Source organism: Pimephales promelas, chromosome 10 (assembly GCF_988280905.1).
Source record: "Pimephales promelas chromosome 10, fPimPro1.hap1.1, whole genome shotgun sequence".
Classification (NCBI taxonomy): domain Eukaryota; kingdom Metazoa; phylum Chordata; class Actinopteri; order Cypriniformes; family Leuciscidae; genus Pimephales; species Pimephales promelas.
This window is the reverse complement of record NC_142778.1, coordinates 14,183,527-14,327,705: the sequence shown is the minus strand read 5'-3', so window position 1 is coordinate 14,327,705 and position 144,179 is coordinate 14,183,527. Positions and strand designations below refer to the sequence as shown.

Genomic DNA, 144,179 nt, shown 5'->3' with positions numbered 1-144,179 from the left:
ATTTTGATGCTAGCTACATGCTAATCATGCTAGCATGATGCTAGCTACATGCTAATCATGCTAGCTTCTTGCTAAAAACATGCTAGCATGATGCTAGCAACATGCTAATCATGCTAGCATGATGCTAGCTACATGCTAATCATGCTAGCTTCTTGCTAAAAACATGCTAGCATGATGCTAGCTACATGCTAATCATGCTAGCATGATGCTAGCTACATGCTAATCATGCTAGCGTCTTGCTAAAAACATGCTAGCATGATGCTAGCAACATGCTAATCATGCTAACATGATGATAGCTACATGCTAATCATGTAAGCTTCTTGCTAACAACATGCTAATCATGCTAGCATGATGCTAGCTACATGTTAATCATGTTAGCTTCTTGCTAAAAACATGCTAGCATGATGCTAGCAACATGCTAATCATGCTAGCTTCTTGCTAAAAACATGCTAGCATGATGCTAGCAACATGCTAATCATGCTAGCATGATGTTAGCTACATGCTAATCATGTTAGCTTCTTGCTAAAAACATGCTAGCATGATGCTAGCAACATGCTAATCATGCTAGCATGATGTTAGCTACATGTTAGTCATGCTAGCTTCTTGCTAAAAACATGCTAGCATGATGCTAGCAACATGCTAATCATGCTAGCATGATGTTAGCTACATGCTAGTCATGCTAGCTTCTTGCTAAAAACATGTTAGCATGATGCTAGCAACATGCTAATCATGCTATTATGATGCTAGCTACATGCTAATCATGCTAGCTTCTTGCTAAAACATGCTAGCATGATGCTAGCAACATGTTAATCATGCTAGCATGATGCTAGCTACATGCTAGTCATGCTAGCTTCTTGCTAAAAACATGTTAGCATGATGCTAGCAACATGCTAATCATGCTATTATGATGCTAGCTACATGCTAGTCATGCTAGCTTCTTGCTAAAACATGCTAGCATGATGCTAGCAACATGCTAATCATGCTAGTATGATGCTAGCTACATGCTAGTCATGCTAGCTTCTTGTTAAAAACATGTTAGCATGATGCTAGCAACATGCTAATCATGCTATTATGATGTTAGCTACATGCTAATCATGTTAGCTTCTTGCTAAAACATTTTAGCATGATGCTAGTAACATGCTAATCATGCTAGCATTAAGCTAGCTACATGCTAGTCATGATAGCTTCTTGTTAAAAACATGCTAGCAACGTGCTAATCATGCTATTATGATTCTAACAACATGCTAATCACGCTAACAACATGTTAATCATCTTAACTACATGCTAATCATATTAGCATCAAGCTAGCTACATGCTAATCATGTTAGCTTCTTGCCAAAAACATCTATCTATCTATCTATCTTTCTTTCTTACTAATCTATCTTTCTAACTAATCTATCCATCTTTCTTTCTTTCTTTCTTTCTAATTCCATCTTTAAAACTTCATTCAAACTTCAAGATTATTCAAACGCTCTGGTCTGGCTTTCTCAAGCCAACTTAAAGTTTGTGTCATCAAACTTTTTTTTCTAGTTAGTGGTGCTTGCTGAAAGCAAGGCAACACTATTACTATTGTGTTTTTTGAGTCGGCCCAAAAGTTTGGCACGCTACTCCTCCCGCAGTTTTTGTCACACACCCATGAATGAGGTCTCAAATCGTGCGGAATATTCGGGAATGGTGTGCTATGACTTTTCTAAGCGATCGGGGGTACGATGTTCGCCCGAAGGGCGAACAAATTTCCCAAAAATCCCATAGACTTAACATTGCGACAAACTTTGACGACTCATAGCTCCGAGCGAGGATTTCACAGAAGCCTGTGATTTACCACATTTGAAGAGGCTGACAGGCTCTGTAAGAACATACCTCACAATGGGGTAAAAGTTGCACCCCTGGGGGGCAGGAGCTACCCAAATTTTCCCCCATTGACCCCAATGTTATTTAAAATTTCTAGTATAGCATTATACTATTCCAGGAAAAAGTTTGGCGCACTCCTACGTCCACAGTTTTTGTCACAGACCCATGAATGAGGCATCAAATCGTGCGGCCTATTGAAGAGAAGTGTCCTATCACTTTTATCAGAGATCGGGGGTACGGTGTTCGACCCAGGGGTGAACAAATTTCCAAAAAATCCCATAGACTTAACATTGAGACAAACTTTGACGACTCATAGCTCCGAACAACGATTTCGGAAAAACGTGTGATTTGCCACATTTGAAGAGGCTGGCAGGCTCTGTAAGAACATACCTCACAATGGGGTAAAAGTTGCACCCCTGGGGGGCAGGAGCTACCCAAAATTTTCCCCATTGACTTACTATGGTGAAGGATGTCCCATCAAATGCATGTGTTTTTCCTACTATGGTAAATTGCATAGGGATTTTGCATTGAACATAGCTCTGGATCATAGTGTCATAGAGACAAGGGGGCGGGCTCATTTTACTCAGACGACCAATCAGTCTCTCAGGATCATTGTGAAGCTATCAAGCCACGCCCTAGCAACCATATAGAGCACCTTAGCAACAACTCCCATAGACTTCCATTGAAAGAGATCAAAGGGATATCTCCGGATATAAGTGTCATAGAAACACAAGGGTGGTCTCGTTTGACTCGGGGTAGCAAACAGCCAATCATGAATCACCTCAACAATTTCTGGCCACACCCTAGCAACCATTATCGAGCACCTTAGCAACCAAATTTTAAAGAGGGATATCTTCCATTCTGAATGTCATACAGGCTTGGGAGTTGTATTATATCAATTATACTGACAAGCAGCCTTTGGAGATTCATGATTGGCAGCTGCCAAGCCACTCCCTAGCAACCAAAAAGAGTACCCTAGCAACCATTTTGCAAGGCCTACATCTCTGCATCAGAACATCGTATAGAGATGGGGGTTGGTTTATACATTCACATTGACTTTGGAGCTTCATGATTGGAAGCTGCCAAGCCACTCCCTAGCAACCAAACAGAGTACCCTAGCAACCATTTTGTAACAGCTATATCTCAGCATCAGAACATTGTATCACGATGGGGGTTGGGTCTTTTGACTCATGCTAGCACATAGAACTTTCAAAATGCTAAACATGCTAGCTGTGAATAGCTACATGCTAATATTGATTAGCTAAGTGCTAAATCATGCCATGAACAATATAAAAACTCTATAATAACCATATGTGAACACTACCAACCACCTAGTAATACCATAGCAACTACCCAGAATACCCTAGCAACAACCTAACAACACCATAGCAACCACCCAGAACACCCTAGCAACCGCATAGCAACACCCTAGCAACCACCTAGAAACTATCCAGAACACCTTAGCAACACCCTAGCAACCACCTAGCAACACCCTAGCAACCACCCCAAACACCATAGCAACCACCTAGCAACACCTTAGCAACCACCCAGAACACCCTAGCAACCACCTAGCAACACCATAGCAACCACCGAGCAACACCCTAGCAACCGCCTAGCAACCATCCAGAACACCTTAGCAACACCCTAGCAACCACCTAGCAACACCCTAGCAACCACCCAGAACACCCTAGCAACCACCTTGCAATACCCTAGCAACCACCTAGCAACACCCTAGCAACCACCCAGAACACCCTAGCAACCGCCTAGCAACCACCTAGCAACACCTTAGCAACCACCGAGCAACACCCTAGCAACTTCCTAGCAACCTTCCAGAACACCTTAGAAACACCCTAGCAACCACCTAGCAACCATCCAGAACACCCTAACAACCGCCTACTAACAACCTAGCAACACCCTAGCAACCACCCAGAACACCCTAGCAACCACCTAGCAACACCTTAGCAACTACCCAGAACACATTGGCAACCACCCATAATACCCTAGCAACTGCATAGCAACCACCCAGAATACCCTGACAACCAACTAGCAACCACCCAGAACACCCTAGCAACTGGGTGGTGAGTTTTGCCACTGCAAGCACCACTTCACATTTTCGTCTGGAAATGTACGTTCTAGTGTTGTGAATACTATTCTCCAAGACAAAACTTTGGCACGCTACTCCTCCCGCATTTTTTGTCACAGACACATTAATGAGGTGTCAAATCGACCAGCTCGTTAAGGAGAGGTGTGCTATGACTTTTCTAAAAGATCGGGTGTATGATGCTTGTCTAGCGGGCGATAAATCGGCCGAAAAATCTCCCATAGACTTAACATTGGCACCAAATTTGTTAGATCATATCTTTTGAATAGAAGGTCATAGAGACTTGGGGTTGGGCTCATTTGACTCGGCCTATCATACAGCCAACAAGTAGTGACATAGTAACTTAATATTCACGCCCTAGCAACCACTTAGGGCAGCCTAGCAACCATAAAACAACATATACAAGCCATATCTCAGCTCCAGAAAATAGAAGAAACATGGATTTTGCCTTTTTTTGACTCAGACTGTCAACTAGTCTTTAAATATCATCTTATAAACTGTATAAGCACACCATAGCAACCATGTAGGGTACCCTAGTAACCACACAAACACACGAATAAGCCATATCTCAGCCCCAGAACATCGTACACACATGATTGTTGGCTCGTATGCAATCCTGTACCACACCCTAGCAACCGGGTGGTGAGTTTTGCCACTGCAAGCACCACTTCACATTTTCCTCTGGAAATGTACATTCTAGTTAGTGGTGCTTGCTGAAAGCAAGGCAACACTATTACTATTGTGTTTTTTGAGTCGGCCCAAAAGTTTGGCACGCTACTCCTCCCGCAGTTTTTGTCACACACCCATGAATGAGGTCTCAAAACGTGCGGAATATCCGGGAATGGTGTGCTATGACTTTTCTAAGCGATCGGGGGTACGATGTTCGCCCGAAGGGCGAACAAATTTCCCAAAAATCCCATAGACTTAACATTGCGACAAACTTTGACGACTCATAGCTCCGAGCGAGGATTTCACAGAAGCCTGCGATTTACCACATTTGAAGAGGCTGACAGGCTCTGTAAGAACATACCTCACAATGGGGTAAAAGTTGCACCCCTGGGGGGCAGGAGCTGCCCAAATTTTCCCCCATTGACCCCCATGTTATTTATTATTCTTCTTCTTATTATTCTGGCCACTTTTTGGTTCGCTACTCCTCCCGCAGATTTTGTCACAGACCCATGGGTGAGGTGTCAAATCGACCGGCTCATTTAGGAGAGGTGTGCTATGACTTTTCTAAGAGATCGGGGGTACGATGTTCGCCCCAGGGGCGAAAAACGGCCAAAAAAAATCCCATAGACTTAACATGGCGAAAAAATTTGACGAGTCATAGCTCTGAGCGAGGATTTCGCAGAAACTTGCAATTTACCACATTTGAAGAGGCTGACAGGCTCTTTAAGAAAATACCTCACAATGGGGTAAAGGTTGCACCCCTGGGGGGCAGGAGCTCCCCGAATATTTTTCCCATTGAAATTTTCTAGTATAGCATTTTACTATTCCAGGAAAAAGTTTGGAGCACTCCTACGTCCACAGTTTTTGTCACAGACCCATGAATGAGGCATCAAATCGTGCGGCCTATTGAGGAGAAGTGTCAAATGAATTTTATAAGAGATCAGGGGTACGGTGCTCGCCCCAGGGGCGAACAAATTTCCAAAAAATCCCATAGACTTAACATTGAGACAAACTTTGACGACTCATAGCTCCGAACAACGATTTCGGAAAAATGTGTGACTTTCCACATTTGAAGAGGCTTGCAGGCTCTGTAAGAATATACCTCACAATGGGGTAAAAGTTGCACCCCTGGGGGGCAGGAGCTGCCCAAAGTTTTCCCCATTGACTTACTATGGTGAAGGACGTCCCATCAAATGCATGTGTTTTTCCTACTATGGTAAATTGCATAGGGATTTTGTATTGAACATAGCTCTGGATCACAGTGTCATAGAGACGAGGGGGCGGGCTCATTTTACTCAAACGACCAATCATTCTCTCAAGATCATTGTGAAGCTATTAAGCCACGCCCTAGCAACCATTTAGCACACCTTAGCAACAACTCCCATAGACTTCCATTAAAAAAGATCAAAGGGATATCTCAGGATATAAGTGTCATAGAAACATAAGGGTGGGCTCGTTTGATTTGGGCTGGCAAACAGCCAATCCTGAATCACCTCAACACTTACTGGCCACGCCCTAGCAACCATTATCGAGGACCTTAGCAACCAAATTTTAAAGAGGGATATCTTCCATTCTGAATGTCACAGAGGCATGGGAGTTGTATTATATCAATCAAACTGACAAGCAGCCTTTGGAGATTCATGATTGGCAGCTGCCAAGCCACTCCCTAGCAACCAAACAGAGTACCCTAGCAACCATTTTGCAAGGCCTACATCTCTGCATCAGAACATCGTATAGAGATGGGGGTTGGTTTATACATTCACTTTGACTTTGGAGCTTCATGATTGGCAGCTGCCAAGCCACTCCCTAGCAACCAAGCAGAGTACCCTAGCAACCATTTTGTAAGACCTATTTCTCTGCATTAAAACATTCTATAGAAATGGGGGTTGGTTTATACATTCACTTTGACTTTGGAGCTTCATGTTTGGCAGCTGCCAAGCCACTCCTTAGCAACCAAACACAGTACCCTAGCAACCGTTTTGCAAGACCTATATCTCTGCATCAAAACATCATATAGAGATGGGGTTTGGCTCTTTTTACTCATGCTAGCAAACAGGACTTGCTACATGCTACACATGCTAGCAGTGAATAGCTACATGCTAATATTGATTAGCTAAGTGTTAAATCATGCCATGAACATTATAAAAACTCTATAGTAACCATATATGAACACTACCAAACACTTAGTAACACCATAGCAACCACCCAAAATACCATAGCAACCACCTAAAACACCCTAGCAACCACCTAGCAACACCATAGCAACCACCCAGAACACCCTAGCAACCGCCTAGAAACACCCTAGCAACCGCCTAGCAACCATCCAGAACACCTTAGCAACACCCTAGCAACCACCTAGCAACACCCTAGCAACCACCCAGAATACCCTAGCAACCACCTAGCAACACCCTAGCAACCACCCAGAACACCCTAGAAACCACCTAGAACACCCTAGCAACCACCTAGAACACCCTAGCAACCACCCATAATACCCTATCAACCACCTATCAACACCCTAGCAACCGCCGAGCAACACCCTAGCAACCACCCATAACACCCTAGCAAACACCTAGCAACACCCTAGCAACCACCCAGAACACCCTAGCAACCACCTAGCAACACCCTAGCAACCACTCAGAACACCATAGAAACCACCCAGAACACCCTAGCAACCGGGTGGTGAGTTTTGCCACTGCAAGCACCACTTCACATTTTCCTCTGGAAATGTACATTCTAGTGTTGTGAATACTATTCTCCAAGACAAAACTTTGGCACGCTACTCCTCCCGCATTTTTTGTCACAGACACATGAATGAGGTGTCAAATCGACCAGCTCGTTAAGGAGAGGTGTGCTATGACTTTTCTAAGCAATCGGTTGTACGATGTTCGTCTGGCGGGCGATAAATCGGCCGAAAAAAGTCCCATAGACTTAACATTGGCACCAAATTTGTGAGATCATATCTTTTGAATAGAAGGTCATAGAGACTTGGGGTTGGGCTCTATTGACTCGGCCTATCATGCAGCTAACAATTAGTGACATAATAACTTCATATTCATGCCCTAGCAACCACTTAGGGCAGCCTAGCAACCATAAAACAACATATAAAAGACATATCTCAGCTCCAGAAAATAGAAGAAACATGGATTTTGCCTTTTTTGACTCAGACTGTCAACTAGTCTTTAAATATCATCTTATAAACTGTATAATCACACCATAGCAACCATGTAGGGTACCCTAGTAACCACACAAACACACGAATAAGCCATATCTCAGCCCCAGAACATCGTACACACATGATTGTTGGCTCGTATGCAATTCTGTAACACACCCTAGCAACCGGGTGGTGAGTTTTGCCACTGCAAGCACCACTTCACATTTTCCTCTGGAAATGTACATTCTAGTTAGTGGTGCTTGCAAAGCAACACTATTGTTATCCTCCATACTTATTATTTTTCCTCTACTTCTTCTTATTCCGTACGAATTTCGGCACGCTACTCCTCCCACAGTTTTTGTCACAGACCCATGAAAGAGGTGTCAAAACGTGCGGCTTGTTCGGGAATGGTGTGCTATGACTTTTCTAAGAGATCGGGTGTACGATGTTCGCACAGCGGACGAAAAAGCGGCCAAAAAAGTCCCAAGTCATTTCCTATGGGGAATTTTCAAAAATTCTAATCCCAACTGTCACTTTCTCACAGACACAAAAAGGGGCCTGACAGCCCTATTTTGACAGCTATTTCAGCCATTAAAACTTTAAAATGTTGAGAAATTTGTAAGCTATTAAAGTTGTATTCAACTTTTTGATATCTATTATACTTTTTTCACAATCTCTACTTTAGTCTCATGATGTTTTTCAAGCCGTTTCTGAAATTATAATGGGAGTGAATGAGAGAGACTGTTCAGAGCTAGAGCACGTGATGTCATAAGCTAGAGTGAGCCAGCTTGAAAACTAATGCTAAAAAATAATTTTTAAATCGCTGGCCTGGCCACAATCTTCACTCTTTGGCCATGAAATTATACTTAAAATGTAGGTATTTTTGTTGTGGTTCCTCTCGTGTGTTTAGTAAATCCCTCGGACTTATAGTTTTTTCTCTGTGTCCTTCCAAACGACAGGAGTAACCGACGATCCTCCATTGGCAGCAATTATAAATTCAGGTCAAACTTTAGTAATCAGAGCATTACGGACCAGTTTTTTAACTTGCCAAAGTGGTCCCTTTTTTCAACTCTATCCACACAAAAAATACATCACAGCGATCACAAAGGCCTTGTCTCGCTAACGGTCAGGTCATTTCGCTGATACAACCTATAGTTTTGTCTCTAGGGAGGTTTGTTCGAGGCCAAGTATCAGCGATTTTGACTAAACATTGGGGGATTTTCAAAAATTCAAATCCCAACTGTCACTTTCTCACAGACACAAAAGGGCCTGACAGCCCTGCTGTCAGGCAGACGTCTCTCTCTCCCTAGGAGGATTTATTTTATCAGGCAACCAATAAATAATGGCCTAAAATCTTCATGGTCACACCATAGCAACCAGTTACAGCACCCTAGCAACCGTGGGCGATAGGCACGAGGCCGCAGGCCTCGTGCCATACTAAATAACTCTATAAAAACTCTATAAAAACTAATTTTAGAGACTAAATAGTAATCATCTGTTAAAAAATACACGCCGACATCACAGACTCCTGATTGAGGCGTCAAATTTTGCGGATTATTGAGGAGAGGTGTGCTGTGACTTTTCGTAGCGATCGGGGGTACGGTGTTCGCCCCAGGGGCAAATCATTGGGTAAAAAAGTCCCATAGACTTTTAGTGTTTTTCCTACTATGGTAAATTGCATAGGGATTTTGTATTGAACATAGCTCTGGATCACAGTGTCATAGAGACAAGGGGGCGGGCTCATTTTACTCAGACGACCAATCAGTCTCTCAGCATCATTGTGAAGCTATTAAGCCACGCCCTAGCAACCATTTAGAGCACCTTAGCAACAACTCCCATAGACTTCCATTAAAAGAGATCAAAGGGATATCTCAGGATATAAGTGTCATAGAAACATGAGGGTGGGCTCGTTTGACTTGGGCCAGCAAACAGCCAATCATGAATCACCTCAACAATTTCTGGCCATGCCCTAGCAACCATTTTCGAGCACCTTAGCAACCAAAATCCAAAGAGGGATATCTTCCATTCTGAATGTCATAGAGGCATGGGAGTTGGTTTATATCATTCATACTGACAAGCAGCCTTTTGAGTTTCATGATTGGCAGCTACCAAGCCACTCCCTAGCAACCAAACAGAGTACCCTAGCAACCATTTTGCAAGACTTTATCTCTGCATTAAAACATCGTATAGAGATGGGGGTTGGTTTATACATTCACATTGACTTTGGAGTTTCATGATTGGCAGCTGCCAAGCCAGTCCCTAGCAACCAGAGTACCCTAGCAACCATTTTGTAAGACCTACATCTCTGCATCATAACATCGTATAGAGATGGGGTTTGGCTCTTTTTACTCATGTTAGCAAACATGACTTGTTACATGCTACACATGCTAGCAGTGAATAGCTACATGCTAATATTGATTAGCTAAGTGCTAAATCATGCCAAGAAAATGCTACAAATTTCATAGTAACCATCTGTGACAACTACCAACCACCTATACCAGAACATCCAAGCAACCTCCTAGCAACACCCTAGCAACCACCTAGCAACCACCCAGAACACGTTAGCAACACCCTAGCAACCACCCAGAATACCCTAGCAACCACCTAACAACACCATAGCAACCACCCAGAACACCCTAGCAACCACCAAGAACACCATAGCAACCACCCAGAATACCCTAGCAACTGCCTAACAACACCATAGCAACCACCCATAACACCCTAGCAACCACCCAGAATACCCTAGCAACCACCTAGCAACACCCTAGCAACCACTCAGAACACCCTAGCAACCGCTTAGCAACACCATAGCAACCACCCAGAACACCCTAGCAACCACCTAGCAACACCGTAGCAACCACACAGAACACCCTAGCAACCACCTAGCAACCACCCTAGCAACCACCTAGAACACCCTAGCAACCGGGTGGTGAGTTTTGCCACTGCAAGCACCACTTCACATTTTCCTCTGGAAATGTACATTCTAGTTAGTGGTGCTTGCTGAAAGCAAGGCAACACTATTACTATTGTGTTTTTTGAGTCGGCCCAAAAGTTTGGCACGCTACTCCTCCCGCAGTTTTTGTCACACACCCATGAATGAGGTCTCAAAACGTGCGGAATATTCGGGAATGGTGTGCTATGACTTTTCTAAGCGATCGGGGGTACGATGTTCGCCCGAAGGGCGAACAAATTTCCCAAAAATCCCATAGACTTAACATTGCGACAAACTTTGACGACTCGTAGCTCCGAGCGAGGATTTCGGAAAACCGTGTGATTTGCCACATTTGAAGAGGCTGACAGGCTCTGTAAGAACATACCTCACAATGGGGTAAAAGTTGCACCCCTGGGGAGCAGGAGCTGCCCAAATTTTCCCCATTGACCCCCATGTTATTTATTATTAGTGTGAATGCTTCAAGCATTCACACTCTTGAAATCCAAATCTTTCTTATTATTATTCCGTATTCTTCCGTACGTTTTTCGGTCGCTTTCTTCTCCTCTCTACTTTGTGCTACAAAAACCATTCAAGTATCAAAATGTGCAGCTTTTCAAGGACATGTGTGCTATTACTTTTCTTTTTTATAACCTTTATAATTTTTAAATTATTAAACTTTTTGTGCATATTTTTTAACATGGAAGTCAATGGAGAATTCTTCAAATTCTGTTTTATGCTCCTTCTGCTTTCAAAGCCTACAACTTCTGCATACTTTCAGCTATTTCTGTCATTTAAACTTTAAAATGTTGAGAAATTTGTAAGCTATTAAAGTTGTAGTCAACTTTTTGATATCTATTATACTTTTTTCACAATCTTTACTTTAGTCTCATGATGTTTTTCAACCCGTTTCTGAAATTATAATGGGAGTGAATGAGAGAGACTGTTCAGAGCTAGAGCACGTGCTAGAGTGAGCCAGCTTGAAACCTAATGCTAAAAAATAATTTTTAAATCGCTGGCCTGGCCACAATTTTCACTCTTTGGGCATAAAATTATACTTGAAACGTAGGTATTTTTGTTGTGGTTCCTCTCATGTGTTTAGTAAATCCCTGGGACTTATAGTTTTTTCACTGTGTCCTTCCAAAGGACAAGAGTGACAGACATTCCTCCATTGACAGCAATTATAAATTCAGGTCAAACTTTTGTGATCAGAGCAATACAAACCAGTTTTTTAACTTGCCAAAGTGGTCCCTTTTTTTAACTCTATCTACAAAAAAAATACATCACATCGTTCACAAAGGCCTTGTCTCGCTCACGGTCAGGTCATTTCGCCAATACAACCTATAGTTTTGTCTCTATTGAGGTTTGTTCGAGGCCAAGTATCAGCAATTTTGGCCTCTGTCTAAATAGGAAAGCTGATTGCACAGGTGATGCTGATTAGCAAAGATCAAAGGGAGACACACATAACTGGTCCTGTGTTCTGATTGGTGGACAGTCACTCAGCTCTTTTCTGAAGGATACTACAAGTTTTTGTTGCATTTATGCCTCTACTTCTCCTGTTCTCCCTCTCTCTTCCCTCCTCTTCTCCTCCTCCAATCCTCTACTCCTCCTGTCCTCCTATTCTACCCTCCTTTCATAATCTCTTCTCCTTTCTACTCTTCCTTTTATCCTCTTCTATCCATCTGCCTGTCTTAACTATTTGACTTTCTGTGTCCAAATAATCTATCTATCTATGTATAGACTATGTATGCATCTATCTATCTATCTATCTATCTATCTATCTATCTATCTATCTATCTATCTATCTATCTATCTATCTATCTATCTATCTATCTATCTATCTATCTAATCCATCTATATTTCTAACTAATCTATCTTTCTTTCATTCTAGATAATCTATCTTTCTTTCTAACTATACTATCTTTCTTTCTAAATAATCTTTTTTTTCTAGCTATACTATCTATCTTTCTAACTGATCTATCTTTCTTTCTTTCTAAATAATCTTTCTTTCTTTCTAACTATACTATCTGTCTTTCTTTCTATATCTTTCATTCTTTCTTTCTAACTAATCCTTTCTTTATTTCTAACTAATCATTTCTTTCTTTTTTCATCCTTTCAAATCCATCTTTCTTTCTAACTAATTCTTTCTTTCTTTCAAATTCATATTTCTTTCTTACTAATCATTGCTTTCTTTCTTTCATCTATCTATCATCTATTTTTCTTTCTTTCTTTCTTTTTTCTTTATTTCTAATAATCTATCTATCTATCTATCTATCTATCTATCTATCTATCTATCTATCTATCTATCTATCTGTCTATCTATCTATCTTTCTTTCTTTCTTTCTTTCTTTCTTTCTTTCTACCTAATCTTTCTTTCTTTCTTTCTTTCTTTCTTTCTTTCTTTCTTTCTTTCAAATTCATATTTCTTTCTTACTAATCCTTTCTTTCTTTCTTTCAAATCCATATTTCTTTCTAACTAATCTTTCTTTCTTTTTATCTTTCTTTCTTTCTTTCTTTCTTTCTTTTTCTTTATTTTGAATAATCTATCTATCTATCGTTCTTTCTACCTGATCCATCTTTCTTTCTACCTTTCTACCTAATCCTTCTTTCTTTCTTTCTTTCTTTCTTTCTTTCTTTCTTTCTTTCTTTCTTTCTACCTAATTCTTCTTTCTTTCTTTCTTTCTTTCTTTCTTTCTTTCTTTCTTTCTTTCTTTCTTTCTTTCTAATTATCTATCTATCTATCTATCTATCTATCTATCTATCTATCTATCTATCTATCTATCAAATCCATCTTTCTTTCTAACTAACTAATCCTTTCTTTCTCACTAATTCTTTCTTTCTTTCTTTCAAATCCATCTTTTTTTCTAATTAATTCTTTCTTTCTTTCTAATCCATATTTCTTTCTTTCTTTCTAACTAACTAATCCTTTCTTTCTTTCTCTCTCACTAATCCTTTCTTTCTTTCTCACTAATCCTTTCTTTCTTTCTTTTAAATCCATCTTTCTTTCTAACTAATTCTTTTCTTTCTTTCTTTCTTTCTTTCTTCCTTTCTTTCTTTCTTTCTTTCTTTCTTTCTTTCTTTCTAATAATCTATCTATCTATCTATCTATCTATCTATCTATCTATCTATCTATCTATCTATCTATCTATCTATCTATCTATCTATCTATCTATCTATCTATCTATCTATCTATCTATCTATCTACAGTCTGTCTATCTATCTATCTATCTATCTATCTATCTATCTATCTATCTATCTATCTATCTATCTATCTATCTATCTATCTATCTATCTATCTATCCCCTGTCTTTCTCTACCTTTCTTTTTTGTACTCCTTTACTTCTCTACCTCTGTCTCTTTCTCTACCCCTATATTTCTTTACCTCTGTGTCTACATCTCTACCTCTCTTTACCTCTCTAAGTAAACTTGTAGTTTTCTACAATTTTTTGGATCTTGTTTTGCATTTCAGCTTATTAAATGCATTTGAATTAAGCTTTTTTTTCTTTTTTGCTCTGTTTTGCTGTTGTTTGAACTGCAATATTTTTTTTTAAGCATTTAAGTTAAGCTTTTGAAGCATTCACACGCATATTCCGCAGGAAATGCAATTTTTCTAGTTCTTCTTCTTCTTCTTCTTCTTCTTCTTCTTATTATTCTGGCCACTTTTTGGTTCGCTACTCCTCCCGCAGATTTTGTCACAGACCCATGGGTGAGGTGTCAAATCGACCGGCTCATTTAGGAGAGGTGTGCTATGACTTTTCTAAGCGATCGGGGGTACGATGGTCGCCCCAGGGGCGAAAAACGGCCAAAAAAAATCCCATAGACTTAACATGGCGAAAAACTTTGACGAGTCATAGCTCTGAGATCGAATTTCGCAGAAACCTGTGATTTACCACATTTGAAGAGGCTGACAGGCTCTTTAAGAAAATACCTCACAATGGGGTAAAGGTTGCACCCCTGGGGGGCAGGAGCTCCCCAAATATTTTTCCCATTGAAAATTTCTAGTATAGCATTTTACTATTCCAGGAAAAAGTTTGGAGCACTCCTACGTCCACATTTTTTGTCACAGACCCATGAATGAGGCATCAAATCGTGCGGCCTATTGAGGAGAAGTGTCAAATGAATTTTATAAGAGATCAGGGGTACGGTGCTCGCCCCAGGGGCGACCAAATTTCCAAAAAATCCCATAGACTTAACATTGAGACAAACTTTGACGACTCATAGCTCCGAACAACGATTTCGGAAAAATGTGTGATTTTCCACATTTGAAGAGGCTTGCAGGCTCTGTAAGAATATACCTCACAATGGGGTAAAAGTTGCACCCCTGGGGGGCAGGAGCTGCCCAAAGTTTTCCCCATTGACTTACTATGGTGAAGGACGTCCCATCAAATGCATGTGTTTTCCTACTATGGTAAATTGCATAGGGATTTTGTATTGAACATAGCTCTGGATCACAGTGTCATAGAGACAAGGGGGCGGGCTCATTTTACTCAGACGACCAATCAGTCTCTCAGGATCATTGTGATGCTATCAAGCCACGCCCTAGCAACCATATAGAGCACCTTAGCAACAACTCCCATAGACTTCCATTGAAAGAGATCAAAGGGATATCTCCGGATAGAAGTGTCATAGAAACACAAGGGTGGTCTCGTTTGACTCGGGGTAGCAAACAGCCAATCATGAATCACCTCAACAATTTCTGGCCACACCCTAGCAACCATTATCGAGCACCTTAGCAACCAAATTTTAAAGAGGGATATCTTCCATTCTGAATGTCATACAGGCTTGGGAGTTGTATTATATCAATTATACTGACAAGCAGCCTTTGCAGATTCATGATTGGCAGCTGCCAAGCCACTCCCTAGCAACCAAAAAGAGTACCCTAGCAACCATTTTGCAAGGCCTACATCTCTGCATCAGAACATCGTATAGAGATGGGGGTTGGTTTATACATTCACATTGACTTTGGAGCTTCATGATTGGAAGCTGCCAAGCCACTCCCTAGCAACCAAACAGAGTACCCTAGCAACCGTTTTGCAAGACCTATATCTCTGCATCAAAACATCGTATAGAGATGGGGGTTGGTTTAAACATTCACATTGACTTTGGAGCTTCATGATTGGCAGCTGCCAAGCCACTCCCTGGCAACCAAACAGAGTACCCTAGCAACCGTTTTTCAAGACCTATATCTCTGCATCAAAACATCGTATAGAGATGGGGTTTGGCTCTTTTTACTCATGTTAGCAAACATGACTTGCTACATGCTACACATGCTAGCAGTGAATAGCTACATGCTAATATTGATTAGCTAAGTGCTAAATCATGCCATGAATGTTATAAAAACTCTATAGTAACCATATGTGAACACTACCAACCACCTAGTAACACCATAGCAACCACCCAGAATACCATAGCAACCACCTAGCAACACCCTAGCAACCACCAAGAATACCCTAGCAACCACCTAGCAACACCCTAGCAACCACACAGAACACCCTAGCAACCGCCTAGCAACACCCTAGCAACCAACCAGAACACCTAGCAACACCCTAGCAACCACCCAGAACACCCTAGCAACCACCTACCAATACCCTAGCAACCATCTATAACACCCTAGCAACCACCCAGAACACCCTAGCAACCGCCTAGCAACACCCTGGCAACCATATAGAACACCCTAGCAACCACATAGCAACACCCTAGCAACCACCCAGAACACCCTAGCAACCACCTAGCAACACCCTGGCAACCATCTATAACACCCTAGAAACCACCTAGAACACCTTAGCAACCACTCAGAACACCCTAGCAACCACCTAGCAACACCATAGCAACCACCCAGAACACCCTAGCAACCGCCTAGCAACACCCTAGCAACCACAAAGAACACCCTAGCAACCACCTAGCAACACCCTAGCAACCACCCAGAACAACCTAGCAACCACCCAGAACACCCTAGCAACCGAGCGAGCTTTTTGCCACTGCAAGCACCACTTCACATTTTCCTCTGGAAATGTACATTCTAGTGTTGTGAATACTATTCTCCAAGACAAAACTTTGGCACGCTACTCCTCCCGCATTTTTTGTCACAGACACATGAATGAGGTGTCAAATCGACCAGCTCGTTAAGGAGAGGTGTGCTATGACTTTTCTAAGAGATCGGGCGTACGATGCTTGTCTAGCGGGCGATAAATCGGCCGAAAAATCTCCCATAGACTTAACATTGGAACCAAATTTGTGAGATCATATCTTTTGAATAGAAGGTCATAGAGACTTGGGGTTGGGCTCATTTGACTCGGCCTATCATACAGCCAACAAGTAGTGACATAGTAACTTAATATTCACGCCCTAGCAACCACTTAGGGCAGCCTAGCAACCATAAAACAACATATACAAGCCACATCTCAGCTCCAGAAAATAGAAGAAACATGGATTTTGCCTTTTTTTGACTCAGACTGTCAACTAGTCTTTAAATATTAACTCATAAACTGTATAATCACACCATAGCAACCATATAGGGTACCCCAGTAACCCTACAAACACATGAATAAGACATGTCTCAGCTGAATAAACAATTTATCATCACAAAAACATCGTACAGACGTGTTTGGTGTCTCGTATGCAAAAATGTGCCACACTCTAGCAACCGAGCAAGCTTTTTGCCACTGCAAGCACCACTTCACATTTTCCTCTGGAAATGTACATTCTAGTTAGTGGTGCTTGCTGAAAGCAAGGCAACACTATTACTATTGTGTTTTTTGAGCCGGCCCAAAAGTTTGGCACGCTACTCCTCCCGCAGTTTTTGTCACACACCCATGAATGAGGTCTCAAAACGTGCGGAATATTCGGGAATGGTGTGCTATGACTTTTCTAAGCGATCGGGGGTACGATGTTCGCCCGAAGGGCGAACAAATTTTCCAAAAATCCCATAGACTTAACATTGCGACAAACTTTGACGACTCATAGCTCCGAGCGAGAATTTCACAGAAGCCTGCGATTTACCACATTTGAAGAGGCTGATAGGCTCTGTAAGAACATACCTCACAATGGGGTAAAAGTTGCACCCCTGGGGGGCAGGAGCTGCCCAAATTTTCCCCCATTGACTCCCATGTTATTTATTATTCTTCTTCTTATTATTCTGGCCACTTTTTGGTTCGCTACTCCTCCCGCAGATTTTGTCACAGACCCATGGGTGAGGTGTCAAATCGACCGGCTTATTTAGGAGAGGTGTGCTATGACTTTTCTAAGAGATCGGGGGTACGATGGTCGCCCCAGGGGCGAAAAACGGCCAAAAAAAATCCCATAGACTTAACATGGCGAAAAAATTTGACGAGTCATAGCTCTGAGCGAGGATTTCGCAGAAACTTGCAATTTACTACATTTGAAGAGGCTGACAGGCTCTTTAAGAAAATACCTCACAATGGGGTAAAAGTTGCACCCCTGGGGGGCAGGAGCTCCCCAAATATTTTTCCCATTGAAATTTTCTAGTATAGCATTTTACTATTCCAGGAAAAAGTTTGGAGCACTCCTACGTCCACATTTTTTGTCACAGACCCATGAATGAGGCATCAAATCGTGCGGCCTATTGAGGAGAAGTGTTAAATGAATTTTATAAGAGATTAGGGGTACGGTGCTCGCCCCAGGGGCGAACAAATTTCCAAAAAATCCCATAGACTTAACATTGAGACAAACTTTGACGACTCATAGCTCCGAACAACGATTTCGGAAAAACGTGTGATTTGCCACATTTGAAGAGGCTGGCAGGCTCTGTAAGAATATACCTCACAATGGGGTAAAAGTTGCACCCCTGGGGGGCAGGAGCTGCCCAAAATTTTTCCCCATTGACTTACTGTGGTGAAGGACGTCCCATCAAATGCATGTGTTTTTCCTACTATGGTAAATTGCATAGGGATTTTGTATTGAACATAGCTCTGGATCACAGTGTCATAGAGACAAGGGGGCGGGCTCATTTTACTCAGACGACCAATCAGTCTCTCAGGATCATTGTGATGCTATCAAGCCACGCCCTAGCAACCATATAGAGCATCTTAGTAACAACTCCCATAGACTTCCATTGAAAGAGATCAAAGGGATATCTCCGGATAGAAGTGTCATAGAAACACAAGGGTGGTCTCGTTTGACTCGGGGTAGCAAACAGCCAATCATGAATCACCTCAACAATTTCTGGCCACACCCTAGCAACCATTATCGAGCACCTTAGCAACCAAATTTTAAAGAGGGATATCTTCCATTCTGAATGTCATAGAGGCTTGGGAGTTGTATTATATCAATTATACTGACGAGCAGCCTTTGGAGATTCATGATTGGCAGCTGCCAAGCCACTCCCTAGCAACCAAAAAGAGTACCCTAGCAACCATTTTGCAAGGCCTACATCTCTGCATCAGAACATTGTATAGAGATGGGGGTTGGTTTATACATTCACATTGACTTTGGAGCTTCATGATTGGAAGCTGCCAAGCCACTCCCTAGCAACCAAACAGAGTACCCTAGCAACCGTTTTGCAAGACCTATATCTCTGCATCAAAACATCGTATAGAGATGGGGGTTGGTTTATCCATTCACATTGACTTTGGAGCTTCATGATTGGCAGCTGCCAAGCCACTCCCTAGCAACCAAACAGAGTACCCTAGCAACCATTTTGTAACAGCTATATCTCAGCATCAGAACATTGTATCGCGATGGGGGTTGGGTCTTTTGACTCATGCTAGCACATAGAGCTTTCAAAATGTTAAACATGCTAGCTGTGAATACCTACATGCTAATATTGATTAGCTAAGTGCTAAATAATGCCATGAACATTATAAAAACTCTATAGTAACCATATGTGAACAATACCAACCACCTAGTAACACCATAGCAACCACCCAGAACACCCTAGCAACCACCTAGCAACACCATAGCAACCAACCAGAACACCCTAGCAACCGCCTAGCAACACCCTAGCAACCGCCTAGCAACCATCCAGAACACCTTAGCAACACCCTAGCAACCACCTAGCAACACCTTAGCAACCACCTAGCAACACCATAGCAACCAACCAGAACACCCTAGCAACCGCCTAGCAACACCCTAGCAACCGCCTAGCAACCACCTAGCAACACCCTAGCAACAACCCAGGACACCCTAGCAACCACCCAGAACACCCTAGCAACCACCTAGAAACACCCTAGCAACCATCCAGAACACCTTAGCAACACCCTAGCAACCACCTAGCAACACCTTAGCAACCACCCAGAACACCCTAACAACCACCTAGCAACACCCTAGCAACCACCCAGAACACCCTAGCAACCGGGTGGTGAGTTTTGCCACTGCAAGCACCACTTCACATTTTCCTCTGGAAATGTACATTCTAGTTAGTGGTGCTTGCTGAAAGCAAGGCAACACTATTACTATTGTGTTTTTTGAGTCGGCCCAAAAGTTTGGCACGCTACTCCTCCCGCAGTTTTTGTCACACACCCATGAATGAGGTCTCAAAACGTGCGGAATATTCGGGAATGGTGTGCTATGACTTTTCTAAGCGATCGGGGGTACGATGTTCGCCCGAAGGGCGAACAAATTTCCCAAAAATCCCATAGACTTAACATTGCGACAAACTTTGACGACTCATAGCTCCGAGCGAGAATTTCACAGAAGCCTGCGATTTACCACATTTGAAGAGGCTGACAGGCTCTGTAAGAACATACCTCACAATGGGGTAAAAGTTGCACCCCTGGGGGGCAGGAGCTGCCCAAATTTTCCCCATAGACCCCAATGTTATTTATTATTCTTATTCTTATTGTTCTGGTCACTTTTTGACGCGCTACTCCTCCCGCAGCTTTTGTCACAGACCCATGGGTGAGGTGTCAAAACGTGCGGATTATTCGGGAATGGTGTGCTATGACTTTTCTAAGAGATCGGGGGTACGATGTTCGCCCCAGGGGCGAAAAACGGCCAAAAAAAATCCCATAGACTTAACATGGTGAAAAAATTTGACGAGTCATAGCTCTGAGCGAGGATTTCGCAGAAACTTGCAATTTACCACATTTGAAGAGGCTGACAGGCTCTTTAAGAAAATACCTCACAATGGGGTAAAAGTTGCACCCCTGGGGGGCAGGAGCTCCCCAAAAATTTTTCCCATTGAAATTTTCTAGTATAGCATTTTACTATTCCAGGAAAAAGTTTGGAGCGCTCCTACGTCCACATTTTTTGTCACAGACCCATGAATGAGGCATCAAATCGTGCGGCCTATTGAGGAGAAGTGTCATATTAATTTTATAAGAGATCAGGGGTACGGTGTTCGCCCCAGGGGCGAACAAATTTCCAAAAAATCCCATAGACTTAACATTGAGACAAACTTTGACGACTCGTAGCTCCGAACGAGGATTTCGGACAAATGTGTGATTTGCCACATTTGAAGAGGCTGGCAGGCTCTTTAAGAACATACCACACAATGGGGTAAAAGTTGCACCCCTGGGGGGCAGGAGCTGCCCAAAGTTTTCCCCATTGACTTACTATGGTGAAGGACGTCCCATCAAATGCATGTGTTTTTCCTACTATGGTAAATTGCATAGGGATTTTGTATTGAACATAGCTCTGGATCACAGTGTCATAGAGACAAGGGGGCGGGCTCATTTTACTCAGATGACCAATCAGTCTCTCAGGATCATTGTGAAGCTATTAAGCCACGCCCTAGCAACCATTTAGAGCACCTTAGCAACAACTCCCATAGACTTCCATTGAAAGAGATCAAATGGATATCTCAGGATATAAGTGTCATAGAAACATGAGGGTGGGCTCGTTTGACTTGGGCCAGCAAACAGCCAATCATGAATCACCTCAACAATTTCTGGCCATGCCCTAGCAACCATTGTAGAGCACCTTAGCAACCAAAATCCAAAGAGGGATATCTTCCATTCTGAATGTCATAGAGGCATGGGAGTTGGTTTATATCATTCATACTGACAAGCAGCCTTTGGAGTTTCATGATTGACAGCTACCAAGCCACTCCCTAGCAACCAAACAGAGTACCCTAGCAACCATTTTGCAAGACTTTATCTCTGCATCAAAACATCGTATAGAGATGGGGGTTGGTTCATACATTCACGTTGACTTTGGAGCTTCATGATTGGCAGCTGCCAAGCCACCCCCTAGCAACCAAACAGAGTACCCTAGCAACCGTTTTTCAAGACCTATATCTCTGCATCAAAACATCGTATAGAGATGGGGTTTGGCTCTTTTTACTCATGTTAGCAAACATGACTTGCTACATGCTACACATGCTAGCAGTGAATAGCTACATGCTAATATTGATTAGCTAAGTGCTAAATCATGCCATGAATGTTATAAAAACTCTATAGTAACCATATGTGAACACTACCAACCACCTAGTAACACCATAGCAACCACCCAGAATACCATAGCAACCACCTAGCAACACCCTAGCAACCACCAAGAATACCCTAGCAACCACCTAGCAACACCCTAGCAACCACACAGAACACCCTAGCAACCGCCTAGCAACACCCTAGCAACCAACCAGAACACCTAGCAACACCCTAGCAACCACCCAGAACACCCTAGCAACCACCTACCAATACCCTAGCAACCATCTATAACACCCTAGCAACCACCCAGAACACCCTAGCAACCGCCTAGCAACACCCTGGCAACCATATAGAACACCCTAGCAACCACATAGCAACACCCTAGCAACCACCCAGAACACCCTAGCAACCACATAGCAACACCCTGGCAACCATCTATAACACCCTAGCAACCACCTAGAACACCTTAGCAACCACCTAGCAACACCCTAGCAACCACTCAGAACACCCTAGCAACCACCTAGCAACACCATAGCAACCACCCAGAACACCCTAGCAACCGCCTAGCAACACCCTAGCAACCACACAGAACACCCTAGCAACCACCTAGCAACACCCTAGCAACCACCCAGAACACCCTAGCAACCACCCATAACACCCTAGCAACCGAGCGAGCTTTTTGCCACTGCAAGCACCACTTCACATTTTCCTCTGGAAATGTACATTCTAGTGTTGTGAATACTATTCTCCAAGACAAAACTTTGGCACGCTACTCCTCCCGCATTTATTGTCGTAGATCCATGAATGTGGTGTCAAATCGACCCGGTCATTGAGGAGAGGTGTGCTATGACTTTTCTAAGCGATCGGTTGTATGACATTCGTCTGGCGGGCGATAAATCGGCCGAAAAAAGTCCCATAGACTTAACATTGGCACCAAATTTGTGAGATCATATCTTTTGACCAGAAGGTCATAGAGACTTGGGGTTGGGCTCTTTTCACTCGGCCTATCATGCAACCAACAAGTAGTGACATACTAACTTCATATTCACGCCCTAGTCACCACTTAGGGCAGCCTAGCAACCATAAAACAACATATTCAAGACATATCTCAGCTCCAGAAAATAGAAGAAACATGGATTTTGCCTTTTTTTGACTCAGACTGTCAACTAGTCTTTAAATATCATCTTATAAACTGTATAAGCACACCATAGCAACCATGTAGGGTACCCTAGTAACCACACAAACACACGAATAAGCCATATCTCAGCCCCAGAACATCGTACACACATGATTGTTGGCTCGTATGCAATCCTGTACCACACCCTAGCAACCGGGTGGTGAGTTTTGCCACTGCAAGCACCACTTCACATTTTCCTCTGGAAATGTACATTCTAGTGTTGTGAATACTATTCTCCAAGACAAAACTTTGGCACGCTACTCCTCCCGCATTTATTGTCGTAGATCCATGAATGTGGTGTCAAATCGACCCGGTCATTGAGGAGAGGTGTGCTATGACTTTTCTAAGCGATCGGTTGTACGATGTTCGTCTGGCGGGCGATAAATCGGACAGAAAAAGTCCCATAGACTTAACATTGGCACAAAATTGGTGAGATCATATCTTTTGAACAGAAGGTCATAGAGACATGGGGTTGGGCTCTTTTGACTCGGCCTATCATGCAGCTAACAAGTAGTGACACAATAACTTCATATTTATGCCCTAGCAACCACTTAGGGCAGCCTAGCAACCGTAAAACAACATATTCAAGTCATTTCTCAGCTTCAGAAAATAGAAGAAACATGGATTTTGCCTTTTTTGACTTAGCCTGTCAACTAGTCTTTAAATATTATCTCATACACTGTATAATCACACCATAGCAACCATATAGGGTACCCTAGTAACCCTACAAACACATGAATAAGCCACATCTCAGCACCAGAACATCGTACAGAGATGGTTGTTGTCTCATATGCAATTCTGTACCACACTCTAGCAACCGAGCGAGCTTTTTGCCACTGCAAGCACCACTTCACATTTTCCTCTGGAAATGTACATTCTAGTGTTGTGAATACTATTCTCCAAGACAAAACTTTGGCACGCTACTCCTCCCGTAATTTTTGTCGTAGACCCATGAATGAGGTGTCAAATCGACCGGCTCATTTAGGAGAGGTGTGCTATGACTTTTCTAAGCGATCGGTTGTACGATGTTCGTCTGGCGGGCGATAAATCGGCCGAAAAAAGTCCCATAGACTTAACATTGGCACCAAATTTGTGAGATCATATCTTTTGACCAGAAGGTCGTAGAAACTTGGGGTTGGGCTCTTTTGACTCGGCCTATCATGCAGCTAACAATTAGTGACATAATAACTTCATATTCATGCCCTAGCAACCACTTAGGGCAGCCTAGCAACCATAAAACAACATATTCAAGACATATCTCAGCTCCAGAAAATAGAAGAAACATGGATTTTGCCTTTTTTTGACTCAGACTGTCAACTAGTCTTTAAATATCATCTTATAAACTGTATAAGCACACCATAGCAACCATGTAGGGTACCCTAGTAACCACACAAACACACGAATAAGCCATATCTCAGCCCCAGAACATCGTACACACATGATTGTTGGCTCGTATGCAATCCTGTACCACACCCTAGCAACCGGGTGGTGAGTTTTGCCACTGCAAGCACCACTTCACATTTTCCTCTGGAAATGTACATTCTAGTGTTGTGAATACTATTCTCCAAGACAAAACTTTGGCACGCTACTCCTCCCGCATTTTTTGTCGTAGACCCATGAATGAGGTGTCAAATCGACCGGCTCATTTAGGAGAGGTGTGCTATGACTTTTCTAAGCGATCGGTTGTACGATGTTGGTCTGGCGGGCGATAAATCGGCCGAAAAAAGTCCCATAGACTTAACATTGGCACCAAATTTGTGAGATCATATCTTTTGACCAGAAGGTCGTAGAAACTTGGGGTTGGGCTCTTTTGACTCGGCCTATCATGCAGCTAACAATTAGTGACATAATAACTTCATATTCATGCCCTAGCAACCACTTAGGGCAGCCTAGCAACCATAAAACAACATATTCAAGACATATCTCAGCTCCAGAAAATAGAAGAAATATGGATTTTGCCTTTTTTTGACTCAGACTGTCAACTAGTCTTTAAATATCATCTTATAAACTGTATAAGCACACCATAGCAACCATGTAGGGTACCCTAGTAACCACACAAACACACGAATAAGCCATATCTCAGCCCCAGAACATCATACACACATGATTGTTGGCTCGTATGCAATCCTGTACCACACCCTAGCAACCGGGTGGTGAGTTTTGCCACTGCAAGCACCACTTCACATTTTCCTCTGGAAATGTACATTCTAGTGTTGTGAATACTATTCTCCAAGACAAAACTTTGGCACGCTACTCCTCCCGCATTTTTTGTCGTAGACCCATGAATGAGGTGTCAAATCGACCGGCTCATTTAGGAGAGGTGTGCTATGACTTTTCTAAGCGATCGGTTGTACGATGTTGGTCTGGCGGGCGATAAATCGGCCGAAAAAAGTCCCATAGACTTAACATTGGCACCAAATTTGTGAGATCATATCTTTTGACCAGAAGGTCGTAGAAACTTGGGGTTGGGCTCTTTTGACTCGGCCTATCATGCAGCTAACAATTAGTGACATAATAACTTCATATTCATGCCCTAGCAACCACTTAGGGCAGCCTAGCAACCATAAAACAACATATTCAAGACATATCTCAGCTCCAGAAAATAGAAGAAATATGGATTTTGCCTTTTTTTGACTCAGACTGTCAACTAGTCTTTAAATATCATCTTATAAACTGTATAAGCACACCATAGCAACCATGTAGGGTACCCTAGTAACCACACAAACACACGAATAAGCCATATCTCAGCCCCAGAACATCATACACACATGATTGTTGGCTCGTATGCAATCCTGTACCACACCCTAGCAACCGGGTGGTGAGTTTTGCCACTGCAAGCACCACTTCACATTTTCCTCTGGAAATGTACATTCTAGTTATTATTATTCTTCTTACTCAAAATTTTCTGACTGCTACTCCTCCTAGAGCTTTAACTCTACAAACTCCAAACTCGGGTCAGACCTTCAGACTGTTCTGACTCGAGTTGCTATATCTTTTTAGACTGATTCGACTTTCAGATTTCTTAAAAATTAATATTAAAAATCATAAAAATCCCATTGACTTTCATTGCAGCATGGTCAAATTGAGCCAAGACTACGGTGGCCCAATAGCGTACAACAAAAACTCAAATCTAAATTCCCTGAAGCCCTAGACTCAATTAAACTACCATTCTATATGAACTAATGAACTATCTATCTATCTATCTATCTATCTATCTATCTATCTATCTATCTATCTATCTATCTATCTATCTATCTATCTATCTATCTATCTATAAATCTATCTATCTATCTATCTATCTATCTATCTATCTATCTATCTATCTATCTATCTTTCTTTCTAACTAATCTATCCATCTTTCTTTCTACCTAACTAATCTATCCATCTTTCTTTCTAACAAATCTATCCATCTTTCTTTCTAACTAATCTATCCATCTTTCTTTCTAACAAATCTATCCATCTTTCTTTCTAACAAATCTATCCATCTTTCTTTCTAACAAATCTATCCATCTTTCTTTCTAACAAATCTATCCATCTTTCTTTCTAACAAATCTATCCATCTTTCTTTCTAACAAATCTATCCATCTTTCTTTCTACCTAATCTATCCATCTTTCTTTCTAACAAATCTATCCATCTTTCTTTCTACCTAATCTATCCATCTTTCTTTCTACCTAACTAATCTATCCATCTTTCTTTCTAACAAATCTATCCATCTTTCTTTCTAACTAATCTATCCATCTTTCTTTCTAACAAATCTATCCATCTTTCTTTCTAACAAATCTATCCATCTTTCTTTCTACCTAATCTATCCATCTTTCTTTCTAACAAATCTATCCATCTTTCTTTCTACCTAATCTATCCATCTTTCTTTCTAACAAATCTATCCATCTTTCTTTCTAACAAATCTATCCATCTTTCTTTCTAACAAATCTATCCATCTTTCTTTCTAACAAATCTATCCATCTTTCTTTCTACCTAATCTATCCATCTTTCTTTCTACCTAACTAATCTATCCATCTTTCTTTCTAACAAATCTATCCATCTTTCTTTCTAACTAATCTATCCATCTTTCTTTCTAACAAATCTATCCATCTTTCTTTCTAACAAATCTATCCATCTTTCTTTCTACCTAATCTATCCATCTTTCTTTCTAACAAATCTATCCATCTTTCTTTCTAACAAATCTATCCATCTTTCTTTCTAACAAATCTATCCATCTTTCTTTCTAACAAATCTATCCATCTTTCTTTCTACCTAATCTATCCATCTTTCTTTCTAACAAATCTATCCATCTTTCTTTCTAACAAATCTATCCATCTTTCTTTCTAACAAATCTATCCATCTTTCTTTCTAACAAATCTATCCATCTTTCTTTCTACCTAATCTATCCATCTTTCTTTCTACCTAATCTATCCATCTTTCTTTCTACCTAACTAATCTATCCATCTTTCTTTCTACCTAATCTATCCATCTTTCTTTCTACCTAATCTATCCATCTTTCTTTCTACCTAACTAATCTATCCATCTTTCTTTCTACCTAACTAATCTATCCATCTTTCTTTCTACCTAACTAATCTATCCATCTTTCTTTCTAACAAATCTATCCATCTTTCTTTCTAACAAATCTATCCATCTTTTTTTCTAACTAATCTATCCATCTTTCTTTCTAACAAATCTATCCATCTTTCTTTCTACCTAATCTATCCATCTTTCTTTCTAACAAATCTATCCATCTTTCTTTCTATCAAATCTATCCATCTTTTTTTCTAACTAATCTATCCATCTTTCTTTCTAACAAATCTATCCATCTTTCTTTCTATCAAATCTATCCATCTTTTTTTCTAACTAATCTATCCATCTTTCTTTCTAACTAATCTATCCATCTTTCTTTCTAACTAATCTATCCATCTTTCTTTCTAACAAATCTATCCATCTTTCTTTCTAACTAATCTATCCATCTTTCTTTCTTACTAATCTATCCATCTTTCTTTCTAACTAATCTATACATCTTTCTTTCTAAATAATCTATCGTTCTTTCTTTCTAACAAATCTATCGTTCTTTCTTTCTACCTAACTAATCTATCCATCTTTCTTTCTAACAATTCTATCCATCTTTCTTTCTAACAAATCTATCCATCTTTCTTTCTAACTAATCTATCCATCTTTCTTTCTAACAAATCTATCGTTCTTTATTTCTACCCAAGTAATCTATCCATCTTTCTTTCTAACAATACTTTCTTTCTTTCTTTCTTTCTTTCTTTCTTTCTTTCTTTCTTTCTTTCTTTCTTTCTAACAAATCTATCCATCTTTCTTTCTAACTAATCTATCCAGCTTTCTTTCTAACAAATCTATCCATCTTTCTTTCTAAAAATTCTTTCTTTCTCTTTCGTTCTTTCTTTCTTTCTTGATGCTAATAACATGCTAATCATGCTAGCTTTCTGCTAATCATGTTAGCTTCTTGTTAAAAACATGCTAGCATGATGCTAGCTACATGCTAATCATGCTAGCATGATGCTAGCTACATGCTAATCATGCTAGCTTCTTGCTAAAAACATGCTAGCATGATGCTAGCTACATGCTAATCATGCTAGCATGATGCTAGCTACATGCTAATCATGCTAGCTTCTTGCTAAAAACATGCTAGCATGATGCTAGCAACATGCTAATCATGTTATTATGATGCTAGCTACATGCTAATCATGCTAGCATGATGCTAGCTACATGCTAATCCTGCTAGCTTCTTGCTAAAAACATGCTAGCATGATGCTAGCAACATGCTAATCATGTTATTATGATGCTAGCTACATGCTAATCATGCTAGCTTCTTCCTAAAAACATGTTAGCATGATGCTAGCAACATGCTAATTATGCTATTATGATGTTAGCTACATGCTAGTCATGCTAGCTTCTTGCTAAAAACATGCTAATCATGCTAGCTTGATGCTAGCTACATGCTAATCATGTTAGCTTCTTGTTAAAAACATGCTAGCATAATGCTAGCAACATGCTAATCATGCTATTATGATGTTAGCTACATGCTAATCATGTTAGCTTCTTGCTAAAAACATGTTAGCATGATGCTAGCAACATGCTAATCATGCTATTATGATGTTAGCTACATGCTAGTCATGCTAGCTTCTTGTTAAAAACATGCTTATCATGCTAGCTTGATGCTAGCTACATGCTAATGATGTTAGCTTCTTGCTAAAAACATGTTAGCATGATGCTAACAACATGCTAATAATGTTATTATGATGCTAGCTACATGCCAATCATGGTAGCATGATGCTAGCTACATGCTAATCATGCTAGCTTCTTGCTAAAAACATGCTAGCATGATGCTAGCAACATGCTAATCATGTTATTATGATGCTAGCTACATGCTAATCATGCTAGCATGATGCTAGCTACATGTTAATCATGCTAGCTTCTTGCTAGCATGATGCTAGCTACATGCTAATCATGCTAGCTTCTTCCTAAAAACATGTTAGCATGATGCTAGCAACATGCTAATCATGCTATTATGATGTTAGCTACATGCTAGTAATGCTAGCTTCTTGCTAAAAACATGCTAATCATGCTAGCTTGATGCTAGCTACATGCTAATGATGTTAGCTTCTTGCTAAAAACATGTTAGCATGATGCTAACAACATGCTAATAATGTTATTATGATGCTAGCTACATGCTAATCATGGTAGCATGATGCTAGCTACATGCTAATCATGCTAGCTTCTTCCTAAAAACATGTTAGCATGATGCTAGCAACATGCTAATCATGCTATTATGATGTTAGCTACATGCTAGTAATGCTAGCTTCTTGCTAAAAACATGCTAATCATGCTAGCTTGATGCTAGCTACATGCTAATGATGTTAGCTTCTTGCTAAAAACATGTTAGCATGATGCTAACAACATGCTAATAATGTTATTATGATGCTAGCTACATGCTAATCATGGTAGCATGATGCTAGCTACATGCTAATCATGCTAGCTTCTTGCTAAAAACATGTTAACATGATGCTAGCAACATGCTAATCATGTTAGCATGATGCTAGCTACATGCTAATCATTCTAGCTTCTTGCTAAAACATGCTAGCATGATGCTAGCAACATGCTAATCATGTTAGCATGATGCTAGCTACATGCTAGTCATGCTAGCTTCTTGATAAAAACACGTTAGCATGATGCTAGCAACATGCTAATCATGCTATTATGATGCTAGCTACATGCTAATCATGCTAACAACATGTTAATCATCTTAACTACATGCTAATCAAATTAGCATCAAGCTAGCTACATAATAATCATGTTAGCTTCTTGCCAAAAACATCTATCTATCTATCTATCTATCTATCTATCTATCTATCTATCTATCTATCTATCTATCTATCTATCTATATTTCTTTCCAACTAATCTATCCATCTTTCTTTCTTTCTTTCTTTCTAATCTATCTTTAAAACTTCATTCAAACTTCAAAACTTCAAACGCTCTGGTCCGGCTTTCTCAAGCCAACTTAAAGTTTGTCATCAAACTTTTTTTTCTAGTTATTAAGTTGGCTTGGGAAAGCCAACTTACTGAAATCCTATTTAAACTTATTATTATTATTATTCTTCTTACTCAAAATTTTCTGACTGCTACTCCTCCTAGAGCTTTAACTCTACAAACTCCAAACTCGGGTCAGACCTTCAGACTGTTCTGACTCGAGTTGCTATATCTTTTTAGACTGATTCGACTTTCAGATTTCTTAAAAATTAATATTAAAAATCATAAAAATCCCATTGACTTTCATTGCAGCATGGTCAAATTGAGCCAAGACTACGGTGGCCCAATAGCGTACAACAAAAACTCAAATCTAAATTCCCTGAAGCCCTTGACTCAATTAAACTACCATTCTATATGAACTAATGAACTATCTATCTATCTATCTATCTATCTATCTATCTATCTATCTATCTATCTATCTATCTATCTATCTATCTATCTTTCTTTCTTTCTTTCTTTCTTTCTAACTAATCTATCCATCTTTCTTTCTACTTAACTAATCTATCCATCTTTCTTTCTAACAAATCTATCCATCTTTCTTTCTAACAAATCTATCCATCTTTCTTTCTAACAAATCTATCCATCTTTCTTTCTAACAAATCTATCCATCTTTCTTTCTAACAAATCTATCCATCTTTCTTTCTAACAAATCTATCCATCTTTCTTTCTACCTAATCTATCCATCTTTCTTTCTAACAAATCTATCCATCTTTCTTTCTACCTAATCTATCCATCTTTCTTTCTAACAAATCTATCCATCTTTCTTTCTACCTAATCTATCCATCTTTCTTTCTACCTAACTAATCTATCCATCTTTCTTTCTAACAAATCTATCCATCTTTCTTTCTAACAAATCTATCCATCTTTCTTTCTACCTAATCTATCCATCTTTCTTTCTACCTAACTAATCTATCCATCTTTCTTTCTAACCAACTAATCTATCCATCTTTCTTTCTAACAAATCTATCCATCTTTCTTTCTAACTAATCTATCCATCTTTCTTTCTAACAAATCTATCCATCTTTCTTTCTACCTAATCTATCCATCTTTCTTTCTACCTAATCTATCCATCTTTCTTTCTAACAAATCTATCCATCTTTCTTTCTACCTAATCTATCCATCTTTCTTTCTAACAAATCTATCCATCTTTCTTTCTATCAAATCTATCCATCTTTTTTTCTAACTAATCTATCCATCTTTCTTTCTAACAAATCTATCCATCTTTCTTTCTATCAAATCTATCCATCTTTTTTTCTAACTAATCTATCCATCTTTCTTTCTAACTAATCTATCCATCTTTCTTTCTAACTAATCTATCCATCTTTCTTTCTAACAAATCTATCCATCTTTCTTTCTAACTAATCTATCCATCTTTCTTTCTTACTAATCTATCCATCTTTCTTTCTAACTAATCTATACATCTTTCTTTCTAAATAATCTATCGTTCTTTCTTTCTAACAAATCTATCGTTCTTTCTTTCTACCTAACTAATCTATCCATCTTTCTTTCTAACAATTCTATCCATCTTTCTTTCTAACAAATCTATCCATCTTTCTTTCTAACAAATCTATCCATCTTTCTTTCTAACTAATCTATCCATCTTTCTTTCTAACTAATCTATCCATCTTTCTTTCTACCTAATCTATCCATCTTTCTTTCTAACTAATCTATCCATCTTTCTTTCTAACAAATCTATCGTTCTTTATTTTTACCCAAGTAATCTATCCATCTTTCTTTCTAACAATACTTTCTTTCTCTTTCTTTCTTTCTTTCTTTCTTTCTTTCTTTCTTTCTTTCTTTCTTTCTTTCTTTCTAACAAATCTATCCATCTTTCTTTCTAACTAATCTATCCAGCTTTCTTTCTAACAAATCTATCCATCTTTCTTTCTAAAAATTCTTTCTTTCTCTTTCGTTCTTTCTTTCTTTCTTGATGCTAATAACATGCTAATCATGCTAGCTTTCTGCTAATCATGTTAGCTTCTTGTTAAAAACATGCTAGCATGATGCTAGCTACATGCTAATCATGCTAGCATGATGCTAGCTACATGCTAATCATGCTAGCTTCTTGCTAAAAACATGCTAGCATGATGCTAGCTACATGCTAATCATGCTAGCTTCTTGCTAAAAACATGCTAGCATGATGCTAGCAACATGCTAATCATGTTATTATGATGCTAGCTACATGCTAATCATGCTAGCATGATGCTAGCTACATGCTAATCCTGCTAGCTTCTTGCTAAAAACATGCTAGCATGATGCTAGAAACATGCTAATCATGTTATTATGATGCTAGCTACATGCTAATCATGCTAGCTTCTTCCTAAAAACATGTTAGCATGATGCTAGCAACATGCTAATCATGCTATTATGATGTTAGCTACATGCTAGTCATGCTAGCTTCTTGCTAAAAACATGCTAATCATGCTAGCTTGATGCTAGCTACATGCTAATCATGTTAGCTTCTTGTTAAAAACATGCTAGCATAATGCTAGCAACATGCTAATCATGCTATTATGATGTTAGCTACATGCTAATCATGTTAGCTTCTTGCTAAAAACATGTTAGCATGATGCTAGCAACATGCTAATCATGCTATTATGATGTTAGCTACATGCTAGTCATGCTAGCTTCTTGCTAAAAACATGCTTATCATGCTAGCTTGATGCTAGCTACATGCTAATGATGTTAGCTTCTTGCTAAAAACATGTTAGCATGATGCTAACAACATGCTAATAATGTTATTATGATGCTAGCTACATGCCAATCATGGTAGCATGATGCTAGCTACATGCTAATCATGCTAGCTTCTTTGCTAAAAACATGCTAACATGATGCTAGCAACATGCTAATCATGCTAGCATGATGCTAGCTACATGCTAATCATTCTAGCTTCTTGCTAAAACATGCTAGCATGATGCTAGCAACATGCTAATCAGGTTAGCATGATGCTAGCTACATGCTAGTCATGCTAGCTTCTTGATAAAAACACGTTAGCATGATGCTAGCAACATGCTAATCATGCTATTATGATGCTAGCTACATGCTAATCATGCTAACAACATGCTAATCATCTTAACTACATGCTAATCAAATTAGCATCAAGCTAGCTACATGCTAATCATGTTAGCTTCTTGCCAAAAACATCTATCTATCTATCTATCTATCTATCTATCTATCTATCTATCTATCTATCTATCTATCTATATTTCTTTCTAACTAATCTATCCATCTTTCTTTCTTTCTTTCTAATCTATCTTTAAAACTTCATTCAAACTTCAAAACTTCAAACCCTCTGGTCCGGCTTTCTCAAGCCAACTTAAAGTTTGTCATCAAACTTTTTTTTCTAGTTATTATTCTTCTTACTCAAAATTTTCTGACTGCTACTCCTCCTAGAGCTTTAACTCTACAAACTCCAAACTCGGGTCAGACCTTCAGACTGTTCTGACTCGAGTTGCTATATCTTTTTAGACTGATTCGACTTTCAGATTTCTTAAAAATTAATATTAAAAATCATAAAAATCCCATTGACTTTCATTGCAGCATGGTCAAATTGAGCCAAGACTACGGTGGCCCAATAGCGTACAACAAAAACTCAAATCTAAATTCCCTGAAGCCCTTGACTCAATTAAACTACCATTCTATATGAACTAATGAACTATCTATCTATCTATCTATCTATCTATCTATCTATCTATCTATCTATCTATCTATCTATCTATCTATCTATCTATCTATCTATCTATCTTTCTTTCTTTCTTTCTTTCTTTCTAACTAATCTATCCATCTTTCTTTCTACTTAACTAATCTATCCATCTTTCTTTCTAACAAATCTATCCATCTTTCTTTCTAGCAAATCTATCCATCTTTCTTTCTAACAAATCTATCCATCTTTCTTTCTAACAAATCTATCCATCTTTCTTTCTAACAAATCTATCCATCTTTCTTTCTAACAAATCTATCCATCTTTCTTTCTAACTAATCTATCCATCTTTCTTTCTAACAAATCTATCCATCTTTCTTTCTAACAAATCTATCCATCTTTCTTTCCATCTTTCTTTCTAACTAATCTATCCATCTTTCTTTCTAACAAATCTATCCATCTTTCTTTCTAACAAATCTATCCATCTTTCTTTCTACCTAACACATCTATCCATCTTTCTTTCTAACAAATCTATCCATCTTTCTTTCTAACTAATCTACCCATCTTTCTTTCTAACAAATCTATCCATCTTTCTTTCTACCTAACACATCTATCCATCTTTCTTTCTAACAAATCTATCCATCTTTCTTTCTAACTAATCTACCCATCTTTCTTTCTAACAAATCTATCCATCTTTCTTTCTACCTAATCTATCCATCTTTCTACCTAACTAATCTATCCATCTTTCTTTCTAACTAATCTATCCATCTTTCTTTCTAACTAATCTATCCATCTTTCTTTCTAACTAATCTATCCATCTTTCTTTCTAACAAATCTATCCATCTTTCTTTCTAACAAATCTATCCATCTTTCTTTCTAACAAATCTATCCATCTTTCTTTCTACCTAACACATCTATCCATCTTTCTTTCTAACAAATCTATCCATCTTTCTTTCTAACTAATCTACCCATCTTTCTTTCTAACAAATCTATCCATCTTTCTTTCTACCTAATCTATCCATCTTTCTACCTAACTAATCTATCCATCTTTCTTTCTAACTAATCTATCCATCTTTCTTTCTAACTAACCTATCCATCTTTCTTTCTAACTAATCTATCCATCTTTCTTTCTAACAAATCTATCCATCTTTCTTTCTAACAAATCTATCCATCTTTCTTTCTATCAAATCTATCCATCTTTCTTTCTAACAAATCTATCCATCTTTCTTTCTTTCTAACAAATCTATCCATCTTTCTTTCTACCTAATCTATCCATCTTTCTACCTAACTAATCTATCCATCTTTCTTTCTAACTAATCTATCCATCTTTCTTTCTAACTAATCTATCCATCTTTCTTTCTAACTAATCTATCCATCTTTCTTTCTAACTAATCTATCCATCTTTCTTTCTAACAAATCTATCCATCTTTCTTTCTATCAAATCTATCCATCTTTCTTTCTATCAAATCTATCCATCTTTCTTTCTAACAAATCTATCCATCTTTCTTTCTTTCTAACAAATCTATCCATCTTTCTTTCTTTCTAACTAATCTATCCATCTTTCTTTCTATCAAATCTATCCATCTTTCTTTCTTTCTAACAAATCTATCCATCTTTCTTTCTTTCTAACAAATCTATCCATCTTTCTTTCTAACAAATCTATCCATCTTTCTTTCTACCTAACTAATCTATCCATCTTTCTTTCTAACAAATCTATCCATCTTTCTTTCTAACTAGTCTATCCATCTTTCTTTCTACCTAACTAATCTATCCATCTTTCTTTCTACCTAACTAATCTATCAGTCTTTCTTTCTAACAAATCTATCCATCTTTCTTTCTAACTAGTCTATCCATCTTTCTTTCTACCTAACTAATCTATCCATCTTTCTTTCTACCTAACTAATCTATCAGTCTTTCTTTCTACTTAACTAATCTATCCATCTTTCTTTCTAACAAATCTATCCATCTTTCTAACATCTTTCATGATGCTAGCTACATGCTAATCATGCTAGCTTCTTGCTAAAAACATGCTAGCATGATGCTAGCAACATGCTAATCATGCTAGCATGATGCTAGCTACATGCTAATCATGCTAGCTTCTTGCTAAAAACATGCTAGCATGATGCTAGCAACATGCTAATCATGCTAGCTTCTTGCTAAAAACATGCTAGCATGATGCTAGCTACATGCTAATCATGTTATTTTGATGCTAGCTACATGCTAATCATGCTAGCATGATGCTAGCTACATGCTAATCATGCTAGCTTCTTGCTAAAAACATGCTAGCATGATGCTAGCAACATGCTAATCATGCTAGCATGATGCTAGCTACATGCTAATCATGCTAGCTTCTTGCTAAAAACATGCTAGCATGATGCTAGCTACATGCTAATCATGCTAGCATGATGCTAGCTACATGCTAATCATGCTAGCGTCTTGCTAAAAACATGCTAGCATGATGCTAGCAACATGCTAATCATGCTAACATGATGATAGCTACATGCTAATCATGTTAGCTTCTTGCTAACAACATGCTAATCATGCTAGCATGATGCTAGCTACATGTTAATCATGTTAGCTTCTTGCTAAAAACATGCTAGCATGATGCTAGCAACATGCTAATCATGCTAGCTTCTTGCTAAAAACATGCTAGCATGATGCTAGCAACATGCTAATCATGCTAGCATGATGCTAGCTACATGCTAATCATGCTAGCTTCTTGCTAAAAACATGTTAGCATGATGCTAGCAACATGCTAATCATGCTATTATGATGCTAGCTACATGCTAGTCATGCTAGCTTCTTGCTAAAACATGCTAGCATGATGCTAGCAACATGCTAATCATGCTAGTATGATGCTAGCTACATGCTAGTCATGCTAGCTTCTTGTTAAAAACATGTTAGCATGATGCTAGCAACATGCTAATCATGCTATTATGATGTTAGCTACATGCTAATCATGTTAGCTTCTTGCTAAAACATTTTAGCATGATGCTAGTAACATGCTAATCATGCTAGCATTAAGCTAGCTACATGCTAGTCATGCTAGCTTCTTGTTAAAAACATGCTAGCAACGTGCTAATCATGCTATTATGATTCTAACAACATGCTAATCACGCTAACAACATGTTAATCATCTTAACTACATGCTAATCATATTAGCATCAAGCTAGCTACATGCTAATCATGTTAGCTTCTTGCCAAAAACATCTATCTATCTATCTATCTTTCTTTCTTACTAATCTATCTTTCTAACTAATCTATCCATCTTTCTTTCTTTCTTTCTTTCTTTCTTTCTTTCTTTCTAATTCCATCTTTAAAACTTCATTCAAACTTCAAGATTATTCAAACGCTCTGGTCTGGCTTTCTCAAGCCAACTTAAAGTTTGTGTCATCAAACTTTTTTTTCTAGTTACTTCTGTTGTTGCTCCCTTCATCAAGTTCCAAACGGCTACATAAATGAGACACTAGTGTCATCCTTACGCCAAATTCCCACTTGAAGAGCTTTGCTGTCTGCCATTTGAAGGGAGTAGGGCATAGGGAAGCTTACGAGCAATAAGCAAGTCCCAGTTGGGTCCGTCACTTATTTGGTTCCCTGGAAACATTTCCATTGTGCTCTGTGTTACTTGCAGCGTTTCTGTATTTGGTTGTGTTGTGAGGTTTTGCAGCGCGTTTTGTGTATTTGGTTGTGTTGTGAGTACTTGGAGCACACGTGTGTTGTGGAACTGACCCAGATAGCAAACTGACATTGAATCAACGTGGCAATATGACATCGAAACAACGTTGATCTGACATTGTTTTGCTCATCGAATTAACGTTGAACCAACGTCAGACGCGTCATTCTTTCAAAACTAACGGAAAATCAACTTGAAATCAATGCGTTGTTTCAACGTTATGAAAGCAAACCAATTTTCGATTTTCATTTAGCTTTGAAGAATGCCGCGTCTGACGTTGGTTCAACGTTAATTCGATGAACAAAATCAACGTTGATTCAATGTCATGAGAGACGTTGTTTCCACGTTGATTCAATGTCAGTTTGCTATCTGGGGATGAAGATGTTTTTTTCTTAATTTGTGGATGTTTTTTTGTATTTGCATGCGTTTTTATATTTGCACACTTTTTTTTGTATTTGCATGCGTCTTCTTTAGGTTGCAACACGTTGAACTTTCTCGGCCACCGTAGGAGACTCAATACGTAACAATGGTACAGCGTGACGCGTCTTCAGTGTAAATCCTCATGTTTCAGCCTGCTGCGGCGTTTTAGTTGTTTTGGTTATGTTTGTTTGGTATCGGATTTTGTTGTTTTAATAAGATACGCCGCAATATTATGTCAACAGAAAGTAGTTGTTGCGCTGATTAAAACGTATTGTAGGGATAACATTGGATGTTTGCGATCACTTTCAATGTTGGAATGTTGTCGAGCCAGCGCGTTGAGACTCGCGTAAGCCCATTCATTCATAAATTGGCTGTTATTGTTTGTCATCGCAGTCGTCTTTATCACAAGGCATAAAAATCGAACATTGTGGATTGTCTGTTAAGAAACATAAGAAACATTTGTGGTACTTTCACATAAGGTGATTGTCAGTGGTGGAATGTAACGGAAGTACAAATAGTTTGTTACTTTACTTAAGTACATTTTTCACATATTTTTACTTTACTTAAGTAGAATAAATAGTGCGTACTTTTTACTTTTACTTCGTTACATTTTGCAGCAATTATTCTACTTTCTACTCCACTACATTTCTACAACTTCTGTTACATTTTCATTACATTTTCTGATCAGTTTTTCCCCTGCCAAAACGTAATCTGACCGTCCGTCCGTTGCACGTTTGTCTCACCAGTGACGTTTGGTTACCATAGATACATCAACTAAATGCGTCTCGCACGCAGTGTGTTTATCATGCAATTTATACGCGAAAATGTGTTTTTACATGCATAGGAAACACACCGTGTGTAATATACGTTTGGTTAGGATTATGGCAAGCCAAGAGGTTCAGAATTACACCATAAATTAATCATGTTTACTGCCAAACATAATTATTAACATATAGTAAGGATATGGTTTATATTGCTTAATTGCAAGCTTGTTTCAGAAATGGTGACAACAATTTTTTTTTCCATCATTATTGAACATCATTATAGGAGTATTAGGTTGAATGAGCTAGAATTAAATGTTTTATTAATCATTAGAAAATAGTCATTAAGAAAATCAATTGTTATGCAAGTACTTTTACTTTTAATACTTAAAGTACATTTAAAATCAGGTACTTTTTACTTTTTACTTAATTATGGTTGTCACTGTGTTACTTCTACTTTTACTAAAGTAAATATTTATCTGGTTATTTGTACTTTTACTTAAGTACAGAGATTCAGTACTTGCTCCACCACTGGTGATTGTACTGTTTGTTTGTTTTGGGACTTTTTGCAGTGTTTTTGTTCGTGTGTCAAGCGGGTGAAGCATTGCGCTTGGGAGTACCGCCGTAGTTCTGGTTCTAAGACGGTCTGTCTGGTTCAAAACTATCGGTATTTAGGTACATAAATACCCACCACTAGTATGCACAGAAGACTATGGTTGAGTTAGTTTAGCTTCTGTGAATAAGTTAGAGGGAATCAAAGACAGCATTGTACCTTGTTCATATGGAAACGTAATAAAAGGGTGTTGTTTTAAGTATTTTGTTAGTAGATATTTTTTTGTGATTATTTGATTATTTTGTAAACGAAAATGAAGTCGACTGGTACTGGGTCTATTGAGAAACGATGAGTAAAACTTATACCTAAGGCTTTTGAATATAAATTCGAGCAGCTCCAAGAATAACGCAAAGCAAAGGAAAACATTTTTTAAAATTTAATGCAAAGTGTTGGAAATGCTGAAAAAATACGGTCTTGTCTTGAAAGTTTGTCGAGTTTGTTCACAGAAGCAAGTCATATTCATGGTGTGGTGGTTTCTATGCTCCCACCGGTAACACTTTACAATAAGGTTCATTAGTTAACCATTAATGTATTAACTAACATGAACTAACCATGAGCAATACATTTGTTACTGTATTTGTTCATCTTTGTTAATGTTAGTTAATAAAAATACAGCTGTTCATTGTTTGTTCATGTTAGTTCATGGTGCATTAACTAATGTTAACAAGATTTAAATAAAATATTAGTAAATGTTGAAATTAACATTAACAAAGATCAATAAATGCTGTATACAGTATGTGCAGTTCATATTAACTAATGTAGTTAACTAATGTTAACTAACGGACCTTATTGTAAAGTGTTACCCTCCCACCTGAGGAACAAGAAAAACAAAATGCTTGATTTTGCAGTGTTGAAGACCATAAAACTGCTTTTGTGGAGGAGACAAATAAATGGCTGCTGGAGGCGTCAGATGCACCAGCAGAGGGGGTTGTTGCACCATGTTTAGGATCTGCTGTTTTCGGCGGTGAGGCATGTATAGGTAAAACTGTGGAAAATGTAGATGACTACATTAGGCCAAGTGATAGTGTGTCTAATGTGTTGTTGAGATCAAAGAAATTCAGTACAGTAGTGAGTAAACCCATGTCTACTACATCATCAGCCAGAATAAGAGCTGAGGCTGAGACTGCTGCCCTTATGGCTCGTCAAAAGCTGCTGAGCAGGAAGCATGCTTTGGAGGAACAGCAGGAAGTGTTGAGGAGAAAGAAGGAGGTGCTGGAGATGGATATGGAGCTGGCAGCGTCTATGGCTAAAGTGAGTGTGTTCAGGTTTCAGAAGGATCTTGTGCGTCTCATGTTTCTGTGGAATTAGATGGGATGAACTCGCATTTGGAAAGAGGGAAAAACACACAGTTGAGCCATGAAGCTGCAATTTTTGTGCCTGAGTTTAACACTCAACCGTTGGCTTCAGAGTCGGTAGATGAAGTTTGGCGTCCAAGTTATGCTTCTGTGATGCCCAAGATGTAACAAAAGCCAGTTTCCTGCTGCTGCGACCTTGTCAGTCAACTTTGTCTACTCTGCCTGCTACTGTGACTAGAGTTGATCAGCACACTTTGACAGAAGGTGTTTCTAATCCACCCATTACTCACTTTCAGCATGGAGCCGCACCTGTAACCGTAAGTGATTCCGATCTGCGTTTTCCCACAGTTTTAGAAAGGCAAAATCAAATCACGTCTTTATTGGTTGGACAACAGTTACTTTTCCTCTTACCTAAGCAAGATCTACAAGTTTTTGACGGAGATCCACTGCAGAATCAAACTTTCATGAGAGGATTTGAACATAACTTTGAGGCGAGAACACAGTCAGATGGATTGTTTGTACTACCCCGAGCAGTATACGAGAGGTCAGCCTAGGGATTTGATCCGAAGTTGTCAACATCTGCCTGCATCCCATGGTTATAGTAAGGCAAAATCACTACTTCAGGAGCATTTTGGTGATCCATTTAAAGGGCACCTATTATGCCCCTTTTTACAAGATGTAATATTGGTCTCTGGTGTCCCTAGAATGTATTTGTGAAGTTTCAGCTCAAAATACCCCACAGTTAATTTATTATAACCATTTGAAAATGTCATTTTGGGGCCTGCTTAAAAATGACCTGTTTCGGAGGTGTACGGCTTTAAATGCAAATGAGCTGCATATCCCCGCCCTGCCTTTGGATGAGGGCGTAACTTGATACCTATGGCCGTCGGTAAGCAGAAGGGCTAAGAGAGTGAGAGACGCGCTGTTTTGAATGTCATTCAGCGTACGTTTGAATCGGAATATATAAATAGCACGAAGAGACTCCGGCAGAATAAACATAAATGAGAATGGACCAGTACGTCTCGGTATGGTTATTTGATACATTTATGTACTTTAGCGTTGTAATCGCGTTCCCTTTGAAATGATGGGCATGTGCAACACACACACACACAGACACACATAAACACTAATGCTGGCGCAATTTTTTTGAAATTACATACACATACTGTGATAAAGTTTGCTACATACAAGCGAAATTACATTTATGCGAGGGACGGGGACCTGTGGCGTCATGTTTACTTGTCATACAGGTGCTTCTGTGGCAAATGTGAGGAGATGGCTAACATACAGAACAACAACATATATGCAGTTTTTAATACAATATATTTATGACGGTGGATCGCAAACAGTAGATGACGATCCACAGTTGAGGATTAACTTTTAAGCTACAACAACAGGATTAACCCACGAGTCCACGACAGAACACTTATGTTTCCAAGAGACATTACAGGTAATGGAGGATGATGTGTACAGATCACCGAGGGCGGGGTCTAGGCCACAGCCACACTGTCAATCAACCCCCTGTCTCCCGTTCTACGTCACAAAGAGCTGGATCTCAGAACAGCTCGTTCTGAGGCAGTGCATATGATTTATTGAGATTGTAAAAAAACCACTGGGTGGTTTCATTCTAGGGTGGTTTTGCTCACACACTGCCAACACACATTTATGTTCAAACACCATGTAAAAGTGAATTTTCCATAATAGGTGCCCTTTAAAATAGCTTCTGCCTATATGGACAAGGTGCTTTCCTGGCCGATGCTTAAGATGTCAAGGCTTTACGGGCCTACAGTTTATTGTTGCAAGAATGCTGCAACTCTATGGGAGTTTCCGCAAGTGATCTGAATGTACCTACGAATATGCAAATCATTGTGAAAAAACTGCCTTATAAGCTGAGGGATCATTGGAGAAGTGTGGCCCTCGATATTCAGGAGAAGTTTCATCGTAGAGCTACATTCTCAGATATTGTAGAGTTTGTTGAGAGGCAAGTCAAGATTGCGAGCGACCCTCTTTTTGGGAATATACAAGAGACATCTGCGAGTGGACAAAATGGAGCAGGAATGGTCCGGTCTCAACCTAGTTCAAAGGTTGGAGGCAGTATTTTCGCTACTACTGTAGCACCTGCTGAGAATAAGGTGGAGCCTGGGTTTAAACGGGAGAAGAACTCGCTAGCGAAAGTTTGTTTGTTTTGTGGGACTGGGCATTCGTTAGATGCTTGTTTCAGTTTGGATAGAAGAACACAAGATGAAAAAAAATCCTTTTTGAAGGAGAATCGTATGTGTTTTGGATGTCTGTGCGTCGGACACATGAGTAAAGACTGCCGAAAACATATGACATGTAAAGTATGCAATGATATCCATCCCACGTTGTTGCATGTCCACCCCACAGCAAAACCAACGAGTCCGACTCAGTCCAATGGTGGCTTGGATATGGCCAGAGACGGTGCTGTGGTGTCTGCTCAGTCTAGTGGCTTGCTCTCTATCTTGCCTTTTCAAGTGAAATCTAAGAGCGGACAAGAGACTGTGGTCACATATGAATTTTTGGACCCAGGGAGTACCGCCTCGTTTTGTACGGAGCGACTCATGACTCGGCTCAATCTTACAGGGAAGAAGTTGAGAATACTCCTTAGGACTATGGGACAAGAGAAAGTGGTTGACAGTTACAAGTTGTCAGATTTGGAAGTCGCCGGGCTGGACTCAAACAACTTCTGTGGCCTGTCTGAGATTTTTACCCAGCAGAACATGCCGGTTCATCGAGGTAACATTCCAAGCTCAAAGGACCTTCAAAGACACATAAAAATACCAGAGATCAATTCTGATGTGGATCTTCTGATTGGCACTAACGTTCCTCAAGCTCTGGAGCCGTGGGAGGTGGTTCGTGCAGAGAACAGGGGCCCTTATGCAATTAAGACCATCCTGGGTTGGACAGTGAATGGCCCGCTCCATGGAGATTGTCATATCAATTAACAATGTGAAAAAGTCCGACATTACAGTTAATCGGATCTCAGTGCAGGGCTTGATGAGCTTTGGGAGAAGCAGCTGAAGGTGGATTTCCCTGAAACTTTGCAGGATGAACAACCTGGTCTGTCAGTCGAGGATAAGCGTTTCATCGAGCTGGTCTCAGAGTCTACTAAGCTCATTGATGGTCATTATAGTATTGGTTTGCAGATGAAGCAAAGACACCTCAAAATGCCAAACAATAAGACATTGGCAGAACAACGTGCATTGAGTCTTAAAAGACGTCTGAATAAGGATTCATCTGTTCGCTCTGATTACATTGCATTCATGTCTAAGATGTTGGTTAATGGTTATGCAGAGAGAGTTCCAACCGAGCAGTCGACCCGTTGTGATGGAAGGGTATGGTATATACCTCATTATGGGGTGTATCATTCTAAGAAAAGAAAACTGAGTGTAGTCTTTGATTGTGGAGTGACGTTTCAGGGGACATCGTTGAACTCACAGCTTCTTCAGGGACCAGATTTCACAAACTTGTTAGTGGGAGTGCTTACACGATTCCGTAAAGAACCTGTAGTGCTCATGGGAGATATTGAGGCCATGTATCATCAGGTCCGAGTGCCGGCTGAAGACTCTGATCTGTTAAGGTTCCTGTTGTGGCCAGATGGAGACTGCAGTCGAGAGCTGGTGGAGTATAGGATGACGGTGCACCTTTTTGGTGCTACTTCTTCTCCTAGTTGTGCCTGTTTCGCCTTGAGGAAGTGTGCCGAAGACAATCAAAGGTGCTTTAGTTCTAATGCAGTTAACACGATCTTGCATCATTTCTACGTTGACGATTGTTTGGTGTCCACTGGCTCTGAAGAGCTTAGTGCCTTGTGTGCGGCAGGTGGGTTTAAGCTCACAAAATGGGTTAGCAACCGACGCACAGTTCTCGCTACTATTCCACAGGATGAGCGTGCTAAGGAGGTGAAAGATTTGGATTTGAGTAGTGACGCTCTACCCGTAGAGTATGTCTTGGGTGTACAGTGGTGTGTCCAATCTGACTCATTCAAGTTTAAAATCACACTCAAAACTGTCACACGAAGAGGAATCTTGTCTGTGACGAGTTCGATCTATGACCCTCTTGGTTTCTTGGCACCTGTTGTTTTGTCCGCCAAGAAAATCCTCCAAGACCTCTGTAGGAGAAGTTTGGGATGGGACAAACCTTTGCCCTCTTCAGTGACTAAAGAATGGACGGCTTGGCTGGAAAAGCTTCATGAGCTTAAAAATTGGGAAGTTAGTTGATGTTTAAAACCTGTGGACTTTGGTCTTCTTGTCTCTGCTCAACTTCATCACTTTGCAGACGCAAGTGAGGAAGGGTTTGGGACTGTGACTTCCCTGTTGCTCCATGATACACGTATATAATAGAAATGATGCTTTAGGGGCTGCATTTACAGACTTATTAAACTCCTTTGGGGTCAAACAAAACGTCAGCGGCCCCATTTATCGTCTAAATCATACACTAGATTTAATTATATCATATGGAACCATTCTAACTGATATAGATATTATACCGCAAAGCGATGATGTCACTGATCATTACATGGTGACTTGCATAATACGTACCGCTGAAATATGTCATGTTGCGCCACTTTATAGACCAGGCAGAACAATCCTTCCAACCACTATAGATAGATTCTCAAATAGCTTACCTGATCTATTTAAGCTGTTAAGTGAACCAAAACAAACAGATGAATTAGAGGAAATTACTAGCAGTTTGAGCACCATTTTCACTAGTACATTCGATATTGTTGCACCAATTAGATTTAAAAAAGGTCAGAGAGAAAACTAAAGCACCATGGTACAACAGTGCTACGCATGCTATCAAGAAAGAAACTCGCAACTTAGAGCGTAAATGGAAACAAACTAATTTAGAGGTCTTTAGAATCGCGTGAAAAGACAGTATGTCACATTATAAAAAAAGGCCCTAAAAACAGCCAGGGCTGAGCACCTCCACAAACTAATAGAAAATAACCAAAATAATCCAAGGTTTTTATTTAACACCGTGGCTAGACTAACAAATAAACAGACATCACCTGAGCAAAATATACCGTTACAGTTTAGTAGTAATGATTTTATGAATTACTTCAATGAGACAATAGAAAGCATCCGAAACACAATTTTATAAATGTACAATCCTCTATGGTGTCTTATGATTCAGCTTCAATTATGGCCCCTCTAGAACAACTACACCGCTTTACAACGATAGGACAGGAAGAGCTAAATAAACTTATCATTGCATCTAAACCAACAACATGTTTATTAGATCCAATACCCACTAAACTACTGAAAGAACTATTACCTGTAGTGGAAGAGCCTCTCCTCAATATTATTAACTCGTCTTTATCTTTAGGGCATGTTCCAAAAATATTCAAGCTGGCAGTAATAAAACCTCTCATTAAGAAACCGCAAATAGATCCAAATAACTTTACCAAATTACAGACCCATTTCAAATCTTCCATTTATGTCCAAAATACTAGAAAAAGTAGTGTCCGCTCAATTGTGCTCTTTTTTGCAAGAAAATGATATCTATGAAAAATTCCAGTCAGGATTCAGACCGCATTATAGTACAGAAACTGTGCTAATTAAAATTACAAATGATTTACTTTTAGCTTCTGACCAAGGCTGTATCTCAATACTAGTCCTACTTGATCTTAGCGCTGCGTTCGACACTATAGATCATAAAATACTCTTGGATCGACTACAAAACTACACTGGTGTTCAGGGACAGGCATTAAGCTGGTTTAGATCGTACTTATCGGACCGTTATCATTTTGTCTGTTTAAATGGGGAAAAATCAAAGATAACGTCAGTAGACTATGGAGTACCGCAAGGATCGGTTTTAGGCCCTCTGCTATTCTCAATATATATGCTGCCACTTGGTAATATTATAAGAAAACATAGAATTAATTTCCACTGTTACGCTGACGACACTCAATTATATATTTCATCACGACCAGATGAAAACACTAACTCATCTAAATTGACAGAGTGTCTCAAAGATATAAAATGCTGGATGACGCATAATTTCCTGCTGTTAAATTCAGATAAAACGGAGGTATCACTTATTGGTCCAAAAAAACTACTCACAAAACCTCTCACAATACAACTTTAACATAGACCGATGTCCTGTTACTTTATCCACTACAGTAAAAGACCTGGGTGTTATACTAGACCGCAACTTGTCTTTCGAAAATCATATTTCATATGTTACAAGAACAGCCTTTTTCCACCTTAGAAACATTGCTAAGCTACGTAACATGCTATCTGTTTCTGATGCAGAAAAATTAGTTCATGCATTCATGACCTCGAGACTAGATTACTGTAATGCTTTATTAGCTGGTTGTCCTGCATCCTCAATGAACAAGCTAGTTAGTACAAAATGCAGCTGCTAGAGTTCTTACTAGGTCAAGAAAATATGATCATATAACACCGATTTTATCATCTCCCTCCGAACGTTACCTGTATGATAACTGGATAAATATCCTGAATGTTCCAATCCAATCTGACTTCTGACCTGCAATGCTGCCTGAATCATAATCATACACTGTTCGTTCGTTGGCCAGAGGAGAACTGACTGAGCCTGGTATCTCCCAAGGTTTTTTTTTCTCCATTCTGTCACCTGATGAAGTTTCTTGCCATTGTTGCCTTTGGCTTGCTTAGTTGGAGACACTTAATATTTAACAATATCATTGATCTGCATGCTTTGACACAATTATCCACAAGTTTCCTACGCCCCATGAGGCCTTGCGTCAAAAGTGGGCGCGACTTCCGGTTGGAAGTAAACAAAGCGCGACTTGACATGCTTGACACTCGTTCATTCCACAGTTGACAGTCATTGAAGTTATAGCGATCCAAACTAGCTAACGATGTAGGAACACAACCTCAACGAAATTAAAAAGGGTAATAACAGTACCTTTATACCCTTAATAACCGCAGTAGTTGATTGGGAGTATTATAATAACATTATTAATAATCAGTACTCATCAAGGCATGGTGACAGACAGTTGTGCGAGCTGACAAACAATTAAAATAAAAAATACACACTTAGTCATTGTGCTTTGGAGTTTATTCAAAATTATAAATGAATGTGCTACTTGAATACATTAACTGGCACCTTTGGTATTCTGTCAACTCAGGCTTTGATCCTGAGTTTAGCTGTAACATAAGTAGCTAACAGCCAAACACATCCCAGATAGCAAACTGACATTGAATCAACGTGGAAATATGACATCGAAACAACGTTGATCTGACATTGTTTTGCTCATCGAATTAACGTTGAACCAACGTCAGACGCGTCATTCTTTCAAAACTAACGGAAAATCAACTTGAAATCAACGCGTCGTTTCAACGTTATGAAAGCAAACCAATTTTCGATTTTCATTTAGCTTTGAAGAATGCCGCGTCTGACGTTGGTTCAACGTTAATTCGATGAGCAAAATCAACGTTGTTTCAATGTCATGAGAGACGTCGTTTCCAGTCTGTCTTTGTCATCTGCACTTCACTTCCCAGGATCCTCTTGTTTCCACACCTGAACTCACTCCCTCAATCAGCCACCTGTTCATCGTCTTGTTCATCTGCATCACCTGTTTTCACCTTGTTAGGTTTTATTCATGCGTATATATTTAGTTTGCCTGTGTTCATTTTGTCCGGGTCGGTCGATGTAGATGTTAATGTTCAATGAGTGTGTGTAATATTCTGCCTGTTTTCCTTGTACCCGTTTGAAGTTTTTGAGTAAATGTTTTGAATTGAAGCTTTGCGTCAGCCTCAGCCTGTCTTCATTCCACACTACACCGTGACAGATCGACCGACCTACAAAAAAAGTTATGGATTTTGCAGCGGTGCAAATCCTTCTCCTTGACCAGGAGGATCAATCCCTTGAGGCCCACACACAGAGGTATTTGGACTTGGTACCTCTTGTACATTATGATAATACCAGCCTCTGTGTGTTCTTCCGGGCAGGCCTAAACGCTGAAACCAAAGCACGCCTGCCCGAAGATGGGCCTCAAGGGAACTTCGCGGCCTATGTGGAGTGGGTGCTGCCTCCGTCACTGTCAATGACGTCACCAGCCCCACTCCAACCCGCCCGAGACCGTCCTGCCCGAGACCAGCCCGTCCCGAGTCTCGTCCCGCCCGAGACCAGCCCGTCCCGAGTCTCGTCCCACCCGAGACCAGCCCGTCCCGCCGAGACCAGCCCGTCCCGAATCTCGTCCCGCCGAGACCAGCCCGTGCCGCCGAGACCAGCCCGTCCCGAGTCTCGTGCCGCCGAGACAGCCTGTCCCGCCGAGACCAGCCCATCCCGAGTCTCGTCCCGCCGAGACAGCCAATGTAGATGTTAATGTTCAATGAGTGTGTGTGTAATATTCTGCCTGTCTTCCTTGTACCCGTTTGGAGTTTTTGAGTAAATGTTTTGAATTGGAGCTTTGCATCAGCCTCAGCCTGTCTTCATTCCACACTACACCGTGACACCGATATTATTCAGAATGAAGGCAACCCATGTCAAAAAAAGGTGAAGGTGGATTTAAAAAAGATTACAAGTTAATACAAGTTCAACTGGCATTAACATGCACCTATGACATTGTTTATGGTATGGTATAAATGCTTTATTTCAAACAAATAAAAAATAAAAACAATTAAATGGAAAAGACCGCAACATGTATGATATTTCCATCAGTAAGTGAAAAATTGTATATATATATATATACATGTGTATATATATACTGTACATAGATGCATAATAACCTGTTCGAAAAGGGATAAGTAGAAGCCCTAGGCTTATTAGGACCTACCCGAGTAACTATCCAACCAAATCACAACCAAACCAGGAAAATCAAGGCAAACAAAATACAAAAAAAAGGAAAAACTGATACCAATATCGATCCTGCTTTCACAGTTGTGATTTATCTTTCATCCTCATCACTTCTGTACTTGTCAAAAATAAAACTCCTTGTACCTTTTTTTTTAAACTGAAGTATGTTTACACTTTGTTTGATCGAACTGCTCAGACCATTCCACAAAAGAACCCCACAGACAGAAATACACATATTTTTAAGCCTTGTCCGTGTCCTGTGTTGTTTCAAAATTAAATCCCTCTCAAGTTACAACCTCCCTTCCCTATCTGAGAAGTGAGAATAGATGTTGAATGTTTCCAGGCAACTGTTTATTTATTGCTTTATAGATTACTTGTGCAGTCTTAAATTTTACCAAATATATCATGATCCTGGTTCTTTCTCTCTTCTTTTCTTTCTCTGTCTCCATCTGCTGCTCACACACTCTCTCACCCACACACCCACACACTCCCATTATCACTCTCACTCATCTTTTTCAGAGCCTGAGCTTCACTCTGCCTACCAAGAATATTTTGTGAACTATCCTTTGTTAAACGGCCATTGCGGTTGTCACGGAGCGCGCAGCTGTGCGCGCAGCTGTCACTGAGCGCGCGCCCTCACCTCTCTCCGGTCTCTCACGCTCGTTGTCTCCTGAGTTCTAGAACTACACTTCCCTTCGTCCTCCTCTGCTATCATTGGATTCTATCCCTGCCTGGTTCTCCCATTCAGTCTCATCACCCCCACCTGTTAATCATTATCTACCCTTTATATGGACTGGTCAGTTGTCTGTTGTTTGCGAAGTCTTGTTTTGCCACGCTGCATGTTGCTGCGCATTCCCTTGGTTCATGTCCGTGATTCCTTGCTTTATTACCTGTTTGAATAAAGTGCTGCAGATGGATTCGACTGCCTCCTCTCTTTCATCACAGAAGACTTCGCCAAATCAGGATCCAGCAGACTTCAAGCGTCTTGCATCCGAAGTTTCTTCCCAGGCCTCTGTATTAATCACCCATCAACAACAACTGGTTAAGTTAACAAACCTCACTGACGAGCTGGTGAAGTCCGTGCAAACCCTCACTCAGCAGGTCGCGGCCGCTAATCAAGCTCCCGCAGCTGCAGCGCTCTTAACATCAGGCGTGAGTACGACTTCAAGCAACCCTAAATTATCTTTCCCTGAGAAGTTTAATGGCTCACCTGCTGCCTGTAAAGGATTTCTGTTGCAGTGCGATTTGTTTATCAATTAACAACCCCAGCTTTATCCCACTGATGCTTCCCGAGTTTCATTCATCTGCTCGCTACTCACCGGGAGGGCGTTGGAGTGGGCGACGGCTCTCTGGTCAGGAGGTCAGCACACATTTCCCTCTTATGATGCGTTTATGTCTCAGTTCAGAGATGTGTTTGAACACCCGGCGGGCGGTACGGAACCCGGAGAGCTTCTCTTCGCATTAAGTCAGGGGTGTTCCACCGCGGCAGACTACTCGCTGTCATTCCGCACCCTGGCAGCACAGACGGGTTGGACGGATGAGCCACTTAAATTGCTGTATCGTAAGGGTTTGAATAAGGATCTGCAAGGAGAATTGGCTTGTCGCGACGAGGGGAAGACCCTCGGAGAGCTTATGGAGCTCGCCATCCGTCTCGACAATCTCATCCGCTCCCGACGCACAGCACTTTCGTCCTCCCTCTTCATGAGTCCACCGGCCAGTTCAGAGATCGAACCCATGCAGGTCGGCTTCACACGCCTCTCTACAGAAGAACGTGAGAGGAGGAGGCGGAACAAACTATGCATGTACTGCGCTCAAGCGGGTCATCTGAGAGCTTCGTGTCCCGTGAGATCAAGATCCAGAGACAATTCTGCGGTGAGTGCTTCGTATAATCCTCCCAATTCCCTCTGTGTCGAGGTTTCCTTTAGTTTTAATGGAGATATTTGTGAAACAAGGGCTTTAATTGATTCTGGTTCCGCTGGGAATTTTGTCGATTTGGAGTTTGCCTTGTCTAACCATTTCTCTCTCATCCCTTGTGAGTCTCGAGTGGCAGTAGCAGCCCTGGACGGACGTCCCCTGGGGACAGGGGAGGTACAATACATCACACAGCCGCTTATTCTCAACTTCGGATCTCGTCACACGGAGAGAATTCAGTTGTATACCATCAGTTCACCTCTTCATCCTGTAATTTTGGGATTGCCCTGGCTGGAGAGACATAATCCGTTAATTTCCTGGGCTGAGAGGAGAATTACGCAATGGTCCCTCTTCTGTCAGGTTCACTGTTTGCCCGCTCTCCATGGTCCTGAAATCGGTCACAGTTCCGCTGAGAAGTTTAACCTGCGAGGAGTTCCTGCGGTCTACCATGACCTTGCCTTGGCATTCAGCGAGAGAGAGGCTTCACTTCTACCCCCACACCGGGCCAGTGACTGCGCTATTGAACTACTCCCCGGAGCCGTTCCCCCGCACGGCCGTGTGTATCCACTTTCGCAACCGGAGACTGAGGCTATGAATTCGTACATCGAGGAGCAGCTTGCCAAGGGGTTCATCACCACTTCTACATCCCCCGCATCCGCGGGGTTTTTCTTCGTTAAGAAGAGGGATGGGAGTCTCCGGCCCTGCTTCGATTACCGAGGTCTTAATGAGGTAACCGTGAAGTATCGTTATCCTCTGCCTTTAGTCCCAGCAGCCCTGGAGCTGCTTCGCTCGGCCCGTTACTTCACCAAATTGGATTTGAGGAACGCTTACAACCTCATTCGCATACGGAGGGGTGATGAGTGGAAAACAGCCTTTTCTACGACTACAGGGCACTACGAGTATCGGGTGATGCCGTTCGGATTGTCCAATAGTCCTTCTGTTTTCCAGTCGTTTGTAAATGAGGTCTTTCGTGACATGCTGAATCAGAAAGTGATTGTTTACATTGACGACATCTTGATTTTTTCAGAGACCCTTGAAGGACATGTCCAGGACGTGCGTGCAGTCCTCAGACGCTTAATTGAGAACCAGCTGTACGTTAAGACTCAGAAGTGCGAGTTTCATCAGACCCGGATCGCCTTCTTGGGATATATCATCAGCGCCGAAGGGGTTCTCATGGATGATAGCAAAGTTACAGCCGTGATGGACTGGCCTCAACCTACCTCTGTGAAGGAATTGCAGCGATTCCTGGGCTTTGCCAATTTTTATCGTAGGTTTATACGCAATTTCAGTCTCATTGTGGCGCCTCTAACTTCTCTTCTCCAGGGAGGAGGGAGGCGTTTCCGTTGGTCTGCTGAATGCACTGCAGCGTTTTCCCGGCTGAAAGAGAGGTTCACATCCGCGCCAATTCTCCATCATCCTAACCCGGAGAGCGAGTTCATCGTGGAGGTCGATGCATCAAGCACAGGAGTGGGTGCGATCCTCTCCCAACGCCACGGTAACCCCGCAAAAATGTTTCCCTGTGCGTTTTTCTCCCGCAAGCTCAATTCGGCGGAACGCAACTATGATGTGGGCGATCGGGAGCTTCTTGCTATGTAAGCAGCCTTTGAGGAGTGGAGGCACTGGCTGGAGGGTGCGCGTCAGCCTTTCACCGTCCTTACTGACCACCGAAATCTTGAATATATTCGGGCCGCCAAGCGGTTGAATGCTCGTCAGGCTTGTTGGTCTCTGTTTTTCTCTCGATTTAATTTCAGGATCACGTACAGGCCTGGGTCCAAGAATGGGAAGGCTGACGCTCTGTCTCGCCAGTTTGAGGATTCCAACGAGACTTCCAAGCCAGAACCCATCCTGTCTCCCACTCTGATCGTTGCCCCTGTACAGTGGGACATTATCTCGGAAATTACTGAGGCACAACAAGCTCTTCCTATACCGCCAGAGTGTCCTGAGAATCGCCTTTTCGTTCCCCTCGAACTTCGTGATCGGGTGCTTCAATGAGTTCACTGCACACTCAGCGCTGGACATCCAGGTATCTCTGCTACTGTACAATTAGTCTCCAATCGTTTCTGGTGGCCCACACTCCGGGTTGACGTTATCAGATTCATTTACCAATGTTCCATCTGTAACACTGTCAAATCTTCCCATCTAAAACCTGCCGGTCCGTTACAGCCTCTACCAGTGCCACAACGCCCGTGGTCCCACATTGCCGTGGATTTCGTAACTGATTTGCCTTCGTCACAGGGATTTACCACAGTTTTGTCAGTCGTGGATCGCTTCTCTAAATCCTGTCGTTTCGTCCCCCTGAGGGGTCTACCCACAGCCATGCAGACAGCGGAGGTGCTTCTCAACCACGTATTTCGTCTCTTTGGTCTCCCCAAGGAAATCGTCTCCGACCGGGGTCCTCAGTTCACTACCCGCGTTTGGAGAGAACTCTGTTCCAAGCTCAACATTAACATCAGTCTCTCCTCTGGATACCATCCGCAAACTAACGGTCAGGTTGAACGGCTGAACCAGGACCTCATTCGATTTCTGCGGACGTACTGTCACGAGAATCAACACGACTGGAGCCGCTTCCTGGTGTGGGCGAAGTACGCCCAGAATTCCCTGATTAAGCCCGCCACTGGTTTGACACCCTTTCAATGTGTTTTAGGTTTTCAACCTCCCCTCTTCCCGTGGGCAGGAGAACCGTCCGACCTTCCTGCTGTGGATGCATGGCTGCAACGCAGCGAGGCCACTTGGAATGCCGCCCATGTCCATCTGCGACGTGCCATCCGGCGCTATCAGCTGCATGCGGATCGAAGGAGGCGTGAAGGTCCCCGGTATCGGCCGGGCCAGTGGGTGTGGCTTTCCACCCGTGATTTGCGCTTGAGACTCCCAAGCAAGAAGCTATCCCCTCGCTTCATCGGGCCCTTTAAAATTGTTCGGCAGATCACTCCTGTTTCGTTTCGGCTAGAACTCCCTACTCATTATAAAATCTCACCCACCTTTCATATGTCTCTTTTCAGACCCGCTGCCGCTCCCAGGAGAGAGGAGGTCCAGGAGGAGGTCGGTCCCGTGCGGGCTCCCCCCATTGAGGTCGGAGGCGAGGAGGCTTACCGGGTGCGAGAGATCCTGGACTCCAGACGCCGCGGCGGGTCGGTGCAGTACTTGATTGACTGGGAGGGCTATGGCCCAGAGGAACGCTCCTGGGTCAGGTCTCGGGACGTCCTGGACCCATCTCTTCTCAGAACTTACCATCGCACTCACCCAGATCGCCCAGCTCCAAGACCCCGTGGAAGACCCCGTCGCCGTCCAGGTCCTCGCTTCCGGAGCCGCTCGCAGGAGGGGGGCTCTATCACGGAGCGCGCAGCTGTGCGCGCAGCTGTCACTGAGCGCGCGCCCTCACCTCTCTCCGGTCTCTCACGCTCGTTGTCTCCTGAGTTCTAGAACTACACTTTCCTTCGTCCTCCTTTGCTATCATTGGATTCCATCCCTGCCTGGTTCTCCAATTCAGTCTCATCACCCCCACCTGTTAATCATTATCTACTCTTTATATGGACTGTTCAGTTGTCTGTTGTTTGCGAAGTCTTGTTTTGCCACGCTGCATGTTGCTGCGCATTCCCTTGGTTCATGTCCGTGATTCCTTGCTTTATTACCTGTTTGAATAAAGTGCTGCAGATGGATTCGACTGCCTCCTCTCTTTAATCACAGCGGCTTTGCCTTGTTTACATTAAAGACTGAATTACCTGCTTTACACCTTTTGGAATTTCTTCTCCAGGTACCGTGACACAAATCATTGAACTTTAGAGTGTGCAATTTTACAGTTTTTCGCAATTGACACTAAAATCCATTGGCTGAACAAAGTTCTCAATTGCCTGAAGTCATTTAGCTAATTGTGAAGTCTGTTGTCAATACCATAAACAACTTCACATGGTACAACACAATTTGCAGATCTCACTTAGACTTTTCAGCAAAACTCTGAACACATTCTCATTCTCAAAACACATTCTGCACTCCAATGCACATATCATCCATACTGGTAAACACAAGTGGCAACAATAAAATACAAATAGAGAACAAATGTCATTTGATTGAACACAACCACTCAAAACTGATTCAACCTGTTTCAAATGATGTGACAACCAATATTAGCCAGTTCAGAGAGCAAACTGAACTGAGAGGTAGTTGAAGGTGGAAAGGAGAAAGTCTGAGAAAGGATAGAAGAAACAATGTGAGAGGACGAGGGCGTATGCGAGGTGGTCGACGAGGAGGAGGAGGGCAAGAAAGATGAGGAGGGCCAGAACGAGGAGGAGGAGGGAAAGAACGAAGAGGAGGAGGAGGGCAAGAAAGAGGAAGAGGAGGAGGAGGGCAAGAAAGAGGAGAAAGAGGAAGAGAAGGGCAAGAAAGAGGAGGAGGAAGAGGAGAAGTAGGACGAGGAAGAGGGGAGCAAGGAAGAGGAGGAGGAGGAGGGGGACAAGGGACAATATTGCTTGTGATGTCGACGAAGTGCTTTTGCCTGACCCAGGCCAAAGACACATTGATCACGTTTACTCCTTTCATTTGTGTCCCTTGTGCACTGCTGTAGACTGTACAATGAAAAAAATATGAAATTTGTTTTGAGATTTGTTTTGACATATAGTTCTCCCTGAGAACTATATGTTTTGAACAATGTGTTTTAAATTTTTTGGTGTATTGTTTACTGACTGCTTGATGGTGTATAGCATTTTGATCACTTTTTTTATGTTTTGAGAGCAGTGTTTGAATTTGAACACAGGTAAAACTGTTTTGAGAGCAGTGTTTGAATTTGAACACAGGTATAACTGTTTTGAGGCGAAAGTTTCATTTTGCAAGAGGAGTCAGAGGTTTTGTAAATAGTGCTTGAAGATGAGGTTTTGTGTTTAATGTTTTCAGAAAATGGAGCAAGGTTTCAGAAATTGTGTTTTAGCAATTGAGAAAAACTGTAAATACAATAAATTAGTGTACTCAAGGTATCCTGTCATATACACGACTGCCATTTTACTGGGGTTGAACTCACTCACTTTATTTCCAGTTCAGTACCACCACAGGTCAAGTATACATAACAGTGGTATTATTTAGATCAGCACGTTGTCACAGTCTCCGTCTGCACCTTTCTGTCTGCGTCTTCTTCACTACACTTCCCAGGATCCTCTTGTCGCCACACCTGAACTCACTCCCTCATCAAGCACCTGTGCATCATCCTCATCATCTGTATCACCTGTTTTCACATCATTATGTTTGATTCCTCCTTGTATTTAGTTCCCTCTGTTTGATTCAGTCTTTGTCAGTCGTTGTGTTGAATGTTACCCTGAGTTCTGTGACTGTTCCTGCTCGTTTTCATGTACCTGTACCTGTTTTGAGTCTTCAGTAAAGTAATTGAATTGGAGCATTTGCCTCTTCTGTCTTCTTCTGCCTGCACTCCACAACTAACCGTGACACACGTGACATCTCCCCTTGTAAACATAAACTCAACTTGTAAAGTTTTAAACATATCCCACCACAAGTCTTATTTGTCGTTATTACTGAACTGGATATGCTTAACCACAATTGCACTCTAGCTGTACTTACAGTGGTAACGTATAGTGCATATTATTCATCAAACATGTTTAATTAACTAAAATATCTCTTAGCAAAATCCTAATTGCGTGAAGACAATGTATTTTAAATCAACAGGTGGGTATAAAATAAATGTAGCTTAACTAGTCTAAATTCACCAACTTAAATATTAATTGCAGAGCTAAAACTTGAACGTATAGCTACCAACACATGCACAATATTTAAGCATTACTTATACATAAGCATAGTCATCAAATCTCTTTGGCAAACATCTTGCCCTGACTGGGCGCTCACAGACTGACACTGGCAGCTGTGAGGATGCCTTGGGGAACCAACAATTTGTAGGGGACTCTCGTGTCTCCATCTGCTCAGGAGATATACAGTCTGGGTCAGCACTGTCCGGTATCTCTTGAAGCGCTGATTTGTCAGGATCAGCAGACAGGTGAATTCTGTTGCGTCGGTAGGTGGTTCCATCTTCTGTCATGACAGTGTATGACCGAGGGGTGGTATGAGGTTGTACCACAACTGCACGGTTCCACACGGCCTTAACTCACTGCTCTTACTGCCTGAAGAGTCGGGTCACTTGCTGATGCTTGCTGGATCTTTTCAATTCGTTGAGTGCTCATAGGTAGTACCTCAGTAATGCTGTGTACCCGTAGCTCTTGTGCATCCTCTATGTTGGAAGATGTAGCATCACTGGTCTGATACGCACGGCTTAAGGTATCCGCAATGTACCTGTGTTTTCCCGGGTGGTACTTCACATTGATGTTGTATTTCAACAAGCAAAACAACATTTGCTGGAGCCTTGGTGAAGCCTTGTGCGGTGGCTTCCTGGTAATTATCTCCAGCGGGCGGTGGTCACACTGTACTGTCACTGGTCTCCATTACACATACTGTTTGAACTTTTCGAGATGCGTATGCAATGGGATGATTATCCTGCAGCAAACAGGCTTCTAGACCGGTTGATGATACGTCACACTGTATCACGGTGTCTTTGGTTATGTCAAAAAACTTGAGAACTGGCTTGCTGCTGATGAGTGTTTTCAATGTCTTAAGAGCTGCTGCATGCTGTGGTTCCCAAATCCATGCTGTGTCTTTTTTGAGTAGACTATGTAGTGGCGTTGTTATTGTGGACAGATTAGGTATGAACTGTGACAAGTAATTGATCATGCCCATGATCCTTAGCAGATCCTCTTTTGAAGTTGGGTCAGGCATGTCAGTTATGGCTGTCACTTTTGACTCATCAGGCTTCAGACCTACCTTGCTGATCACATGGCCCATGTAGTTCAGACTTCTTGAATTTGATCTTTTCTTTGTTGAACTTACACCCCATGGATTTAGCTCGCTGCATCACATCATGTAATGTCTTGTCATGTTGTTTCTCATCTAGTGAGGCGACAATCAGATCATCTGCTATTATATGCACGTCTGGAATGTCCCCAAAAACCATCTGGTTTCTTCGCTGTAGGACTTCGCTGGCGCTTGATATTCCAAATGGCATTCGCTGGAAGGAGTATCGCCCAAAAGGAGTATTGAATGTACACAGATCTGCACTGGCTTCAGTGAGCGGAACTTGCCAGTATGCACTTGTCTGATCCAGCACTGTGAACATTATTTTCCCTGACATCTGGCTGATCACGTCAGAGCTGGTTGGGATCATGAAGTGTTCTCTTCTAATGGCAAGATTCAGATCTTTAGGGTCCAGGCATAAACGAAGTGAGCCATCTTTCTTTTCCACTACCACCAGACTGTTGACCCAGTCTGTCGGTTTTGATGTTTTACGGATGATGCCAGCATCCTCCATATCATCAAGCTTTTCTTTAAGACGTTTATGAAGACTCAAAGGCACTCTGTGCGGTGGGTGAATTACAGCTGACACATTGGGCTTCAGCTTAATGTCATACGGTTCTGTGAATTTTCCAAGACCAGTAAACACATCAGGGTACTGATGTGATGTGAATTTCGAAAACCAAATCCTCTTGAGTTAGTGATTTTTCAATGTTGTCCACTTTTTTAATGAGTCGAAGACCAGAGCATGCTTGACAACCTAAGATGGTTGGTCCATTTTCAGTAGTGAGGAAAAAAATCATAGCTTGCTTGAGCACCCTTGCGTGTCGAGCATTTTAAATGAACTTTTCCTATGTGCTCTATGTGGTGCTTTCCATATCCAGACAGTCTAGCTGAAGACTTGTAAACAGAGATGCTGCTGTATCCTGTTAGCTGTCTGAACTGTGACAGTGGCATACAGTTTGTATCTGCTCCTGTGTCAAGCTTCATTTTAATCTTGTCCTCATTAACAATTACCTCCTCATACCAGCAGGGGTCACTGAGATCATGTGTCATTGAGTCTATAAAGAAATGTTCAAAATCAGACTCTACTGTGTGTACAGTTGATACTCCATGACCACGAACTCTGCTACGAGAGCTAGGCATTCTGGCTTGACATAGATCTGCAAAGTGATTTAGTTTCTTACAGCGACGACACTCCTTACCAAACGCGGGGCAGTTGCGATTAGTTGATGCGTTGTACCACATCTGCTACATGCATTGGACGTGTGTTGCGTTGCTTTAGCGGTAGCGCCACTCTGTGGGTGGTTACTAGCTTGTGGTTACTAGCTTGTGCTAACTGCACGCGCTGTCTCCCTCATCCTCGGAAACGTGCACGGTCTCTGCCTCGCGTGTAGGTGTTTAGAGTGTGAACTGACTTGTCCAGGGATTGCGGCGACTTGCCTTGTATCATATCAAGTTCCCGCTTAGCACTCTCAAATGTGCGCATTCTCTGTATCACTATTTCAAGGGATGCATTGCCGTCATCGCCCATTACTTTAATTTTCATTGCCGGTTCTTTTATGGAAAAAATAATTTGTCTCGTAACATGGTCTCTAAATCAGCAAACTGACAGTTACTTGCCATCATCCTGAGATCATTCACGAATGCTTCTAAACTCTGGCCTTTGGGTCTCTGATATGCTCAAAACTGTGCTCGCAGAGCCATCACTGGATTCCTCGTGTTGGAATACTGCTCATATTTTCTGAGCACCGTATCAAAGTCATTGCGATTTTCCGCGTCTCTATCGCCTTCAGCCGGTGCCCATCTAAAGTTACTATATATATCATATCCTCTCTCTCCCAGAATTGTGAGCAAAATAGCAACCTTTTTCACTGAAGATGCGTCACTGTTTCCCGATGCTGTGAGGAACAGGGCGAAACGTTGCTGCCACTTCTTCCACGCGGCGCTCACATTAGGACAGTCGAAATCAAACAGCTTGGGTGGCTTATAGTGTAGGACCTCCATTGGAAAACAGTCGGCCGTCGTACAATGTTCTACTCGTGTGTTAAATTAACGATAGGCTTACTTCTGTTCTGACACCATGTCATATACACGACTGCCATTTTACTGGGGTTGAACTCACTCACTTTATTTCTGGTTCAGCACCACAGGTCAAGTATACATAACAGTGGTATTATTTAGATCAGCACGTGGCATATCCTGTTTCATTTATTAACCTAATGGCTCTTTTTTGTATTGTATTGGAGAGAGTGAAAGGGCTCAGATGATGGCAGAAATTGATCTGTTAAGGAGAGAGAGAGATTAAGCTAGACAGCAGAGAGACACTGCTCAGGAAAACTTGTCAAGACAACGCCTTAGTGTCAAAGCAGTAGAAGGAGATGACTCAAAGTGCAAAACCATGACAGGACTTAGCTGGGCAGTGTTTTCATGCTTGCATGAATACTTAGTCCATTGCCCACGCAGAATCAGCTCTTTCTGACCCTTCTGAAACTGAGGCTGAATCCATCTGTTGCCCTCCTTAGCCAAATTCTGCATATAGGACACTCTACTCTCCCGGACATGTTTGTGAGATGGATCAACATCATGTATGCCAAAATTACATTCCTTATCCATTGGCCAGACAGAGAAAGTCTCTTCACTACAACACCACCACACATGAGAGCAAAATTTAACCATCTAACCTCAATAGTTGACTGTTTCGAAATTCACATCAAATACTCCAGAAAACTCAAGGCAATGTAAGTAGGGCATACAAAGAAAAACAGAACAGTTGTATTTATACAAGAACAATGTAACACTTTTTTTGCTTAACACACAGGGCAAAGACTTACTTGCACTACAAGAAATGGACAACGGTGAAGTACTTCATTGCCTGCAGCCCAGCTGGAAGTATCACATTCCTATCAAAGGGTTGGGGTGGCAGAGCATCTGATGTAAAGATTGTCAGACAATCAGGATTTATATCCCCACTGTACCACCAACCTGGAGATCAGGTAATGTAGACTATTTGATTTAAAACTTTCATAAATGTGGTGAAATGAGGCTAGGTAGTGGTGCTCTGGATATCCTTTATACTGTACATACTGTATATAACAAATAGTTTGTATTGTTCTTTACACGTGTTACAGATCTTGGCTGATCGTGGATTTACCCTTCAAGAGGACTTTGCACTGTTAGGTGCCAGCCTAATTACACCAGAGTTCACCAAAGGGAGGAAACAGCTGTCAGGGAGAGAAGTTGAGGAATCCAGAGTCAAATCCAACGTTCAAGTACATATTGGTAAGTTTACCATACCATGTATGATTCAGTTAATCAATGTTTAATAACTATATGGTTTATAAGGAGCAACATTCCTGTGCAGTTTGTCCAGTATGAAATTGAAGACAAAGAGGTGGCAACAATAGACAAAATTGTGCATATCTGTGCTGCCTTTAACCTTTAACCAATGTCATCAACTGTTGTATTTAACCATGACAGAGTGGGGGATGAGAAATAATCAATATAAAGGCGATACCATCTTAATGATATAGTTTCTTGGTTTATACACTGTATCCCTGATCTACCTGCATCCACCTCAACATAAAGCTGTCCCTGCACTGTCTGTAGCTTCTGCCTCCATCATCTGAAAACATGCATTTAGCATTTGAATACTTTGAATACATTATTGTTCTTTGGTAATATTATTATAATGTATTATTTGTAATGTATTATTTATTATATTAAATATATACGCACAATACCCACTGTCTCTCTGATTAGTGTTTAACAGTGATTTAAATCAGTTGGTTTACCTCCTGGTCCATCCTGGTGAATGAGGCAGGTATATCTGCCTTGCCCCGAACCTGCTAATTGTGTCTAGACTTTTCAAAATAAAATCTTCATCTCTTACAACATGAAAGATGGTGCTTTGCTGTGGGGTCCAAGTCATGAAGTCAGCATAGCTTGCTAGACAGGTAAACATCTGCACCTGTAAAACATATGTTTATTTTAGTTATAGTGTGTTCTCAGATTGACATCTATATCAAGTTTTTTTTCCTTTTTAAATAGATTGCAATCATAATGTACCTGTGTGTAGTATGAGTGGTTCTTCTTCAAGGAGAATAAAGTCTCCAGATGTCCTTTATCATCTTCTGTCCAGTTGATGGTGGGATTGTTTGCACATCTAAAGGGACACTTGGCTTCAAGTACTCTGCACAGCATGAAACATACCCATCACAAGACACCCCAATGTGTGGCCTCTCTTTAGAAATTCTAAAGCCAGCTTTAGTCACTTTTAGGTTAATGTGGGTCTTGAAAATGTCCTGCATGTCACCATTACAGTACGTGAGGTGTTGGATGTGGCACTGCACAGGGACAGAGCATATTTATAGGTGTCCATGGCATCCACTTCATGCTCCTTGCCCCACTGCCAAGACGACACTCTCAGTGTGACCGATGAGTTACTACTGCAGATGTCATTAATTAATGTTTGTGATGGTGTTTCCAGAGATGTGTGCAGGACTTTGTGTGCAGTAGAGCATGTGATCCGCCCCACCCGATGTTGATGCCAGCTATGCAGGCAGCTTGGCCTTTTGTTTCCTCTTCCACTTGGGAGCACTGCTCTTCTGTAAAGCCTTCTAAATTGTTGTACCAGGGTTTGGAGGTAAACACATTAGCATGGCTCTCCTTGGTGTTAGAGAGCATTTGCAGTAGCTGATTTTGCTGTGAGGCTGAAGCTTTTGGAATGGGTCTCTGGTTCCTGACACTTCTTTTTTTTGGGTGTGCTTGCTGTAGAATGTCTTTAATCATTGCAGCCTCATTTTTTTTGGTTGAAACACCATTCCAGGCACAGGCGACACTGGTGTATGTGACTTTGTTGTAACCCAGGCAGACACAGGCGTCCAGCTTAAACACTACTGCACCAACATGTGAACAGCTTTCCCCAAGTCTGAAAAACAAAACAAAACAACAAAACAAAACATAATCACAGTTTACTGACCAAGTACATTCACACATATTTAGCTTGGTTCTTCTTATTTTGTTTCTATAAGTTTGGTCTTACCCTGCCATGCAGTCACAATGGGCTGCCAGGATATTCCCATCACTTTTGACAGCAACCCAGGTGTTGTGAGGCTTCTCTGTGACCCTATAGGATGGCTTGACTTGGGTCTTAAAAATGGTACTCTCAGATCGTTCAGGTTTAAAATGATGGACTGTCTGCACCCATCCATCTGTAAAAAATGTGTGCGCTTCTAATGATCTGTAGTTTTTCATTTTGCTTGCTGTGTAAATTCCTATAAATGAAACAACACCATCTTTAAAATAAAGTATTATCACAGCACAGACAGGCTAAACATGATTGAACAATATTATCTCAATAATAATGTATTGCATGACATCTCAAGCTTGATTAGAAAGCAGGACACTAGCAACCTTAAACATACATTAAACATACTTTTTAAATTGACCAAATTAAGTTTGTGTAGCTATGTATCTTTCACGCTCTATGGCAGGCAGGTTGGACATATAATTACTTGACATGTTTTATATAAGTGATTTCTTCAGTTATTTATGCCTGTCGGCTGTGTACGGACGTTGGTTTTTGCCGTTATTTTGTATTGAAGTCTATGGGGAGTCTAGTTTGTTTTCCCCCAAAAGGGGGCGGGGCAAAATTGACAGTTAAGTTCCCGGATGTGCCGGTTGTTTCGTATTGGCAAAGTCCTTTTTGGCAAGTCATGCCACTTGGCCGCCATCTTGGCAACACCTCCGGGCAGCTATTTCGGACTAACAAGACCAGGCTCATCTTGGCAACACCTCCGGGCAGCTATTTCACTTTCACTGGTCACCGGGACATAAAAACTGCATACAGAAACAGCAGTAAAAAATGATAAAAAATCGCTGAAAAAGTTTCATGACTTTGCCCCAAAATAATGTTTAAAACTATGTTTTTCCCACAGTTTACACTTTTACTACGCATGCGCAAGGGTTCTCTCGCTCTGTCACGCGGGCGCTGCACAGTTTGAAACACAGTATGTGCGCGCTCTTGATCGCTCACTCTAGATTCCGGGAGATTTGAACTAATTTGCGGGCATCAGCGAGCCGCTATCAATCTGCGGGAGACACCCGGAACTTCTGGGAGACTTGGGATGTCTGATATTTACACAACACATGCATACACTGCATATCAAATCTGCCGCCTTTTTAAACAGTAACGTATTTTCCGCTATCGCAAACCTCAACTGTGCGCATGCGTCGGTGGAACCAGACGATAGGCTTAAATATTTCCCGGCTTGACTGTTAAAAGCAGACGATTGGCTGTCTAGCGGGAGGGGCGGGACATGTGCATACAACCACCATCTTTGGTGTTACGGGTTTTCCCTATACATTTGTATTAAGGATTGAGGAAGTGGCATGTCTCTATATAAATAGTCTATGGTATTGGCCAGCAGCGCAGATGAGACATCTAGCCTTTATTATGGATATGTATGGTTTTACGCCCCAGGCAGTTTTACACCCCTGTTGTTCCTGGTGCTTCCAGTTGGGGGATATACTACGAAATTACATAGGCACATATTGAATCACAAATCAATTAATTTGACCCTTACACACTAATAACCATAGACTTGACAATTCTTTTGTTTTTTGTTAATTTTAATATAAACGTTACAGTAGATCTGCACAGCTTAAAATATCTGTAGCTATTTGGTTGGGTTCTCTTACGAGAGGTTCTCTCGTATTGCGTAAGCTAGCTTACGCTACGGGAAAGATTCATCTTTGCTGAGAAGTTGAAGCCAAAAAATTATTCCATAATTTTGTAATCATTGTCAACGCAGTCTCTTCTGAGGCAGACCATGAGCGGGCTAGCTAGCGGCTCATTGGTTCGCTCAGAGAGAATGCACGAACCTATGGGAGAGCGGCGCTGAGTCCGCGCCCAATGAGCGGACGGTGCTCGCTCACTGCGTCACAGCCCGCCAAAAGGGGCGTGGCTACAGTGTATAAAGGTAGCTCTCCCAGGCTAGTTCGTCGATTCTTTTTCATTCAGCGAGCTACACGCATCCGCTGTCCTGGGAAGAAGCCGCCGTCGTCGAGAGGGCACCTTCTAGCGAGCTCCGGAGTCTGAGGAAGCCGGCCGTCTGCCACCTTCAGCCGCCCAGCAAGCTAGCGCCATCCGACGCGTATCCTTTATTCCATATCCCTAAAAGAGCCGAGCGTCTTTTTAAAGATGCCTCTAATTTCCTGCGGCTCATGCCGCTCTCCACTCGAGGAAGGAGACCGCCACCCCATCTGCGTTCTCTGTCTCGGAGTGGAACACGCAGAGCTCGCCCTCGCCAACGGAGGATGCAACCACTGCGAGGACCTGCCTCTGTCCTCCCTGCGGGCTCGACTGCAGGCGGTCAAAACCGCTCCTGCGCCGCCTCTCACTTCGCAGCGGAAGAAGAAACGCCGCTCCCAGAGGCCGCCGGAGCCCCCTGCGGATCCATGTGGGCCGCCGCCCACCGACCGCTCTCCCTCTCCGCCCCTGCCGGACTTACAGTTGCCGCCGAGTGGCCGCTCTGTCGCCTCGGACGACACCGCGGATGAGAAGGACTCTTGTTCGCTGCACGCTTCTGACAGCGAGGATTGGTCGTCGATCGGCTCATCGACGAGAGAGTCTGCGGGGACCCGCGCCGGCATCGAGGAGGAACTAACGCGCCTCCTTTCACAGGCTGTCAACCGCCTGGGTCTCGAGTGGTCTCCTCCCCCCGAGCAACCACCGAACCGCATGGATGGGAAGTTCCTGCACCGGCGCCCGGCCCCCGCTTGCAGCCGGGCTGCACCATTCCTGCCTGAGCTACACAGCGAGCTCACGAAATCCTGGAATGCCCCTCTTTCGGCTCGTAACCGCTCCGATGTGTCCGCTTCGCTGCGCTCAGTGGACGGAGCCGCCGAGAAGGGTTATACTGCCATGCCGCCCGTCGAGGACTCGGTCGCCACTCATCTTTGCCCGCCCTCTGCTAGATGCCGTTCATCCCATACGCTTCCTTCTAAAGCGTGCAGAGCGACCTCCAACTTCCATGCCCGCGCCTATGCCGCCGCCGGACAGGCCGCTTCAGTGCTGCATTCCATGTCAGTCCTTGAGGTGCTCCAGAGCGACATCTTGTGCGAAATGGCGAACAGCGGTAGGAACCCGCCCATCCTTTCGGATCTGAGAAGCGCTACGGATCTTCCCTTCGCGCCACTAAAGCCGCCGCACAAGCCCTGGGGAAATGCATGGCCGCCCTCTGTGTCGCTGAGAGACACTTATGGCTCACGCTTACCGACATGGGAGATTCAGAACGCGCCGTGTTCCTCAACGCGCCTATATCTCCGACCGGGCTCTTCGGATCTGCCGTCACGGGCATCGTTGACCGCTTCTTCGAGGTACAGAAAGCGACTCAGGCCATGAACTTGTTCCTGCCCCGCCGCTCTAGCTCTTCGGCAGGCCGCTCTCATGAGCCACCTGCCAGAACCCCACAGCAGCGCCCGCCTCAGCAAGCTCAGCAGCCCCAGCGTAGACAGGGCGGCCGCCCTCGCTCTCGCTCTGACAGCCGCCGCAGACAGCCTCCTCCCCGGGGGCCTCGACCCAAGATCGCGCTGAAGCCCGATCAACAGAAGTCTGCCTAGCACAGCTGAGAAAAAGACGGCTCTCTCCCGCTGCGGCCGGACCGCCGTCAAAGCTTTGCCCACTGTTAGTCCCCGTCTCACCGCCGACTACAGTAGAGTTCTCCGCCACAATCAAGCCGGTTTCCCTGCCCGCTTGCGAGCGACTAAAAGCCGTTTTCACGGCTACCCAGAGAGTTCACAAAAAGAGCATAAAAGCCTCAAGTGTAAAAAATGTGCCCACAAGCATGTGCTCACTTACACACACAAGCACCATATGCCCAGGGTCTCTCACAGAGCCCATTCTCACGGAGCGAGCACTATCCGCTCCAGTAGCAGAGAACATAAGCACGCCCACGAGCCTGTGCGCGTGTCCCCCCTCTGCCCGCTCTGTCACACGGCCCATAAACTCCTCTCTGAGTGTAAGTCCCGTTGCCAACCACATTATAAGCGCGCCCACACCCCGTGTCCAGCCCGCTATGTGCAGCAATCAGGGCGAAATCGCCATTCAACCGCTAGCATGCTGCAAAGCGTGGGAAGCCATCCCCGGCATCTCCCCGTGGGTTTTAAGCATAATAAAGAATGGCTATCGATTACAGTTTCGCCGCCACCCGCCACGCTCGCGCGTGCGGCTCGAATCCACTGTCAGCCCGGCTGCTATGAACACGCTTCGCTTAGAAATAGCCAAGCTACTGCAGAAGGGCGCTATAGAGAGAGTCCCGCCATCTATGACCGAGTCGGGGTTTTACGGCCGTTATTTTTTGGTTCCCAAGAAAGACGGCGGCCTCAGGCCGATCTTAGATCTCAGGGCTTTGAACAAAGCGCTCATGAAGAGACCGTTCAAAATGCTCACAGTCAAGAAACTTCTCGCGCACGTCCGCCAGGGGGACTGGTTCATCTCTCTAGACCTGAAAGACGCCTATTTTCAGATCCAGATAAACCCTCATCACAGGCCATTCCTACGTTTCGCCTTCGAGGGTCAAGTTTACCAGTATGCCGTTCTCCCGTTTGGCCTATCCTTAGCACCCCGTACGTTCACGAAGTGCATGGATACAGCGCTCGCCCCCCTGCAGAGTCAGGGGCTGCGCATTCTGAATTATCTGGACGACTGGCTGATTCTAGCAGATTCCCAGACGGAGCTTCTGTCGCACCGCACAGTTCTCCTCAACCATCTGGAACCGCTGGGACTCTCTGTCAACTGGACAAAGAGCTCTCTCCAGCCCAGTCAAACTATTTCATTCCTTGGAATAGATTTGAACTCTGTCACAATGACGGCTCGCTTATCCACACAGCGCGCGCGCCGTGTTCAGCGCCTAGCCGCCTCTTTTCAGATGGGTACCCACACATCCCTGAAATCTTTTCAAAGGATGCTGGGTTATATGGCTTCAGCCTCCGCTCTGCTACAGCTGGGTCTTCTGCACATGCGCCCCCTTCAACTCTGGTTAAAGAGCCGTGTATCCCACCGCGAGTGGACGACGGGCCTTCAGATGATCAAGATTACTCCGACCTGTATCACTGCACTGCAGCCATGGTCAGTAATCGAGTGGTTTCAGAGGGGCGTTACCATGGGGACCTTTTCTCGCCGGAAAGTCATCTCGACAGACGCATCCAACTCGGGTTGGGGTGCGGTTTGCGAGGGCTCACCGGCCGCCGGCCAGTGGTCGAGCCACGAGAGTTCCCTACACATAAACTGTCTGGAAATGATCGCGGTCGAGAACGCGCTGCTGTTTTTCCTCCTGCGCATACATGGTCACCACGTCCTGATTCGTTCCGACAATATGGCCATGGTATCATACATCAACCGTCAGGGCGGTGTCAGATCCAGGAATCTCTTTCATCTGACACGCCGCATCCTATTGTGGTCCCAGAGTCACCTGCTCTCGCTCAGAGCGAAGCACGTCCAGACATGCTGTCCAGGAACCTGGTCTCCCCCGGAGAATGGTCCCTGCACACTCAAACAGTCCAAACGCTGTGGTGCCTATTCGGCAGAGCGGAGATAGATCTTTTCGCATCAGAAGAGAACGCTCACTGCCCAATATTCTTCTCAAAGAGCGAGGACGCGCTAGCCCAGGATTGGCCCCGCCGCCCGCTCTATGCTTTTCCCCCGATTTCTCTGCTACCGCAGGTCATTCGGAGAATCAGGGACTCACGCCACTCGGTGCTCCTCATAGCCCCGCGCTGGGAGAATCAGATTTGGTTCCCGGAGCTTACGCGGCTGTCACAGACAGCCCCGTGGCCCATTCCAATCAGAGCAGATCTCCTCACTCAAGCCAGCGGCTCGATCTGGCATCCCCACCCACAGCGCTGGGCGCTTCATGCATGGGTGACCAACGACTACGCGTCGAATTGCCAGAAGGGGTTCTGAACACGATCAAACACGCCAGAGCGGATTCTACCAGAAAGCTCTATGCTGCAAAATGGTCTGTGTTCTCTAAATGGTGCACCGACAAAAATTTGAACCCACGGACGTGCGAGGTTTCGTCTTTGCTCGTGTTCCTTCAGGAGATGCTGGATAAGGGCAGGTCCCCATCCACTCTTAAGGTTTACGTGGCAGCCGTTGCGGCGTTCGTTGAACCCCGGCGCGCCCAGTCTCTGGGCAAAGACGAGCTAATCATCCGCTTCCTCAGGGGAGCCAGAAGGATGAACCCCCCTCGCCCCCCTACGGTGCCGGTCTGGGATCTTTCTATAGTTCTAGAAGCTCTGAAAGCCCCACATTTTGAACCACTTGAGTCCGTGGAGCTAAAATACCTCTCGTTAAAAACCGTTCTTCTGACGGCACTCGCCTCAGTAAAACGAGTGGGGGACATTCACGCGCTGTCTTCGAGCGCCGCGTGCCTGGAGTTTGGACCGAATGACTCCATAGTCATTCTAAAACCTAGACACGGTTATGTTCCCGAAAGCGATTGGTACCCCTTTCAGGGCGCAAGTGATCTCTCTATCGGCGCTGCCTGCATCCGATAGCGAACGTGACGCTGACCGCCTCTGCCCGGTTCGGGCTCTCAGAGTGTACACTACACGCGTTGCCGCGTTCAGACGCTCAGAGCAGCTGTTTGTGTCGTTCGGTTCGATTGCCTCTGCTTATGCCGCTAAAGACCTGCCTTGCCCCTGGGCATCAGGGCTCATTCCACCAGAGGCATGGCCTCATCGTGGGCATGGTCCTGCGGAATTTCCATTCACGACATTTGTGTGGCTGCGGGATGGGCCTCCCCCTCCACTTTTGTCAGATTTTATAACTTGGAAGTTCCAGCCTTACAGGCTAAAATTCTGGCGGTCTAGTACTTACAGCTCTCCTATAGAAAGCCGCACTATCGGGAGTTCCATCACAACCGGCTCACCCCTTGTGTTCCCCTATGTGCTTATGCATTACACGTCACGGCCCGCTTCGCCGGCCGCCTTAGGGCGTTTTGCACTAGATGATAACGGCCGCTATGCTGGCCGCCTTATTATCTTCATCCACTTAAAGATTCCCCCGGTGTTTCCCCCCTGGGATGCTTAGTGGTTACTTAGCGCGCACGGCGTTGACCAGGTGTTCCCGTAGCGTAAGCTAGCTTACGCAATACGAGAGAACCTCTCGTAAGAGAACGAATCGGTTACCTAACGTAACCTCGGTTCTCTGAGGGAACGAGTATTGCGTTCCCGGCCGTGCTTGCGCCACTAGCGTTTCGCTTCATGCTACAGAATCGACGAACTAGCCTGGGAGAGCTACCTTTATACAATGTAGCCACGCCCCTTTTGGCGGGCTGTGACGCAGTGAGCGAGCGCCGTCCGCTCATTGGGCGCGGACTCAGCGCCGCTCTCCCATAGGTTCGTGCATTCTCTCTGAGCGAACCAATGAGCCGCTAGCTAGCCCGCTCAGGGTCTGCCTCAGAAGAGACTGCGTTGACAATGATTACAAAATTATGGAATAGTTTTTTGGCTTCAACTTCTCAGCAAAGATGAATCTTTCCCGTAGCGTAAGCTAGCTTACGCAATACTCGTTCCCTCATCTAGAGAGAACCGAGGTTACGTTAGGTAACCGATTCGTTTCTCTTCACTCAGCCAGAAGACTATGTGTTTTTGTGAATTGAAAAATTTAAAATACACAGTTGAATCAACTATGTTATGACAAGTATATGACCTACTGCAGTCATAGGCCTATTCACCATAGGTTTTTATATGGAAGACTGAGTGAAATATGTTGTTGTGAATTTATCGTTACATTTAGATATTAACCAAATTTAACCCATTAGACATATTGTATACGATGAAATCATATGATCCTTGATTGATTAGCTGTACTATTCTCTTTTGGTCGTCATACAGCTACAAAACAGTGCCCTAGCATTTTATGAGGACAAACACAATTTATCCCTTTTCTAAAATTCCAAGGGCCATTTAAAAAGAAAGACACAATATTGTTGTTCACAATTTGTTTTTTATTAACACCATTTATAAATTATGATGACTCCCCTTTGCCCCTCTTAAGTGTAACATCTTCATAAAACATATGGGTATATCTGTTAATATAACTCGTATTTTGCAGTAGCGTCTAGGATATTTGATCTGCGGGTGGAAGATTTCAATAGGCTACAGAAATCACCTTCAAGATGTTTATGACTTTGGAGACATTTACACATAAGTAGGCAGTGGAATGGGGAAAACGCAAGGTCTTGAGACGTTTTTTTTGTGTTTTTTTTTTTTAAATGCTGAACTAGCGCTAGCGTGCCAGTACCTTTGCTCAAGTGCAAGAAAATAAGTCATTATTACGAGAAAGTTTCTCATTATTATGAGATGTTAAGTCATTATTACGAGAAATGTTCTCATTATTACGAGATGTTAATTTATTATTACAAGAAAGTTTCTCATTATTATGACTTAATATCTCATTATTATGTGTAAGTTTCTCATTATTACGAGATAGGCATATTAAGTAATTATTATAAGAAAGTTTCTCATTATTATGACTTAGATATACTCAACTGTGGCGGAAACGGGCTTCCATGGTTTTTGTCTGTGCATTAAAAAGTTTTTATTTAATTTTTTTTAAATCATAGCAAATGTTGCACCTATTCAAATGCCTACTGGTTTTAAATGTTCGTTTAGGAATAAGGGCTATCTAAATTTTAATCCACAGCACAACATTATCCTAATTTATGTCCTCTTGCTGTATTTTGGATCAAATAAATGCATCCTTTATGAGCAGAAGCAACAAAAACACTTAAAATCTAAAACTAGTAGCCTATGGCCATAGATATCATATTGAGACTAGATACCCTATTGTCCGCTGGAAAACGAGAAATCCGGCTGCCATCTTTAACCGGTCGTATTAGTCTCGTTGCGTGGCAGCAGATAAGATGCCAGAGCATTGTGGAGCATTTTCTTGTTCTAAACGCCGGACCACCGAAAATAGTGCTTTTCACAAGTAAGTCTTAACATTACCGTACTATTGGTTGTATTTTGTGAATAGAATATTATTACCAGATAATCGAAAAGGAGCAAGGATATTTGCTATTTCTGTACTGAAATCGTTGTGAAATGCTGTTTACTGCATCAGCCAGTGTTCACCCGGCATGGAGAGGTGGGGTGTCTGTTCGTGTGTCTGTGCGTGTGTCAATCATAAATTGTTTCTTCAACTTATTAAAATATCTTACTATTTCTGCTTCATTATTATATTTTTAGTGTGCGATTTATAAAATACATTATATCCTTTATATCTTTATATCTGGTCACTTTATATCTTATATCAGAATATTATATTACTGTTAAACCTACAATGGATATTAAAATACGGCAAACCATGTCTCCTGTACCATAGCTACATGAATGACCTTTGCAGCAAAAAAAAAAAAAAAAAAAAAAACGTGTGAAAATCAGTTCAGTATTCAGTGAGATATGATTAATTTAATGCGCTGACAGCTCATTTCACCTGCCATTCAGATTACACTGAGCGGAGCGGAGGACCGATTTAAGATGGCGGCTCCAATTCTCGTCCGTACCAATAGGCTGTAGCGGTCGATAGGGCGTCTACCTATATGATGTCTATGCCTATACGATCTAAAAAACAACAACGAATAAAACGGTAGACTAGTGGGCAGTGACCCTTCGGGACATTTAATTTAAAGTCCCCGTGAACCGGAAGTTGCAAACGATTTTTCTCCAGTGCTGTGACGTATTTCCAAGTGAAACGGAATATTGAACAGAGGGCAGGGTTTTACTCTAGCGCTCCTCCTCTCTATCTCTCGCTCATAGCAAACTAACGGTTTGAGGGGAGTGGTTAAGCGTTTCCCCACCCAAACTGTGAAACCTACGTCATCAGAAAAAGAAACCGTTCCAGACCGGAAGTAACTTTTCAGATTTTGATTAAAGATTACTAAGGTAAAACATTTTTTTAATATATATTCACTTGCACGGATTAATTGTTCACCACAAGACTAGTAATATGCGCTAACAAAGTAAATAGGTTCAATTTTGATTTCACGGGGACTTTAATATTCTTCAATAGCCTATAATGATCTGCCTGCATTGACACCAAAATGAGAACTGAATTGAGCTGAATGATGAAATCACGATTTTCTCCGGCTATGTGAAATAATTATTAACTTTTTTTACAACAAAAATGAACAATCACTGAATTTAGACTACTTAAGCTGAATGTGATGTTATTTTTATCCCCTATTTTCCTGTAAAGCTGCTTTGAAACAATCTATTGTAAAAAAAAAAAAAAAAAAAAAAAAAAGCGCTAAATAAATAAAGGTGACTTGACTTGAACAGAAAACTACGTGAACCAAGCATGTCCCTTCCGGTGCACCGTAATTTTGGGTTGAAATTATTTTTTTCCTTGGACCTGGCAACCCGGCTGCTCCCTCTGTGAATCGGGTGGAGCACGTTTGAACTTTTCTTTTAGGCTCTCTTATGTTTTTTGTTGATGTTTCTAAATAAGTAAACTAGCCCATAAATTGAGAATTAAGTTATCTTTGAATGAAGACCCATTCTTACAATTTGAACAGTTCTCACTGTTTGTAGTCTTTGTGTGACATAAGCTGATAAAGGTAAGATCTAACGTTAAAGTTATTGAAAATTGTTCGTCGGTGTGTTTTAGCTGTAGACTGTATGTATTTTAGTAACTGTGATTAGAGGCCAGTTTGCGACAGTAACGTTAAGTATCTTTGTGGTTTTCTCAAGTCTAGGCTACTAGGCTATATGTAACGTTAGTGCACTGCTAAATACATTCTCTGTTTTTAGCACATTTTCAATATGGATTTGGGATTTTGTTTGATCATCTCGAACAATCTGGGATAAATAAATATAATTTTGAATACATTATAATTAGTTCAGAGTAACAGAGTAAGTTAGAGTTTAACCTGATTTCTAGACGGACGGTTAGTGTGTTGCGGTAGAATTCAAAACGGGACCAAGACAATATTGTGCCGAAGATAACATTTTAAATTAACTTGCCTAAGGAAATAAGACTGAGATGAGTGATTATAAAGGTCAGCAAATAATCCAAATGAACGTGCTAATATACTTCACATGAAGCTCATTGTGCGTAAATACTTTCAATTGAACGTTGCTCAAACAATGTAGCACAAAAAGTTCTCTGCAACTGTTTCTGAGGCTGGATTCAGTTTAACATACTACTCTGTGTGCAATTTAAAGTAGTAGGCCTATGGTAGTGTTTCATTCTGAATTCAGCCTGGCTTGTGCTGTGTGGTGTAAAGAACGAACATGTTGTTCTTAACATGTTCAGACAGGTGAGTGAGTCGTTTGTGTCACACATTACTTTTAGTGAGCAGTATAGTTGTGTTGCACAACTGTTATTTATTTATTATTTATTTTAAATGAATCTTATCATAAAGTACCATAGGGGCACACTTTAGATGGTTCAATTCTCACTATTAATTAACTATTAACTACGACTGTTGCCTAAATAAACTACAAATTGCTGCTTCTTAATAGTTAGTAAAGTAGTTAGGTTTAGGAATTGGGTAGGGTTAGGAATGTAGATTGTGGTCATACAAAATAAGACATTAATATGTGCTTTATAAGTACTAATAAACAGCCAATATCCTAGTAGTATGCATGCTAATAAGCAACGAGTTAATAGTGAGAATTGGACCCTTAACTAAATAGTTACCGTATAGTGCAGTTTTGGTGTTTCATAAGTAGAATATTAGCTGGAACATCATACCATGGTATTGCCAGTACATTTAGTAGCCTACTGTTTTGTAAGTGGTATCAGATGTTTATAACGGGTGTGTGAGTCAGTGTCAGTGTTTGTTTCACATGACACATAGTTGAGAAACTAACCCTTTCTTCATATCAATTATTTTTAGAGAAACATTGATGTAATTATACATTTATTTGTTAGCTTAAAGAAATAGTTTACCCAAAATTAAAGTTTTATCATCATTTAAGCCTTTTTCAGAATGTCAGTTCAAATCAGATTTTTGTACATATATTGTTCTCAATGCGCAGGTTGTATGGAAAATTCTTCATGGTTCAGTGTTGAGTTTTCTACACTTTTTTTTCTGGAGACGGTAGCACAGAATAAAGTTGTTCATGCTAGTCTTCTACGTTTCTGCCACTGCTTCTCTAGACATAGTAGTCCAGCGTGACATCTACACATTGTCATATTGTAATACAACGTTGAAACTTTGTAAACCCCTCCATGTTGTTTTTGGCATTGGACTATCAACCCAACGCCATTGACATAAACCAATGCAGATGTTCCAGAAATTGTTAGAGCACCACGGGACACACAAATCGGATCTGAACAGTCGTGTCAATCATTTTGATCAGATTACAATCGGATACAGACAGTGTGTCATACTCGCCCTCATGCAATTCAACTCAAACTCATCCAAAGCTTCTTTTTTTGATCCCACTTTATATTAAGTGGCTTTAAGTACTATGTACATGTACTTAAATTGAAATTAATAATTTGATACAATGGAGTTATTGTATACATACATGTTTTTACATTGTACTTACATTTTAAAAATACCTGCATGTAATTACAGCTGTTATTAATTTATGTAATTACATTTATAATTACAATGTTGACCCTACCCTTGCACCTTAACCTACCCTTAAACTGACCCATTCCACTACACCTGTCCCTAACCTTACCCTTAGGGTTGGGTATCGGTTGGATTTTATCCGATACCAGTACCTACTCTGTATTTTTTAAATGGTTCCGGTGCCTACACGGTTCTCGAAACGGTACTTTAGAAAACGAAACACTTTGTCACACCCCTTTATTTACAGGGCCAAACTGGACACAATATTAACTTGCAATCTAAATAAGTAACATATGGTAATAATAAATAAACCAATATAAAATATAAAAATATAAAAAGTTCATATTTACATAATATCAAATAAAACAATATTATATCAAACAATGTAATTATACTGGGGATTAATAGAGATTACTACCAGGGTAATATAATATCGACATGGCTACAGGTTCCATGCAAAGCATGTCTGCTTTAACTAGTCATGTAAGTTATCTTGTCATTTACTAGTGAAGCTCTTAGCCAGTTTGATATTTCGTTCCAACTGCATCTTAGCTACGGAGCTTTGAGTAAACATATGAAAGAGAACGTCTCTAACCCATGTTCTCTGAATAGGGAACGAAATGCTGCGTTCGCTGCTAAAAACCTCGCTCTGCTGACAAGTTTCTTTTTCGGCAGAGAACTCTGCGTTAGTATAATATTACGAAATGCACTGCATTTCACGTGCATTTTACACGTGAAATGCAGCCAAACCTTGCAGCGTTTTGTCTTCGGCATCTTTATTAATCTCCTCGCTATCAGCAGACGTTCTGGGAGTCTCCCGCAGATTGATAATGGCTCCCGGATGATCGCAAATTAGTTCAAATCTCCCGGAATCTAGAGCGAGCGAGCAAGAGCAAATGCGTGCGAGACAGATCAGACTATCTCACGACCAATTCGTTCGAATTTGTACGAGTGATTAAAAAGTGGCTAATTCGTACGACCTCACTCGTACGAATTCATACGATTTATCTAAACCCACGTGATGGTTAGGTTTAGGGGCGGGTCAGGGGTAGGTCATTCTTACGAATTCATACGAATTGGACAATTCGTAAAATATGTACGATTTAGCAAAATTGTACTAATTTGTATGAGTGAGGTTGTATGAATTGTTACAAATTAGCCACCTCGTAAAATTCGTACGAATTCCTGTGAGATAGGGTAGGATCAGACAGTGCTTCAACAAACCGTATAGTGCATGCACGTCGGAGAGGGAGAGGGAGACAGCGAGAGACTGCGTGTGTGCGCCTCATGCCACAGACTCGGGTATCGAAATCAGGCACCGAAATTTTCATACTTATTTGGTCTGGTTAGTTACTACCGTTTACGTCAGAACCGGTTCCCTATTGGCACTGAGTTTCGGTACCCAACCCTACCCCTATCACACCTCAATAGCAGCAAAAGTGTTTTACAATACAACAGGAACACAATAACACGTTGTACTTATTTTTCGATGTAAGTACATAGTACTTAAAGCCACTTAATATAAAGTGGGACCTTTTTTTTGATTTAGGTGTTTTTGCGTGGAACATGAAGATATTTTGAAGAACTTTTCAGCTGTTAATGCAAAAGTTCAATCTGTATCAGTCATGAAAAAAAATCATCACACACTGAATGATTTTTGTTGTGATATTTTGTCAAACACACTGAAGGTAATTGGATAATTATTATTAAAATGCATTATTTAAAATCACATTTAAATGAATTATTAAAATGATTTTCCTCAAAAATCAAGCTGAAAAAAATACTATAGTGTTGCAAACCCAACTGCAGAAGTTTCCTATTGTTTGTGGTGTCATAACCAGTCAGAACTTTACACAACATCAAAAGAAGCAAAAAATAAAACAAATTTTACAAGAAATTTTGTGCACAACGGCTAGACTGGCGCGTAGTTCATATCTGTGTTTTTTTTTTCTTTCAGATGGGGTTAAAAGAAGAGAAGAAGGAAACATGTGGGACCATCTGCTTGAAATACTTGCTCTTCTCCTTCAATTTCCTGTTATGGGTTGGTATCTGTTACTGTCGTCTAATGCAGAGGAGTGCAGTGTAATGCAATTAAAGGGTTAGTTCACCCAAAAATGAAAATTAAGTCATTAATTACTCACCCCCATGCTGTACCAACCCCGTAAGACCTTCGTTCGTCTTCGGAACACAAATGAAGATATTTTTGATTAAATTTGAGAGCTGTATAACTACCACTTTGGCTCCTAAGGGACTGCCTCTTGACGGCCCAAAAAGTCAATGAAGAAAATGTTTAAATATCCCAAGTGACTACCGTGGCTCAACTATATGTTTATCAAGCGACGCGAATACTTTTTGTGCGAAAAAACAAACAAAAATAACGAGTTTATTCGACTATTTCTTTTCTTCCTTGTAGGCCAGAACGAGACTTCCTTATAGATTTCCACGACGCATGCGCGAGATTTGCGATCTGCTCACACCAGCTTCACTACTTCAGATCGCAATTCTCGCGCATGCGTCGTGAAAATCTATAAGGAAGTCTCGTTCTGGCCTACAAGGAAGAAAAGAAATAGTCGAATAAAGTCGTTATTTTTGTTTGTTTTTTCGCACAAAAAGTATTCGCGTCGCTTGATAAACATATAGTTGAGCCACGGTAGTCACTTGGGATATTTAAACATTTTCTTCATTGACTTTCTGGGCCGTCAAGAGGCAGTCCCTTAGGAGCCAATGTGGTAGTTATCCAGCTCTCAAGTTTAATCAAAAATATCTTCATTTGTGTTCCGAAGACGAACGAAGGTCTTACGGGGTTGGTACAGCATGGGGGTGAGTAATTAATGACTTAATTTTCATTTTTGGGTGAACTAACCCTTTAAGGCACAACAAAAGGGTTAAATATATCATATATTTTTCTATGACTGCTCCACAGACTTCTTGTTGCAAATTTGGCAGCCTTTGTTTGAACATTTTATTTTGTGGGCCTTTCTGAAAAAAACATTCCAATGCCCTAATAATATAAATGTGTGGCTACTGGATTCTAAACCTTAAAGAAATGCCACAATCAAGACCTTGAAGCAGAAATGAGTGAGAAAACACCTCGTATATGCCGCTCACAGTTAGTGTTGTCATGATACCAAAATTATTGTTTCGATACCGATACCAAGTCAAGTATTGCGATTTCGATACTTTTTCGATACTTTTCCTGAAAAGGAAAGTATTTCTTACAAGGCGTTTCATATGCACTTCCTTTGCATAGGTCTGTGCTCTTTAATGCTGTAATAACCTAATATGAATAAATCACTGACATGCACATGCTCTGATTATAATCATATAGCAGATAGATCATTTTGCTGATGTTTTGTATCCTTTAATTTAGCAGCTTGCAAATTATGCTATCTATGAAAGTTGTGGGGAAAGTTGTACACCTAATACAAAAATAAATGAAACATCTCCAGTTAACTAGCAGATAATTCATTTAGTTCGCTATTAAATAAGAGATCTAGCGCTAAAATCTGTTGTTGTTGTTTTAAATCAAGCACCACTCTTTTTCGCTGCTATCAGTTGGTTTGCGGCTCGCGCAGTCGCGCACCGTCTTCACACGGACGCGCGCTTCAAACTATTGCCGTTGCAGAGACCTCTGGATTGTGTTTCTAATAACTTGCAGGGGCGTAATTTGCGGGTGGGACGGGTGGGACATGTCCCCACCACTTTTTGCCAAGGTCGATATTGTTCCCACCACTTTTTAAAAGTTCTCGTGGCACTGATAAACAGTAGAAATAAATAAAACATCTCCAACTGGCAGACCAGTCGTTTCGTTCGTTTGTAAAATAAAAGAAGAGATCTAGCCCTAAAATACGTTGTGTTTTTTTTAAATCAAGTGATCAAAGTGCTCCTTGCCGCCTGCGATCGGTGGCGCGGTTACAGTGTATCTCGTGGCTCACGCACAGTCTTCACATGCATGCGCGCTTCAATCCATTTCGGAGACTGTTTCGGAGACTTTTTGTTCGTTCCGGTGCAGAGAATGTGAGCGGAGTGGAGCGGGAGCGAGCGGGGAGCTCGAGCGGGCGGATCTTGGACAGAGCGGTGAGGGGCATTTTTTAAAGGACGGAGCGTCACCCTATTTCCCGCTCCAATTTCGCTCCGCTCACACCACGAGTCTGACTCCACGTCTTTTCCTCGCCTAGCTCGCATGGTGTTCAGCATCCCAAGCGGGTCTGCAAGGGCAGATAGGGTTTTCTCTGCAACAACCGCATGAGTCTGAAGCCTCAGACATTGTCCAAACTTGTGTTCTTGAAGGTGAACTCTTTCTTTCTTTCTTTCTTTCTTTCTTTTTTTTCTTTTCTAAAAGTTTGACAATGTTAAATTGTAAAGTGCACTCTGCGCAAAAGTTCAGTTATACGAATTTTGGCCTAATAGTTCATTTAGCATACTTTTAAAACGTTGATGTAGCCTACAGTAGGCCTATTGTACATTTTTATTTATATTAAAGCCCATTGATTCGTTTAATTTTACAGCATTTTTTGTACTATTGATAAGCATAATTTTATTAGGCTATTTGTGCGCGCTGTGCAAACGTTTAGTTATCAAAATGTTGGCCTAATAGTTAATTTACTTTTTAAATTTAGTTTTAAAATGTTTAGGTAACACTTTATTTTACGACCCGCAAACAACTGTGTAAGTACACTGAAATTACGGTGTACGTTTCTGTAATTATACTGTACTTTCGTGTAAGTACAAGGGAACAATATGATAAGTTTGGGGTAATAAAGGGGTAACAAACAGATATACACCCTGCAAATAACTTTGTAAGTACACTGAAATTACGGTGTACGTTTCTGTAATTATAGTGTACTTCTGTGTAAGTATAGGGAACAATATGTTAAGTTTGGGGTAATAAAGAGGTAACAAGCAGGTATACAAGCAAATTATTTAAATAGTTAAAACAAATAACAGGTATCTATTCTGTTAATATATTCCAGGCAAAAATTGTACGTCTGTTGTTTATAAAGTGTATCACATTTCTGGCAAAATATATTCTTGTGCAACGTTACAGGGTAATTTTGACATCTGTGGTTTATATATATATATATACTGTGACAAAAATTAAATTTATTGGCTTTTCTCACTAGATTGCTTAATGTTAAGTCAAAATAATTTGTTTGTGCTATGATTTTAATTTAGACCGTACCATGTGGTAATTAGTACTTACCTTATACCATTGAATTGCAATAACACTTAAATGTAAGTGCAAATATACTGTGTAATTAAAACGATTTTTTTAGAACAGTATCTTTCTCTGCAATTACAGTGCAAATAGTGTTGTTTCGTATTGCTACATAGTAAGTAGCTTTGTTACCCCCTTGTTCTGTGTAGTTACAGGGTAAGTGTAACTCCTGCGGGCTGTAAATTAAAGTGGTGTTTGTTACCCCTTTATTACACAAAACTTAACATATTGTTCCCTTATACCTACACGGAAGTACACTATAATTACAGAAATGTACACCGTAATTTCAGTGTACTTACACAGTTGTTTGCGGGTCGTAAAATAAAGTGTTACCTTAGGCCCATTTATTCGTTTAATTGTACAGCAGTTTGTGTGTACAATGGATAGGATATAAGCCAATTTAAATTTTAATCATGCGCATTCCGCAAAAAATCAGTTATCAAAATTCTGGCCTAATAGCCTAGTTAATTTACTTTTATGTATATTTTTGTTTATATAAATTTTATTCATATTATTAGGTCACTTTATTCGTTTAATTTTACAGGACTTTCTGTAGGCCTATAGCATAGGCTATTCCACTGGACATGTTGTAAAGTCGGATCTATGTTTTATTCACGTGTCACGTGATTCATTCATTTATACACATGTCCCACCCACTTTTTATAACAAAGTTACGCCACTGATAACTTGCAATGTATAACTATCAGACCGGCCCTCGCGGCCTCGAAACACCACCGGCCCACCGGGAAAAGATCCGACTCTCCTGATTGCCACTCCGCTACTGACAGGCGGCCACTGTATCACGTGTGCTCGCGCATGCAGCCGTCTCGCGGTAGTGTTTGTCTCATGACAGTTGCAGCTTCTTTGCTGCGTGCGTGAGGAGAAACACAGACGTTCATAGGGAGAGACTGTAAGCGTGCGTGGCACACACCAACATTAAATACGTCTCTAACAAATCTGGGTCGCGGTCATTCATAAAAGTATCGATACTAATAAATTTAGGTATCGTGAGGTTTTTAATTTCCGAGTATCGCGATACTTTTGAAGTATCGGTGCACCGTGCAACACTACTCACAGTGTAAGGGTCTTTCCTTGGATAACACGCTCAGGCATACGTCTCTTTACATTAATAGGCTAATAATAATGTCTAGTGCGGTCGCTGTGATAAACCTACCAACGTCCGTTGCCATGATTTTTGTAATGACTGATTGCGAGAGAAAAAATCTAAAAAACTAAAATGACGTTTTAGTCGCATAACATCAGTTAATGGAAACAGCGTCATTTTGCAGTTTTTTTTATCGACACTTAGAACAAAATCGCAAAAATGTTGTGCGAATCTGTAATGGAAGTGTGTTCCATTTCCAATCTGAAAATTGACTAACTTTTCAAAGTTATATTGTGCAACAGTTGTTTATTATACTAACCATTCAACTCCGGATTGATTCTGGAATCTTCGTCCTCCAACTCATGCTCGTTTCCAACGCATGCACATATTCAGACCAAGCTGGAGGAGGAAGGGCTATTTGCACGCGCCTCCGTTGTCAGTTTGAGAGAGAGGGGGAGAGAGAGCACGCAAGCTAGCTGCGCGCAGCTCTACAATAAAATAACATTTTACCCATATAGTTTATAATATACAATTTTACCCATATAGTTTATAATTTTACCTAAATAGTTCAAAAAATGTATAAATAAAAAAAATCTGAAAATCAATCCTTGGCAGTCTGCATTGATATTTTGGCACAAATTAATGAATGTATAGGAAACACTGACAGATCCAACTGGAAGCGGTACATTGCCATATTGGATAACTCTTTGTATTCTTCTGCTACTGTAATCCAAATTTCAGGCAGTGTGGAATTGGACAATTTAGTTTAGAATGTTTATAATGTTTGTAATGTTCGACCACTGTGCCATAGCTGTCAACATTGAAAATAAGTGAGATTTCCAGGAATCCATCCCCAAAGTAAGGGATTTTTTTTTCTTTTACACGATTCTTACCCTCAAACTTTAAAAATAAAGCACTAACCATTAAAAGTATAAGGAGTTTATAAATAGCCTACATATGTGTGAGAGAGAAAGAGACAGTGTGTCATTAAAAATAATGTATATACTGTATATATATATATAATAGAGAATGTTTAAATACTCTAATATCAGCTTATGAGGGAATCCGACGGGCTTTGGGGAAACTGAGGGGGAGTTAGTGGTGCTTCGGAGGCTGAGTGCAGGAGGGAATTGGGAGAGGTCTGTGCACCTTTACTGATCAGAGCGCGCACTGACACGGAGTAAAGCCTTTATACTCGACGCGTCCGCACAAGCGCGGCTAAAATGACGCCTTGGATGCACAAGACCGGCAAGACCTCATTTCGCATGGCTGTGTACAGTTTTTTTTATGACAGCGTGCGCGGCGCCACGTCTGAGAATGAACGACTTCAAGACGAATCTATACGAGCTTGTATGTCTCACACAATCAGAGCGTACAAATAAGGGATATTTTATGGGAAAATACTAAAACGGGAAGACAGCGGGAAAAGAGCTAAAATACGTGAGAAACCCGAAAAAAAAAAAAAAAACGGGAGGGTTGACCGCTATGCACTAGGCAGCTCCAACAAAGCGTCTTCCAAATTTCTTGGGAGATGAGTTCTAGATTAAGTGAATCGTTACTGTATTCAGTCATCCAGTTTTGAAAAGCATTGTAAGCCCAAATTGATCGTGGAGACCATTGCCACCAATGTTCTCTATTGGCTCAAGATGGTTTTGGGAAATGCAGCACTAGTTGTGTGTCTCTTTTGGAAAATACTTATTGAATTGTTCAAAAAGGCTGCAGAGATCAGTGATGTTGTGTACTTTCAGGTTGTAAGGTACTTAGTTATAAGTAGAGGTCAACCGATGGTGTATTTTACTGATATGGATTGACCGTACTTGCCGATAACCAATTAATCAACTGATATTTTTTTTAAATGGATACTGGATTAAAAAAAAAAACATAACTCCAAGTAAAACTGAAATGTGCTATATGAAATGAATATAAAACAGAATTCTACAGAAATTAATTTTATATTATTTTATATTTTATATGAAATTATTCTGAATAATTTAAACATTAAAGGGATACTTCACCTCTTGAAAGATGAATGTGTATTTAATATTGGTCATTTGTATAGTAGAAATGTGAAATTATTTTTTAAATTGAAGAAAAAATTTTCTGAAAAAATGCATGTGGCTGAAAGACGACAACTCCCAGAATGCACTTGCTTTGCTGCCCTTATGACTCGAGGCCACTCCCAAACCACGTCTACCGGTTACAGGCGGCAGAATCCAAAAAATGGATACAACTAGGCTTGCTTTGATACATCGTGAGTTATTTGATAAAATTCCATCGAAATGGTGCTAAATTGCATTGTACTGGGCTGTACTAGCCTAATGTATATAACACAACTTAGACTTTCACATTAAAAAAATATGATGCAAGGCAGGACCATGTCAACAGAGTAGCTTAGTAGCTCTGCTTATGAACTGTTTTCCTCCAATTGAAATCACTATTTCGCAAAGCTAATACATTATCTAGGCTAATCCATACTCTACTAACACTAAATGTTTATAAAAAGAACCACAACCAATGTGAGTTATAACTTTTAATTTAAAAAAATAATTAATATTAACACTTTTACACTCAAAGTTCTGCGGATTCAGCGATCTCACCAGAAGATGTTCCTCTATTTCCCGCAACTGTTTATCGCTGTATTGCGGCTCGTACAGGTAGCTGCGAGCATCCGATTCTCCCCCGTCCCAGCTCGAGTCTGTCTCGCTCCGGCCGCCTCACGTTCCTCCATCTCCCGCAACTGTTAATCGCTGTATTGCGGCTCATACAGGTAAAGTTAGCGGCGAGCATCCGATTCTCGCCCGTCCCAGCTCAAGTCTGTCTCGCTCCGGCCACCTCGTGTTCCTCCATCTCCCGCAACTGTTTATCGCTGTATTGCGGCTCGCACAGGTAGCTGCAAGCATCAGATTCTCGCCTGTCCCAGCTCGAGTTTGTCTCGCTCCGGCCGCCTTTTGTTCCTCCATCTGGCTCATACAGGTAGCCGCGAGCAACAGATCTTCGAAATCCCCTTCTGCCATTTCAACTTCAAAACTACCTTCCACCATCGTGATTAGCCTACTATACAAACTTTCTACACAGACCAAGAGCCAAGAGCCTGTTAGATGGCTGACACGATGTTTACATTCTGTGAGTGAGATCCCGCCCCATATGGGCGTGGTGAAAAAATGCGGAACACTGGCTGTAGTCTTTAGCCTTTAGCACGGTAATTTGAAAATACTACTGGTTTTCTTGATACAATGCTAAATCTTGAAATATCCCTTTAAAATATTATAGGTCAAATGTGTTTCTTTAGCTATAACCTAGAAAGATACGTACATTTCATAGGTAACATTTTTACAAGTTCCATTTGTTAACAAGGATGTATAATGAACTATATGCATTATGCAATATATATTTTTACAGCTTGTATTAATATTTGAGCAATACAATTGTACCTTGATCATTCATGTTAGTTCATAGTACATTAACTAAGGTTAACAAATAAAATAAAAATTAAAACTAAATTAAAAATGTATTAGTATATGTTGAAATTAACACACTAACAATGAAAAATACTTCTACAACATGTATTAACTTTAGTTAATGCTAAAGAGAATCTTATTGTAAAGCATTTCGGTAACACTTTACAATAAGGTTCATTAGTTAACATTAGTTAACTACATTAGTTAACGTGTACAATATTTGAACAATACTTCTTCAGCATTTATTAATCTTAGTTAATATTAATTCCAACATTTACTAATACGTTATTAAAATCAAAGGTTGTATTAGTTAACATTAGTTAATGGACTGAACTAACATGAATGCACAATGAACAGCTGTAGTTGTATTAACTAACATCAACAAAGATTAATAAACACTGTAACTAATGCATTGCTCATCGTTAGTTCATGTGCATTTACTAATGTTAACTAATGTACCTTATTGTAAACTTAAGTGTTACCAGCATTTCATATAAATCCAAAAGGTGCTTAAAGGTGATGAAAGATGGCCATCTTTAAATATCTGCAAAGGCCAGAACATTTAAGGTGCCATGTGTAATAATTGAAGTTAAAATATCCAAAAAATGAACTACACGCATCAAAAGAATGAGAAGAAATAAAGGGGGTCGCACCCCTGACGAGAAGCGCAGGGCCGCGTCTAGGACAACTCCAGGTATCGCACACCGGACGCGCACTTTCACATCAGTGTATGGCCAGCAATATTGTAATGTTTAATGACATGGAATGAAGATAATGTCTGTTCTATGTTATTATTGTACTGTACAATCGTTGCTGAGTCTGCCGTCTGAAAACTTTACCTCAGAGCATCCGTTAACTGAATGAATTGAGAATCTCACCTGAAAAATCCAATAACATCAGCAAATGTCATTCAAGCTGCGGATTTCTGTAAATGAATGCAAAACTAAATGTATATTGCAGCATAGGGAGAAGTCAGGATCCATCAGCATTAGTGCTGTAGCGGCGCGTCGATGACGTCGATGCTTCGAAAATTGCGTCGACGCTGCTTTATTTATTTATTTTTTGCATGTTCCCAGTGGTCCAGCTTGCCACACACACGTGGGAGACCGAAACATTGCGGAATAGAGGACGAAGACAACTAGAAGTGAATGTGCTATCCATTAAATGAATCACACACAGTAAACAAACCTTTAAAAAAAGAAAAACTTTGCAATTTAGACGCGCAAACTGGGTGCCGGTGTGGTGAGACGTACAAGCTCGGGCAGATTCGGCTTGAAGTCGTTCATCCCGGACGCGGCACCGCACGCGCTGTTACAAAAAGGTGTACACAGCCACAGTCTTCCTGGTCTTGCACACCCAACGCGTTATTTTTGCCGCACGCACATTCGCGCTCGTGCGGACGTGTGGAGTAGCCTATAAACAAGGCTTTACTCTGTGTCAGCACGCGCTCTGATCAGTAGGTGCAGAAACTTCTCCCGATTCATCTCCAGTAGTAGCAGCCTCCGATCGCACCACTAACTCCGCCTCCGTTTCCCTCCTCAGCTGATATTAATATTTAAACATTCTCTATGATAAAAACTGTTTGTAAAAAAAAATATTTTAATAACACGGTTTTGGCGGTTATAGAGTTATAATGATGGTGTTCAAATACATAACATTAGACTAACGTTAGCCAGCTTATAGTATCTCAGTATGCTAGTATTTATTTGAGATACATTGGGTTTTTTTTATTAATGGAGCAGCAGAAAAATATTCTTTATATTAGTTGTCCAATTAGTCATTAGATTAGTTGACTAATCGATAAAATAATCACCCAACTAATCGTTTAGTTAATAAACGTTTACCCCAGCCCTAATCAGCACCGATTTGAGACAAAAATTATTTAAATTGTATACAAAACTATGTAAATGGCGCTCTGTGGCACTTCAGGGTTTTGAACATGGTCCTGAGCCGTCGCTGGGCGCCATGGACAGACGCCGAATGGCGCTGCTGATGTGTGTACACTCATAGAGAATAATGTGTTCGAATTTTAAAGACGTGGCGCGACGCGACGCTGCGCTTCTCGTCCTGTGTGCGACCCCCTTAAGATCGATGATGTCATTAAAAAAATGACAAGTTATAGTGCTGCCGAGATTATTAACCTGAATTACAACAACAACAAACTTTATTTATAAAGTACTTTACAACGACCAAAGTAGACCAAAGTGCTGCACACAAGAATAGGCTAATATACAAAGACAACACATCTCATGCAACATAACACAAAACAAACCACAAACTGCAAAACCATAAAAGCAAAAGTCAACTCCTGGTGTTAAAGGCCAAAGAAAAAAGATACGTTTTTAAAAGAGATTTAAAATGGGTGACTGAAGTGGCCTTTTTTATCGGCTGAGGCAGGTCATTCCACAATTTTGGAGCAACCACTGCAAACGCACGGCCCCCTCTGAGTTTCCGGTTTGTTTTAGGCACTTGTAGAAGCAGTTTATCAGCTGACCTAAGAGAACGAGTAGGTGTGTGGAGATGTATCAACTCGGAGATATATGATGGGGCAAGACCATTTAATGATTTAAAAACAAATAAAAGAATTATAAAATTAATCCGGTACCTTACCGGCAACCAGTGAAGCGACGCTAAGACGGTTGTAATGCGTTCGTATTTACGTACTCCTGTTAAGAGACGTGCTGCTGCGTTTTGCACCATTTGGAGAATTAGCATTTGGGAGAATTAGCATTAGGGATGTTAACCGATGACCGTTTGACCGATGGTTGACCGTATCAACGTTAACCGATCAAAGTTGTCGGTAGTCTGTAAAAAAAAAAAAACACATTTGGATAAGATCAGCGAAAAGTAAAGAATTCAGGCTAAAACACTCGAGGTTAGAGCGAGGGCAGACGACAGGATGAAGCTTGCAAAGAAAATAGTGTGTGGGTAGGGCTGTCGAGGTCATGGGATTTCCCTTGCGGTAATGTTTTGTGGCTCAATAGCACGATATGCGGTATTACCGCCATTTATTTATTTAATTTATATGTTTTTGTTGCTATATAAATAAAGTTTACGATGTGGACAAAAACGAGGACATTTTCAGTAACCAATGTAACCGAAACTAAACAGCGTCTACAGTATATGCGCATTGAAAGACTTTCACTCTGCGCGCATATTGTTATGACAACGGACTTTGAGCGAGTCGTTCATCCAACGAACACGTTTAAAAAAGCTGATTCATTAAAAGAGATGTAAAGAAACAAGATGTTAATTATTTTTAACATTGAGGTTCAACTTTTAAGGCTCAGCTGAGCAGCAATGTGTCGCATATGGGCAACGCTGAAGCTGATGCTTCACTTATTAGAGACCCATAGCATTGATTCAATGCGTGACTCACTGATTTTATTTCCCCGTGGCTTCCTTGCGCTGTGGGATGTTGACCAGCGCTGCTGCTGACGCACATTTATGGGGAAAATACCCGTGAAGAGAATGTTAAAATGATGATGCAACAAATATTTTGATTCCCTTTGACACGACAGCTTTTCACGACTTCAAAGACAGACGCAGGTAATTGCACGCGCTCTGCCGATCTCTCTCTCATTCACTGTCTGTGTGAAGCCTGTAGGCTACACATCACCATGATAAACAGTCTTGTTATCATTATGAACTTGTTTAACATTCAATACACATGCATTAAAGGGCACCTATTATGCCCCTTTTTACAAGATGTAATATTGGTCTCTGGTGTCCCCAGAATGTATTTGTGAAGTTTCAGCTCAAAATACCCCACAGTTAATTTATTATAACCATTTGAAAATGTCATTTTGGGGCCTGCTTAAAAATGAGCGGTTTCAGGGGGTATTCCACCTTAAATGCAAATGAGCTGCATATCCCCGCCCTGCCATTGGATGAGGGCGTAACTTGATACCTATGGCAGGCAGTCGGTACTGAGAGAGTGAAGAGACGCGCCGTATTGAATGTCATTCAGAGTACGTTTGAATCGGAATATTTAAATAGTATGAAGAGACTCCGGCAGAATAAACAAATGAGAATGGACCAGTATGTCTCGGTATGGTTATTTGATACTTTTATGTACTTTAGAGTTGTAATCGCGTCCTATTTGAAATGATGGATGTCCAACACACACACACAGACACTAGCGCAATTTTTTGAAACTACATATACATTCTGTGATAAAGTTTGCAACGTACGAGCGAAATTACATTTATGCGAGGGACCTGTGGCGTCATGTTTAGCTACTTGTCATAGGTGCTTCTGTGGCAAATGTGAGAAGATGGCTAACTTACAGAACACCAACATATATGCAGTTTTTAATACAATATCTTTAAAAATATATATATTTATAAACGTGTGGTTACACACTATACAAACAAGGTTTTAAATTATATACACAGACATCCTATGACGGCAATAACTTTAGACGCATTTGTTATTGAATTGGCTGACATTGACTGAAAAGACTATTTGCTCAAAAATCATAAAATACACGTACTGTTACTGGAGGTGACGGTGGATCGCAAACAGTAGACGACAATCCACACTTGAGGATTAACTTTTAAGCCACAACAACAGGATTAACCCACGAGTCCACGACAGAACATAAATTTACGTTTCCAAGAGACATTACCGGCTGTCGTCGTTGAAACAATGAAGGATGGTGTGTACAGATCACCGAGGGCGGGGTCTAGGCCACAGCCACACTGTCAATCAACCCCCTGTCTCCCGTTCTACGTCACAAAGACCTGGATCTCAGAACAGCTCATTCTGAGGCAGTGCATATGATTTATTGAGATTGTAAAAAAACTACTGGATGGATTTTTATCATTCTAGGGTGGTTTTGCTCACACAATGCCAACACACATTTATGTTCAAACACCATGTAAAAGTGAATTTTCCATAATAGGTGCCCTTTAAGTTCAAAACAAGAAGCCTTATAAAAAAAACGTGAATATCGCGGTTGCTGCGGTTACGTGCAATCCTCTGCGGTTGACATGTCAGAAGCGTGGTACTACTATATTGTGGTTACCGCGACAGCCCTATGTGTGGGACCATTTCACCTAAAAGAATGACACAGATGTAAGTTGCTGGGCTTAGATTTGGAAATACATTACATCTACATTTCAGTGGTAACAGATGATGATCATCATCTTTCTTTATTATTGTTAGCAGGACTAACGTTACCTCAAACTCTTCAGAGCGGTCATTTTCTTAAATGAGCCACGGCAATGTTTCAAATGAGCTAATAGACTAGCGCCTTTATTTTCAACGCGATCACATTGTACCCAAACCATTTCGAAACTAAAAAGGAGCCTCCGATTACATACAAGCTCCTTGGCGCCACGTTTGCGGGAGAAGAGGGGTCCCACACCGGAGTGACCGGACGAGAAGCGCTGCGCTGCGCCGCGCAACGTTGGAGAACTCCAGGTATCGCACACCGGACGCGCACTTTCTCATCAGTGTATGGCCAGCAATGTTGTTATGTTTAATGACATGAAGATAATGTCTGTTCTATGTTATGATTGTACTGTACAATTAAATACAATCATTGCTGAGTCTGCAGTCTGAAAACTTTACCTCAGAGCATCCATTAACTCGAATGAATTGAGAATCTCACCTGAAAAATCCAATAACATCAGCAATTGTCATTCAAGCAGCTGATTTCTGTAAATGAATGCAAAACTACACATATATTGCAGCATAGGGCAGTGGCGCAGATAGGATTTTTTAACTGGGGGGGACCAAGCTGTCAGCAAATTTTTTCAACTCAATTAGTTATTTTGCGTAATTCGGGCTTTAACTAGTGTTTAAGTAGTTACTTTGCGTAAATTTGGGCTAATGATTTGCACTAAAAGCCATTGGGGGCTTCTTATTTAAAATGAAATTTCATGGAAAAAACAACAATGAACAAAGATAAACAAATGCCTACCTGATCACCACAATGCATGAGACTGTTATTTGACTAGTATGCCAATCACCCACAAAAAATTTTATTTGAACTTTTGCTAATCTCAGCTTTCACAGTTTATCATTATGAACAAAAAAGCAAAGAACCAATAATAATAAAAGTGTAAATAATAAAATAACAACAACATATTTACATAAATAAAAATCAGTAGGCTATACGGAGTATGAGAAATTCTGTTTAGTGTGCAACAAAACAAATTTACTCAATGAAGGACCCAAAAACATCTCTCCTCCTTTCATTACCCTGAACATACTGCTGCGCAATGTCTAGTCTGTCCAGTCTGTCAAGCCTCTCTTGGTGAATATGGCACACAGCAATGCCATTGAGTCTTTTTTGTGTCATGGTTGATCGCAACCAAGTTTTCAACCTGCGTAACCCACTAAAACTGCGCTCTGCCTCAGCTGATGATATGGGCACCACCATCAACAATCTTACTAATGTCTCTACCTGATCAAATAGGCCCCTGACTTCAGGGGGCATTTCTCTCAAAACATGCACAGCATCTGCAGTTGTGCTGACCTTGTGCTTGTTTTTAAACATGGCTAATTGGACTTTCAAGTCTTCCTCATTCAGTTCAGGATATTTGCAAACTGCTGCACAATTTGTAATGGGAGTCAGGAGTGAGTTTTCCAGTTCTTTTAAAGTTTGAATGCCTGGTTGCATAAACTTCTCAGGATACGGTAGAACTCTACTCCACAGCTGATCCAGGTGTGTATGCAGGAGCCTGCCCAGAATATCTCTATGTGTGCGTGGTGGAACAATGGTCTCTAGAGACAGATTGTCAGACATGTCTCCTGCCTCCTTAAAGATTGCCTCAAAGTGTTCAGTATTTCTTTTGGATTTCAAGCTTTCTTGGACAAGAGAGACTGCAGAGAGCATACCCTCCATTGTTTGAGTGTTTTTCTGGAGAGATGCATTTAGAACCTCTAGTTCACTGATCACATCTAAAGCAAGCAGAAGTCCCAGTACAACATTACCCTGTTGCAGTCGAACACGTAAGCCCTCTGCCCGGCTTGCAGATCCAGAATTACTTGCAGCCATCTCATCCAGTGCATTTAGTACCATCCCATATTGGCTGAGAACAGCACGGATAGCAGGTGAGCGTACAGTCCACCTAGTGGGACATAAAGGCCTGATGGACAGGGCTGGCCCTTCCCCTTCAGCAGCAACAATGGCTTTAAACTGGTCTTTCAGCTTACCAGACTGCCCAAAAAATGTGCCAAGTTCATGTATCCAGTCAAGAGCATTTCGCACGACACTGGAGGCTGAGCAAGCCTGTTGTGTAATTAAATTAACACAGTGTGCTCCGCAATGTATGTATGGCGCTAGTGGCTGTGCACGCTGAATAACAGCCTGGGCACCTGAGTACTTTCCAGACATATTTGAAGCCCCATCATATGCTTGACCTCGGAGACCAGAAATTGGCAAATTCAGTCTCAACAGAACATCCAAAATGATTCTGGCAAGGTTTTCACCTGTTGTAGAAGTTGTTTCATACATCCCTATAAAATCTTCATGCACCAGCAAATCAGAGTCAACATAACGTAGGCACAGCGCCTCCTGCTCAACCCCAGAGATATCCCTTGTCCCATCCATAATTATCGAATACTGCAACACTGGAAGGGACCGGATCTCATCTGCAATTGTCCTGATAATCGATGTACTCATCAAATTTATACGCTCATTTTGACAATCCCAAGATGTGTGCACCCCCCTTTTTGCAGATAACCACCTTGTGAATGATTGATCATCTTCAGCTTTGTATTTTAAAAGCTCGTCAAGGTTACCTTGATGATGTTCATGCCCCCTAAAGGCCAATCCCTGCCTCGCCAGAAACATCTCGCCTCCTATTATTTTCAACAGGCTAGCTCTGTTTTCTGCCTGCTGTGCACTGACTGCACTGCTCAGCTGTGTAGTAACTGGCCTGTTTTCATAGGCAGCAGTTGTAACAGCAATGTTGTGACCATCTGATTTCTCATGCATAGAAAACTTTTCAAGAGCTTTTTTCCAGTTTTTAAATCCAGTACTGACAAAAGCTGGATCTATACTCTTGGCTTGTGCTGGTTTCCCTGTCTTGAAGTACTTAGAGCAATGAAAACACAGAACACCATCTGTGCCCATCTCTACATGCAGCCAAGGATACTTCTCATACCACGATTTTTGGAATGTCAGTGTCCGGTCTTTCATCACTTGTTTTTGCAAAACTTTAGGATCAGGTTGATTTGGCTTTGTATACGTTATTATCATGTCAACATCCTCTCCCTCTGTGTTGCCTCCAGTCCCTCCTTGTTCTGTCCCTGCTTCTTCTTCTGTCTGTAATTCTACTGTCTCTTCTTCCTCATGCTGTCTTTTTCTACTATGGCTGCCCTCCTGCAGATCCTCACTTGACCGACTAGGACCTGCCTCACTGTCATCAGAAATTGCCTGTAGGCCAGGAGGACAACATTTTAAATCTCATAATTTCACCCTCTATACCTCTATAACACAACATATTCCTGATAATTATTGGCTAAAACTGCTACAAAAATGTCTAAGAATAACTAAACAAATTAAATGTAAGTGTTAATTACAAGTTTGTTGCAATTTATATATTAGAAATATGTATGACATATTAAGAAAATGTTTAATAATCTATATCCTGTTGCTCAGTACAAAAAAACATAAAATAAAAACAAAACATTGATTTCCTGCTATAGGATGTCAAAAGTTTATGTAGGCCTTTATGTTTTGTTTGCATAAACCTTGCACCACACACATTTACTTAATCATAGCACACCCACACACATTTATAATCATTTGTATAGTGGCTTACATGATGACCTGTAGTGAACATACATACCTGTCAATTAATACTGTATATGGGTTAAATGATGAGATAAAACATTTATCTTACCATTTCCTGATGATAAATTGTTTGATTTATCCAAACATTCTTTTTGTGTTCATTCATTATTTGCCTCTCTCCACTCACCTAAATGCATAGTTGGTCTCGACATTTTGCTGTGTTTACTAAGTGCAAAAGCCTTATTGTCAGACTTGTTATTCCCCTTAACAAATCTAATCTGCCACATCTGGGAAAAATTCAACAGGCATAGGATACTTACATTGTTTGTTTTTTAAAAAAACGAGGTGATTGTTTTTTGTCTCTTCATTTTTTTCTGTTCAGAAAATCACTGACTCAGCTCAGTCATAGATGGTATATGATCATCACTATGGTTACTGGTGCGCTCTACAGGCACGTTGGAGGCAGCTAGCTCCTTATAGGACCCCGGCGACGTCACTCAGAATGAGTTGTAGCCGTAGCACACACACTGACACACACAGGCACAGTGAGAGTGTAAACGTCGTTGACATGATGGCATCGTGTGTTTATTGACAACAGAACGGCGTGCCGTGTAGTGAGAACGTGGACAAAGTAATGGTGACCGGTGTAGATTATTATTGTGTGTCAGCCTGTGTCTGCCCGACGCGATTCTGAAGCAGCGGCGGGCCGGGACATTACGATTTTTGACGCTTAAGTGAGGGCGGGGGACGGATCGGCTCACTATAAATCTGGGGGGGTCATGTCCCCCCCGTCCCTAGTGCCATCTGCGCCCCTGGCATAGGGCGCAGTCATGATACATTAGCAACGATTTGAGACAAAAATAACTAAATTTTTATATAAGAGTATGTAAATGTGCAGCAGGATTTTGAACACGGTCCTGAGCCGTTGCTGGGCGCCGCGGACAGACGCTGAATCTTGTTCGGTGTGTGTACACTTAAAGGGTTAGTTCACCCAAAAATGAAAATTAAGTCATTAATTACTCACCCCCATGCTGTACCAACCCCGTAAGACCTTCGTTCGTCTTCGGAACACAAATAAAGATATTTTTGATTAAATTTGAGAGCTGTATAACTACCACATTGGCTCCTAAGGGACTGCCTCTTGACGGCCCAGAAAGTCAATGAAGAAAATGTTTAAATATCCCAAGTGACTACCGTGGCTCAACTATATGTTTATCAAGCGACGAGAATACTTTTTGTGCGAAAAAACAAACAAAAATAACGAGTTTATTCGACTATTCCTTTTCTTCCTTGTAGGCCAGAAACGAGACTTCCTTAGATTTTCACGACGCATGCGCAAGAACTGAACTGAAGTAGTGTAAGGAGATCGCAATTCTCGCGCATGCGTCGTGGACAGCTAAGGAAGTCTCGTTTCTGGCCTACAAGGAAGAAAAGGAATAGTCGAATAAACTCATTATTTTTGTTTGTTTTTTCGCACAAAAAGTATTCTCGTCGCTTGATAAACATATAGTTGAGCCACGGTAGTCACTTGGGATATTTAAACATTTTCTTCAGTGAGCGGCAGTTCTGTGGGCGGAAATGCCTTGTTGATGCCAGAGGTCAGAGGAGAATGGCCAGACTGGTTCGAGCTGATAGAAGGGCAACAGTGACTCAAATAACCACCCGTTACAACCAAGGTGGGCAGAAGAGCATCTCTGAACGCACAGTACGTCGAACTTTGAGGCAGATGGGCTACAGCAGCAGAAGACCACACCGGGTGCCACTCCTTTCAGCTAAGAACAGGAAACTGAGGCTACAATTTGCACAAGCTCATCGAAATTGGACAATAGAAGATTGGAAAAACGTTGCCTAGTCTGATGAGTCTCGATTTCTGCTGCGACATTCGGATGGTAGGGTCAGAATTTGGCGTCTACAACATGAAAGCATGGATCCATCCTGCCTTGTATCAACGGTTCAGGCTGGTGGTGGTGGTGTCATGGTGTGGGGAATATTTTCTTGGCACTCTTTGGGCCCCTTGGTACCAATTGAGCATCGTTGCAACGCCACAGCCTACCTGAGTATTGTTGCTGACCATGTCCATCCCTTTATGACCACAATGTACCCAACTTCTGATGGCTACTTTCAGCAGGATAATGCGCCATGTCATAAAGCTGGAATCATCTCAGACTGGTTTCTTGAACATGACAATGAGTTCGCTGTACTCAAATGGCCTCCACAGTCACCAGATCTCAATCCAATAGAGCATCTTTGGGATGTGGTGGAACGGGAGATTCGCATCATGGATGTGCAGCCGACAAATCTGCGGCAACTGTGTGATGCCATCATGTCAATATGGACCAAACTCCCTGAGGAATGCTTCCAGCACCTTGTTGAATCTATGCCACGAAGAATTGAGGCAGTTCTGAAGGCAAAAGGGGGTCCAACCCGTTACTAGCATGGGGTACCTAATAAAGTGGCCGGTGAGTGTATATATATATATATATATCATCATATCGTCCAGCTTTACTTAAAACTTTATAGTTTTTTTTTTTCAATAATGCAGAATATGCAATGATAAATATTTAATTGATGAGTTGTAAATATATGCTTCAATAGCGGCCTTAAGCTCATCTAGAGTGTTGGGTCTTCAACTTTCTCTTCACAATATCCCACAGATTCTCTATGGGGTTCAGGTCAGGAGAGTTAGCAGGCCAATTGAGCACAGTAATAACATGGTCAGTAAACCATTTACCAGTGGTTTTGGCACTGTGAGCAGGTGCCAGGTCGTGCTGAAAAATCAAATCTTCTTCTCCATTAAGCTTTTCAGCAGGTGGAAGCATGAAGTGCTCCAAAATCTCTTGATAGCTAGCTGCATTGACCAAACATTTGATCAAACACAGTGGACCAACACCATCAGCTGACATGGCACCCCAGACCATCACTGACTGTGGGTACTTGACACTGAACTTCAGGCATTTTGGCATTTCCTTCTCCCCAGTCTTCCTCCTGACTTTCTTCCTGGCTTTGAATTTGCTTTCATCCGAAAAAAGTACTTTGGACCACTGAGGAACAGTTCAGTGCTGTTTCTCTGTAGCCCAGGTCAGGCGCTTCTGCTGCTGTTTCTTAACTGAAATATTTCAATTGGTGTGCAATGAATCTAAAATATATGAAAGTTTAATTTTTATCATTACATTATGGAAAATAATGAACTTTATCACAATATGCTAATTTTTTGAGGAGGACCTGTATGTGCACCTATCACCGAACATACACAAGTTTTCATTCCCCGTTGATCCAACCAAAACAACATAACGAATGACAAAAACATATAAACTCCTCCGGAATATACACTGCTTTATCATCTGGGTGTAGAAATATTAACCATAAGAGAAAATTGTACCTTGATCAAATTGATCAGGTGACGATACAATAACTGCATCTCTTCGTCACACATACATGTCATATTGCGATTATTGAGGTCAATATTGCGATTGTGATATAATAAACAAATGGTTCCATGAGTCAACTTGCTTGGTTCTCAAGTAAAATTCACACACAGATTAGTAATAATTCTGAAATGTGTTTCTCAACTCAAACTAGCAACAACAACTAAATGCACAATGTTTTCAAATTAAATTAAATAGTGACAACTTTCAGTACTGCAAACTTATTGTCTCAGTAAAATAGTATAAAATAAATGTCATATTTACCTGTGATCTAACTGTCTAACAGGTAGGACATAGAAATTGAACAAACTATCAAACAGTCTGCACTGCATAAATTATAAATTAAATATTGACTAATCCTTATTAAAGAGGTCATATAATGGCATTTTTGTACATAATGAAAACTTTGTAATATACTTTTATTAAAAATTCTCATTAGTATTTTAAAGGGTACATATCATGCTTTTAAATCATTCATTTTTACATCATACCGTTGTGGTCTATATAAAACATAACTGCAATGCTTGGGTCTGAATTCCTCATTATTATAGTCAAGTCAAGTCACATTTATTTATATAGCGCTTTTCACAATACAGATTGTCTCAAAGCAGCTTCACAGTGATAACATGAAAGTAGTACAACACAGATCAATAATATTGTTAAATATTAAATATTAAGTAACCCAGACTAAGCAAGCCAAAAGCAAGGCGACAGTGGCAAGGAACCAAAACTCCATCAGATTGGATGGAGAAAAAACCTTGGGAGAACCCAGGCTCAGTCGGGGGCCAGTTCTCCTCTGGCTTACATTCATATTGTTTATATATAAATATTAAATATAAATATTGTTTATGTATAAAACGGCGCCATAACATATCGCAGGCGTTGAGTCGTCTCTTTACTGGCGTTGGTCTTCTCATCACAGGCGTTGGGGCATCCGAAATCCCTGTGAGAGGCTGGATACAAATCTGGACCTGACGAACGCCATTTTTCTCGTGACAAGCGTCCCGACATAACAGCAGAAAGGCAGATGGGAAATAATTAGCATAGCTGATGTTCATAATGATTTTCATTATACGGGAGTCAGTGTTAGAAAACCACTATCTCACAAACTCTCCGTAACCTGAACTCTCTGCAACCCAACCATACGCGCCGACCTGTTTGTCTAAAAGCCTGTCGAGCCCCACTGGTGCGTTAAGCAGTTTCAGTGGCAAACGGTTCCGTATGGCATAACAAAGGACTAATAGGTAAGCATTATGTGAATGCTTGACTAAAGAGATGTGTCTTTAATCTAGTTTTAAACTGTGTCAGCGAGTCAGAGCGGGTCGGCGCGTATGTCAGCGAGTCAGAGCCTCGGACCGTATCGGGAAGGCTATTCCAGAGTTTTGGAGCTAAATGCGAGAACGCCCTCCCTCCTTTAGTGGACTTTGATATCCTAGGAATGACCAGAAGCCTTGAATTTAGTGATCTTAAGGAACGCGGTGGATTGTAGGGCGAAAGAAGGTCCGTTAAGTACATTGGAGCTAAACCATTTAGGGCTTTATAGGTCAGTAGTAGTACTTTGTAGTTGATACGGAACTTAATAGGTAACCAGTGTAGAGATGATAAAATCGGTGTTATATGATCATATTTCCTTGACCTAGTAAGAACTCTAGCAGCTGCATTTTGTACTAACTGTAGCTTGTTTATTGAGGATGCAGGACAACCAGCTAATAAAGCATTACAGTAATCTAGTCTCGAGGTCATGAATGCGTTAACTAATTTTTCAGCATCAGAAACAGATAGCATGTTAAGTAGCTTAGCAATGTTTCTAAGGTGGAAAAAGGCTGTTCTTGTAACATATGAAATATGATTTTCGAAAGACAAGTTGCGGTCTAGTATAACACCCAGGTCTTTTACTGTAGTGGATAAAGTAACAGGACATCCGTCTATATTAAAGTTGTATTGTGAGAGGTTTTGTGAGTAGTTTTTTGGACCAATAAGTAATACCTTCGTTTTATCTGAATTTAATAGCAGGAAATTACTTGTCATCCAGCATTTTATATCTTTGAGACACTCTGTCGTTTTAGATGAGTTAGTGTTTTCATCTGGTCGTGATGAAATATATAATTGAGTGTCGTCAGCGTAACAGTGAAAATTAATTCCATGTTTTCTTATAATATTACCAAGTGGCAGCATATATATCGAGAATAGCAGAGGGCCTAAAACCGATCCTTGCGGTACTCCATAGTCTACAGACGTTATCTTTGATTTTTTTTTCCCATTTAAACGGACAAAATGATAACGGTCCGATAAGTACGATCTAAACCAGCTTAATGCCTGTCCCTGAACACCAGTGTAGTTTTGTAGTCGATCCAAGAGTATTTTATGATCTATAGTGTCGAACGCAGCGCTAAGATCAAGTAGGACTAGTATTGAGATACAGCCTTGGTCAGAAGCTAAAAGTAAATCATTTGTAATTTTAACTAGCGCAGTTTCTGTACTATGATACGGTCTGAATCCTGACTGGAATTTTTCATAGATATCATTTTCTTGCAAAAAAGAGCACAATTGAGCGGACACAACTTTTTCTAGTATTTTGGACATAAATGGAAGATTTGAAATGGGTCTGTAATTTGCCAAGTTATTTGGATCTAAATGCGGTTTCTTAATGAGCGGTTTTATTACGGCCAGCTTTAATATTTTTGGAACATGACCTAAAGATAAGGACGAGTTAATAATATTGAGGAGAGGCTCTTCCACTAATAGTTCATTCAGTAGTTTAGTGGGTATTGGATCTAATAAACATGTTGTTGGTTTAGATGCAATGATAAGTTTATTTAGCTCCTCCTGTCCTATCGTTGTAAAGTGGTGTAGTTGTTCTAGAGTTCTAGTTGTTCATAATTGAAGCTGAATCATAAGACACCATAGAGAATTGTACATTTATAATTGCGTTTCGGATGCTTTCTATTTTCTCATTGAAGTAATTCATAAAATCATTACTACTAAACTGTAACGGTATAGTTTGCTCTGGTGATGTCTGTTTATTTGTTAGTCTAGCCACGGTGTTAAATAAAAACCTTGGATTATTTTGGTTATTTTCGATTAGTTTGCGGAGATGCTCAGCTCTGGCTGTTTTTAGTGTCTTTTTATAACGTGACATACTGTCTTTCCACGCGATTCTAAAGACCTCTAAATTAGTTTGCTTCCATTTACGCTCTAAGTTGTGAGTTTCTCTCTTGATAGCTTGCGTAGCACTGTTGTACCATGGTGCTTTAATTTTCTCTCTAACCTTTTTTAATCTAATTGGTGCAACAATATCTAATGTACTAGTAAGAATGGTGCTTAAACTGCTAGTCATATCCTCTAATTCATCTGTTTGTTTTTGTTTTCACTTTCACTCAGCAATTTAGATGTGGCCCCGATCCAGAACAGGGTTTTCAGGGTTTCGTCATTGAGGGGGTTGATGAGTGCAAAATGCAACAAAGTCTCTGGTGAATGACACAAAATCCGTTGACAACTCGGCAAGCGCGATGAAGTCGCAGTTCATTTTGTGTTTGGTCCGGTATTCTGTCACGGGGCAGGAAGAAGGCAGACGAAGATCCAAGTAGGAAAATACTTTCTTTAATAAATGAAACTCAGGAATAGGTAGACAGCGTGTAGACACGAACAATACCGGACCAGGGAGTGAAGACAGGCAGGAACTTAAATACACAGTGACGGTGATTACAAAATGACTGGCAGCTGTGCGGGAGGTGATGAGTGTCCATGGCAACAGATGAGGGCAGAGAACTCAGACGAGGGGAACACGTGGTGAATCAAAACACACAGACAGTCCAAGGATGGTGACACCATTATTGACCATCAGGGCAATAATTAAGAAGTTATAATCAACTAAAAATGTTACGAATCTGACAGGAAGAGGACGTGCATCTATATTGCCTTAATGTTTTTTTTTTCAATAACCATGCGTAAACAATATTCTCTCAAAAATACAAACATGTACATGTTGCTCACATATTCTGGTAGCCCTGTTTGTGCTAAATAGAGTTTAATTTCACCTTTGCCGTTAATGTTTATAAGCAACTGAAAAAAGCACAAATATTAGGACATGTCAAAACATCTCAAGGACCCTAAAAACACCTTAGACCCCAGAGGGTTAAAGGGAAAGTTCACCCAAAAATGAAACTTCTGTCAGTAATTACTAGGGGTGCCATGGTACATAAAAAAAACATCCAAACCGTTCGGTTTGCTTGTCTCGGTTTGGAGCGTGTGTGCGTCTCACGGTGCGACGCATGCGCAATGTAGCTTTGTGCCCGTATGTGACATCAGACGTGTTTCCTTTTCATGCGAAATAAGACGTGTGTGCAATGTGTTGAACCAGTGCTGCACAGAACGAATAACAGAGCGGTGAATAACATCAAACTACCGTGAGAGCCACGGCTCCGTATGCCTTTCAGTCACTCTTGCGGTACTTTGATGTCATTACCGATCGCTCTGTGCAGCGCCAGTACAAGTTAGTAAACAAGCTAGTAAAAGTGGAGTATGGAGTGCTGCAGGTCACGTCACATGTAGTAATGGCAAGTGGGAGAGATGAGGGAGTTGGAGGCCTTATCTATGGTTGGAGGATGCGCCAGCGTTTTATAAGTCCGGTGTGTGGGAACATTTTGGATTTCATGTTATGATATTTAAATATAACGCTACAGTGGCACTTTAAGTTTAGATAAGAACTCCAGTCATATGTTTCCAAGTACTGCACTTTAATTTCAAGTGAAAAAAGTACCCTGCCTCTCAGGGATTAGAAGGATTGTTGATACTGTTTTGTTTCATTTTATAATTATGGCCTTTGCTATTGCTATAGGCTTATTATGCAATTGTGTTTCATGTATTTTGACTTATTTAAAAGACAGTTTTAAGAGTTCCTCTCTTTTTCTTTTAAAAGATACCATTTTTTGTAATTAAAATTTGTCCGTGCTAAAAATGCACATAAGTTCTTGTCGAGATAGTGATACACATTCTCCGTTTTTTGCCAAATAAACTAAAAGCATGTCATCAATGTCATCTCTAGCTGTATCAAAATCTCACCTAGCTTTCCTCGGAGATGGTCCCAATAATGTGCTTAAAATTAAGGCAAATTCAGTTTTTGAAAGATTGCATGATATAAATTTTTTTTAAATACTGTATCCTAAATTGTGGATAATTGAGCTATACAGTATATCATATGCTGAAGTAAATTTCTGGATTGTGTTGAGGCAAAAATTCAATTAACAGACATCACTTCGTAAGAGACACACTGAGTCAAATTAATAAAAGGAAAAAGGTTTATTATTCTTGCAAGAACAATAAGGCTCAGCCACCAACACAGATACTGCAAAGTGAAGACGCCCAGAACACAGGCCGGGGTGAAGTCTAAATAGCTCTCCCCCAAATTTACTGCAAGCCAAGCCTTCTCTGTAAATTTCCACAAAGCCATAGGATTCAGGATGTCAGGTTAGATTTACTAACCCCCTCTATCCCCCCCAGTCTAAGATGACCTCTGACCCGGCCGGTCCTCTGGTGCCTAGCTCCACTCTTGATAAGGGAAAACAAATCACTTCCTTCAGGCCATAAGACATTCCTCTGTGGTTACATATGTCACGTTGTGGGTTTTGTTTTGCTTTGTGTATCACGTGTTTCCTTGTTTGTCATGTGATCCTACCATGTGTCTTGTCTTTTGTTATGATGTTGCTCAGTGTCCACAGGTGTTTCTTATTTACCACACCCCCTTGTTAGCTTGATTAGCTTGTTTGTCTGTGTATTTATACCCCTGTGTTTCAGTTGTTGGTTGTCGGTTGTTGTCTAAATGTCACTCGGTTCCTGCCTGTTTCTCGGCCCTGTTCTGAGGTCCCTGGATTGTCTGTTAGTGGGATTAATAAATGCTTGCGATTGGATTTGCTTTCTGTCTCGTTCCTGACCCGATGTGACAGAACAACCGACCGCAAATGAATCCAGCAGCACAAATCCGGGAGTTTGCTGGTCAGATCGCGGCCTTGGCCCTGAATAGTTGTGATTTGTTCCAGTATACCTGGGGGTTTGTTCCTCTCGCTGCCTCCTGCTCTCTCGGTGATGAGGCTATTAAGCTGTGTTACCAGCTAGGGGCTAAGGAGGTCAACCCGAGGGAGCTCCCCAATCTCTCGGGTCTGAACTGGAGAGAGGCGATCTCCGTTTGTGAAGAGTTTCATTCCAAAGCTCACCGTCAGCCCTGCCGAGCCTGCGCTCACCGTCAGCCCCCGTCAGCCCTGCCGAGCCTGCGCTCACCGTCAGCCCTGCCGAGCCCGAGCTTTCAACGCTGGTTCCGTCCAGCTCTCCAGAGATTGAATGCTCTTCACCGCTGGTTCCGTCCAGCTCTCCAGAGATTGAATGCTCTTCACCGCTGGTTCCGTCCAGCTCTCCAGAGTCTGAATGCTCTTCGCCGCTGGTCCCGTCCAGCTCTCCAGAGATTGAATGCTCTTCACCGCTGGTTCCGTCCAGCTCTCCAGAGATTGAATGCTCTTCACCGCTGGTTCCGTCCAGCTCTCCAGAGACTGAATGCTCTTCACTGCTGGTTCCGTCCAGCCCTCCAGAGACTCTATGCTCTTCACTGCTGGTTCCGTCCAGCTCGCCAGAGACTGTAGGCTCTTCACTGCTGGTTCCGTCCAGCCCTCCAGAGACCGTATGCTCTTCACTGCTGGTTCCGTCCAGCTCTCCAGAGACTGTAGGCTCTTCACTGCTGGTTCTGTCCAGCCCTCCAGAGACTCTATGCTCTTCACTGCTGGTTCCGTCCAGCTCGCCAGAGACTGTAGGCTCTTCACTGCTGGTTCCGTCCAGCCCTCCAGAGACTGTATGCTCTTCACTGCTGGTTCCGTCCAGCTCTCCAGAGACTGTAGGCTCTTCACTGCTGGTTCCGTCCAGCCCTCCAGAGACGGTAGGCTCTTCACTGCTGGCTCCGTCCAGCTCTCCAGAGACTGTATGCTCTTTACTGCTGGTTCCGTCCAGCCCTCCAGAGACCGTCCAGCCCGTCCAGCCAGAGACCGTCCAGCCCGTCCAGCCAGAGACCGTCCAGCCCGTCCAGCCAGAGACCGTCCAGCCCGTCCAGCCAGAGACCGTCCAGCCCGTCCAGCCAGAAACCGTCCAGACCGTCCAGCCAGAGACCGGCCAGACCGTCCAGCCAGAGACCGTCCAGCCCGTCCAGCCAGAAACCGTCCAGACCGTCCAGCCAGAGACCGGCCAGACCGTCCAGCCAGAGACCGTCCAGACCGTCCAGCCCGAGACCATCCACTCCCCATCTGCCCTTCACCCGGGGACTCAACCCAAATATTTTTTGGGGGGGGGCCCAGTGTCCCAGCCACGGCCGCCTGAAGGGCTCTCACTGCCGTGGCCGCCCGAAGGGCTCTCACCGCCGTGGTCGCCCGAGGGGAATTCACCGCCGTGGTCGCCCGAGGGGTCTTCACCGCCGTGGCCGCCCGAGGGGTCTTCACCGCCGTGGCCGCCCGAGGGGTCTTCACCGCCGTGGCCGCCCGAGGGGTCTTCACCGCCCTGGCCTTCGCCTGGTCCTGCTCCGCCCTGGCCTTCGCCTGGTCCTGCTCCGCCCTGGCCTTCGCCTGGTCCTGCTCCGCCCTGGCCGTCGCCTGGTCCTGCTCCGCCCTGGCCTTCGCCTGGTCCTGCTCCGCCCTGGCCTTCGCCTGGTCCTGCTCCGCCCTGGCCTTCGCCTGGTCCTGCTCCGCCCTGGCCTTCGCCTGGTCCTGCTCCGCCCTGGCCTTCGCCTGGTCGTCTGCTCCAAGTCTGGTCCTGTTCCCCTGCACAGACTTGGCCCTCCTTCCCTCCCCCAGGACCACCTCCGCGTCACCACCCTCCTGAACTTGTGTTTTGGGTTTTGTTTTGGGTGTTACACTAGGGGCGTCGGGAGCCGCCCATAGGGGGGAGGCTATGTCACGTTGTGGGTTTTGTTTTGCTTTGTGTATCACGTGTTTCCTTGTTTGTCATGTGATCCTACCATGTGTCTTGTCTTTTGTTATGATGTTGCTCAGTGTCCACAGGTGTTTCTTATTTACCACACCCCCTTGTTAGCTTGATTAGCTTGTTTGTCTGTGTATTTATACCCCTGTGTTTCAGTTGTTGGTTGTCGGTTGTTGTCTAAATGTCACTCGGTTCCTGCCTGTTTCTCGGCCCTGTTCTGAGGTCCCTGGATTGTCTGTTAGTGGGATTAATAAATGCTTGCGATTGGATTTGCTTTCTGTCTCGTTCCTGACCCGATGTGACAACATATAGGAGGTGAACAGATAATATAGAAATAAGAAAACATAAGATGCAATAATCATATGTAATACATGTAAGGTTAAAATTTTCCCCAACAATTGTTAAAGATTAAAAGAAAAAAATAACAAGAACCGCACAGAAACCGAAAACAGTGACCCTAAAACCGTGATACCGAACCGTGGGTTTTGTGAACCGTGCCACCCGTAGTAATTAGGGCTGAACGATTAATTGCATTTGCGATAAAATCGCGATATGATGAAACGCGATTTTGTAATCGCAAGAGCTGCGATTACACTGGTCACGTGACACGCGGGAGCAGTCTGCAAGATCAAGCATCAATTTGCCATGCTACGCGGTCTGGCGTTCAGAAAAGAACAGTTTATTTTTAATGTATGTGATATTGTGTTATTTATTCTCTCCCCAACAATCCTGGATTGATTCAGAGAATTTCAGAATCGAGTCCGAGCTTAGTTTTTAAACACAGATGTGTGATGACGCTGCGTGTGCTTCAGAAACGAACCGTGTTCTGCTTGCTTCTATGGGTTTTGCCGCTTTGCTTGATGTTATACTCTTGCAGTGCGCTTTCTCTCCCGCTGGAATTTTCCTTACAAATGCTTCACAGAGACATTATTTATGTCTTTTGGAATGCAGTTGGCTTATATATTAAAACTATGAAAATCACTGAGAAAGCTGCTTTCATTTTAAAATACTAACGCGCGCTTTGTGAAGAGTGCTCGTGCATGCGGCCGTGAGCGACTCATTGGTTAAATGTGCATGCTTTTATGACGCGAAATTAATGTAAACACGGTCAGTTATTAAACCAACAGGACAAACCACATTTACAATTTCAAGAGATATGTGCATTAGTGTGAATGCAGCTTATCATATCTAAACTTAGGGAGAAAATCACTCCAGCTCTTGAATGATAAACGTTCAGACAGCCTACTTTTAAATACTGAGACCACTCTTTCTTTATTGCTTGTAATGCTTTTTTGTTTCTCTTTATTTACTAGCTTTTATATTTTGAAGATATATTATTTAATAAAGCCTATTTAAAATTCTTAACATTGGTTTAATTAAATGTGTTTTTAAGTAGGCCTATGTGTTTTTACACATATAATTAAATATTTTAAGTGTTATTAAGATTAATTAATAAAAAAAGTAGATCGGATCATGAGCTGCCTAAAGATTCCCATCCCTACTGTACAATCTGTACAATGATTTATTGCTTGTCTTTGTTGACTAATACAGAAGGTAAAGAACTTTTATTTAATCGCATATTAAATCGCAATCGCAATATTGGTTTAAAAAAATCGCAATTAGATTATTTTCCATAATCGTTCAGCCCTAGTAGTAATTACTCAACTTCATGTTTTTCCAACCTCACAATGTTTTTACTAACCTTTCTGGGCTGGCAGGTTTCAATTACAATAGAAGCCTATGGAGGAGTAAGATAGCTCTCAGATTTAGGAGATGTAACAAACTCTGCAGATAAAAAAAAATAACACGCATCTGCTTGATTTGGGTAGTGCTAGATCCTATATGCTACCTGTCTGTGAATTACATAATAAACTAAAAGAAAGTTTATATATCATATTTTCTGGATAGTTCACTTTATTTTTTATTTTTTTTTATAATACACTATACTTTTCCCAAATGGAATAATTAAAAACAAGTTTAAATGGGTAAATCTTCTATGAATATTTTTAATTATTCATTTCTTTCTTGATATACCCCAGTTCTAGTTAAAAACAGACTGCTTATTCTGTGTATTTCGAGCACTTTTTGTGGGAAATCACATTTATTTTGTCTATAAAAAGTGTGCTTTCACTTTAATTGAGTGTGAGCAGTGCAGCTCCCGGTGTGAATGCACTCATTTGTTAATACGTTGCTCACACTTGCGGTGGAAAACTGCATGACAGATCAGATAAATACCTTATGCAAGTGCAGGTAGACAAACACCGACATGTCAAATTTGAACTCTCACATTCTCCAAAAATGGTCACATAAGTCGACCATTTTGGTTGCAGTCTGGAGACTTGCAATTTATTTTCAAACTTTAACATTTGTACATTTTATGTATAAACTAAAATATGGCCTATATACTGATTGAAAATGTTCAGATTTTTTATTTGTTTGATACATTACAATAGCAGTACAATAATAAAGAACATAAATAACTTAAAGGAGACCTTTTATGCCAGGGCTCTACACTGCAACTATTTCGGTCGCATTCTCAACTGAAAATAACTATGAAAACGGGGGCTTAGGGCAAATGAGGGCTTGGAGCCAGAGGGCCGTAAGTGGCATTTTGCGTGAATATGAGTTTTTTATATCAAAATAAAGGTCTCGATGAGCTCTATCCAATGGTGCCAAAATAGCTATCTGAGATCAAACTGTATTGAATAAAGCAACAAAAAGACGTATCTGTTCGTATTTTACATATTTTTTTTATTTAAAAATGTTTTAGAAGATGTTCATTGTGTTAATATGCCATAATTTTTTTACTTAAATACTCATTCATGTAAGTATGCCTGTGGTAGCAATGTTTGTGGTTTAAGGTTAATAATACAGGTGATTGAAATGTGGTCAAAATTTTGTTTTGTCTCTCCTGGAAAGTTTGTTAAAAGCCACTTACGGCCATCTGGCTCCAATCCCTCAGTTCGGCAATATCACAAACTTGCAAATGTGTGATAGTGATCTTGTACAAAAGTCCAATAAACAGGTTGATGTAAAGTGACTTAACATTTTAGCCACAATACTCTCTGTTTTTGCTCTATTTCGTGAAAATAGTTTCAAACAAATCCACATCAGAACTGTTGTGCATCTCCAAGCAAGTCAATCTTAAATGTTCCTTTAAATGTTTTTTTCAGCTGGCAGGAGGTGCAGTGATGGCTGTGGGCACCTGGACGATAGTTGAGAAGAGCGATTACATCAGTCTGCTGTCCTCAAAAATTTATGCTGTCTCTGCCTATATACTCATCATGGCCGGGGTGATTGTCATGGTAACTGGGGTTTTAGGCTGCTGTGCCACCTTCAAGGAGCAACGACGCCTTCTGAGAGTGGTGAGGAATATGGATAATGTTTACTTGCTCTAGAGAACTGTTGATGGTTTTTTACATTTTCTTATACTGCATGTTTCTCGACATAAACAGTAATGCTTGACTGCACATCAGATCAGTTTAGTGAGTTTTATCAGGTTTGGAGCTAAACCAGGGCTCAACTTAAAGGATTTTTTTCTACTGGCCCGGTCACAAAAAAGTAATAAATAAATAAAATAGGCCTAGTTATTTATTTTAGTTGATTTTGATCCATGTTACCTTAATAAATAGCCTAAGCATTTACATTTTAAAGTCCCTGTAAAGGCAATTCTAAAAAAAAAATTCTAAACACATTATAAATGTTAGAAATGGATTGCTAATACACATTATAAAGACTGAACTGTGAAGTACTGAATTGTGGAGTTAGGCCGTTAAACAGTTTTTCAACATTGCTGTGTTCAGGATTTTTTAGGCAGGCAAAAACCTCTACTGTTGATGACGCACTGGAGCCACTGAGGCTGGCCCGTCCACAATATAATTAGAGCACATTCCCATCAGTTCGACGCTATTAAATTCTCGAAAGGGAACCCCAAACTACGGCAGAAATACACAGAGCTCAAATGTGACACGTGCTGCAGCATCTCCACAGCAGTGCACGTCCATTGTAAACCTGACGCTGCACAGGCCACGGACGGCGCTCTGCTCATCTCTCTATTTTTACACCGATTGATTCTTGCTGGTTCCATAATGAGACTGGCGTGGCCAGAAACATTTTGGGTGCTGCGGCATATTAAATATATTATAAATAGTGTTTCCACGTGAGAAATACAATGTATGGTGAGAGGGCGTGACAAAAGACTGTAATTAGTAACTGTCACGTGACAAGTGAGAACCATGACTGCACTGTAGCAGTTACTGTACACTGTTTAACCTGCAAGATAGCTAGCCTGTTAAAAACACCAAGCTTACATTAGCTACTATTCCCCACCAATATACTGTACAAGCACAAGAGAAAAAGTATTTTGTACTTACATTTAGTACCCTTGGAAGTCAAGTTGATTGGAGATGACATAGTTGGTAGTGTTGTTATAACCAGTCAACTGAACTAACAATATTTTCACAAAACTGACAAAACCATGTCAAACTGTCAAAATCCATCAACATTCCGTGCATGAGCTACTTTCTGAAATTCTAACTGTATGCTGTCCTCCCTAGACCCCGAAGCCATTTGTTTTCACCTGTGCTTGACGATTATTGACACAAATGTCACGCAATAATGATACATTATAAAGGAATGCAGTGTTAATAAAAAATAAATACTTAATAAAAAAAAATAGATGCCTACTTAAAAAAAAAGTTTTAACTTTTGCTTTACTCTTTTACTAACTCTTTGAAACTTCTTAAAACAAACCATCTCAAAATATATATATATAAATATATTATTTGCTAAAATAATGAGAAAACTGAGAAATCAGAAACAAAATAAGAGCAAGGGTTCAATAATGAGAATTATTGTTGAAAACTGTAAAAATATTATTATTTCTCAACTGTCTTAATACAGTGTAACTGTCCTCAAAATCTTTTTTATTATTATTATTGTAACAGACTTTTTTGGATTGTAAATGACATAATCCAACAAAGTATGTTACTATAATACCGGTACTGATGTACTAGCGCTCGTTGTATGTGTGAATGCAATAGGCATGGGCGGTATCAAAATTTTCATACCGTCAAACCTCCTCCCTATTTTACCGCGGTATACGGTATTACCGCGTGACAAATTAAAAATTACGAGATAAGGCTCAGGCGGCATCACACATGATGACATGTTCAACCAGAGAGTGTCGGTTTCAATAATGCATCTAAAAGCTGTCAATCAACTATTAGAAAACAGGAGATACACATTGTCTCACACCAGAGAATGTGAGCAGAGTGGTGATATTTCCTCTAGAGAGGGGAGCGCATTTCTGAAGATCACGCGCCACGAGCTCTCGACGCGAGCCGAGTGGAGCCGAGATAAAATTATTTATTAATAAACTAGAGTTTTCTATGTCAGTTGCTGCAAAGATAAAGATTGCATTGACGATGCAAACTGGCATCTTCATGGTATGAAAACACGAATAAAGAGTAGCCTAATGCACACTTCATATGAATAAGCCTATAGCAGAGAGCAGCCCATTTCTTTTAGCTTGTAATTGTTTTGTTTAAAAGTATAGACATTTCAAGCTTACATATATATATACACACTTCTCAGATCATTAAGACATCTTATATGCCGAGTTTCAGTTCATGTATGAATCGCGCTCCAGTCACGCGTCGGCGCGTGTCCTGATTACTATATTTGCTTTTTATTTATTAGCCTAATCCAGGCAATTCGTTGATGAAAAAAATAAATAAATAAATGAAGATGCAATTTATTCAAAACGAAATTCGTTTTAAAGAAAGGCTTTGTACAAAACAAAACGTAATAAGTGGTCATAATCATGTCTGACTGACCCAACGTGTTTTCTATGTCAATTGCTGCAAAGATAAAGATTGCATGCAAACTCGCATCTTCGCGGTAGTGAACGCGAATAAAGAGTAATGCACACTACATATGAATTAGCCTAAACATAAGCAGAGAGCAGACAATTTCTTTTAGATTGTTAAAGAAGACATTTCAAGCTTACTATATATATACACACTTCTCAGATCTTGTTTCTTTTATGCGAGGTTCAGTTCATGTATGAGTCGCGCTCCAGTCATGCGCCGGCGCGTGTCCTGATCACTATATTTGCTTATTATTAATTAATCCAGGCAATTCGTTGATGAAAAAAAATTAAATGAAGATGCAATTTATTCAAAACGAAATTCGTTTTAAAGAAAGGATTTCTACAAAACAAAATGTAATAAGTGGTCATAATCATGTCTGACTGACCCATTCCAAATGTTTTCCGATATTGCGCATTTTATGATCTTATCTTAGTCATCTCATGAAGTTCCCTTTTCATAAAATCAACATACATAGAAAAACATCATATTATTAAAAAAATATGAAAGGAATACGTTTTTTTTTTTTTTTCAAACCTAGCTTATATTTAAGCGTCACACGGTCCGTCCCGCTGTAGACTACATGCATGTGGCGTGCATGTGGTGGTGGGGCGCAATTTTCAAATAATAATCGAATAATACCAGGCAATCTTTAAATATTATTTTTGCTTGAAATGCCCATCCCTGCCAAACTGCAGAAGTCGTGTTCTTCTTCGAGACCAAGTCACTCGGTGCGCAACTTGCAATCTTTGCCCTCTCTCCCCCACTCTCTAGTCACCACACTGTCACGTCATGAGAACCAGATATAAGCATTTTAGCCATTAAATAAATTGTATTTAAAACATTGCACTTATATAGGAGACAAGGATTCCTTGTCTCCTATTTAAGTGCATTGTTTTTTTTTCTGACGGTGTGACGATATTGAAAATGATACCGTTGCTATTTTTAGATCCCGCGGTATACGATATTACCGTAATACCGCCCAAGCCTAGTATGCAAGTGTATTTTTCCCCTCGGGGCTTGCCGTAGATGGGTCCTGCGCACTTAGTACGGTCGCGAGTTTTTGGAGTTAGTGATCTGATGTGTGAAATAATAAAGAGGAGAAGAGTTCAAACTGATGTGTTTATTATTTATTCAAACTGCCAAAAAGGTATGTGATATTATAAGTGACATAATCCAACAAAGATTATGTTAGATAAATCATGTAGGTTCCAGTTCAAAGCTGGTGCGTTAGTGTAATGTTAACTTCTCTCTACCAATCAGATGCTCCGGTGAGTGAAATACATGAAGCGAATGGTGATTATTCAAACATGAAATGGGAAGGTTTAACCGGGTTTAAGGGTTTAACCTAACTATCACTCTGGGTTTGACTTGCTGGCAAAACCGAATCTCTTCTTTGTCGTGCATTAAAAATAAAAGTTCCAAATGTACAGTTTGTGTTCCTGCGGTAGGTTAGGTATGCAATTTTTTGGCTGGGACACATGCCGCATTTTTCAATATTGAGGGGGACACGTTCCTCGGTTCCTACGCCAGTGCTTATAAGAACGGTTGCACAAAACACCTAAAGTGAAGATTTAGAACTAGCCTTAGCTATAGTGCTAGGCGGATTCAATAGCCACTGTAACGTTAGTGAATAATGTCCCTGCTGCTGTCTAAGAATGCACACTTGTCAAACTTCACGGAGTAACATTGTGCAGATATTTATGACATGTACAGTAATCGCTGTTCAACTTTATAGTTAAGCCGAGACACTACGGATGAATAGGGTAAAATTTTTAACTAGCATATATCACCATGAAACTTTCCCAGTTGATTACTTGCATTAAGATGATAAAAAGAAAATATATCACAAGTTTTCTTTAATTTTATGTTTAAATATGCAAATTAGGCAATATATAATTTAATATGTGCCAATTTGCATATATTTAAAAAAAACTAAATCTGAGTATTGAATAAAGCCAGGTTAAAATGTTTTTTTCATTGTGTTCACATATTAGATGGGAAAAAAATTACAGAGGGATTTATGGATATCTACTTTTGTTATCCTGTAAATCAGAATATAATTATTTTCGCCATGTTTTTTTGGAATAAAATGTTATACATATCAGGCTACAAATAATATATTTACAAATCCCTCTGTTAATGTCTTCATAAAATAACTAGATCTACTGAAGTGGAGATTTCTACAGACGAAGTGTAGTAAAATAAAGACCTAAATGTATGTTTCGGATTTTTTTTTATTTTTATTTTTTTACCACAATTCTGAAAGGACCTGAAGACAAAAACCCTAAAATCTCAAAATTGACCAGTAAAAAAAAAAAAAAAAAAAACTATGTTTTTGCCTGCCGTCACCGTGTCTTGCCTTATAGTTATGTTTTCAGTATTATTTCGGACAAAGTTTTGCACACTTCAATGTACACTTAAGCATGCGTTGTATGTGGAAACGGGGTCGTTACTGCAGTAATATCACGTTCAGTGCTATAAGTCTCACCGTTCCAGAATATTTAATTCATAACATCAATCTTTGATTCAGGTGTTTGTGCAACCGGAAAGTATGTGAAGTGCGATCTAAATTACCTTTCGTGCTTCGTTCCGCCATTTCACCTCAACTTCAAGTGCGAGGGAAAAAAACATATAGCTTCTGTATGGAAAATGAGCAATTTTAATTGGTCGTCAATTCACTGAGTCTGTCTGCGTATCGTAGCAACGAGCACAAGACTGTGCTGTTGTGAATCCAGTGGGAAAATAGATCTCGTGTATTGTATTGTTTATATATTTTGTGTGTCTATGTGATAGAAATATTATTTGATGCAAATAATTTTAGCCGGCTCAGCCAAACTTTATCAGCTGGTGGCTCAATTTGGCTTACGAGATTATTGGCTGGCGGTGGCTGATATTCTAAATGGCGCAAATGGCGGTGCCTGGCGGCGGCTTCGGGGTCTAGTCCTCCCTTCTTGTATTATCTTTACAAAGTTTGACAGCAAGTTAAACTCCATCCATTATAATCAAAAAAGTGCAAGTTGAAGTTTTAGCATTTATTGAATCTTGATGTCACAACATTGCGATGGATCAGAATGAAACTAAAAGAAAGAAATACAATTTTCAATTAGACTCATGACTAAACATAGCTTCAAATAACACTAATAATAATATACAGATTACAGTAATACTGTTGTACGGAGCCCGGGAAGTCACCTGTGGGGGAAAAAAAACAATCCGTGGCGACAGTTTTGCAATCCGTCTCCTCAGTTTATATACTGTTCTCATGAATTCTTAAACTGTTCCCTCGGTTTAACAATTCGTGCCCACAGATTAATAAACCGTACCCACGAGTTCCTAATCCATGCTCTCAGATTTGTAAACCGTGCCCTCAGTTTTTGCAATCTGTACCCAGAAATTCATAAACCGTGCCCGCGCTTTCGCAATCCGTACTCACGGATTTGTGGCTTGTCCCGCAGAGTGTGCTGCATGATTCAACCAGGCCTCCTGTTTAGATGCGGGATGCATTGTTTTTAAAAGGACTTCACATACAAAAAAATTAAATATAACACAAACACAAAGTTATAGGGCTATAAAAATAAAACATTCATAAATTGTTTTATGATTAACATATTCCTGTCTTAAGTGAACTAATTTAAAGTTATAAACGCAAATAATAAGCCTAATAATAATAAGGCTATTATTATTACATTTAGGCTACATATTTAGATATAAGACGCTTTTATCAAAAAAAGAAACAAAGCAATTCGTCAAATGTCAGTCATAATACAAGTTAGACAATAATAATACAGGTGTCAGGAGCCAATCAGAAAGTTTTCGACTTTCCCAGGCAGAACGTACTTGACGGAGAGAGCTGAAACTGTGCATGTACTGTGGTTCCAAGGGTCATTTTAGACTTAACTGTCCCATTCGACCAGAACAAATGATGGTAAGCTCTGTCCTTGACAACACCATTGTATCCACACCCCCTCACGATTCCTATTACCCTGAAATTTCAAGAGATCTGCATATCTGTAACAGCCATTGTCGACTCTGGTTCTGCAGGGAATTTCATCTCCGGGAAGCTCTGTAAAGAACTCAACCTCCGAAAAGTCAGCACTCCCAACCCCTACTCCATCTACGCCATAACCGGTGAATTGATTAATAAAGAAAGTGTAACTGCCAAGATAACCCCCATCCAACTATGTGTTGAAAGCACACATCAAGAATTATTCGAACCTTTTGTTCTCCAGCATAGCCAAATAGACTTAATTCTAGGCCGACCATGGTTAATCCGCCATTAACCAACCATCAATTGGCAGTCTGGAGAGATCAAGTAATTGGGTTGTAAATTTTCTCTCAGCAAAATCCCACTTTCAAGTTCTTTCACTGTTCCAAGATCCCAAGTCATGTCAGTGAATTCCACTTCCATCGAAAGTCCTACAGAATACCTGTCCACGAACATTCCTTCCTGTTATTCGTCGTTCTCTGACGTTTTTAATCCTGTTACTGCTTCCAAATTGCCACCTCATCGGCCATGGTACTGCGCCATTGATCTGGTTCCTGAAGCACGAATTCCCAAGGGTAGAATCTACTCTCTGTCCATTCCTGAACAAGACTCCATGAGAAAGTACATCAAAGAAGCCTTAGACCAGGGCTACATTCGTCCTCCCACATCCCCTGCAGGCGCTAGCTTCTTTTTTGTGGCCAAGAAAGATGGAGGATTGAGACCATGTATCAAGTACAGATCCCTAAATCAAATTACTGTGAAATTCAGTTATCCTTTACCTCTCATTCCAGCAGCCATCGAACAGCTCAGAGAAGCCAAGATGTTCACCAAATTAGACTTACGTTGTGCATACAACCTGATCAGAATTAGAGAAGGAGATGAGTGGAAAACCGCTTTCATAACACCTGCAGGGCACTATGAATATCTCGTCATGCCATATGGTCTCGTAAACGCTCCTTCGGTGTTTCATGGACGAGGTCCTCAGAGACTTCCTGGGAAAATTTGTGCTGGTGTACATTGATGATATTCTGATTTACTCTAAAGATCCTGCTGAACACCAACATCATGTGTCCCTGGTACTCCAAAGACTTCGAGAATTCACCCTGTTTTGGAAGGCAGAGAAATGTACGATTCATCAGACCAATGTTGATTTTCTGGGATATTCCTCAGTGAAAGAGGAGAAGAGGAGACGTATTGTCTCGTTCCCTGTTCTCAGGGAACATAGGTTACAGTCGTAACCTGAGACGTTCCCTTTCGAAGGGAACTCAACAATACGTCGAATGACGCAATGGGGAACGAAATACCCACTCCGCCATGCTGAGGGGAGTGCATGCCGAAAAGGCAGTGACAACTGTCAGAACCAGTAATTCCAAGGAACACTGAAACCACTCACCCTATGTTACATCGGGCTGTCAGTAACAGCACTCCCTACCGGTCATAGCCCAAGCTAATGAACCCAGAAAAACCAGAACGTAATAACGTGGGTAAATCGGGGCCAGCTCAAAGGCTTTAGGACCACCACTTCAAAATAGAAGGGGTCCCTTCTAGGGAGTGTGGCTAGGGGGCCAAAGGGACCCCCAGCCAGTCACTATTCAGGAGAGCACTCCTCCTGAAATGCCCCCAGGCTGGCCTGGTAATCTGTACTAAGACACACAGTCTGGCCATAGCCTGTCCGTCCAAGACAGAGCCTCTGGAAATTGCCTAGGAAAGGCATCCAAAAACTGAAGGCCCACGAAGCTGGCAGAAACCATCGAGTTTCGGATCACAGAGACGGGTTCCTCCGGAGAGTGTGACTCAACCTCAAAACAACGGGAATCGTACACTCAATCCACGAGTTTCCACCCAGTGCTCGCTTTGAGCACTGAGGAAGTAAGAGAGGAATCAAAAACAGGAAGGTCAATGAGACCTAAGACCTGATGACCCCCTGTGTGGGGAGCTCTGAAACATGAGGGCTCATGTCAGGAAGGCCGTATATTGTGCGACCTGAAACCCCACGACCACAGCATGTGGAAGCTCATCCTTCAGGAAAGCCAAAGGCTAGAAACCTGACAGACCCACAATATGGGGCTACCTCCAAAAAGGTCTAATGAGACCTAAAACCACCAGTTGTGGGAGATAGCTTGAACAAGGGAAGTGCCTGTCGTAATGTATTGCGACAAAGACACATCTAGAGTGGGACCCAAAGTGAAGAACCGGAGTCTGAACCACATAAGAAGGGACCGAAGCATACTGCGCGTGACCCTCACCATAAGAAATGGATTTTAAAAAAGTGCACAAGACATCTCGTCAAGTGACTTACCACAATAATAGGTGACGTATGGGTTTGTGTACTTCACTCTGAATTCAGGAAGGCCTGTTGAGGCCTGTAACCTGGCGACCACAGTGTGTGGGAGCTCATGGCCAGGAAAGCCTGGTAAGGCCTGTAACCTGGCGACCACAGTATGCGGGAGCTCGTAACCTGGCAACCACAGTGTGTGGGAGCTCGTGACCAGGAAGGCCTGGTAAGGCCTGTAACCTGGCGACCACATCCGGTGGGAGCTTGTACTCAGGAAGGTCAGGGAGACCCAGCCTGGTGTACCTGAAAAACCACACCAAGTGGGAGCAACTTCCAGAAGTTAGCTCTTAAGAACTCTTAAAGTGGGACCCGAGGAAAGACCGGGGTCTGAGCCACATAAGAAGGGACCGAAGCATACCGCGCGTGACCCTCACCATAAGGAATGGATTTTAAAAAGTGCACAAGACATCTCGTCAGGTGACTTACCACAATAGTAGGTGAAGTATGGGTTTGTGTACTTCACTCTGAATTCAGGAAGGCCTGGTGAGGCCTGTAACCCAGCAAACCAGCAACCACAATATGTGGGAGCTCATAACCAGGAAGGCCTGTTGAGGCCTGTAACCTGCCGACCACAGTGTGTGGGAGCTCATGACCAGGAAGGCCTGGTAAGGCCTGTAACCTGGCGACCACATTGGGTGGGAGCTCGTACTCAGGAAGGTCAGTGAGACCCAGCCTGGTGACCACAGCCTGTGGGAGCTTACTCCACCAAGTGGAGGCTACTTCTTCCAGAAGTTAGCCAGAGAAGGGCGTCCCTGTAGCCTACTTAAGTGACAGGACGCCTCTTAAAGTGGGACCCAAGGGAAGACCGGGGTCTGACCCACATAAGAAGGGACCGAAGCATACCGCGCGTGACCCTTACCATATGAAATGGATATTAGAAAGTACACAAGACATCCCGTCATGTGATTTACCACAATAATAGGTGAAGTATGGGTTCGTGTACTTCACTCTGAATTCAGGAAGGCCGAACTTGAGGCCTGTAACCTGGCAGCCACAACAAGTGGGAACCCATAATCAGGAAGGCCTGACAAGGCCCAACACCCGATAGTCCCAATGCATGGGGAGCTCACATTCAGGAAGGCCGCTGAGGCCTGCAGCCTGACATGTGAAGACTCACCACTACAACTTAGCGACCACGAAAAGTGGGGGTTTCACATTCAGGAAGGCCTGGTGAAGCCTGCAACCTGACATGTGACAACTCATAACCAGGAAGGCCAATGAAGCCTGAAGCCTGGTGACCACAGAGTGGGAGCAAAGTGCTCAGGAAAGGTGGTGAGGCTGTAGTCTGGCTACCGCAGCATGTGGGAGCCCACATTCAGGAAGGCTGGTGAGGCCTGTAAACTGACTACCACAGTATGTGGGAACTCATAACCAGGAACTCATAACCAGGAAGGCCCCTTTGAGGCCTGTAACCTAGCGACCACAATGTGTGGGAGCTCATAACCAGGAAGGCCTGGTGAGGCCTGTAACCTGGCGACCACAGTATGTGGGAGCTCATAACCAGGAAGGCCTGGTGAGGCCTGTAACCTAGCGACCACAATGTGTGGGAGCTCATAACCAGGAAGGCCTGGTGAGGCCTGTACCCTGGCGACCACAGAAAGTGGGAGCTCATAACCAGGAAGGCCTGGTGAGGCCTGCAACCTGGCGACCACAATGTGTGGGAGCTCATAACCAGGAAGGCCTGGTGAGGCCTTTAACCTGGCGACCACAGTATGTGAGAGCTCGTATCCTGGTGACCACAGTATGTGGGAGCTCATAACCAGGAAGGCCTGGTGAAGCCTGTAACCCAGCGACCACAGCATGTGGGAGCTCATAACCAGGAAGGCCTGGTGAGGCCTGTAACCTGGCGACCACAATAAGTGGGAGCTCATAACCAGGAAGGCCTGGTGAGGCCTGTAACCTGGCGACCACAATAAGTGGGAGCTCATAACCAGGAAGGCCTGGTGAGTCCTGTAACCCGGCAACCACAGTATGTGGGAACTATAACCAGGAAGGCCCCTTTGAGGCCTGTAACGTAGCGACCACAATGTGTGGGAGCTCATAACCAGGAAGGCCTAGTGAGGCCTGTAACCTGGTGACCACAGTATGTGGGAGCTCATAACCAGGAAGGCCTGGTGAGGCCTGTAACCTGGCGACCACAGTATGTGGGAGCTCATAACCAGGAAGGCCTGGTGAGGCCTGCAACCTGGCGACCACAGTATGTGGGAGCTCATAACCAGGAAGGCCTGGTGAGGCTTGTAACCTGGCGACCACAGTATATGGGAGCTCATAACCAGGAAGGCCTGGTGAGGCCTGTAACCTGGCGACCACAATGTATGGGAGCTCATAACCAGGAAGGCCTGGTGAGGCCTTTAACCTGGCGACCACAGTATGTGGGAGCTCATAACCAGGAAGGCCTGGTGAAGCCTGTAACCCAGCGACCACAGCATGTGGGAGCTCATAACCAGGAAGGCCTGGTGAGGCCTGTAACCTGGCGACCACAATCAGTGGGAGCTCATAACCAGGAAGGCCTGGTGAGGCCTGTAACCCGGCAACCACAGTATGTGGGAGCTCCCACAGATGTCTCTCCGTGGCCACCATAGCACTGACGGAACAGCAGATTGCTTGGTGGCCCGGAGTCCCGCAGCAGATCAGTCTGGTAGGCCTGAGGACCACAAGGGCGTGCAGAACCGCACCTGCCTGACCTGCTGCCGTGTACGCTTTGTCATTCAAGCATGAAGATGTCTTGAGCAGCTTGGATGACAGGGTCAGAGCTCTTAGTGAAGAGGACCAACCAGAGACGAGATAGTTAGCCAACGTCTCGTCCACTGGCGGCATCGACACATATCCGTGCTCCAAGGCTCCCTCCACAGCAGCGAAACTAGCCCGCTGATGCAGATAGAGACGTGAGGCGAACGGATTCTTCCATACCCTCTCAATCCCAGCGTGGAGATCAGAAAGGAATGGAAGGCTCATCCGGGCTGGTGGCTTATGGGTGGGGAGGAACCAGCCATCCAAAATACCATGAGCGGGTTCCTCCCAGACGCGCCTCCACTGCAACTGCAATCTGTCTGTGGCGCGCCCCATAATGTCAACCAGCTCAGCGTACACTGGGCAGGAGGGCTGAAATGGTTCGGTCTCAACCAAACTGACATCCTTTTCTATATATATATATATATATATTACATATTACAGCCAACTCCTGCCCTGCCCGAAGAGAACAGTTACAGATTCACCAAAGAGAGAGAGCGCTCATTTTCTCTCTTCTTAGATGTTCAGCGTTAATCTGTAACTCACCCTCGTCAGCTGGTAGATCATCCGCGAGGTTAACGCCCCTCTCCCGATAATCTGCCAGCTCCATCTGAAAGCTCCACGAGCTCAACCGCCACTGAGCCTCAGCCCGAGCGGAACCGGAACCGCGGGGTTCAGATGCCGCGCCCACTTCCCTCGAGAAGTGGGTCAGACGAGAGCAGAGAGTTCTGAAAGGAAAACTCTCAGTTCGCGGAAAAAACTCCCTCGAGAGCTTCCCGCGAATGCTCTTCTCTCAGGCAGAACACGCACAGATTGTGTGAATCCTCCGGTGTCAAATATCTGGACACAAGTCGGCACACTCGCGCAAAGTGTTTCTCCACGTCTCTGCGCGCTTAATCGTTGATACTATCACACAGACAAACAGTCCCTGAAGACGAAAAGATGTTGTCACGGTTTCAAGGCGCCCTTCTTATACATCCAGATTGACGCGCTCATCATTCAAGCTGATGATGCACGGGCTGTCGCCGGTCAACCTGATTACTGTGAGTTGATATTTGATTTCAGACACCTGTCACACCTGAGGCGTTCCCCACTGCGTCATTCGACGTATTGTTGAGTTCCCTTCGAAAGGGAACAAGTGGTTCCAAGAAAGCGAAAGAGTTTGGAATCAAACCCATCACCAGATTCAACAAGCTGTGAATCGTCAACAACACTTCGCTGATGCTCGTCGCCGTCAGAACCCAGAATATCAACCTGGACAGTTAGTCTGGCTTACCACGAAAAACATTCGGCTACGTCAACCTTGTCGCAAACTCAAACCCAAAGTACATCGGACCATTCCCCATTGTAAGACAAATCAACCCTGTCACCTATCAACTGCCCCCAGAATATCGGATCCATTCCATGTTTCACGTCTCCCTCTTGAAGCCACATCATCCACCCGTACCCAACTCAGTCACAGAACCGGCTCCAGAAGATAACCCCCCGGTACCACCTATTGAGCCAGAGTCCATTTATTTGATAAAGGAGATATTGGACTCTCGACGTCGAGGGGGTCAACTGGAGTATCTTATAGACTGGGAGGGGTATGGACCAGAGGAAAGAAGTTGTATATCAAGGAGAGACACCCTTGATCCCAGATTGCTCCTTGAATTCCACGCTCAACATCCTGACAAACCTGCACCACGGCCCAGAGGTACACCCCCACGACGTTGAGCGCGGACTCTAGAGGGGGGGGGTAATGTCAGGAGCCAATCAGAATCCACAGCATTCACCACACAACGATCACTCTCCCCGGAATACTAATCACCCGCACCTGTTCACAATCAGCAAGCCTCATCAATCCCTGCATAAAAACACCCAGTTCACTTTCAGTCTTTGTCAAGCCTCCAACAGGAACAGACCATATCATTGGACTATGTTAGTTTGATGTTGATTACACTGAAAAGGATCTGCTCACCTGAAATCCTTTCGATGAAGTGTCCTCCTCGAATTCACCTCTGAAACACTGCAACTCTAAATACTCACCTTTGAACTTGTAAATAAAGATTTATGTTGATTCACTTACCTCTGTCTCCGGGCCTGTATCCTGACAACAGGGCTGAGATTATCACAAATAAACACAAGATTTCGACGCATATCCAATGTTTGTGCACAAAAAATAAATAACATTGACTTTTTGCCTTTATTAAACATTTAAAAACTTCACAAATTAATATGGAAAAAATAGGCTAGATTTTACTTTCTAAAAACTATATTTTGCCCGCAGTGCTAAATGAGAAGAGCATGTCTCGAGAACCATAGAGAGAGAAGATTTATAGGTGATTAATAGGCTAATCATAATAAATGTGTCTGAAAAATAACGAACGATGGATTTTTATTGCTTAAATAAACAGTTTTCTAGTGTCGGGATAAACATATCTCCATCTCCGCTGTAAAGCGGATGCACCTTTAGAGAAATGCACCTTTCGGATTGTATAATCAGACGGTATTTGCTTTCGATTTGAATTTGTTTGTTTAAAAGTGTAAAACTTTACATGTTTCAAGCTGTAGATAGGCTTTTGTTTCAGTTCATTTATGAGATGTGCTCCAGAGATCATGAAAGCGCGATTGTTTTATTTTATTATACAAATACACAACGTTTTCTTGTTATTGTGAGTTTACACAAATAAAAGTAGTTGCAAATAATGTATTATGTATAATGTATTTTTTCTGTATGACCAGAAATGCTAGATTATTTTAAATTGTTCCACTGTTGATAGGAACATGCAAGTGTTTGCGGCCGCGGCTCAGTGACATGCAGTGCGTGCTTCACACAAACGCTTGGATATGCGTTAACCCTTTAAGACCGAAGGGAGCGTCGGCGCTCCGGTTTGCGTGTGTCTGTTTAACAGCCTATAGAAACTGAAACCAAGTGGCTAGCTCAATCATTCTTTTTGCATACAAAACCAGAGATATAAAATGGTCAGATCAAGCCTCCAACATGCGCATGTTGCGTTGTTTTCACCCTCTAATGAGTCTGTACAAAATGCGCAAAATGCGTTTCTCAAAAAAATCACAAAAATGCATTGCACGTCTTTGCACACAATCTGTAGATCTGCGATTGATAGTAACGCCTTCCGATGGCGCATTGAGGTATCACGTTCGGTGCACTATGGCAGATCAAGCCTCAACATGCTCATGTTGCGCGGTTTCCACCCTCTAATGAGTCTAATAATGATGCGTTTCCAAAAAAACACACAAAAATGCTTTGCACGTCTTTGCACACATGTTCTATAGATCTGCAATTGATGGTTGCGTCTTCCGATGATGGATCACGACATCACTTCCTGTGCACTTTGACCCCAGCTTGTGTCGCATGTAGTGACGTCAGAAGCTGCGTCTTTTGGCCATGCGTTTGACTGAATATAATAGGTTTGACTCGCACTTGACTCCCATCTGCTATATGTTCCTTCTTATCATTATTGTCTTTTTACCATTGCTTCATTCTATCATTTCTTTCTCGTTTATACACTCGCAAATACAAGCACATTCACACACACACAAACACACAACGTTATGTCAAAATGAAAGTACACGGACGCACCGAGTTCCGTCTGCTCATCGCCTTTATTTATTTATTTTATATTTATTTTATTATTAATTGTTCTGACAGGGTCTATTTAATTTATATTCTAACCAATTCAATGTTCAATCAATATTCAAAAGCAAAATGTTATCTGTTTGACCACAAATGTAATTGAATATTTTACATATGGCATATTAGTGTATCTTAAAAACTAATTGATGTAAACAGTTCAAATCAATTCTGTATAGTTTTAAACTATTTTATGCACATTTTTCTCATCGACAAGTTTGAGGTTTACATTTATCATTTTTTGTATTGAATGAAATATGTAGAATTGTTTTTTTAAAAATTGTTGTTTTTTTTGTTTTTTGTTTATTGCAAAAAAATTTTATTTTTTATTTATTTTATTTTTTTTTATTGCATTTTTGAGATATTTATCTTGGTACTATTGATTTATTACAAACATAGCCTTCAAGTAGATGGCATATGAAAATGCTCAAAAGAATGACAGCACAGCATGTAAAAATAGAAAGATATACTCTGGTGGAACTATTCTATGGCAGGTCATAAAGGGTTAAAAACCTGTTTGTTTGTTTGTTTGTTTGTTATACTCTTAGCCCATTATTATTGTCTAAGACTGACATTTGACGAATTGCTTTGTTCTTTTTTTTGTGGATAAAAGCGTCTTCTAAATAGGCCTATGTAGCCTAAATGGAAGTGGAAGTGGAAGGGCGGCACTGGAGAAGTGTGTGAGTGGGAGGCAGAGCGGCAGAGAGATGCAACAGAGTTGTGAAATTGCTGGTGTGGCTCAAAATGGCCGTTATTTCAAATAGCGTAGCATATTTTAAACCAATCGGTTAACCGGTTTCAACCGGCTAATGAGGCTCGGTGGTCGATCAAGAAAATGTTTAGTTTTCGCCATCCCTAAAAGCAGACAGAGTTTGTTTGCAAAATGCTGGATTTGTTTGTTTACTATTGGCTATTGCTATTGTTAATTCACTCCATATACTGTCTCATCTTTAATGGACGCGTTTTGAAAATCATGTGTCGATCTCGCCAAGATTTAAGAAGAAGTTGACAAACGGTTATACTGCTGCTGTTGTATCGCTGTGGTAGTTTTAACCACTGACTCTTCACATCCTCATTAGGGGTGGCACGGTACATGAAAAAACACCCGAACCGTTCGGTTCGCTTGTCTCGGTTCGGAGCGCGTGTGCGTCTCACGGTTCGACGCATGCGCAATGTAACCTCGTGCCCGTATGTGACGTGTGTTTTCTTTTCGCGCGACATAAACTTGTTCGACTTGGACCGGCGCTGCACAGAGCGATCGGTGAATAACATCAATCTAGCGCGAGTCGGCTCCGTATGCATTCATCACTTTCGCGGTATTTGATGTCATTACCGATCGCTCTGTGCAGCGCCGGTTCAAGTTAATAAACAAGCCAGTAAAAGTGGAGTATGGAGCGCTGCAGGTCACGGCACGCGGAGAAATGGCAAGTGGGAGAGATGAGGGAGTTGGAGGATGCGCCAGCGTCGTATAAGTCTATGGTATAAGTCCGGTGTGTGGGAACATTTTGGATTTCATGTTATGATATTTTAATTTAACTACAGTGGCACTTTATGTATAGATAAGAGCTTCAGTCATACGTTTCCAAACCCTGCACTTTAATTTTAAGTGGAAAAAAGTACCCTCACATTTTGGGAATAGAAGCATTGTTGATACTGTTTTTGTGTTGAGGTTGAATTTCAATTTCACTTTATGTTTATGGCCTTTGCTATTGCTATAGCTTAATTATCTATAGGCAATGAGGTTTCATGTATATTGACATTTAAAAGACAGTGTTTTAAGAGTTCCTCTCTTTTTCTTTTAAAAGATAGAATTTTGGTAAGAGCTACAAAAGTTAGCAGTTGATACATGAAAGTTAATTTCTTTGTGTAAATAAGATTTATGTGATAAAAATGCACAAGTTCTTGTAGAGATAGTGATACACATTCTCCTTTTTTTGCCAAATAAACAAAAAGCATGTCAATTTCTTCTCTCTTGCTGTATCTAAATCTCACCTAGCTTTCCTCTGAGATAGTTCCAAAATGTGCTTAAAGTCAAAGAGTCAAATTCAGTTTGTGCATGATTGCATGAATATAATATATATTTTTTTAATACTGTATCCTAAAGTGTGGATAATTAAGCTATATATCACATGCTGAAGTACATTTCTGGAGTGTTAAAGATTAAAAGAAAAAATAACAAGAACCGTACAGAACCGAAAACCGTGACCCTAAAACCGTGATACAAACCGAACCGTGGGTTTTGTGAACCGTGCCACCCCTAATCCTCATCCTTTGCAAGTGTAATGAAGATAATTTTCTTTTGCAGTGCAGCCTTCTGCACATTTCGCTCCTTAGCCTTCTGGGTAAATACCATACCCGCGTAATCCTTCCAAGGCTACAGCGCATTGCTGACTTGGTGCTGCCAGAGAGTCAGTGCGGCTTCCGTGCTGGTCGTTCCACCTTGGACATGATTTTCTCGGCACGCCAGCTTCAGGAAAAGTGTGCGGAACAGCAACGCCCATTGTACATGGTGTTTGTCGATCTAAGGCTTTCGATTATGTGAGTCGCTCTGGTCTCTTCCATGTTCTGCAGCGACTCGGTTGTCCAGCAACTCTTTTGGCAATACTCCAAGTCTTCCATGATGGGATGCGGGCAACCGTACAGTTCAACGGTGTCTGCTCAATGAGTTTGATGTCTGCTGTGGAGTAAAGCAGGGGTGTGTCCTCGCTCCCACCTTGTTTGGCATCAATTTCTCGGCCGTGCTGCGACAGGCGTTTCCTGATCCGGTTGGGGTTCTGCTGCACACTAGGTATGAAGGAAACTTCTTCAGCCTGGCTCATCTGAAGGCCAGAACCAGGGTGAAATGCGTCCTTTTGCAAGAGTTACTTTACGCAGATGACACTGCCTGCCTGGCTCACACTGAACAAGAAATTCAGGAGATGTGCGATTCTTTTTCTGCTGCCTGCACAGAGTTCGGACTTACCATAAGCCTCAAGAAGCAGACTGATCTCATGAAGTAGTGCGTGTATGACATGCCAATTCGTATTTCCATTTTTGGTGTGCTATCAAGACACATAATCGTTTTTCAGCGTGTTTATGAATGCCGTTGACTTAACGTTATTACTGTATATATAAATATATGACTTACCTCAACCCCGTCCCTAAACCTAACCGTCACTGGGGTTAATGGCATTTATGGCTGTTACCTTACCATCCTAGGAAAAAAAAAAAGATATGACTTACCTCAACCCCGTCCCTAAACCTAACTGTCACTGGGGTTAATGGCATTTATGACTGGACATTTGACGGCGTGTACAGACACTCGGACGTTAATGGCGTAGACATACATGCGGATACACGCTGATAGCTCAAAATGTGTAGCGATAACACGCCACTTGACTCGAAAGTGGCGTGTATGTTTACGCAAAAGTCATGATGTCATGTTGCAAGAAGACAGTGGTGATGGCTCAGAACGTTCCTGCTTCCCCTTACGTCACCATCAATGGCACAGTGCTGTCAGCTGTCGAGAAATTCGGCTGCCGGCGCTGGGGAAGTGTGTGTGTGTGAGTGGGAGGCAGAGTGGCAGAGAGATGCGACAGTTGTGAAATTGCAGGCGTGGCTCAAAATGGCTGTTATTTCAAATAGCATAGCATATTTTAAACCAATCAGTTAATCGGCGCAGGCTCGGCAGGGCTGATGGTGATCGCAGGCTCGGCAGGGCTGACGGTGAGCGCAGGGGTGAGCTCAGGCTCGCCAGAGCTGACTGTGAGCGCAGGCTCGGCAGGGCTGACGTGGAGCTCAGGCTCGGCGGGGCTGACGTGGAGCTCAGGCTCGACGGGGCTGACGTAGAGGACAGAGCTTAACCGAATGGCAATGTCAATATATTGAGCTAGAGTGTTTAGTGAGGGGTATTGTCAGGCATGAGGTAATTAAGAAGCTCATTCATTCCATTTCGAATGTCTTTTAAGACGGCATCTTTAAAGTTCACCCCATGGCTAAGTTTATAAAAGTCGTCGACAAAATCCTCAATTGATCGGTTACCTTGACTGAGGTGGAAGAGACAAACTGCTGGATCCATGTTGGCGAAGTCTTCTGTTATGAACTGCTCCAAGTAGTGATGTGACATTTGAAGCGAGGCGTCGGAGCTTGTGTCGAGCAAAAAGGGGCGTGCCAGATGAAGCCGCGATTCGAGGCTTGTGTTGTTAACGTGAAAATCACGTGACTGATGACAAACGAGGCCTCGGTTTGTGTGAAAACGTCATCGGTTCTGTCTGAGTGTCGTTTGTTCGAATCTCGCGCCACCTTGTGGGTGTTGTCAGGAGTAATTGAATCAGTTGAAGTAGCGCCAGGGAGTCAGAGTTAGAGAGATGTTTCATCGTCGTTATATATGTGTTAGGGCTTTATATTATTACATTATTAGGTTAGATTAGTTATAGTTTATTGTTAGTATTAATTATAGCTATATTATAGTATTGTTATATTAATTAGATAAGATTATTTTGATTGCTTTGGATTTGGACTGGACTGGTTTTTGATTTGGATTGCCCTTTTGGAATTGTTTGCTTTTTGTGACCTAATCCTTTTTTCTTATAATAGAGCCAGCAAGAAAGAGCTTATTATTATTTTACTGTCTTGATATAGCTAATAATCCTCACTATATGGCTGTATAATATTTAATGTCTAAGCCTGAACACACTTGAAAAAATTCTGTTCCTCAATAAAAATAATGTCTAATCCTTCCTTCGGTCCTCTACGTCCCCAATCCCATAAGCACAACACAGCACAAAAATAGTAACAGTTCAATACACAAAATCACCAGAAACAATTCTTAACCTTTAACACCACACTTTTCTGTTGCACTTTACTTCATTACACTCCCTCCACCATAAGCACTGCACTCAACAGTGTAACTTTTATTGTTCATACTGTCACTATCCAAATAATTTATGAATAATTAATTAACTCTGTGTGTGTGTGTGTGTGTGTGTGAGAGAGAGAGAGAGAGAGAGAGAGAGAGAGAGAGAGAGAGAGAGAGAGAGTTGTCTCTGTAGAAGTAAGTTCAGACAGAATATACATATTTTATTTTATTCCCAGGCAATGGACAAATGTCTGCTCAGGTATTTGTATTATTGCAAATGAAAGGTTACAGACATTAACAGTGAGAAGAAAAAATAAAATAAAACGGGACAGGGGGGTGTATATGGACATCATAAGTCTGCTCAGGTCATCGCTTCAGAATTAAATAATTTGTTTGCTATTTCTTTGCACAGTAGCTAGGTGTCACTAGTGAGCAATACTGAATGAAGCTTCGAGTAATGAACCTTTGAGTGAAGCAATGGGCTGCGAGGTCTCAGTGGTTCAGGAAGCCTCATTTTGCCATCACTAGCTCCAAGACTTGGAGATATAGATCCAAATGCAGCTTTATTTAAGCATAGTCATACAGGTAGGGTCGAGAATCAGCAGACAGGACAATTGAGAATAAACAGTGGGAATCCAAGAAACAGGCAGAGGTCAGGGCAGGCAGCAATAATCAGAATCAAAAACAATCCAAAGTCAAAAAAACAGAAAACAAACACGGAAAACGCTCAGAAATGCAGACACACAGTACAACAAGACTTGAGCAAATGAACGAACATGGTATAAATAGACAGACTAACAGGATGAGACAGGTGAATGCAATCAGTGAATGAGGTACAGGTGAATGTGATCAGTGATGGTGAGTCCGGCCAGTGAGTTATGGGAAATGTAGTTTGTGAGTGATAATAGTCTCATCTGGAGTGCCCTCTGCTGGCTCAAAAAGGTACTCCAGCTGGTGACCGTTACAAGAACAATGATCAAAACATAGATGTAGTTGATTGAGTCCATGAATACCGCCAAAGCTTGCATATCCCTTGACATTTCATTCAGTAATATAACGTTTAGCATATAAACAGCATATAAATACGTTGATTTATATGCTGTTTAATGTTTAATGATCATACTAGCGTACATATGCGACAATGTTTCTATCACTATTTTGGATCTGGAGATTCTGTACTATTTCAGAAGATGCATAATAGCTTCCCCTACCATATAACAGTGAAAACATGGATTGCCAGAAAATTCTGTCAATGCCGGAGAAACAGTTTAAAGGCATTTATCATTTGTTCTGGATATCATTATTTCAATTGCCATCTCTTGTTGCCAATTGTACTTGAAACCAAATCTCTAATACCCATTGTCCCTCTTCTAATTTCAGTATTTTGTCCTATTGCTGTGTGTTTTCCTGTTGGAAATCCTTGCTGGAGTTTTGGCCTACATTTATTACCAGCAGGTCAGTTACTTTGTTCATTCATTGTTTGCTATGCATTTGTGTCTTTCAATGTTACAATTTGTGAATGTTGTAGCTGAATGAGGAACTGAAGGAGAACCTGAGAGAGACTATGGTTCAGAAATATCATCAGCCTGAGCAGGAACATGTGACAAAGGCTGTGGACAAACTACAGCAGGAGGTGGGACAACTAGCTGTTTGCTAAAATGCATTTGTTATTTACTTGAGTAGTTTGGGGCTAATGATTGCTTCTCCCTCTTGTCAGTTCAAGTGCTGTGGCAGTAACAACTCCTCCGATTGGGCGGAGAGTGTTTGGATCCGCTCTGGTGATGCTCAGCGACGGGCTGTCCCTGACAGTTGCTGTAAGAGCCCAGTCATACAGCTCTGTGGTCAAAGAGACCACCCCTCAAACATCTATAAAGTTGAGGTTAGTGTACTGCAAAGGAAATTCTTGCACTGAACAAGAGCTGAAATGTTTTCTTATGCTTATATTGGATAATATAGGCCATTTCACACGTTTTATTATACAATTGCAGAATTAACATTCCCAATAAAGATTCCACTCAGAGACTTTCTGTGTTCATACAGTATGTGTAGCGACCACTCATATATCAATCTGTAAAAAAATATTGAATATTTCCTAAATAGTGTTATTAGACTAACGTAGATGATTTGAGGAGCTGAGGAGAAGCTGAAAAATAATGAGATTAGAGAATATTGCTTAGGGTTAGAAGAATGTGTTAGAAAGATGTTGTATGAATTAATCTGTAAAGAAATATGGACCAAGTTGAGTTTATAAATATTACAAATATATTATGCTGACAAAAAAGTAACCTTCCAAATCAATAGGAGTATAAATAAAGCTTGAATGCTTGTGGAACTGGGGATCTGGGCCACCGTGTTGGACAGTTATCTCTCCACTGTCATAAGGAAAGGAACTGGGAGCCCCATTTCTAAAACGAGATTTGATCTTAGAGTGTCTGTACGCTGACATCCATGCCTGTGTTCATATCTATAAAAATGTCTTTAATGTGGAAAAGTGCTTAGTGCCATCATCAGGGTCTGAGCAGACATATGCACTTTTCATTGTGGCAGAGTCAGAATACTGCAGGTATTTTAAAAACTAAGCAATTCTTGCCACTTGCCATTCTCAATTAAATGATTTTGATGCCAACACTTTTACAAAGTGGATGTCAGAAACCATTCAGCTGTGCACAAATTCAAGAGAACTTGTGATTTTATAAATTTCACTTCTGGAATAGTTCGTTCTCTTAATCACACCTACGCACATTTGAGAAATGATTGTAAGATCAAATGCAGGATGGTTTCTATGCAACATTTTATAAATGAGGCCCTTGAAGAAGGAAACATTCACATCTACCACAAAATTTGCGTAGTCAGCAGGGTCTTTACAGTATACTTAAAAGTATACCCAAGAGTTGACTGTCCCACTCAAAGAATCTGATAGCTGGCGAAGAAAGTTTGCATTTGGAACTCAGGGGCACTTGCAATTATAGGAGTCTGGAACTCCACGGCGGTTGATTGGATAAAGCAATTATATAATGGCTAGATATGAATTGGAAAAGTGAAGCAAGAGATGTGAAGAAACAGACAAAGCTACAAATAAAGCTCCAATAGAAATGGTTAAGAAAGCAAGAACAGGAGAATAAGGATTCTATAACAAAACGGGACAACGAAAGAGGAAAAGAAACATTTCCCTCTCCACCTCCTTATCATGCAGTATTAGAATCTGCATCTGCCTCTAACAGGCATTTTGCCTATTAGAAATACATGGTCTGTTTTAATGTTATTTTAAGGTGGGGTTGAATTAAATGAATGGAAAAACTCTAAATCTTTTATTGAATTTTTTATTTTAATCGGGCAACAGACCTTATCTGTAAAAAACAACTCTAACCACAGCTACTTGTCAAATTTTAGTTCCGGGTCAAACACAACTCTCAGATTACTTATTTGGTCACGCCAATAGAGGGAATGCGCGTGACGTCACCGTCGGCCGGCGTGCCTGCAGTTCCTCACAGTGAGTGGCAAAAAGACTGAGCGGCTGTATATGTGTTCAGCGTGAATACCGCGAAAAACAAACACAACACACACAAATAAAGTGGGAAAGAGCTTTGCGATTGACTGTAGGCGTACAACTAGATTTGACAAAACATCGGAGGTATATTTTTACAGACTGCTATGGAAAGAGGAGCAAATGGATCGCTGCAATTCACAGAAACAACTGGACTCCAGTCAGCCAAAGGTGGATTTGCAGTTATCATTTTGTGTCAATATGCTGAATTTAGCTGTAAAACCATACCCGTATATTTTGTATTGTTATACATTAACAGCTCATCAATTAAATATTTATCATTGCATATTCTGCATTATTGGATGTTTTTTTAATAAACACTGATCAAAAAACGTATAAAGTTTTAGAGCTGGACGATATGATATATATAGGATATAACACTGACATACATGTAAGTGATCACCCGGATTTAGACCTACCTATATTATATTTATATAAAGCGTTCACAGGCAAATTTGCTTTATGTTTAGGTCTTGCTTTTATTTCCCCGGTGTCGAAATCAGGCAATAAATGTCAGGCAACACGATTCCTGGCTGCATGTCAATATCCATGGATCACTGGATCTTTAGTAAGTTGTAAGTAACACTATATTGAGTCCAACATTTAGTTTAAATTGATAAAATTGTTCGATTTAGTCGCATTTCCGCAGTTTTCCCCTATTGAATCCAGTCACGCAGCAGATCTTTTGCCACTCGGTCAGGCTGAGGGGGGTTGTCACGCGGGAAAGTCACGTGTCAATGCATTCCCTCTATAGACAAACCCTTGACCTAAATAAGTAACAATATCTGTGCATCCTCTGGCAGGACCAGAAATCATAATCTGTTTTTTTCTTGGTTTAACTGAACAAAATTGTGATCCATCCAGCTCTCAACGTCTTCCAGACATGCCAGAAGTGACTTAAAAACACAGTTCTCTCCTGATTTCAAAGTGAGATAAATTTGTGTATCAGACATAAAAATCAGGCCAAGAGACATAACACAAAGAAAATTAAATTTGGCCAATAACAGAACCCTGGAAAACCTCACAAGTAATAGGTGATTACAAGTGGTTGATGGAGGAAAAGTCACCAAAACAACCTGTTCTCAAGAATAAAACCACTTTCCTCACTTTCTACCATGCTAATAAATAGTACTTTAATTACGGGTATTAATATTCGCTGTAGAGTTGCTAGTTATTGCTCGTTTAATTGAGCGCTAGACGATTCATTTGATAAAGTGAACAGTGATTTTGTCCAAATTCCCTATGAATAGAATGAATTCTCTTTGAGATAAATTTACACAGAGAAGGGATTAATTGCACTCACATCAAAATAACTGTTCCCGGATTTAAATGTAGTGCTAATTTCTGATGTTAAAATTGTTAACTTTATTAAGACACAACCATATTTTCTCTGCTATTTTATCTAAAAAAAAGTTGTTTATTATTGTGTTAAAATACTTGTTTTACTACTTGAAATATGGTTGACTTTTTGTTTTGGATTTTCGTCTTTTTTTTTTTTCAGGGTGGCTGCATCTCAAAGCTGGGGAACTTCATTCTGAATCACTTGCAGATCATTGGTGCGGTGGGAGTGGGCATAGCCTGTGTGCAGGTCAGCTGAAGCACTGCAAAGTGTAGAGGACACATGTACTGTAGCTGAACACTTGCACTTTAGCCACCCTTAAAATTGTATCATGATCTTGTTTAAATACTAAAACCGAATGCATAATACAAACTTTTTTTTTATGACCACTTTTACCATGATTGAGAGGTCAAAGTCCTGTCACCCCTGATTGACATGGCAGGATGTGTCAAACATGTATTGGTCGGATGTGAATTTCTGTGCCTATCCCAATAATCACACTTGCACTTTTCTACTTACATGACGTATTTCAGTATGTCATACGTATTTCAATGAAACTTCAATTTGAAATTTCAAATGAAACTTTGAAATGCCTGTTCAGAAGTTCCTATGTAACAAAAGACCATTTATGAACCCTCTAGAGTCAGCAAAGGCACATTTTACACACACTGTATAGAGCGCAATCACTTTATTCCTGATAAAGTGGAAACCTCTTAATGTGGGCACACCCACGAGTAGTGTGGACTATTCATACAGTAATTATCAGTGTGAGCATGCAAACATGCAGAACAATAAGCCTCGAGGAAATTTACCTCAGAAGAAGAATGCGACCTGACACTGCTTGATCCAACGGAGGATATCATTTCTGAAGAGTAAGTAACTTGTTCTTAGTTACATTAATGTATTATTTTTATATTAGTATTTGCTCTTTTTACTAGTTGGGCTTTCCTTAAACTATATTGCCTGACTTAAATGTTTGAAATCAAATAAAACAGGTTGAAATCTGAAATATATAGCAGGGAGCCGGAGTGAAAAGGAGAGAATATGAGGACATAACCCATAACTGGCTGACGTGCGTACAGAAAGTTCCTTTCAAAGTATCAACAAGGACGTATTTGCGTTCAGCCAGAGAATGTCTAATTGGTTCAGCATGTTCACCTGCTCAATTTCGTATCTCTAGTCGCTCTCTGGTATCGTTGTCAGTTGACAACATCACAGTTAAGTCACCAGGGCTGGGCGATATATCGATATATTTCAAATTTGCGCTATGATCCTTGCTCCAAGCAAGCTGCTGACTGCTTTTGTAAAAATATGTAGCAGCTATATCGTGCATTCTGTCAGTCCTGGCACCTCCGTCTCAACGCGACAAATACTCGCAATATTAACGCAGAGGAACGGCTACATCAGTTCAGTGAGTTCACAAAAGTTAATTTGCATGTGCTTTAAAGCCTTGCCGGTTAAACGTGTCATTCACTGCTGATGCGCTGTTCTGAGCGCGAACACCCGACGTGCACATGTACTAAAGCTTGTCTAACAGCGCCTGGTTGCTGGACTAAGTTATCTTTCGAGTATTATTTCGCTAATACTCTCAAATACACACAAGGTTTACATAAGAACATTTGGTTATGTCTAAACTCAAAGCAAACCGAGAAATGCAACACTGTAAATGTTGTTCCAAACCTGTATTCATTTATTTCTTGTGCTGAACAAAAAAGAAGATATTTTGAAGAATGTGGGTGACCAGACAGTTGCTGGTCCCCATTGACTTCCATAGGGAAAAATTTACTATGGAAATCACTGGGGTACATCAACTGTTTGGTTACCCACATTCTTCCACATTCGGGCTCCGTATATTAATTTAATTAATTAGAAATGCTTTTTGATTACTAAAATTTTATTTAAACATTAAAATAGAGTCTTTAAGGTTTACAAAATGTTTACAGAATGCTGCTGGGTGCTCCCTGCACTTTGTTATTATTATTATTATTAACAGTTCTCATATTCAAAGATATGTTTAAAATCATTTAAAGAAATTATTTGTCAGAACTTGATTTTGACATTAATTTAATATATATATATATATATATATATATATATATATATATATATATATATCGGTTCAAAATATTGGTTATCTGTCTATTTGATCTGTAATAATCGGTATCGGCATCGGCCCTGAAAATCAACCCCTAACTTGGAGACTCCAAAATGACTCCTTATAACCAAATGATATAAAGAGTCCATATAATACATAAATACATGCACCCTAAAGCACAGACGAAAAAACATTACAGAACAGAACTTTTCAGAATTTACAGTGCACAGTACCACAGTGACACATGGAGATGCCTAAGAGAAGCTAAACCATTCAAACTCAATCTTGACCTGACTGCACATGCCTAGTACAGTTCACAAATCAAGTCAAATCAAGTATACTTATATAGCACTTTTCACAAAATTGATGCATCAAAACAGCTTCACTGTATCAATCAAAACATAATAACAATGTTCGTTTCTTAGTGGAAAAACATCCACGTTTGGTAGAGCTGATCAAGGGTATTATTGATTGGTTAATTAATTTGAATATCCCCAACTGAGCAAGCCAAAGGCAACAGTGGCAAGGAACTGAAAAACTCCATCAAGTGACCTAATGGTGACCTAAAACTCCAATGGAGGAAAAAAAAACCTTGGGAGAACCCAGTCTCAGTCGGGGGCCAGTTCTCCTCTGGCGTTTATGAACTAGAGGCCGGATTTACAGTAACTGTAAGGTAAAAATGTATATGAATGTCTCTAAACAGACTTTAAACACGAACCTGCTAGTGGCGTTTACATGCGCATATCAAATTTATAGACGAGTTGTTTATCACTTCGAGGAAGGGACATGAAGGAAAACAAATTTATTAAATATTTCATAAAGGTTTAACCTTTTAAACTAACCTTTGGCCACTTTTCTAGGTACAGCTGGGCCTTTTGTCTCTATGATGACAAATTGATTGGATCACCACCAATGCCTGACGCTGTCATCCTGATGAACTCAAGTAACCAGCTGAATCATTTACAGTATATGCATTGTTCAGAATAACAACTCCTCTATGTTACTCCTCCCCCTTGTAAAGTATATAATACAGTTCTGTATTTTAGTTAGTCAGACGATGTTGGAATGACTGCAGCTACCAGCAATAAATAAGTTCTGCTTGGAAAACGTCCATTGTCTCCTGGTCTCCTCAGCTTCTAATTTTTCTACAAGGAAAAATTTCCCCACAGACGCAAAACGAATTCACAATGCTTTATCTGTAGAGTGGGAAAGGGATCCTCCATAGGGAGAGGCTAGCTGGCACTTCAGCACTGCATTGTCATCGTCATGGGATCCAGGCTAAGGTCCTCGTCAGTTCTGGAAATGGCCTGGATCCGTCAGGCTGAACAAACCTCAGGATAAACAAAGACACTCAAATTAGCGTATATGCCATTCTTCTTATGAACATCAATTACATTTTTAACTTGAGGTTTTTTGGATTTCCAAATTCGGGGAACAGGCACAGTCTCTATATGGTATCTAGGTGAAAGAGCTTCTATGTGATGGTATTTAGTCTTGTGAGAAGCGAAAATGAGCGAGAACGAGCGAGAAACACAAACTGCTTTATGGCAACTTGACATAATTCTATGATACTGTGTGCTGATGAGAACACATGCCACAACAAAAGTGGAAATCAGCGAAGATAAAACTAGAGTTGCGAAGTCCCCCTTTAAGGATGTTGAATTGAACACATTTGTTAACGCATTGACCTTGACAGCCCTAATATGTTATGATATATACACTCACCTAAAGGATTATTAGAAATATCATAATAATACTGTGTTTGACCCCCTTTTGCCTTCAGAACTGCCTTAATTCTACGTGGCATTGATTCAAAAAGGTGCTGAAAGCATTCTTTAGAAATGTTGGCCCATATTGATAGGAAAGCATCTTGCAGTTTTGGAGATTTGTGGAGATTTGTGGGATGCACATCCAGGGGAACGAAGCTCCCGTTCCACCACATCCCAAAGATGCTCTATTTGGTTGAGATCTGGTGACTGTGGGGGGCATTTTAGTTCAGTGAACGCATTGTCATGTTCAAGAAAACAATTTGAAATTATTCAAGCTTTGTGACATGGTGCATTATCCTGCTGGAAGTGGCCATCAGAGGATGGGTACATGGTGGCCAGAAACAATCCTCAGTTAGGCCATGGCATTTAAACAATGCCCAATTGGCCCTAAAGTGTGCCAAGAAAACATCCCCACACCATTACAACACCAGCCTGCACAGTGGTATCCATGATGGATTCATGTTGTCATTCTGTTCATGCCAAATTCTAACTCTATCTGAATGTCTCAACAGAAATCGAGACTCATCAGACCAGGCAACATTTTTCCAGTCTTCAACTGTCCAATTTTGGCGAGCTCTTTCAAATTGTAGCCTCTTTTTCCTATCTGTAGTGGAAATGAGTGGTACCCGGTGTGGTGTCTTCTGCTGTTGTAGCCAATCCACCTCAAGGTTGTGCGTGTTGTGGCTTCACAAATGCTTTGCTGCATACCTTGGTTGTAACGAGTGGTTATTTCAGTCAAAGTTGCTCTTCTATCAGCTTGAATCAGTCGGCCCATTCTCCTCTGACATCTTGCATCAAGAAGGCATTTTCGCCCACATGACTGCTGCATACTGGATGTTTTTCCCTTTTCAAACCATTCTTTGTAAACACTAGAAATGGTTGTGCGTGAAAGTCCCAGTAACTGAGCAGTTTGTGAAATACTCAGACTGGCCCGCCTGGCACCAACAAACCATGCCACGCTCAAAATCGCTTAAATCACCTTTCTTTCCCATTCTGACATTCAGTTTGGAATTCAGGAGATTGTCTTGACCAGGACCACACCCCTAAATGCATTGCAGCAACTGCCATGTGATTGGTTGATTAGATAATTGCATTAATGGAAAATTAAACAGGTGTCCCTAATAATCCTTTAGGTGAGTGTATAATATGACATAAAACTTGAAAAGTAATTTTTCCACTGTAATATGATGAATGTTAGAATATGTTTAGACTAGTGTATACTATAAAATTTGCAAATATCTTCTCAAATATAGATATTTAACATGTGCTAAACAATAATATAGTTTTCTTAAATATAGCTGTTCTTGTAATCAGAATACTCTCAGTTTGCTCTTTTTTAGAGTGACCAGATACCTGCACTACAGCTGGTCTGCTGACTGTTTAAGCGGTTTTCCTTTGAGAGCACTGTTCTAACTTTCAGGCTGTTAGGGCAATTGGAAAGGGTCACAAATACAACAGTACAGATGTCAGAATCAGCTTTCTGTACTGCTACTTTGGACTGTTTTTCTACTTGAGCATGGTAAAGGTGAGCTTGATCACTGATTTCTAATGGTGGGGCAGTTTTTTCTTCTGCGCAAGAAGCAAAAAACACCAGGAATGCCACCAGGAATGGCATAAAGTTTAGTGGCTGTTAACAAGAGTGTACCAGCAACTACTGAATTATTCCTAGTAATACTTTTGATCAAACGATTAAAATATATTTATGTAACCACTGTTTTGGCCACATCTGAAATTGGTCATACCACTGACATTTCCTGAGTCTCTCAAGTGTCTCTCAAGTGTCACGCATTGACAGTCACTCATTCGGGTATTTTGTCACGCACTACCACCTCGCATTGTAATTTCTCACGTGGAAAATCTATTCATAATATATTTAATATGGCACAGCGGCCAAATTTTCTCTGCCCAGCGTCGTTCTCACTATGGAAACGGCAGGAATCAAGCACGTCTCCCTCGGAGTTCTTAGTCAAGCCTGCCACTTATCAGCCAATCAAAAAATAGAAAGGGGCTACACAATAGCCAATCAGAAAATAGTACTATTGTATCTGGGTAAGATTCAAGATAAGCCATGATTTCCTGTTTTAATGTTACAAAAAATTGACACAAACAATGACAGCTTGACTGCTGTTTGAGAATTATCCCCAGATAATTAGCATCAGTTTTTCATGAGCATCTGTAACTTAGCCAACAGTTTTACAGCCTGTTCACTGACAACACCTGCTCAGTACAAGTCATATTTTCGTTATCACACTGACTGACATATTGTCACATTATAAACATCTCTCTCTCTCCAAATAGGCTTAATAATTTTATTAGCATTAAATAAATTAAAGTATAATTTAATTTAATTGCAAAGTCGACGTTAAAGGTCACTTTTAAAATCATGTTGTATTTTATAATTATATCCTGGCCATGATGCATTAATCAGTGCATCCGTCTTTCAAAGATGTCAGGTAAAACACAAGCATCCTCTCATTTTCCCCGAGAGGAAAGCCCCCTAAAAAGGCCAGGCTAGAGGATGCTGGCCCAGAGAAGGTTGCAAAAGGGGTAGTGGGCCCGTTAGAGGAGGAGACGGTGAAATATGTTAGAAAACTGTGCTCTTTCAAGGACTGGCATTTAGTGCATGGACAGAGTAAGGCAAGTGTCTGAATCAGAGCCTACATACACAGTTAAGCTTAATGATAAAAGTTTACCCGCTTTAAAATAAAGTGATGTACAGTTTTATCAAGAGCACTATGACCCACAACAAAAACCAAAAAACAATGTTAATTCTCAGTAAGTGCTGTATATACATTATGGATATTTACTCTCAAACAGATGATGTCGACGATTACACTATAGACAGAGTAAAGTTAAGTCCCTTGTTGCCTTTATTTGCCTAACTTATAACATGATATAATTGATTTGGCTTTATCTAATAATTATTAGATTTATGTTGGTGTAGAAATGAGTGTGTATTTTGCAAAAATGTTTGCAACTGCATTTTATCAATTATTTGAAGCACCGCAATTAATAAATCATCTTTTGTTACATAGGAACTTGTAAACAGACATTTAGAGATTTATTTTAAAATGCAAAGTATTGAAAATCAAAATGTGTGAATAAAGCTCAGTTAAAATAATTCAGTACTTGCATTTTTACAAATATATGCAGGTAGCTGGAAGCTGTTTTATGCAAGGGGGGCTGAGGGCTGGGTTGGAAAATATGTGACGTTATTATGTTGTGGCTAATGACAAGACATGACATTTCTCTGTACTGTATGTGTTGTAGCCGTTAAAGAAAACATATATTTAGTTTCATATGTATGTTTAAATATTATTGGCAAATTTTTATTTTTTTTATTTAATGTTAATAATGAAAATGAGCATGCAGCATGAGAAAGATATGATATATCATGAGATGCGCAATATGTCTGACATGGGGTGGACATGATTTTGTCCACTTCATTGAGTTTTGTTTTGTAGAAAGACTCTTTTTAAAATATTTTCGTTTTGTATAAATTGTATCTAAATTTTGATCAATGTTTTATCAACTTCCATTGCACTTGAACTGTATGTTGACTGAAACTCAGCTTGTGTCTCACAGATTTGAGGAAAAATAGGCTATCTATTATAGAAAGCGTGACATGTCCACTTTTAAACAAAACTATTCAAAAACGAAAAGAAATAGGCTATTCTTTGATTATGTAGCTAATCCATTTGAAATGTGCATTTCTCTCTGGGGTTCATGGCGAGACCGCATCTTCAACTTCATATCTTTTAATCTTTAATCCTCATATCAAACACAGTATGTTATGTGTTATGTTTATTTTAATTTATTTTTTTATTTCATGTTTTTAAGTACAATATTATGTTAGTCTCAGCCCCCATCAGGGTATGTATGTAGGCAATGTGAATGTATGTAGTGTGTCCCATCGGGTAATCAAAAGCCCTACACACACTTGCAGTCAAAATACAGGAAATTCGACATGCAAGTAGACAAGTGATCTATGAGTATGAGTATTGGTGACAGTTCCTATGAAGTATGAGTATTGGAGATAGTTCCATAAATGCATGGTCACATCCTGCCATGTCACTCAGGGGCGACAGGATCCTAATGACCCGTCAATCTACAGGGAGTGACAGGGGTCATAAATAAAGAGCCATAATTCATCAATTTGACACATGGTAAATAGTGAGTAGTTCTATCCTGTGATTTTTTTTATTTTTTGTCACTACATTATGTATAGTATGATATTATGTGGAATTGTATGCATATCATGCTTATCCTCTGATACATTCTTTCAGATTTTCGGCATGTTTTTCACCTGCTGCCTGTACAGGAGTCTGAAAGCAGAGCCATACTGAAGAGACACAGCTCAACTACTGCATTAATCAATGAACATCATCCTCCATGCCATTTTTGTTTCACAAATTTTAAAGGTGAAGTATGTTTCTGGGACACTATAGTGGCATCTAATGGAAATGTCCTTTCGCGTGTCGTGCCTCCCCTAACTCAAACATGACAAATACATCTCTTATGGGTTCTCATGAAGGCATGTCTCAACAGGTAATACTAAGCTATTTTTAATAAAAGCACAAATTAGGAATACTTTTAGCTGTTTTGCTATGTGTCAAAAGTAAGCAATGAGTAGACTGCATCCAACATAGCTGCAATAGGCGCGTTTTTTTGACATGACACACCACGACTGTTTGTGGCGGTCTACATTGGATACATGAAAGTAAACATAAACTGGTGCATTTGTGTTTTTGAACGGGTGGATGATAATCCTGTATGGTACTGAAGCTTTCATTGTTGCATTTTATATCTCAGCACCCCTTGGCTTTGACCTTTTCCTGACCTGTTTAATCTTTGAACATCTAAATGCAGCACATTTTTGCTTGCACTTTTTCCCCATGTCACGCGCAAGTGATGGTCCCACACTGAGTAAACACCCTCTTGCTCCGCCAGCTACTGTAGACACTCCACTCTCACAACAGGTTGGAAAGATGGATCTGAGCAGACTGCTCTCAATAAAAACATTGAATGTTTTGAGGCTCGATGTTTACATTTTTTGTAGGAGTTAAATGAATTGCATACTAAAAGTAGTCAATGAACCATAAACTGGATTAGGAGAATGTATTTTAACATTAAGAAAAAAATTTAAATTATTATAAAAATTACTTGCATACTTCACCTTTAAACAGAAAGGAAACCACTGAGGAATCTGCAGACCATCTCTGATTCAGATCATTAAATCAAGTCCTACTACACACAGACACATATCCAGTTATAAATATACAGTTTATGATTTTATAATCATTCACACATTTAATGTACTACTGAGCTAGAAAGTTAATTTAAATCCTATCTCTAAATGGCTTTATTATTCTTATTGATTCAAGGGAATAACTTAAAGTTTGTACTGTATTTTATATATGAAACCGTATATGTACTTGTTTTGTTTTGTTTTTTCTTTGTGTGATCTCCCAGATCCTCAATCAAAATATTAAATCTCTCCCACAGAACTTTTTGTTCTTTGTTCCATTTAATGCTACTATGTTATTAATGCACCAATAATGGCACCAGGCACAGTTGTAAATATAAGTTTCAAAACACATGGAAGTATAAATGACAAAGGTCTTTGATATAAAAAAAAAAAGTTATACACAGTCATGTTCAAAAGTGTACATACCCCTTGCAAAATGTTAATTATTTTTATTGATTTAGTACTGTCCAGAAAAGAAATGTTTACATATAGGCACATTAACACCCGCCAAATGCGGGTGGATTTCAGTGTTGGCGTGTAACGCATTCACTTCGACTAGCTACTTTGGCCGGTTAAATTTTATATAT

The 144,179-nt window shown here is 41.2% G+C and overlaps 1 protein-coding gene across 1 annotated transcript; it reads left to right on the top strand.

Annotated features, from left to right (window-relative positions):
* The first annotated feature begins 74,099 nt into the window (after nucleotides 1-74,099).
* Nucleotides 74,100-143,851, top strand: cd151l (CD151 antigen, like). Its single transcript, XM_039681834.2, has 8 exons — nucleotides 74,100-74,321; nucleotides 78,250-78,333; nucleotides 109,374-109,565; nucleotides 130,978-131,052; nucleotides 131,126-131,230; nucleotides 131,315-131,476; nucleotides 134,643-134,729; nucleotides 142,631-143,851. Exons 2-8 carry the CDS (start codon nucleotides 78,250-78,252, stop codon nucleotides 142,688-142,690), a joined length of 765 nt encoding a protein of 254 aa, XP_039537768.2. The 5' UTR covers nucleotides 74,100-74,321; the 3' UTR covers nucleotides 142,691-143,851.
* The last annotated feature ends 328 nt before the right edge of the window (nucleotides 143,852-144,179 follow it).

Coding starts and splice junctions, on each gene's coding strand:
- cd151l (XM_039681834.2), top strand. CDS start 78,250: ATGGGGTTAAAAGAAGAGAAGAAGGAAACATGTGGGACCATCTGCTTG. Junction 131,477..134,642: donor CAAACATCTATAAAGTTGAG/GTTAGTGTACTG, acceptor TTTTTTTTTCAG/GGTGGCTGCATCTCAAAGCT. Junction 134,730..142,630: donor TGGGCATAGCCTGTGTGCAG/GTCAGCTGAAGC, acceptor ACATTCTTTCAG/ATTTTCGGCATGTTTTTCAC.